At 42.0% G+C, this 144,179-nt stretch overlaps 2 protein-coding genes and 2 long non-coding RNA genes across 12 annotated transcripts in view; all 4 read left to right on the top strand.

Moving 5' to 3' along the window:
* Positions 1–18,064, top strand: part of LOC108500135 (histone RNA hairpin-binding protein-like) — a 26,831-nt gene extending 8,767 nt beyond the window's left edge. Inside the window, exon 6 of the mRNA XM_017820689.1 lies at positions 17,992–18,064. Coding sequence (XP_017676178.1) covers positions 17,992–18,045 — 54 coding nt within the window. The 3' untranslated portion in view covers positions 18,046–18,064. The remainder of the gene's footprint in view (positions 1–17,991) is intronic.
* A 10,395-nt stretch (positions 18,065–28,459) lies between these two features.
* On the top strand, positions 28,460–99,156 carry FAM53A (family with sequence similarity 53 member A). Of its 9 annotated transcripts, none has more exons than XM_017820758.1 (6): positions 28,460–28,556; positions 49,586–49,832; positions 56,601–56,655; positions 60,838–61,640; positions 67,139–67,183; positions 97,958–99,156. In XM_017820758.1, the coding sequence occupies exons 2-6, from the start codon at positions 49,755–49,757 to the stop codon at positions 98,282–98,284; spliced, it is 1,308 nt and encodes a 435-aa protein (XP_017676247.1). In that variant the 5' UTR covers positions 28,460–28,556; positions 49,586–49,754; the 3' UTR covers positions 98,285–99,156. The 9 variants fall into 9 exon arrangements, with proteins under 9 accessions (XP_017676247.1, XP_017676254.1, XP_017676246.1 ...); XM_017820765.1 differs by lacking the exon at positions 28,460–28,556 and adding an exon at positions 28,607–28,709 and having other exon boundaries at positions 60,841–61,640; XM_017820757.1 differs by lacking the exon at positions 28,460–28,556 and adding an exon at positions 28,607–28,709.
* A 26,693-nt stretch (positions 99,157–125,849) lies between these two features.
* Positions 125,850–131,878, top strand: LOC108500129. Its single transcript, XR_001875760.1, has 3 exons — positions 125,850–126,107; positions 126,833–126,939; positions 131,595–131,878. It is a non-coding gene; the product is annotated as an uncharacterized LOC108500129 (long non-coding RNA).
* A 7,290-nt stretch (positions 131,879–139,168) lies between these two features.
* Positions 139,169–142,165, top strand: LOC108500130. Its single transcript, XR_001875761.1, has 3 exons — positions 139,169–139,283; positions 139,570–139,703; positions 142,133–142,165. It is a non-coding gene; the product is annotated as an uncharacterized LOC108500130 (long non-coding RNA).
* Positions 142,166–144,179: the final 2,014 nt, after the last annotated feature.

Genomic DNA, 144,179 nt, shown 5'->3' with positions numbered 1-144,179 from the left:
TGACTAACAAAGAATGGTCTGGTGATGCTTAGGAGCATTTGATACTAAGTCTAGAAACCTGTAAATTTACAAAATAACCACTTACTATTTTTCTGACATTTGATCATAAAACTTCCCTTTATTCTTACTGGAGAAACTAAACTGCCAGGAACAATCTTGGTGCTAGACCAAGTATGGCACGTAGTGTAAAGCACAGAGGTGAGGCTTCACCCAATTCTTGATCTATTTTTAATGGAATTCTGACCATTCTTTAGAATACTTATAAAGAAACATTCTGACTTGGCAATATTCTCCTCCCAATAGTAAATATAGATACATCAATTATTGAGATGAAAATATTTATGTAGATATATAATATTTTTAAAAATCTTCTGAGATGTTGACAGAAGTGCTTCCAGTATGAGTGGATCCCATTATTTCTCATAATAATAATAATTCCATAGACTGAGACACAATGCAGTTTTATTTTATTGTTGGGAACTAAAAGGCTGGATGAATGGAACTGCAGGTTTTGCAAATCACAGTCTGGGCTGGCTGAAGCAGTTGTATTCAAACAGGTGGTGAGCTCTTCAGAAAGTGTCTAGAACAGGGCAGGGATAAGCTTCTCATGCTGTAAAAAATTTCTGTACACCAAAGCTCTGGTTTTTTAATGAGAAAAAGCAAAGCTGTCACTCTGAGGAACTTGGATGCAGATCCTTGCTGTGCCTGTTGTGGAGAAAGCAGCTAAACCTGGGACTTAACCTCCCTTAGGCTCTGACTTGGGCTTAGTTGGGGATCAGGCTCCTGTGGTCAGAAAATATTCCCAAAGAACCTTCCTGTAAAAATGTCACCAAGTCTATGTTTTTACACCAGTAAATAAAATCTTCTGGATGATGTTAAGGTATTCCCTCAAAAAAACTCCTCAGCAAATCTAACATGAATTTTCAAGCTCTAATTCTAAGAGGTCAAGTGGATTTGGGTAGCACAGTGTAAGATATACTTTATCTGCCAGCACCAATTTGTTTGACTAGAGCCAGAGGTAGAATTTAGGCCCTTTGCTGGAATTCAAGATTAAGTTATTTTGGGGGGGTTTTGACATTAGTGCAGTAAAAAAGTTATGAAAACTTATGTGCCTAAGGACACAGATCTGAAAATTGTGACTTCTTTCATTGACAAACACTGTTTTTCTTGCCTTTATAGCCTCTTTTGATTTGGCTGTGATGCATTTGTGGGGGAAAAAACCCACCAAAAGTGTTCCACAAATTAAAATGAGTATTGATGGGGGAGGGGGGAGGAAACCCATTCTTGAAGGTCAACTATTAACAACAAAGTAAAGCCCCCGTGTGAACTTTGTTGTAAATCAACTAATAACATATTAAAGCTGAGAACAGTATTTTGCTTTCAGAGTCTTGCTGCTGTGAGTTGTGCTTTTCGTGAGGATGCAGATGAAAAAAGGATGATCCCTTTAAGAGCTTGATAGGTTAAGTCAGAAAATTCATATCTTGCACACCAGGCAAAAAAATATGCTAGCAACTGCTGGGAAAATGACAACTGCAGTGTCTGATCGCTTGTCAAATCAATGAGGCTTTTCTCTCCTTTTGGTGAGAATTTATTTGCAGGGGTTGGTGAGCTGAGAAAATAAGATTCCTGACCTAATGGTCACCCCCATTGGTATCTCATTGTGGAAAATACTCTCTGCTGCAGTCCATTCAAGTGATTGGCAATGACAGCTTGGATGGATATTGTCAGTTGACAGGGCTTTGCACTCTCTCTGTTTTAAAAATGATGCGAGAGATCCCTTCCCCGGCGTGCCGTGCCACAAGTTGAGTTTATGAATGAATGGATGAATGCATGCTTCTCTCCTGTCACCCCCAACAAAAAAAAAAAAAAAATATTCCAATCCCATCCCTGAAATGATATGCTAAGTAAATTCACACACATGCATTTAACAGGCAAATGGTGCCCGAAGGCAAGCTGAGCAAGTCCCTTCCAAACACTGGGGCTGTATGTGGGGTTTTTTGTAGTCATTAGGAATTTCATGGAAAATGTGAAACTGCCCATTTGATATGGAAAATCTCCATGAAAAATGTGAAATTCCAGTGTTTCCAGCAAGGTTTTGCTGACAGCTCATGCATGGAGAATAGCCTGAAAGACATGCATGCAATTAAGGGATCCATATAGGCGAGCTGGGGAGAACAACACAGGCAGTGGGGGATGTGGCCTTTGCTAGGGCCAGCTGGTGTCTGCTCCTGGACTCTCTGAGGGCACCAGACCATTGAGAGAAGTGGGGCGAAAGGGGAAAAAAAAGAAAAACACAGAAGCTTCAGAGAAAATGAACCAAGTCTATCGGAGAAAATCCCAGAGCTCCTAGGTAACCCTGTCCCTCCCCCTTTCTGGATGCTCCGAGATGCAGCCCAGACTGTGACACAAGTTTCTTGTCTTCACAGACGTGACAGTAACGATGCAAATAACAGAGGTGGTGGGGGAGCTTAGCCAGGGAGCCAGGTGCTGGGCTGGGAGGATGAGGATGAATGGTTTGGGAGGGAGGGTGTCTAAATTGTGCTCTGTAATTGCGTCAGGCCTGTCACGCCACTGCTTGTCAGAGGTGTGCAGTTGAGGAGATACTTCTGTACCCTCTCATCCTTTCTTTGCCTTTCTGAATGGTTTAGCCCTCCAGGGAAAGGCTCAACTGTTGTATTTATTCTGGAAGAGGGACTGAATTCATGTGTGTTATTAAATGTGGAGGGTAAAGCTGAGAACTGCAAACCCTCCCGTGCCTCCCCCCATTGCTGCAATAAAACAATATAGCACTGCAGGTACTGACTGACTCCTTGCCTTGCCCGTGGTCCTTCATCTGCAGTCCAGTGACACCAGCAGCGCTTTGTCACCTTGGCTCCTGATTTAACCAGGATTAGAGGGAAAGGGTCGGATGGTTTGTGAGCTCTGGGGGCTGTAGGTGCACGGAAGGGAACTCTGGGGCACAGGCAGAGCACAGCCTTTTGTTCTGAAAACATCCCCTGTAAAGTCTCTTAGCACCATCACTCCTGTCTGACAGGGCAGGTGTTTTATCCTGTTTGATAGAGCAGGTTGGGACATACCTTATCTGTGCTGTAGACATGTTGAAGTGGGCAGTGACCTGCACTTGGAGGAGCTGTGTGGATCAAAAGCAGCACGGCTGCATTATCCAGCTCCACTACCACAACTCCTGGTGCTGCTGGATCACCCTCAGCTGGGGTACCTGCTCTGTGCTCCTGGTGCCATGGAGACCAGGATTCAGTGGTGCACACATAGCACCATGTAAAGGAGTGTCCAAGCACAGAGGGGAATTGGGAATGAACCAGGAGGCCAGTTGCCGACTTACATTCTCATTTGGGGTTTTCTTGCAAAGAAAATAGGGCTCATTTGTACTGTTTCATTTATACTGTTTCATTTGTACTGAAATGCCTCTTGTATGCCATGTTTGGGAGAGAAGGTGGGAGACAGAGGGAGTCACAAGAAGGGGGCAAAACATAACATGGGTTGGTGTTGTGTGGGAATTTAGAAAATGAAGCATTGGTCGGTGTTGTGTAGGAATTCAGAACAGAGGTCTGCTCTGCGGGCAGGAGAGATGACTTCAGGAGAGGCTGCCCATGGAAACACTATTTCTGTTCAATGAAGGACAGGAAAACTATGCAGCTTCTGGAATATCACAGCAAAATCATCTCGGTTGCCCTCTCACAGCTGCACCATCAAAGGAATTACATTTAAATTTTTTGTTTGGACTCTTCCCCCTTTCCCCCTCCCTTCCCAAATCCCTGAGCACTCACTCCCACGCACATGGAATATATAAACCATCCAGCAAGAGTATGAGGGTCCTGTTGCATGAGCTTTGCAATTGCAAAGAGGGAAGGTAAGAGGCTTTCGCTGTTTTCCAGATCACTGTTGCAATTGGAATAAAGCTGTTAACTCGTTGGCTTAACCAACTTTTCCCAGAAAAGCTTGGGCATCCTGTGCAGCAAAGGTGCTTTGTTTGTAGAGGTCTGTTTGCTTTACCAGGTTGCCTGCAGTCCATGGGAAGTGGAAGTAAAGGGACTTGTTAGACCCTGTTGGCTGAGACTGCAACACAGCTTATAGCCTTGTTTTGGGCAGTCATTTGCTTCCACCTCTCCTGGTTTTTAGCTCTGTTTGTGTTCTTTTAAAGAGGGTGTCTTGTGTGGCCTGAGGAGAACAGCGATGTGGGAGTGCAGAGCACAGGAGGGGAGAGCACTTTGCAAATTACAAGAAATTAAAAGACTTATCAGGCGTTTCTAGTGAAAGAGAATTATGTGCGACACGGGGCAGCAATTTAAGAAGAAGATACTGGTTGCTGGAGAGGTCCTTGGGGAAGAAAGTAAATCCAGACGTGCAGCCCCTTCCCCTTTGCACAGCAACATCTCAGTTAATGCACTTGCCCTGTGATGCTGTTGGTTTGCAAGTGATATAATGTGGCATGTCTGCTCCGTTCCTATATTGCCTAGCAAGGAGCAGCATGCCTTTATTAATGTCAAATCCCTTACATTTTGGAAGGTGAGCATTTTTTTTTTATCACCATGGATATGCAGGGCTGTGGTTAACTGTGGAATTGGCTCACATTGTAGGTATTGTTAAGGATTTGGGTGCATTCACGTTTAAAACCCGTGGAGTAAGGTGGTGGCTTAAATAGGAGTCAACTGGGCCTTTATCAGGGTTTGGCTGTGGATTAGAGCTTCTCATCAGCTGAGTGTTTTATATTGATAAACAACTCGATGCTATTTTGCGTTTTTTTCTCATTTAACTTGCAGAAGACAAACTAGATTCAAAAGGCAAAAAAATAGCTTCATAGTTCTGTAATATTACTATTGCTTAAATAAGTGATTTCTCTTCTTCCACGGGGAAAAGGCAGAATTGTACCAACCAGGGCCAAATAACGAGAAGAACTGTGTTTCCCTTCATCACTCACATGTGCATGACTGGAATAGCCCCACACAAAACCAGTCTGGAGTAAAGGTTCTTTCACTCTGTAGATAAAAATAATTGTCCACAGAATAAGTGACTTATGTTCTGTGACAGATTCTTTTATATAAAAGGCAGTTTTGCTCCAATGGCAACAGCCACAAATAGATCTATCCAGAACCAGTTGCACCAGCCAAGCCTCTTCCCTTGATTAGTGGGCAGAATGTGGGTGAAATGATAAGGAGTGCATGGCAAATTGAAAATAAAAATGATGCATTGTTCTGTAATGCCGAGGCTTCACTTTCTGCATATGTGCCCTTCGTGCCGTCGTCTTTCCAGGGGAAAAATATTCTCATTCTCTCAAAATTCTGGTGGTCACTCAACCATGGTGAATGTGCTTGAATCTTAAGATTTATGATCACAATCCTGTTATCTGCAGTGTCAGGATGATTATCCCAGCAGTCCTGTGGGATCAACCTAAAAATTTTTGGACAAGAAAATTATTTGTCAGGAATTACAGCAAGAAGATGATTTGTTCTGAATTTGAAACAGGCACAGTTATTTGCAGCTGCTCTGGCTGCCCCATCTCATCTTTCCCATGCTGTCCAAAAAAGATGAGATACAGGTTCTGGTTTCTTCTGTCAGCATGTGACTGGAAGAAAATTCTCACTTATTTTCTTTATTTTACAGCTGTGAGGATGCAATAGCGGCACCATATCTTAAATACAAATGAAATAAATTTTATCTTCTGTGTCCAAGGATTTGATCTCTTGTATCAGGGTGGGTATATTTTATGGAGCAGGCATGAAATACAGAGAGGTCTCTTGTGTGCAGAAATCTGAAGAATAGTGTCTCTTTGCCATGCAAAGCTTACCACTGCCCCAGTTCTAATTTCTTTAACCAAACAAAAGACAAGCCCAGTGACAACTACACTACCTATTTCAGTATAATTTCTTAAAGCCTCTGGTCAACTTTCTGCAGCACTTTATCAGAAAATCAAAACTGGTCTTCAGACTAGTGGAGTATGAAAAACCATGAAGTTTCCCTGGAAAAAGGAGGATCACGGATCACTTTTATACTTTTTAAAACTTATTTCACAAATATTCCTTCTCTAAGCACCCTCTCCCCTCAACTATGCCTAGACCTCATACTAGAAATTAACTTCAGCACATGTACAAATTTGACCAGGTGGCAAATTCTATAGACTTCAAGGACTGAAAGATACTTGTATCTCAGTGCTTTACAGATAACTTGTCTGATGTGAGATCTGCTGCAGTAAATGGAAACCTCCCACTGACTTCAGATGGCTCCCAGATTAGGTGTTTGGGAAGGCCACAACCACCACCTGTGACAGAGAAGTGACTCAAGTTGTGTTACACCAGGTTTTCTGCCTCTGTCTGATTCCTCATTCTAAATGTGTTAATTGTGCTGGGCTGCTTTTCTGCTGGCCTTGCTGAATATTGTTTCTGAACACAGGGCTTCACCAGCACCCACCTGGGTGGTGGGATTTGAATTCTTGCATCTACAATTGTAATTTGATTGACTTTAGCACCTCCCGTGAACATCTAGGGGCAAGGTGAGGATGTCTGTGGGGCACCTCACAGCAATTGTCAGTGGACTTTTGGGGAGCTCTGTGAGATCTCTGGGCACTTGCTCCTCATCCTTCACAGTCATCTTGTATTGTCAAAGAAGTGCAGCAGAGCAGACTCCTCTTCTGTCCACGTTGCACAGCCAGTGAGGACTCTGTTGTGCTGAAGGTCAGAGCCACTTGAAAACTGTTTACATAAGTCACAACCCAAAAGAGTTCCAAATCTGTTAGTTGCTCTTGGATTCTTATGATCTCCACTGATCCTTCTAATCTGTCTATAATTTATAGCCACATCTGTTTTGTGGAAGAGGTGAGTCAAATTCAACAGCTGAAACAAGGTCTAGGTAATGCCCAACATCATTTAAAGCTGGAAGAGACTCAAGACAACCACATAGTCCTGCTACTTATTTTGTACCATCTCTTGTAGTTGTCAGACCCCTTTGTAAGCCAAATAACTGGTGCATCAGGCAGTTGATTTAGCTCAGTGAAGGTCACAAAAAGAGCCACAGCCTGTGCAAAAAAGGAGGAGCAGGAGGCTGAGGGAAAGCACTGGAGATGCACCAAAGATCTTCGGGTCGGGTGGAGCCGTGCCCGAGGGCAGAAGTTCTGTTATGGCAAAAGCAAACTATTATGGCAAAAGCAGGTCATGGTAAGGGAAGACATTGCTCTTCTTCCTTCTGCTTCCAGCTGTGCTTTCCCTTGGGCCAGCTCTGGTACACATGGAATCACCTGGCTAAGCAGGCAGAAAAGCACACTGGGAATAGGAGTTTGCATCTCGAAGGGATCTGAATGAACACATGGAAGGGTCCGTGTGAGGGAGGGGTGGGGAGAAAGGAAAGGCTGTACCCTCAGTCTGTGTGAGGGGAAAGTGCTGCAGTGTGGACAAAGCCCAGGAATCTATCCCCAAGGAGAGCAGATCAGTGAAAACGAGGGAACACCACCATCACTTGGACAAGAGGTGCAAGGAGCTGGTTAAGAATATGAAGACATTATGTAGCCAGTGTCCCGTCTGCTGGGTGCTAGAACAGAAGACAAGGACAGCAGTACCTGCTGAGATTTCTCTGGTACACTATCCCAGCTCCCAGCTATCCCTGGCTTAAAGGCTTCCTGAGTTAGACATCATGCTTTTGTGTTTTGTGGCCCTTGGCATGCCCTCCCTCTGGAAATTCATTTTTCATGTCTTTGAATTCATGAAAACTTCAGTATGATAATTGATAAAAGATCCTTGGATGAAAGGAACCATAGTGATATAGAAACAGATCTTGCAGGAAAACACTTGGATTCCTCCAATATGATGAAAAATTCATGTAAACAAAACAATGTTTTTCCTAGTTTTATATATACATATATATATAAATGAAAACAAATCAAAAAATATTCAACTATTGGTAAAATCCATATATCTTTTGCGAAACCATTCCTTTGTTTTACTCTTCTTCCTCTTAAATAATGGGAATCTTGTTATATTTATGCTGTCCCCACACAGCCTAAGGGGTTTTGCCCGTATTAACAGTGACTCCGTTTCTCTCCCTGCCTTGAGCTCTCACAATTATGGAAATTTAGGAGCTGTGGCTACTGCTAGAAGTGTAGGTACCATGGTGTAGGGCTACTGGTGTGGCTTTGGAGTGCCAGAACCATCCAGCAGCCACCTACATCCCAGCTCCCAATGTTTACCAACACAGGGGAAAGCCAACTGATATTATCACCACCAACAAATATCTTAGTAACCTCCCCAGCCTAAATGGGAAGCTGGCTTCGGAGAAGAAATTCCTGCCTTATTTTACTTGAATAAAACTGAATGATTTAGGTTAACAGGGACTTAAAACCATCAGATCAAACCTCCACCTCACCCAGAAGACAGCTAGCTTTAACATTAGATCAGTTGCTCGGGGATTTGTCTGGTTTAGTTTTGATTATCTCTGTGGATGGAGATGCCACCATCTCTCTGGCCCCCTGTTTAAGCATTCTCATGATGAAGTAATTTTGCTTAATATCCATTGGAATTTCATTGATGCAGCTTGGATCTATCACCTCTCATCCTCCCATTAGGCACATGGGAGAGGAGTCTGGCTTCATGCTCTCCATAATCCTCATTCAATATTGACAACAGGTGATGTAGTCCTTTCCATTCCCTGAAAAGAGGGCAGAGCTGTGAAGCAAAAGTGCTTTGGTCCCATCCCTCCCCTCTCTCCTTTTTGGTTTGTTTTCATTGAATAGCGACTTTCTGTGCCACTTTGGGGTGGTGTTCCTTGCACTTCTTTCCTTTTTTTTTTGGCTCCCACTGACGTGGCAGTTTTTTCAGGTGACCTTCACTGTGCCTGGCTTCCTATATAGCCCCTGTTACTGTGGTATGAAAACACGGTTATGGCTTTATTACCACCTGCAGGGACACAAAATAAAAAACACATGAAATAAAGACTTGCAGCAGAGCCCCCGGGTTGGTAGAAGGGGTGAGACCTCCGGAACACAGCCCAGGGCAAGAGAGAGATTTACAGCCCTGGTTGTGTGTTGAAGGCTCATGGCCATGTTTTTTCGTGGTTCCAGATCTCTCCTCAAAGTCTGAGCTCAGGGCCAGGATCGAGGTCACAGACCAATCCACTCTGGTGAATTTTGCTGGAGGAGGGACAAGGAGCTTCTACTCCTTTTCCCTTCCTGTGGTGTGGAAGGTCACGACACATCCAGCAAGGGCTGTGCGCTGGCTTTCCAGCCAACCTGCAAAACCTGCTGCCTCTGTCCCCTCCCCGTCCTTGGCAGTGCCCTGAGCAGCCCGGGATCTGTGTCCCCCCCACCCCGCCTGCTCCCTGGCAGCTGCGGAGCAGCGGCACTTCCAGCTGTGCGTCTGGATCTGCTGGAGCGTGTCTGCTGAGGGGTTTTGTCCAAGGAATCCCCTCTAAAGCGTTAGGGTGGAGACAGATTGCTTCTCTTCTGCAGGAGAGGCAGGTCTTGCACCAGAGACACCGGGGCGGAGTGGAAGGTGTTGGTTTCAGGTGGTGACTCGGTCTCTGCAGGGAGGGAGCAGCAGAGCTCTGCCGAGGGAGAGCTCCGTGCCGTGATTTGCATGACTCTGTTCCATGAGTTCAGTAAAACCAGAGCAAACCTGTCCACAGGCACTCCTTACTTTGTTTTAGTTTCTCACCAGATTAAAGCAAACCGGTAGAAGCCTGGTTTTAATATGGTGCAGGAGTATCCATCCCTCTGCTGGCTCCGGGGTTTGTATTAGTTTAATGAATTGGTTTAAATTAACATCCAGTTGAATGGGTGCAACTCTTTCATGTAGATGAGGCCTGAGGCTACCAGATAAACAAGAGGTGAGGTGAGAGGACCTCTAAATTATTCACAGCCCAACAGAAACCCATATGAATGGATTGAGATCTATTTTTGTCTTTATTCTCCTAGCTTTTAAAAGGAATCATAAAATGGCTGGAATAACTCTCAGCAGAAAGCCAGGGCCAGGGAGTGGGTGGAGAAGAACGCCAGAAGGTTATGGGTGCAACTTTTGGAGCTTGTACCTGTGAGTGCCTCATCCCAAAAGCTGGGGGAGCTGCCAGAGAGCTACACATGTGCAGCACATGAATGGGTGTAAAGAGGAAACACAGGGAAAGGCTGCAGGGCTAAATCCCAATCCCATGTAAAGTCAGTGGCACAGCTCCACTGACTAAGGCTGGCCCTCAGCCTTGAATTCATTTGTTCCATGGGTTTGCCTGTGCAACTGTTAATCTGTGCTGATGAGCAATAATTGCTACAGGAAGGGAAAAGTGAAGAGGAGGCAGCACAGGAGCCGTGGAATCCATCCTGACCCTGCCTGGACTCAGCATTTCACTGCATGGTTTCACTGTGCATTGCTGGAGGGGAGCATCCTCCTTGTGCCAATGCCACATCAAAGGGCAGGGTGCTGTGCAAGATTTCAGCATCCCAGGGTAGCAGACAGTAGCAGCTGGAGCTGCCTGTGAAATGAGCTGGGATATGGGACTGCAGCTGGACAAAAGCTCATGTTCACTATGGAGATCCTAAAATCTAATCAGTCATATGGAGGGATTCAGGGAACTCTTTGTTGTACAGAGAAAGTGCATGTGACAGTCACACACGGGTTTTACATATCTATGGTCAGCCCCAGGTGAAGGATGTTGGTGTAACATTATCACAGGTCAGCTGTAGTCTTGTGGTCAGGGATGATAGTCATGGATGAGATGATGACATTGTCCTCTGTCACCTCTAACTCCATCATCTGGGGTTCTCTGTTGAGGGTCTTTCACCATCTCTAGCTCTGGTGGGCCAGTGACTTCTATGGCCTGGGAGGCAGCACAGGACAGCAGCAGCTGTTTTCCACTTTGAAATCTCCATCCCATATGTGGAAGAGCTGGCAAGCTCCGATCTTTTATGAATGCCTGAGATTTCATAACTTCTAATCTTGGATATCTGGTGCATTTTATTCTCCATGTCTTCCTTTCCTCCCTCCAGCCCGCCAGCCTTAACATCTGGAGTTGGGTTGGGAAGATTACAACATACAAAGGCTTGAGATTGCTCTAAACCAGACAAGCCAGCAGGCTGTCCTGTGCTGGTGCTTTCCCTTTTCTCTGAAAACTATCCCATCTAGTGTTCCCTGCAAATAGTAGGTGGCTAATTTTGGTCTCTAATAGGACTCGTTGTCCACCCTTTACTTCCAAACTGGAATGAAAATGTCAGTATTGCTTCAATTTGCATCAATAATCTTAGCAGGAAAAAGACTGGGCTGAATTTCTGCAACTGTAATTTCAAAGTGTGTTTTCAGACTTGGTTCTTCAGAGTAAATACCCAGAACAGGTTTTTCTCACGTTCTCTTTCACTCTCATTTCAAGCACTGAAAACATAATTAATATATAACAAATAAAATAGAAAGTATAATTAAAAACTGACTCTTCATTAAACCTACAACCTCCTGATTCGCTCAGAAGAGATCTGCCCACTAAAGAAGATTTACCTTTGTATTATGTATCACTCAGATTAACAATTAATACTAAATAGCTGTACAAAAGTGTTTGAAAGAGTTTAAAAATTTAAGGTTTTACTTAGGAATTACTTAAAATCTTCACAGCCTGTTAATTATTTTTTTGTTTCTGTGATGTGATTGCCCTGTAACACTTCAGACTCCCAAGCCTGGTGTTTCATATCTTCCGACAGTGAGGATGCTGCAGTTGGTTTATTTGGTTTATTTGACAGCATTAATGATGTAGAGGAGTGAAGAAAAGACCTGTTGATGATATTTCTGGGTAAAATGAAAGGGCAGGGCAGCAGGAATATTTAAGAGAGTAGAAAAATGAGACAGAATGGGCTTCCAACAGCCATGGCCAGCGGAGCAAGGAGGAAAGTGACAGTCATTTGGAGAAGTGCAAGCTGGAGAAGTGTGGTGCTGGGTGCAACTCCTGGGCATCCTTGCAGAGGCTGCTAGCTTTTTAAAAAATGGGAAACATGCTTTCCTCATTGTCTGACTGCCTCTCACTCCCACCTCCTCCTGCTTTTGTGCAACAGCAACTGTTCTTCACTGAATGCACTGACCAAAAATAAACACATTTCTTAGATACCCTGTTTTAAATCTTGTTATCCCAACATGACTTGGGTTCTTGCTCTTAAAGTATGTAACGTAGTAAGGCTGACCCACTCAATTACTGAGGTAGTCCTTTTATTATATACAACAGAACATTTCCAGAGCAATTTTAACAATTCTGCAGCAATTTCAACAATTCCTAGTTTAAGCAAAAAAACCCAATCCAGTCCTGGAGCTCAGAATTCCAAGGTGTGCATAGCTTACACTTGTTCTCCAATGTGTTGTTTCCCTCTTTGTGCACCTCTTTCAAACCTGAGCTGATCCATGAAAGGCTCATCCACCTCTCTCTGCAGTCAAATATTCCAGTGGACAGCATTTCTGTCAGTCAGATGATATCTCATTTTCCTCTGGAAGAGCTGGAAAATGCAAATCAAAATGGGAGGACCTAAAGCTCTCGTGGTCTCTGGGTTTGATTGAAGTCTGAGTGTTTTTGCAGCTTTTACTCCTTTGCACACTTTATCTGTCCTTACCTAGTTACACCTGAGGGATAAAATCAACACAATGCCCAACTAAGTGCAAAGTAAGCTGCTGTGAGAGAGATAAATGTTACAATCCATCTCTAGATGGATGAAGAACCTCCTTCACAGAGTAATTACACAACACATTAGTATGCTAATGGCTCTCTGTCATTTAGTACCACCGTTATAAAATAATTTTTCTTTACTTTTCCATTCATCCTGGACTGTTTTTCTGGTATCAGTCATTTCTTGTTGCCTTCTAACCCCCATGTTCTCACTGCCTTAAGAAACAGAAGAGATCAAATCTTCCACTATGTTTTTCAGTGTTTCAGAGCCAGGGTTGAACTTGTAATAGAATTTACAGGATAAGACCTTATTTAAGGGGCAATTATGCCTCCTGGTAAGTCCTAGGAGGTGAAAATGTTCCTTTCCTTGGTGACATCTATGTTGCTAAATAGAACGGAGCAGATGTTGATTTCTGGCACAGTCTGGCTACAAAAGTATGTCTGTGGTGCTGTGGTTTCCTCTGGGCCCTAAGACATCATAGTCGAGGTTCAAAGTGCCCAAATAAATGCCAGGGCTGTGCTGTATCCCATCAAGATGGTTTTTCATAGAATGAAACTGCAGGTGTATATTTTTGGTGAGCCCTAGTGTGCAGCATGAGGAGGAGCCAGACATCCCTGAGGATGCAAAGTTTGCTGAGATAGTGCTGAAGGACCATGGGTGGAGCCAGAGCTGGCTCTGAACTGTCCATACTGCCATGCCAGGCATTTCCTGGGAAGGTGCTGACGGGCAGAGGCCACAGCTCTATGATGAAAGGCATTTCCAGTTTGGCAGAGTGCACAGTTAATAGTCCAGAGCTTGAGTTTGATTCAGTTCTGGAATTAAACACACCTGATCTATCTCCAGGATAGATAGATAGATAGATAGATAGATAGATAGATAGATAGATAGATAGATAGATAGATCGATCGATCTCTTTATATCCGTCAGGCAGACTGTGTCACTCCACGTGTTCATGTGGGCTGATGCACAAGTTATTTTTCTGTGCTGTGGCTTTGACTTGTTTTTATCACACATAATATTTTTGTTAGTGGCACAGACTGACCCAGAGCACATAGTGAAACCACTCATCACAGGTACTGTGACATTTCTGGTGTCAGCTTGTGATGAAAGAGAGGCTCGATGGGGGGATTTCTTCAGGGTTGCTAAATATCTCCAGCTGCTCAAAAAAACTGCTGGAGTTGTAGGGAACGGCAGTTCTGAGGACTGGGCCTGAAGAAATTATTGCTGAGCATTTTGCTGTGCAAGGGAAGAAAAAGGGAGGGGATGGGAAAAGCGAGATAAGGTTTGTCATTCAAACTGCAACACGGAATAGCCTCACCTCATATCTTTAAATCTGCATCAATTATAATGCCTTGTTCACTTGCAAATTTCACTTTTAAGATAAAGAATCATGCCTGGTTTGTTTGCCATTCCTATAGCCAAAGACAAGCTTCACTTACTCCCCTTTTATTTTCAATGACTAAGACTGAAAGAGCTAAATTACATTTCCTCCCCCCTATGGAAACCTGATGAACCAGTGTGAACCTGCACCTGAGAACCCCCGGGAACGCCGAGGATTTGGCCACACAGATCGGACAGTTGGATGCTTAATTGCGTTCTGGGCACAAAGCCTGCTTGAATGTGCGTCTTTTATTAAGTGTGTGGGAGGCCAGCACAAAAAATTAGACCTCATTAAGGTGCCAGAAGGAGCAGAGTGGTGCAAAGGCGTTGCAGTGCCTGACTCTGCTGCGCTGGAGAGCGTCAAGCTGCCCATGTCAGGAGCCCTCTGAAAAATGTACCCTGAACATCAACCTGGAGCTCGTAAGTGAGACACAAAGATTTGCTGCAGGTGCTGGTAGAGAGAGGCCTGGATGAACAGTTCTTTATGGAGCTGATAAATAAGATCGGTGCCAGAAGCAAAAGCTAAGGGAAAGAGAAGCTGAAAGGATGTGAGTGGACCAGCAGAGCACAGACAGAGCAGCAGGAGTAGCTGAGGTGTGCTGGGAGCATGTACGCCCTGCAAGGGAGGTGATACCTCAACAAAAGGGTTCAGCCGGAGATGGAGGGGAAAACAGGATTTTGGTCAAGACAGGGAAGTGATGAAGAACAAGGACCAACTAGCATAATGGGATGAGTTCAGGAAGTGAAGATTTTGTTAGATAAAAGGGCCATGATTTTTCAATTTGTAAAAAGATTAAATTAGCGGTGTGGCATTCACTCCAGATCGGTGTTTGCACTTTCCCAGGCTTTGCAAAGTAGGTGATAGGGAGCCTCTTCTGGATGGGAGCCTCTTTGTTACTCTATGTATCTTTGCATGAATTGCTATGGATGCTTGTAGCAGGAGTAAGATCCCGGCCTCCCTTGGAAGTAAAGTAGCCACTTATGTCTCCCCCCTTTTATCATCTTGGTCACTCAGTGAAGATGCATTGTAGTGCTGGCACACAGATGTTTGCTGCTTGCATCAGTCATGAACAAGCATAGTGTGTTATAAACAGACCCGTTAATATTTTGAGTTTCAAGACCTTTTCAATCACCTCCTCATTATATTTCGTAGTCACAACCCAACAGAAGCACAATAAGCCAGTATAGTTAGCGTCCAATATATCTTGCGGTGCTCGCTCAGGATTTGTAACTCGGGGCTGTCCTCGGACTCTAAATCAGGACATGAGTGAAGTGCATTGAATGATCCCATTAATATAAATAGCACTGAAGTTAAAAGCAGGGCTCCGTGAAAGGACTTTTGATACACTGGCTACCGTCGCCCTCGAGTCAGCAGGTGGCATTATAGAACAATCAGGAATCACCAAACCTTCGCCGCTTCCCGCCCGCAGCCCCAGACCTGAGCCCACGGGGGAACGAGCATGAAACCCGCCTGTTCAGCACAGCTGAAACCGCACAATGAGCAGTTGCCAATTAGGGCCGGGGCTATTGTCTGAGAAAGGTCAAGTGTTGGCCTTTGCTGAAATCTTTCAACACCGGCTCCAGCGAGATTGGGACTTAATATATTTTATACAGCCAGAAAACTTGCTTGGCCCTACTAAGGGCAGAGCCAGCCTTTCCTCTGCCCTTCCCCCGTGTTCCCCGGGCCGGCAATACGTGCTGGGAAACCTCGGCGAGGGAGGAACCTGGCTTTTTAATCTGCTGCCACCTCCCTCCCTGTAGGTATTGTGGAAGAATTGAGTTGTTGGCAGGGTGGTAGAAAAGGAGGTGGTTTGGCAGTGTGGGCAAGGGGAGGGTGTTTGGGACTGGGTTTGTTTTACCATCTCCCAAGAGATTTTCTTTGTAACTCCAGTGGTACATGTTTTTACAGCTTACTACTTTTAGTATCTGTCACTTGAAAAGAATAGATGGTCTAGATACAGGGGGAAAAAAACATGTGCAAGCAGCAACACGTAACCAACAAAAAGAAAACTTTCCCATGAAATACCTAAGTTATACAGATGTTGCAGGGTGCTTAAGGAACCGCAGGTTAGGGAAAAACTCAGAGCTTCTGGCTACCTTGTGGATCCAGAGGCTGCAGATGAGAGCCTCCAAGCTCCCTGGGATCTCATGCCAGGTGATCTATCAGCCTAATGAGCTAAAGACACAGCACCTTGCAGCAGCTGCAGCTGGCAAGGACCCTTTCCCAGACCCCAAACCAGAAATCGGAAGTCCACATTTGCCTATAGCCCCAATCCTGTAATTAACTGCTGCATGGAAGGGCATTGCCTGGTGGGGTTCTTGGTGAAACAAGGGTTTCAACGTGCACAAAGGCAGAGGCGAATCCTCTCCCTTAATTCCCAGTGTATGATGAGCTACTGGTGTTAGTCCTTTTGCCCTTCCATTTGGGCCCAGCACTTATTGAGGCAGATGGTGACTTTCATTCCCAGCCCACAATGATTAGTGACTGTGGTGTCCCTGCGGGCCCTGGGCTACAGGGAGAGCAAGTTCAGTTTTTAAACCCCTGCACAAGAGCTGACCTTTGTTTCCACCAGTGACACACTTACGATGGGCTCAGGGTGGTCCTGGGGAGGACCTCAACCTCCCTGTAATTGCTGGTGACAACAACCACAGGCTGGCCTTGAACGTGGCCCACACACTTGTGTTGTCACCACTGCGCTGTGTGACTTGGTGAGGATGTTTTCCAGTGGGCACTGGCTTGGAGCCAGGCCACAGCCCAAGTTACTGCTTAAACCCACTGGTTTTAACGTGCTAATCCCCGAGTTTGAACTATGTCTACTCTGGGTGTGTGTGTGTGGTCTTGAAAACTCACCAGTCTACTTGCAAATTAAAAAAAGAAAAAAAAAATCCCTATGATATTTGCCCATTTGTTGCCATGGTGATGAAGGAGTGTGGGACAAAAGAAAGATATTCCGGTTGCCCCGGGCCTGTGAACAAGCAGAATCGGGGAGAGTTGGTGAGAATGTGCTGTTAATTGTAACCAGAAATGCAGCATTCAGCCACCATCACTGCAAAGTGTTCTTCAAACCCCCTTTCATGTCCTGCCGTAGCAAAATGACATCCTCTAAAAGCTGGGTGACATGAGCGCTGACAGCTGGACTTCCATCGCACCGGGCTAGACTTGGCCCATAAATTAAGCGAGCTGAAAATCCAGCCTTGCTCCCTCCAGGTATTCGTTTTCCTCACTTTATCGATAACCTGGCACGAGCAGATCTTGAACCAAATGTTATCTCGGCACTGCCAGGACTTGCCGGCAGCTGGAGGGGGAAGGCAGCGCTGCTGACTCCCAGAGATAACAGGTGGAATGCAACAGGCGCTGCTTTTGTCTGCCATGACTTGCAGTTAAAGCTCTCAGATGCTGCCAGGCCCTTTGCTGTAGCAGCCTGCAGACCTTGCTAGACAGAGCACCTTCCTGCCAGCCTGGACACATGCAGGCAAAAAGAAATCCGAGGCATTTCACAACTTCCAGCATTGGGGAAAAAAAAAAAAAAGCATAACCCCCTCTATAGAATCCCTTCCCCCATGCATTTGTGGTGATAAGGAGGCACGTTGCTGCTTCCTGGGTACAGAGTACAGGCTCAGAAATTAACTGTGATTGTTGGTTCTCTGTACATGCACAACATTTGGCATGAAAAGTGTCTGCATCTTCTGTAAATACCTCTTCAGTTGTGTGGAAGTGGTGGGTTTAATTTAAACCATGGCTGCTCCTACCTAACTTAAAAATAAAATAACATAAAAATAGAGCCACCCGAATCAGTGATGGTATCTTGGTCATGTTTATGCTACATACATACTGTTAAATTTGCTGCTATACAGATGGAGACCTGAAGCCCACTCTCAGAGCTACCTAGTTTGTAAAGTTTCAAAAGGCTGTTGGATCCATGTATATTGGATCCATGTATACTTGGCTCTTCTGAAAAATTATTTTCCTTGTCTCTTCTATTTGCAAGAACCCAGAAGACGATGCAACCTTCAGACCAATTCCACAACCATGGAAAAGCTAGTACCCTCAGTTCATGGGTGTGAGGATGCCCAGGCACAGTATTTTTAGAGGCAGTATTATATAGCTCTTGGTAGGTAAAATGGATTTTTCAAGAAGTTAAAAGATGGTGGGCCCAGATCAAATGCAGTCTAATTGATGTAGTTTTAAGTACAACACTGGTCAATATAAAGATCTAAGGATCTGGCTTATAGTCATCAGAGATGGAAAAATACTTACCAGATAAAGCTCTGCAAGGACAGAATCTAGACCCTCCTAACAGAGGACTGGCTCTCATCTTTTATTGTTTTCTCTTCCATTAGCTTGATCTTTGATCTCAGTTCCTGTTAGGAATATCTTTTAACAGTGATGAAGTTCTAGGCCATTAACCAGATGTACAACCTAGTGAGAAGATCCCTGCCACTAACAGACTGTCTGATAAAAAAAGACACATACAAGAGTAATGTTTAATAATAATAACAATAATAATATTTTTCAGAAAAGAAGACACAGCACTTTCATCTCCTGCAGGATCCATCTGTCACATTTGAAGCAAATCAAGCTGCTGGAAATGTGGTTCACAACAGACCTTTCAGAATCAGGCTCGAGCATCCAAAGCCAAGCTAACATTTTAGTTTAACAAATATAGGGGTTCAGTTCACCTGTATTCATTATTTGGTACTCATTCCACCACCAAGTTTTTGACAGAAAAGATCCTTGAACAACAGATATTGCAGAAACTGACCTTGTAACAGGGTGTTGTATTGGTTTTATTTTAGCCTTGGTATGTACAGAGTTCAAATCCCTAAAGCTTCCAGCCCCATACAGGTGACATTCTGGGAGCTCCTGGACATTAGCTCCCATGGCTAATGCTGTGGAAGGACTGTATTCTCAGACAGAGCTGCCTGGAAATCCTTCCCAGAAAAGATCTGGCTGAGCCCAGGATGATGATGTTCAGATAAAGCTGCAAAGTGCATCTTTTAATTCACAAAGTCTCCCTCTGATCTGACTGATACGTAAACCCACACAGGCAGTGTCCACTGAGGAAGGGACATTGGAAAAACCCAACAGTTTTACTCTAAGCTTTTATAGCCCAGTAATTTTGCACAGTGTGATTGGCAACACATAAAGGAAAGACGTGTGGAACAATCAGGTTAGAGACTGCAATTCTATATATTATATATCCATTCTTTATAGGCTCTGACTAAAGCATTATTTAGTCCCTTTCACAATCCTGAGTATTTAAAAGTTGAATGTTAAGCCTATCCCTGCAAAAATGAGGCAGAGAAGGAGATCTGCTTTAAATGTAGTCCTAATTACTGCTAGAGAGCTTTTATGAATAACAGACCATAGCACTTCCTATTGTTTTACATTTTGTGCTGTTTTAGAGACTCAGGAGTGATGTCATAACAGGGGGAAACTTGTCATGGACACACATTAAACCCTGAACACAAGGAGAAGACCTTTGATAACAGATATTTGGATACATAGACTGGTAATTCAATAAGGGGAGAAAATACTCTAAAGCAATGAATTAAAAATGAATTAAAGACATTTTTAGAGTTACTTACATGCCTGTCTCGGAAATTCTACCTCTGTTCAGAGAGGTATATGCTGAACTGCAATCAAATTATTATGTCCAGCTCTGCAATTTCAATCATTTATCCCATTTATAGGGGTCTTTTTGTCTTGAATTAGGCAAAATGTGAGCCCAACAGGAAATTAAGCAACCAAGCAAAATCAGGAAATTCACTCAAGTGGCTTAGCCAGTGGAATGCCACCGCTATCTTCAAACTAAAACTCCAAAGAGGTTGAACTGCAGTCGGATTTATTTTCAAAGTGGTTAATGTGCTTTTAATTTGTACAAGGTTGGTAACCAGGAAAAAAATACATTGCTCTCACGAAGCTTGCCTTTAATTTTATTCACAGAAGGCCTCAGCATACAGGCATAATGAGTTTAAAAATGCACCACTTGTAAAAAAATTAGAACAGCTATCTTAACGACAAAGTTTGAGATGCTTGTTTTAAATAAGTACTGTCTTTGGAACATTAAAAAAGAACTGAAACAGAAAAAATACACTTGAAGATTGCATTTCTTCCTCTAAAAAACATATTTGATGATAGCTCTCGGGGAGGGGAGAGAGAAATTCTTTTAGCTGTTTACAGTGGCCTCCCTGCATTTGGGACCTGCAGATCTGTATGCAGAGTATTTTAACTGATTTGTTTGGGAGGATGAGCTACATTTTTTGGTTCACAGAAAACACTCCACTGCCCTGAACCCTCAAAGCAATTTCTTGCTTGCAGATTACCATTATTTATCTACCCAAAGTATCTGGGAACTCTTGTGGTGGTCCAGGTCCCTGTTATGCTGGGCAGTGCACCAACACAGAATAAATTTATAATCCTTGCCAAGAGACAAGAAAAGCCAAGAAGTGTCCTTTGGTAGCTTCATAAGAAGACAGAGGTTCCATGGCTGATCTTTGTTATGATTCTGGTGGTCCTCATTGTGTTGATATATTGCAGTTTGAAATCACGGGCATTTTTTTTGTGATTGTAAATGTGTGTTGCTGCTTACGTGGCAATGCACTGTGCTTGCCTTTGACTTAAACTAAGCCGTGAGGTGCTTCATTAGCTTCCAGAAGAAGCCAGGGAGTCTCACCCTATGGGTGCCAGGTTTGGAGCACTGGAGCACCAATGCTGCTTTCTGAGCCCAGTACCTGTATCATAACTCTTCCTGCTCAGCTCCTTTCTGGGAATAAGGCTTTGTGCACAGCCTTCAACTGACTTGTAACAACTCCAGTTCAGTATTCAAATAATGGCTATAATCAAATCTCCTGTCTTTAACCAACAGTGTTGGAGATGAGGGAGAAAAAAAAGATTTAGAAGAGACATAAGGAAGAAATTTTTTATGATGACCGTGGTGAAGCACTGGCGCAGGCAGCCCAGAAAGGTGGTAGGTGTCCCATCCCTGGAAACATCCAAGATCGGGTTGGACGGGGCTCTGAGCAACCTGATTTAGTTGAAGGCATCCCTGTTCGTTGCAGGGGGGTTGGACTAGATGACTTTTAGAGGTCCCTTCCAGCCCAAACCACTCTCTGCTTCCATGATAACACGTAGCCACTGTTGCGTGTCATCTCTGCCTGTCTGTGCACACCTGTACACGATGTAACAGATTTAAAACCAGTTGGGCAACTTCAACTGAATTTGGTAAAGGTTTAGAGACCTTTTGGATGTTGCACACAATTCATGGAAGTAGCCAAATGCATAGAAGACACCCTTCAAATGCTCCCACTGAACACAAAGCTGCTTAATCAGCTCCTGCACTCTCAGACTGCAGAAAACGCAGCAAAGAAACCCTAAATGTGTGAAATTTTCTCCTACCCCAAGTGCAGAAAAAGATTCAGTCAGGACTTGCATCTTAGTCAGTCAGCCTCAAAACACATCCAAAAGACAGCAAGTTTCATTAAAACAGATTTTAAAATTTATTAGCTCCAATATTATCTCCTCCCTTCTTCAGAAACATCCAAGATGTCTCATAGCTCAAAACACAGAACAGTTTAAATGGATGCTTTGAAGTGATGAGGAAACCCCTCTTTCTACAGGACTGATGGATGTCTCTTGCTCTCTTGCACAGGGTTGATTGGGGGTCAGGAATACATTTCCCTCCCAGTCAGGGAAGCAAGGACATGAAGATTCATTAGTCTTTTTTTATCCCCTTCCTCTGCAGCCAACAGCCTGACTGACCTCCTGAATCATCCAGGCCATCATAAAAGCCTCAGGCCATGGTGATCACTCTTGTTTTCTGCTTGTGAAACACAGGTTACTCTCCTGAGAATAAAAATGCTTTAGTTTAATTGAAAACTTTGGGCTTAATATATGAGTATCTTTGTGAAATGTAAGGGCCTGAGGTAAGTCAAGGCCACAGTGGGTGATCTTACAGTGCAGTTTGTAGTGTCTGGGGGGCTCAAGAGGCAGAACATCCTTTGCTTGAGTGAAAGGTAGACAGTGGCAGAACAGGCTGCGAAGGGCTTTGAATGGAAAGATGAGGAGTGTGTGTTGATACAACAAAAATAGATTCACTGGAGAGTTAGGAGGAGGAGGCTCGTGTGGCTAAAGGACACTGCAGAGCAGAGTGAAGGGGTATGAATGGGATGAGATTGGATTAGTGGGGGAGGAAAGGGAGAGAAAATGAAAAGTTCTGTTTGAGTCACAGTGGGCTCGATCCGCCAGTGACATGTCTGGGACAGGATTTCTGACAGGATGCAATTTTAGCTGGAGCAGAGGAGGCAGGTCTGGGAGCATGAGGAAAAACGTGGCATTTGAATTGCCTTCTGCAGGGGAAATTATCCAGAAATATAAGATGTAGAAGACAACCCTTTAATACTTGACTATACCTGATTATTAATATGCACAAATCTTTGTGACGAATTCATGATTAAAATCTTGGGTATGTATCACTCTGTTCAGCTGAAACACAATGAAAATGCATCCCTAAATCCCTGGTTCGATTTGATGATTAAAATAGTTCCTGCTTTATCCAATCACAGTCCATTTAGGAATGAGATGGAGTGACACAGAGATATTCCTGGCTTTGTTTTCCAGTAAAGTTTCATGTTTGGAAGATCTTTGTTTCCTGGAAAATGGTAAAAGATATTAAGGCCTGATACCATGACACTGCCCACTGCACTTCTACCACTTTACAGCAGATTTTGAGGTAGAATAAGAGAAAATAATATCTATGCAGGTATAAACAATTCTTACATGATGAAAGTATTTATCCAGTGTGTTTACAAAGGAAAATTAATTTGCTAATTGCTGTCACAGATTTCTGGGAAAGTAAAAGCAGAAATGAACCAGAACAGTACTAACCAGCATCTCCTTAAAACAAAAAAAAAAGCAAACCAAAATGAAACAAAATCAACCAAACCCGAAACAAAACAAAAAAACCCAAACTCAACTCATAAAAAATGAGAAGCAGATGAAATGGCTCATATAGAAATTCTGTATTAAGGATGGTGAACCATAACAAGTGTGATACATTGTGCAGAGCGTGCTTTAAGTAACGGGGCTTATTAATCAAATTCACTTGTTAGTGATCTGTCTTCCCTATGCCTGGTGTTGGAAATCACTAGAGGAGTTTGCAGGAGCTCCATAAGCCTTGTCCTGGCAGAAAAAACTGCAGACTTGAGAACCTGCTGCACCTGTGTTGCCCCTGGCTTTTTCAAGGAGACACAAGCTGGGGAAAAGTTCTGGGCTGAGAAAAGGCTCAGTCAGGAGGTGAACAAGCCATGAAAAGCAGATAAATGTTGGAAAGGTCTAAGAAGGAAGTGCTGCATATTGCAAAAAGAACAAGGCACTTGGAAACGTATGTAGGAAGGACTAGAAACTTGAGTAGGCAGAAGATGCTTTGGCTGAACTCTTAGTGATTTAGAGTTCTCAGGATTGGGGCTGTTCCTCGGGGACTGCAATGGAAAGCTGAACAATGCTGTAATGGCTCAGCACTTGGAGCTTGATTTGCCCTTTTTAAAATCCAGTGGCTAATTCATACCCTGAAAAATGAATTCTATCCTGGCCAGATGGCTCAATTTAAGAAGAAACAGGCAACTGTGTAGCTGGAATAGCAGGTAATGGAGGTGAAAGGCTGGGAGTAGGGAAAGTCAGCTGTGTACAGGGGGCACAGGATGGAGTCACTCTTCCATGAAATCCAATAAAACCTGATCTGCTCATGATTAACTCAACATTTTCAAAATCCTTTTAAGAGTTCAGAAAGAACATAATGTCTAGCCAGCTCATAGTGGTATACGAGACACCCCCGACTCTAATATCCCAGGATGTGAGCCCTCTACTTGTTTCGGATTTTGATGCTGAACATAGCTTTGCTTCTCAATTCTGGCTTATTTATTTATCATTCTTATTGCCTTATCTCATTTATAAGCCCTTGAACATAAGTGAGGAAAAATACATTATACAGAAACGTCACCTGTTTGAGCAGTCTGAGCAAGGTTTACATTAAACCCACCAACTGATACATGTAATCAGTGGCAGAACTTCTTCTTGTGCCCAGAACCTGTGAAACTGGTCAACAAAGAGAATGCAGAAGTGTGAAAAGCAGCTTTGATGGGGCTCAGTCATGCTCAAACATCCCCTCAAAACAGGAAGGATATCAGCACCCCTCAATACCCAAGCAGTGTCTCCTGTACCTGCTCTGTGTCAGACTCCAGAGTCAGTCCAGTTTCTTTCTTCACCCCCTTGCGTGGGGACTCCCTGGGCTGGGAGATGGAATCCACATTGCTCTCTTGCTCCCAAGGGTGAATGCAAAGTGAACCTGAGGGAAACGGGATCAGTGAAGGATTTTATTGGATCTGGACTCCTTCTGACAGGCCTTCATAAATTTGTCTTTTAAAAAAGAGGCGCCTTTGCCATTATATGTATTTTATGGGGAAGCAGATGAATGGCTAACAGTGATTGCTACAAGAAGAGAAATACCACGATTTGGGATAAATTTACCTGAGACTTGCTATCCCAGCTGAGACCTGCTATCTCAACTCACTTGTCTTGCTTCTATAACTCACTGTAAGAACACTTTTTGGCTTTACTGATATTGAGTTAATCAATGTACACAGCAAAATACTTTTGAAAAATCAGTTTGAAATACTGTTGGAAATGCTTGTATGAACCTTACAAGCCGCTGTGCACGTTACAGAGTGTCTGAACTATTTTTGCACTTCATGTCTGTACATCAAATAGCTGCTGGGCTCCTTATCTACAAACAGTATGAAAATAACAGCAAAAAAAGAATTGAGTTGCATAGTCTCCTCTGCTTCCCTTCTTTATCTCAGGTGGTAATTTGACTAGAGTGGCAGCAGCTCAGTAGTAACACACACACACACACACACGCACGTAGCGTTAAGGTCTCTCTGTTGTTTTTGCCTGAGAGGCAAAGCCAGAGTGTCACTCATGCCTATCTACCATGTTCTGACTAAGGAGGGGAAAACATTCCCTTTCTTGAATAACTGGATGTGTGACCTAGGTGTGGAGACAGGAGGTAAGAGCAACTGCAACTCCTTTATGGAACACGGGGGACAAGATGGGCCAAACTGAACACGTAGTGAAGGCTTCTGCAATCTTAATGCAGTAGTTTAGGTGCATAAGATAATGCCCAGAAGGACATCTCAGAGCAGCCATGCCATCCCTCAGTTCCACTACTTGAAAACTGTCTCCTGAGTTTCATTCTGATGGAACCTATTTCAGCCTGTTCTTTATTGTAAATACAGCTTTGTGTCTGTACTTCTGGGTTTTTTTTTTCCTCTCTCTCTCATCTTCTTCTTCTTTTTTTTTTTTTTAATTTAGAAACCTGCCTACATTCATGTCTCACTGTTTGTTGGAAACAGATGGCCCTTCCTGAAGACACACAGTTGAGTGAACAGACACCGACCACTTTACCATGTGGTAGCATGTTTGTAATTAGATATTTAAAGTGCTAGACAATTACTATCGAACCTTGTCATGAGGGAAATTTAGGTCTGTGTTTACCAAGATCTGAATTATAAACTGGATCCCTGCCAGGGCTTTTACTCTTGGGTATAAAATGAGAGAAGACTCTGGTTGAATAGTGAACGACATTGATTAAAGCTGCCACCTGCCCTGTCTCAGACATGACCACTCACTCCTGTCTCCCACCCTGTCCCTTGGTTTTTGTTGACCACTCTATATGGTTTGCCCATGTGTTGAGTTTTAGGATGCAACCAGCTGATCATAGGATGTGCCACCTCTGTAACACCTCTAGTTTAGGGCTCAGCTTTCCACCTGTTTTTGGACCACAGACAGGTAAAAGCAGCTCTGCCCCAAGAGAAGTATCAGCCATTGTCACAATGGAGAAAAAAAAGCTGATAAAGTTTGAGAAAAGAATGGAAAGTGACAAATCAAGGGAGAAATTACAGGGGAGCATTGCAGAAAAAGAGAAAAAAGCTCTAAGAGTTATCTAATCTGCAAGATTATTTAATTACTGCAAAGTTTTGCCCTAGATGGAAATATCCAGCCTATGGAAGCTGGGAGCAGCAGCACTGGCTGCTGGGGGAGTGTGGCTGTGCCTCTTTCATGTGCCTCCCCCATCACTGCAGCCACGGCTGTAACTAAACTGTTGCAATCAAGAAATATCAGCTCCAGAAACAAAAAGTTCCCTCTGGTTTTACCCTCCTTGAAGCAGAGACAGTGCAGGAGGCTGGAGGAAAATATTGAGGCTTAACTGCGGGAAATATTATTGTTTCAAAACTCTGGAAATGGTTGAACTCGAAGGTAAAGGAAAACCAGTTTTGCATCAAAATCTCATGCCTGAGCTACTCTGCTCCAGCAGAATCCTTAGACAGGATGGTTGTGAAAGGTAAAATTATATAATGACTTCATTTTTCTAAAAACCAAAATTATTAATTCTAAGTTTGGACAAGGATTTAGCAATTAAATGCGTCAGGGATAACTTGTTTTCAGTGGGGAACTCTGCATACAAAACTGATTACAGGATGGAGCCAAATCCCTGCCAAGGATATGGACAGGATCATGGAAGCAGATGAACTACAATTTCCCATGCACTAGAATTCACAATAAGGCCAGGAGCAAAATGAGCACAACCAGAAAGTATTTCAAGAGCCAGGACTGAGTGATGGGAGAAAGCTGTGTGCTTTCCTCTGTGTACCTGTAATCGCTTCTGAGATCTTTCTGAAGAGAGGTATGTGTTGATCTTTCTGAGAAATAGAACACTAATTTAAATATTCATTGTATAATCAGGGTAAGGAATCTTGGAATACTATTTGAGAAAAGCACTATAGGGTTGTATAGAGTGCAAAAGCTGAGAGGACAGTGATGAAGACCAGAAGCAAAACCTACTAATGCTGTTTGAAATAAAAGTGGGTTTAATTTTAATGATAAAATTTGACAGCCTAGATAAGTAAGCAAGCCAAAGTAAGCATTTCCCAGGAACACAATTTCGGCTTGGACTCCACATTGCAATGTTAGCTCGGGTATCTATTGCAGCATACTGTCTTGTAATTCAGCAAAACCTCACAGGGTAAAGAGGTAAATTCACCTGAAACACTTGTGGGTCAAAGGAAAGGTGAGTGAAACACAACTCCACGTGCAAACACAGAGGAACAGGTTGCAGAAGGCTGGAACAACAGATGGTTGTCAAAGGGACGAGAAGAGCTTCGTTAACAGTTACCATGAATCAGAAATACCTGCACCCCAGTAATGTTGGGCCTGTGGGCAACAGTAAAACTGGGATTTGGTTTCTCATGACGTGAAGGATTATGCACCCACACAAAGCAGCCTCTGCCCCGACAAGTGCACGGTGCAATTGTCCAAACACATCCCACTTCCTCGCCACGGCTGACTCAGAGCTGCTTCTGAGAAACTCCCAGAGGAACATCTTCTTGTGGAATAAGAAGCAGACGTGGGTGATTTTTTCCTGGCCTCCATTTTGAGGGGCGAGGGAAGGGCAGCAGCATCCCTCTGGGTACCCGCGTAACAGGGGGATGGAGGTGAGGTGTTTTTCCAGGGGATCTGCCTGGCAGCGGCCGGCGGAGGGAAGCAATGGAGCAGGCAAGCAGAGGGCAGTGTAACCACATGGACGCAGCGCCGGGAATACCCGGGAAAGGAACACGAGCACTGGGAGCTGCACAGGGCGGTGGGGGGTGTTCCTGGCGGTCATTCCCGGGGGTCATTCCCGGTCCCTCCGCACCGGGCCTGGCTGTGAAAGGCAGATTTACATCACGCCTTCGTTCTAAAAAAAACCCAAACCAACAGAACTAACTCTAAGTTTGGGTAAGGGTTTAGCAGTGAGATGCTTCAGGGATGATAACTTGTTTTCTCAATGGGGAATTCTGCGTGCAAAAAAACTGATTATACAGGATGGAGCCAAACCCCTTGCCAATGGTACTGACAAGGATCGTGGAGCAGATGAACCATAATTTCCCATTACATGCACTAGAATTCGCAGTTCAAGGCCAGAAGCAAAGCGAGCAGAAGAAGAGAGTGTTCCACGAGCCAGGAGGAAAAGAAGAATTAGGAGAAGGAGGAGGAAGAAGAGCAGGAAGAGGAATTGGAAGAGGAGGATGAAGAAGGAGGGAGAAGAGGAGGGCTGCGAAGAGCAGGAGGACGATGCGCGTACCCCCCGCGGCTCTATCCGGGCACGAGATGACGTCATCGCCCCAGCACCCTCTGCCCCTCCGCACGCGCCCGGCCTAGCCAATGAGAGCGGGGCACGCCGCCGCAAAGCCTCCTGGGGGCTGTAGTCCCGCCCCGCCCCGCCCCGCAGCTGCGCGTCCTCGCCGCGACCGGGGCAGCGCCCCGCCCCCCACCCCCCTTTGTGGGCGGGGCCAGACGACCCCGCCGGCCAATGGTGGGGCGGGTCAGGGTTCGGCGGGCGGGCGGCGCGGCCAATAGGCGAGGGCGGGCGGTGGAGGGGGCGTGGCCGGCGGTGTTTTGTTCGGTTGCCATTGAGCCGCCTGGGCCATAACGCGCGGGGGAGGCGGCGCGGCCGCGCAGGTACCGCCGGTGCCGCGGGGAGGGCGGGTATGGGGCACGGGGCGGGGGGGGAGCAGTTCAGCGAGCGCGGCCGGTGCGTGCCGACAGCCGCCCGAGTGACGGGTAACAGCCGTGTCGGCAACAGCCGGACGGGTAACAGGTAACAATTAACAGGTAACAGCCCCGCAGGTACCAGCCAGCCAGGCGGCAGTGCCGGGCGGAGGGGAGGCGGCCCAGCCGGCCCCGGACCCGCTCGCAGAGCCCCCGTGGGCACCGCGCAGCTCCAGGCGGGCAGGGCGGCGAGCGCGGCCCGGGGGGACCCTGCGGGGCGGGGGTGTCACCCCGGGGCTGCGGGGCTGCGGGCCGCCCGTCCCTTCCGCTACACCGGTAAAGCGGCGTGGATGTTGGATATTCTGTTGTTGTTGTCGGCGCTCGGCGCGGGCCGCGCTCCCCCCGCACGGCCGGGGCTGCTGCCGGGAGCTTGAGGCGGCGGCGGCCCCACCAGGAGGGAGAAAACCCCAACACCCTCCCCACCCCACCCCCCAAAAAAATCCAAAAATACCCCCAGCTTATCAGGTTTAATGATGCCGCTCGGGGCAGGATCCGGGCACGCGGGTGGGACACACGGCCGTGTGTCCCAGGGCCCGGCCTGCCCCGGCCGTGCGGGGAAGGGAAGGGATGGCATGGGAAGGGATGATGCGATCTCCGTACCCGGCGGGGCTCGGACATTCCTTTGTGCCGCTGCCCTGCACTCACATGTCTGCAGGCACGTCCCCCCGCGATTTTGAGGCGATCCCCCCCCTCTCTGGCTCAAGGATAGAGTTACCTCCGACTAGGTGCATGTTTTCCCACAATAGCCGCCTTCCATAGTGGTTCTTGGATGGGAGCGGAGGTTATTTTCTTCCTTCCCCCCGCCCCTCAAGCAGTAGGAAAGTTGATTCTAGTTTATGGCCCCCGAAGTGTAAGGACCAGTTGGGCTCAGTGAGCGAGTGAATGGGCTCATTGTGTCATTCCAGCTTTTCTAAGGGCAGTAACGTGGCTTTGTTCTGGTTATTTGGCTTATTAAATGTTTTCTGGCCTGCAAGAAGGCTGAATAGAAACGTGGTCTTGAGATTCTGGGTGCTCTTTCGGGAGGTCGCTTTAGGTCTTGTGGAGGATCCTCAGGGTTGGCCTTGAGTCAGGGATCTGAACTGCTGGGATCGGGATCGGCAAGTTCGCGTGTTTTCCCCTTTGGAGAAATGACATCTCCACCACAGGGTTCAGAAACCAGAAACTGGTCTTTGGAGCAGCACCTTAGCTTTGAGGTTGCAGGGCTGAGAGGGGTTGGGTGGTTCAGAACCAAGAAGTCCCTGAATTGTAATGTGCATACCCAATCCTAGGCCTTGGGATCAGTTGAGCCAGCTGGTCAAATCCATTTTCTGGTTCGCTGTGCTTACATTAAAATTAGCTCCTGAGAACAGTTATTTTGCAGCCTTTACTGTTGCACTGGCTCCCGTTCATATGCCTGACTGATAGGAAATATTTTTGTCAAAACCGTTACTGGCAAGAACCAGTGAGTTTGTGTATCTTGTGGCAAGCTGAAACATCCCTGGATGTGTTTTAATTGTGAAGAGTCTGCTTGCTTCGAGTCTGGCTTATGAAACCCGGAGTACAGTGTTTGCTGAATAGCACAAACTTTCCTGATGAAGCATGTGACTTGATCTGGTTTTATTGGAGGTGCAGGGTACGTGTTCAAGCCCAAAGAGCTTGTGAGCTTCTGAAAATGCCTGGAAGAGTTGTACTTGGAGTCAGAAGGCTAAATCATACATTTCAAGTAGATCTTAATAAGCTGGTGGAACTCCTAACTAGAAAATGTGTTTACTGCTCATTCATTTTGAATTTCTGGGAAATACTGTTGGTATTAATATGTCTGCTATTTTTAATTATCCCTATTTTTTGCATCAGTAGCAAGATGTTATTCTTCATCATATGGAAGTACATGCTGCCTGTTAGACAGACTTAAAATACTGATCTGCAAGATCATCCCCCTAATGATATGATATCCTTTTGGGATGTTCCTGTGGTAATCTGGCAGTCCTCTAGTGGCCTTTACCTGCCAGTGCGTAGCCTGTAGTTATTGTCTCTTTAACTGGAGAATTAAAGTTGATTCAGTAGTTGTAAAGGGATATTTTAAATTTGGGAAAGTTAAATTTCCCTACTTCCATTTGAAAAGCTATTTTTCTGCAGGGTACTATGTTTGAGAAGAATGAGGAGGCTGAAAGGAGAATTATTTATATTTGCAACCATAGTGTTAAACTTTGGTAGTAGAGGTATAAAACTGTATTTATGAAAATATGGTGGACAGATAAACTGGAAGCCTAACTGCACTGAGAAGACTGCAATTTATTGCATGGATTGCTTTATTTAAAACAAAACCTTGAAGGATTTATTCTTTCCTTTAGGAATTCCTTGAGAGTCTGGTAGCCATTACTGTGGCTCCCTTTTTTAAGTTCCTTCTTTTCCCTTCTCTGTTCTTTCTCCCCCTTCCTCTGTTGCCTCCCCCCAATCTACATTCCTTTGTGTTAACAGTGATGATGGCAGTTCTAGTCACCTCCTGTGGTTTGATAGATTATTCCCTTTAGAAACATGGTGTACTTAAAACTTTCCAAACACAATTCTTTCCTCGCTCCTCCACTTTTTGGTGCTGGCTTTGAGTTCTGTTCTAAGAATTTGTCCTCTCTGGTTCTGCTTTGAGTTTTCTTAAATGCTAGGAAGCAGTCTGGTTAAACCTTTAGTGGAAAATCTTAGTATTTATGTTATGATTTACATTTCTTTTTGTGTATGTTTATGGTCATAGTACAAACAGAAATTTTGCCTTTTGGCAACAATGAGTTTCTCTCTCCCCTGCAAGCTCACAGGTTTTGTGCTTTCTTTTTAGGCAAAACTTTGTTTGCTTTAAACTTTCATTTTTATTTTTATGAAATAAACTTCTTGGACTATTTTTAGATTAGTACATTCTTGAGATCTGATCGTTATGTAAGAATGATCTTGCAGGTAAATGTTCATAGGACTTTGTCTTTGGTCTTACACAATCTACATATAAACTTAAATTTTGAAATAGAGTACCTGCAACTTTTGTTGTAGATATTGTAACTAACATAATCTTACTGGGGAGGGTGGAACTACTCACAGTAACCTGTGAAGGGCTTTATGAGCACTCTCGAAGGAGGGGTTAATGAGCAGAAGCAAGCCCTGTTCATTAATTCTAGGGAAGAAAGCCATGGCTAGGAACACAGGTACTTGAAATCAGGGCAGTATCTGATACTTTCTTGGTAGGTAAGTTTCAATCTCTTGACTCTGTACACCTGCAAGGGAGCTATTTGTGTTGACAGTGTGGTTTTTTGTATGTTATAAAGTTTGTGTCCTTAAGGTCTTAGCACTGAAGTATTGCAGTCCAGTGATAGAGTCTGTATTAAAAAAATCTTCACTTTGTTGGTTTCTTTGAACTGTAAACACTCTGTTAGGGGATTGAGACAGTCATATTTTCTGAAAAATGGTTTTCTTTAAGGATTTTCTTGTCCCTCAAGAGGAGGTCTGTAAAAATAAAGGGGGGGGAGTGCCATAATTTTAATTCCTTTCTAGGCTGCTCTACAAATTTTTCTGTTATCCAACTGGGTATTGTGGTACTGTTGAGTACAGAAAAATCAGGGTAACTGTCAGCTCTTTAATATAGCCATTTCTACATTTTGTGCTGTTGTGGCTTTTTTGTTTGGTCAGTTTGGGGAATAGTGTCATCAACAAGCTGGCAAGAGGCTGCTCAGCTAACTGCTAATGCTTTGCAGTGGGCGTAAATAACTTCTGAAGGCCGTGTTTCTGCTCATTTTTAGGTTGAGGGGAGGAAGTAGGCAGGGTTGTTACTAAATGCATTATCTGGGTTATGGCTCTCAGTTTACTGACAGCACTATATTTTTTTTTTAAGCAAGCAGTTGAATATCGTGCTTTAGATAATATAAACTGTTTCAATTAGGAAATTTACTGAGTTATAAAACCAAAACTAATATAATTTGCTTTCTGCTGTCTGAACTTGATTGTGTTTTAGTGAAATTCTTCCTGTCACATTTTGCTTGTTGGATATTAACAGTAAGATCAAGGCTTCTGATTACCTAATGTTAGAATTGCTGCTCTGAATTTGATATGACAACATTGTTTTAAGTTCCTGTGAAAATTAAACTGTAGGAAAATGTTGGGAAAAATTCTATCAATGATATATCAAATATATCAAAGTGCAGGCCCAGAGCTTTGGACATCCAGGGCCAGTGATGGAAGCCTCTCTTCAGTGTGTCTGTCTGTACAGACAGAGATAAGAGTGTGAAATCAAACAGTATTTTTGCTTAGGGCTGTCGTATTACAAGTGTCATTTGCAAAACTGACTCAATATACCAAGACCTACATGTCATAGTGGGGAAGGCATCTGAGATGGAAAAAAGCTGTTCCTGCATTTGCTGAGCTTTAAAATTGGAACCCAGCTGGTACAGGAAATAGTTGAAGAAATAACTGCAGCACCACTGTCTATACCTTTACTTCTGTGGTTTAGCCTCAGCTCTGTGATGCTGGAAGATAGGATCTGAATTCCTTTTTTTCTAAAGAGTACTTGTTTTTCCTTAACACTCCCCTCATCCAGCTAGCCTTGACAGCTGGCTTACTTTTTTTTTTTTTTAATTCACTTCACTTTTTCTTGGGTTATGAAAGATCATATTTTTAATTTGTCGATTTCTACATTTAAGTTAAGGTGTGTTAATGTTAAAAACGAAGGAAAACCTTTACTGTCTTCATAAGACCTCATACAGCAGGGCTGAGGCTTCTCTTCTACTGTCGCCTCCCCTTGAGCCATGAATGGGAATAATAGGAACTTCTGTTGGTGTTATATTAACTTTAGGTCCCTAATTTGCATCTCAAATAACATTGTGAACAGCATTAATGCCTTCGAGGGCTTTGGGAGGTTTTTTAATTTGTAGGGTAAATGTATTTTTTAACCTAATTGGGCAGTTCATATTATTATTGCAGCATGTTTAATTTTTGCTCTGTGCAGCTCTTGTTGATGTCAGTGGCCCTAAATCATTCCTTCAGTGCTGTGCACATATGTTATGTTTCACCTTCTTAATTGTGGCTTTAGATTTTTGTCTTAGTAAAGTATTCCTCTATTTCATACAGTTACTGTTGGATAGTGTGTGATATTTTTGTTCTTTATTCTACCCTCCAAAGTTCGTGTATAGTGAAATTTCTTGTCTTAAGGGTACTGTTTTCTCTAACTTTCTGTGCTTTCCTAATGAAAGATGCACTTTCTGTCTTCCTTCAAGCTTTCTGTTGATCTGACCTCTTTTGGTTTTAGAGGGAGGTTTATCATGTTTAAGGAAGGGTGCAAGTGACGAGCTGTGTGTCATTAGGATCTGTAAAACCTTATTGCTTTATCAGCTTCCACTGTCCAAAAGTAGCATGCAGAATATGGAAAAGGTTAAAGTTTGGAGGCTCATGTGTGTGATGTAGATTATGAATCAGCAGAACTATGGAAATACAGTTGAGGCAGGATGGGTCTGGATCTGTGGGGTTTTGCCTCTTGCAGCTCAGCATTTCTAAATCAACATGTAGGTGGCCACTGAGATTGCAGGTGGTTTTTCTATCATGTTATAAACCAGCCTTGTTTTCATAACATAAGAGACTTCTGATCTATGGACAGTTTTGAGGGTGTGATTTATTTGTTTTTAACTGCTGGTCTCTATTTAGATACATAGGATCTATTGGTATGTCTGTATAGTGTTTTGGATTAACTGACAGTTACAATTTCAATCTTAGTTAAAAAAAAAAAATGGAACCTCTTTGTTCAGTTGTCCCAATGTGATAGTAGTGACAAATAATAATTCATTAAGTCCTATTTGGAATGGGGGTAGTGGTGTGTAAGCGTGCCCCAAGACTACTGCTGTGCTTCAGAGCCTAATTTGGTGCAGTATTTAGTAAGTGAGAGAAGAGAGGAGTAATGAAAACAGCATTCAAGAACTACTTGCTTGAATTGGCTAAAATACAGTGTGTGTTTCTTCTAGTGGGAAAGGGGAAAGGAGCAAGTACCTGGCACTTCATCTTTTCATATCTTAGAAGCGATGAAATGAAACAACCAAGTTGCACCTTGATGAATTTGAGAAGTGTGAGTAACTTGGAGGCTAAACTGAAGGGCTGTTGCCTGCTGTAAGGGGCTACCAAAGGTTAAGACACAACAGCAGTGTTGGTGATGAGGAAATTGTGCTGGCACTGGAACATGTGCCAGCATGTCCCAGTGACAGCCTGTCACTTGGCCTGTTCACTTCCCAGGATGTATGGTGGTCTCCTTGAGCTTGGCTGCATATATGCTTGCTGACTTCATCATTTTCTTCCATTAGCACTCCATCCTGACCAGACCTTTCTGGTTCAATATTTGGATAAGAAATTGCTGAGCTCCTGCAGGGTGAGGTGGACTGTTGCTGCTCTTTTCATGTTTCACAAATCAGAAGAATGTCATTTAATAAAGCAGACCAGGACCTGGATAAATACCTGCAGTACCAAACTATTGCAGAGGATGAAAAAGGGTAGTATTTTGTCTTTGGTTCTTAAGTGGCCTATTTATGCCTGAACTCTTAAGAGTTAATTCTTCTGTGCTTTAATGACTTTAGCTTTTGCAGTTTAAATGTGTACACCTAACAGATTCTCTGTCTGTAACTAACATTCTCTGCTTCATCTCCCTGTCTGTAAAATCCTGCATGTTTTAGTTTTTGTTTTGGAGTATTTGGTTTGCATGCAGCACTTCACATCCTCAGGAAGTCCTAACCAAGCCTAAGGCAATGGTTGTAAAAGCAAAAGGTGTGTGCATATGTTTGTGTGACAGTGCTCTGACACCACGGCGGTGAAAGCCATTACATCACCCTGCTGGGTTGTTAGGAGGCAAAGCACGCTCGGCTCTGGTCAGAAGAAAAATACAGCAGGATACTGCAATATTGTTGGAACTTGCATGCTGCCACGGGAAATGATTGGAGTAGATTTATTTCTCTGTGAAGAAAGTATGAGGTGTTGACTTTTTTTTTTTTTGGTATGGTAAAATAAGCTGGATGTGCAAATCCTGACGTTTTAATTTGAAAAATCAGAGAAGTAACCTCTAGCTTGTTGAAACTAAACACACACCTTAGGAGGATAAGCAAAAACATTGTAGTGGCTTGAAATTGAGTTAGTAATTTAAATAAAAAAAAAAAAGTAGGACTGCAAAACGTCTAGGCTGGGTGTGAGGCCCCTGCCCCATGCTGGTATTGCACATTTAATGTGATTCATAACAGAGGCTTGAGCAGCTCTTCTTTCTGCTCAGTCCAGTGCTTTGCTGTCCTCAGCATTAAAACTTGTTCTGAGTATGGAACCAGACATCTTCCTTACTGCAGGTCAGGCTCATTGCCTAATTCTCTGGGCATAAGGGACAGCTATTCTTTCCCCTGTAGTAAGTAATCTTTTAAAAATATTTGAACTGTCCTTTGCCATGTTCCTGTTTCCTTGCCTTGTGTCTTGCCCTCCACCCTGCAGCCTTGTGATACTTTTGGCCTAAATAAAACTAGTGTATTCAGGTCCTCCTGAGAGTTCATGATTTTCAACTCTAGTAATTTGTTTCCTTCTCTCATGTTAGTTCACATCAGGCTTTGAGCGTGGTGCTTAAAGCCCAAGTTTGTACTACAGCTGAGGCTTTCCTGAGCTGAGTGGAGTAAAAAGACTGCTTCATGTGCCCTGGAGCTGATATTCCTGTTTATGCATCCCCATACATTTGACTTTCTTACAGCAGCTTAACACTTGTTTCAAGGTCAGTCTGTTGATCCAATCGAGCCCACAGCTTTCTTCTGAAGAATTTGCCTTCCTGTTTGTTCATTTAATCCTGCCTGAGCGCACCTCTCAGAACTCAGTTGTATCCTGTTACTTGCAGAACAGTTTTTCAACTTGTAGGAGTTTTATATAGAATTTTAAGGCTGTCTTGCAGTTCTTCCTGCCTTTCTCCTACTTGTAACAAGCCTGCTCTGCCAGCAGCAGATCATGGGGAGCACAGAAATGGAACTGAGCTGGGTTCCTGTGTAGTGTGTTCTCCTGCAGTGGTGGTAACCTGTAGTGTTACCTGCAGTGTTACCACCTGCAGTGGTAACTGCTCTCTGGGTATGGTTGTCCCCCAGGTATTTCATTCACTGTAGAGCCTTTGCTTACCCCCCAACAGCAGAAGTCTGTAAACCTTGGGTATATGATCTCACATGTTCTCTCCTGTCTCTAGACCCCGTTACTGTGATGTCCAAGTGAACCAGGTGGGTGCTGAGCACCTCCTTGTTGCTTTTCAGTGCTCACAGAAGATTCCCACCCTCCCCAGAGATTCTGTGGAATGTGGAGAATTGGAGACCAGTCACATGAATTTTGACCTTTTTCTGAAGGCAGGCATGGAATGAAGGCAGGCCTAACCTCAGAAACTGATATCCAGACTTTTCTTTTTGAAAAAAAGCATGTCCTTTTCCTGTCTGTATTGAAATATATCACATAACACTCCAAATCTAGTACTTTGCCAATAGTTTCAGGTGTTAGAGTGACTGAAGTCATTTGTGGCTAGGGTTCTTTTAAGCTCTCCATTCTTGAGGTGAAATTGCTCTTGCATTGCAAGCTGTATGTTGAAGGATAAGCTCTGCCACTTGGAACAACTTTTCTTTAGGGTATTTTTCTTAGATTTGTGTTTGTAAGTATTTGTTGACATCTTTCCAGGTGCAATTTTCTCTCTTTGAAATCTTAGTTCTCATATCATCTCCCCTGCTGAACTCTATTCACATAATGAATCTTGTGCTGCATGGAAATGGATTTCTCCAAGCCCTGTCTCTGTTGGGGTTGTTTGACACAGTTTTGTAAGTACTATTTGTTGTTGCTTCTCCAGCACCTCTCCCTGTACACTGTCAAGCTACTTTGCATCTCCACCATTCAGTAATTTCCTTAGACTTGCTCTAATCTTGTGCCTTATATGTGGTTTCTGAATATGTAGCAGTTTTTTCTCATCACACAGGTGTATTTGAGTGTGGTAAAAGTTCTGTTGTGCCTGGCTGCAAGATGGAATAGTGAATCTTCTAACCATCCGTTCCACCGTGTGCTCTGAGGAGATGGACATCTGTCCTTTGAAATCATGCTGCAGTGTTAAATTGAGCAGAAGTTTGGAAAGTCTGATAATCCTTCTCTAAAGATGTTGAATGTTTGCTAGCTGGGTTTACTTCAGTGATCACTTGGAACCCACAATATGTTGCCAGAAGAGTAAGGCAGCATCACCTGGTGTTGAGAAGTGACAGGCAATGTGGATGGTGAAATGTGTATTGAGTGTACTTTAGGATGTTAATACTTGTTTTTATGTATTAAGGGGGAGCTGTGTTCAGAAAAGCTCTTTGGGAGTGGGTTAATACTTGGTTGTGGCAGGTTTTTCTGTATTAAGTGTGATACTCAATTTTTAGTAATATAGTCAGTTGCAAAATGCTGCATGTCCTTGAGACTAAACTTTATAGGCCTGTTAAATACAGCCTTAACCTTTGGAACTAGTCTGGGGGGGACACACCTTCCTTTCACCCTTTTCTCACTTGAGCACAAGCTGATCAAACAAAACCTAACCTATTTCTGAATTCTAAACTAGTTATTGAACTAAGTGTTGAACTGAGCCAAACTGAAATGAAGTAAATGCCTGTGGCACCTGCAGAAAAGGCTGCAGCTGTCAAAAGCTTGTTTATCACTTCAGTACTTCTTGGGTCCAGGTGCTCAGCCAGTGACTTCCCCTGCTGCAGTGGTTCGTTTCAGATCTTCAACAGAAAAGATGTTACTGCTTCATGCAGACTGTAGTGTGCTTAACGTTTGCACGTGTGAAGATGCCAGGAACCCAGATGTAATTTCAGAAGCTTATTTTAAAGGACATTTAGATAAAAGTACCCTTTTTGTCAGCACTGAAAGATCATTTGAAAGATTTGAGTTTTCAGGTGAAGAGCTGAAAGGACACGCTTGCATCTCTCACTGTTGACTTCATCAGATCTTAACTGTTTTGTCCTTCAGCCTGGTTACCAAAGCTGATCTTGTCAGAATGCTGTCATCTGCAAAGGTAACTGCCCAAGTGGGAGGACATGGATTTCCCTTCCAAACGCTCATGATCCTGTCCTCTTTTGCACTGTTGCTGTCTGTGGACGTTGTGTGCTGAGCTTGCCAAGTGACTTACCTGACGGCATTTAAAGCTGCTACATTTCTGTCTCAGTCAGTGAAGATTAAAACTAAAGGCCTTCCTCAGCACTCGTTTTTCACCTGCCATTTTTGTGCTCAAATAAAATAGTTATTTTGCCTTATACTGACTGAAATGTGGTCCACAGTACTTGTGTACTGATTGGCACCTTGTGCCTGGTTGCCTGCCATACAAGGGAATGGTTTTGCATTAAGGCTTCATAGCCTGTCCTCCATGAGTAAAGTCCTCTGTGATTTGGGGTTCTAGTAACTTCTATGAAGCTACTTTGGCAAGTGAATCTTTCTTCAGAACTTGCTTGTGGAATTAATAAGTCATTCGTTAAACATCTGATAGTGCCGAGGTACCGCACAGAGAAAATACTGAGCTTTTCCGTCATGCAGAAGGTTGTCTTTCAATATTTAAAGAAAAAAAATCATACTAATGTAGGTGTAACAGTTCACTGTTGGGTCTTTTTCTGACCGAACATAGTTGTCTTCTCTTATATATTTCTAAATACCTACTGCAACGTGTACCCCTTAGTTTGCATCTTGACTTGTAGCACAGCCTGTCCTGAATCCAGCTGTTCAGTGTGCTGCTGACAGCTGAATGCATGGTGAGAAAGTAGCTGTTTTGCTTTTGAAATGGTCTGGTGAACTAGTAAGAGGTGCACAGCTCAACTGAACTAATTTTTATTGAAGTACCTTAGTATGTCTGGCAAGAGGGATGTCCCTGGTGACACTTAAAGTAATATCTGAAAGCACACACAGTATTGACATGTGTGTACTGCTTTTGTCTTTGAATTTCCTTCGGTTATTTTAATGGACTTTAATTTGTGGTCTGCTCATACTTGGGGTGTTTGTGGACTGTTACTGAGGGCTCATGTAGTTAGAGCAGTTTCTGTGTAGTACAGGTCTCTTCAGAGACTTCACCATTCAAAATCTCATGGTATGTGCGAAACAGAAGTTGGACACCAACAAATAATTAAGTTGATAGAAACTGTAGCTTTAGCAAAGTAAGGAGCAACAACAAGAAATTCTTCAAAGTACCATTCAGTTTTGGAATTTATAGTGTGATAGCTGAGACCTCTTTATCTTAAAGAAAATTTTTGCTACTTGAAAGCTGTATAGTGTTTTAAGCTTTGTTTTCTGAATTCTAATGGATTTGGTAACTAGATGGGAGTGGTAAAACTTGAGGTCTTTCAGTGTGTCAGCTCTCAAGGTGGTGTCTCCTGCCAGATGTACTCAGGTTTCTTCAGTAACAAATTACAGATGGTCACCCATGATAGAGAACAAGTTTGGGCCATGAGATGGAACTTGGTTGTCAGTTACACAGCATATTTCATATCTGTTCAATGCATTTCCATGTTCTTTCAACACAGATAATGTAGCACCAAGCTTTAACTACTTTATGCAAGCTTGCTTAGAATTTTACTCTTGTATGAACTCTTCTTTGTAATTCACCTTCTTTATACTCTTGGGCTTTATATGAAAATATGTAAGCAGTGTATTTGTCATACACTGTCATAAAAGGAGGATACACACATACATGTGCTCATTCAGTACAGTTGCACAATGATCTTCTGGAGAGTTACAATTTTGAGGCGAAGACAAACTTATCTTACACTGCTAAATTCAGCATAGTACTTTGTCCTGAGAGGGAAATATTACTTATAGTATGAAGAATTAAGACAGTAAGGCTTGGAGTTGCTGTAAGCACTGAGATGTATGGATATTTACAGAATACTGCTCAGCACTTGAGTTCTAAATTTAGTACTATCTGCAGTTCACCAGCTGTACTATTTACCGAAAAATATTTGGACTGCCATAGGTTCCTCATTTTTAATTTCCATAGTTGTACACAAGCTAATGTAGGAGACTTCCCTGGGTGCAGATTATATAGCTCATTAGATCCCTGAAATGCCATGAAGGAGCATCTTAACATAAGTGTTTTTCACCTGGCCTGAGGCCTCCAGCAAGAACATTTCACACATGGGATCATAAAAACAAATGTACTAGCTGGGCTTTTTATTTTAAACAAGCCAACCAGATGTCTGAAACACTTCAGAATGAACCTGGAGGCAAACAGGAGGAGGTTTATTAGCTGTGTGTGTTTTGGGAGCAGGATGTATGGAAGAGATTTGTATAATCCCTCAGCTCCAAGCCCATAGGCCTTGGTAATAGAACAGGACTTCAGTGCTGATATTATTCCATTCTCTTATGGGGAAGCAGGATATGCGTGGGGTAGTCATTGTTGTCACTGCCATACAAGTTAAGGGTCTCAGTGCTATGTTTTTTTCAGGCCTGGGTATTTTTAAAGCATGGATGTGTGCCTGTTATACTTCTTGTTTTTTAACAACAAATACTGAGACAAAGTAGGTGATACTACTTCTTTACTTTTTCCCTCTGGCTTCTCTAACTGATGGAGTGAAGGAAATATCTCAGTAGTAGGACCAGTTAATCTTGATCTATTTTTTTATTCCCCAAGCCTTAGAGTAAAATAAAATCTCATGGGTCTTGTATACTCTGGATCACTTGCTTTAGTAGGAGTGTACAAGGTTTAGACTGATGGTAGGTACATTTCTCCAAACACTAATATATTATACTCAAACAGTAATAGTGTAAATTATTATTTATGAGTCTGAATTTTGTATTTTACTGGAGGCTTTGTATACGATATAAATACTTCCATTGATTTTTAAATAGCATATTTATAAAAACAGTATGTGGAGGTGAAAATAATTTGTGTAGAACCTGAGCTCCAAGCTTTCAGTAATACCATAGACTGGAAGTTGCAGTAATACTCTCAAGTGGTGATCACCCACCAGGTTTTATTCTGAACTGCTCAAACAGGCAATAACTCTTGGTTTGTGTATCATATTCTTGAAATAATGACCATTAGCTCATTTAGTTCATAGTTATGGCAAAAGCCAAGGGCTTGGTGTTCATGTGTAAAAGCCTCAGTAGACCAGATTTTCTGTTCCTCAGCACTGTATGTTGTAGCCTTGGGCTTTCTGCAGTAATGCTGAGGTGGAGGAAGAGTCTAGAATGGTACATTGCAGGGAGATAACTGGTCACAGGCCAATGCTGATGGCTAATTCAAATGGAACTCCAAACAGAGTAGATGTAAATATTCTTGAGCAAAATTAATGAAATCCTTGCCTGTCGTTGTCGTGTAGATTATTTTAGGAAAGAGAACGTAAGTAACTTAAGCATCTTGGAACAGGATCTTTGTACAGCATCAGACACAAGGCACAGCCAGGCTCTTGTCCTGTCTGGCAAAGATGCTTTAAAAAGTGCAGGATGACTTGTCTGTGGTGTGAATATTAGGTGGTCTTCAGGTCTGAAAGACAGGTTTAAGCCTGGGAGACTTTCTTACTGATATGAGTTGGCAATAATAAATGCTCTAACCTCTGGCTGGGTTGAGTTCTTAGCCCTAGTTTTCTGTAGTGATACATTACTTACTTTAATTAGGTATGACCTGGAAAAAGTCCCTTGAGCTTACTTCACCACTTCTGTTGCTTTGAGAAATGTACCTTATAAACTGTGACAAAGGTTTAACATTCCCCGTCTCAACCCTTTTTTCTCCTTTCTGGAAGCAGATTCTTCTCTTTGTTTAAATAAAACCCCAAACCACTGATAGTAACTTGCAAAGTAAAGGGTAGTATATTTAAACAGTTCATCATGTAATAGAGTAAAAAAATTTTTTTTAGAATTCCAAGTTTATTAAATAATCTTTATTTTGTATGTGTTTCTCACCCAAGCTGGGTGAATTTTGCATCTGAAGAGTGAGAAACAATCCAATCCAAGGCAATACCAAAGTATTACCTTTAACCCATTTCCAGCACATCATTCATCTGAATTTGCAAACTGGAAGCCAACAACTGAGACCATTACATTCTCTTTAGTTTGCTTCTGGTGCCTCTGCTTGCAGATTTTCTTCATCTTACACAGAAGGCTTTGAAAAAAGTCTGTTTCTTCGGTTGGAAAACTGAGTGCTGCTTTTTCCCTTTGAGTTGGAGGGATTTGCTGAAATGTGTTGTGTTTTAAGTAAACTGAGGTCCGAAGGCTGTATGGGATAGTTGAGGCTTTCTTTCCTTCCTTCTCCTACGAGTTCTTGTATCTGAAGCGTGGGAGATGGAGTAAAAATGAGTGTGTAGGATGCAGCCTTATTTTACAAGCAGTTTATGTTTTGTCACAGCTGACTCAGTGACCAGTTGGTGCTAGTGATGATGCTTTAGGGTCAAAACAGTGAAATTCTGGGCTCAGTAGTGGTTTTTTGCATTTCAGGCAGGTGGACTTAATATTTACTCTTACCGACCTCTAGAGGTATTAACAACCCAAATCCCAGTTTGTAACCTTAGAATGGTGAATTATAGTCCTACCTTGCACAGTGAGTGAGGTGTGTTCTTCAACAGACAGCTTTGAACTCTTGGTATTGCTTGTGCTTCCAGAGCCTGTGGAATATCTGAGAAACTTGACTCCAGTGGCTATCTGTTAATGTAAAGGATGCCTTCTAGCCTATTTTTCTTGTTCCTTTTTGCAGTTTTGTGCTGGAGTTGTGTCAACCTTAATCCAAGCTTGAACACCTCAAAATATTGAAGCTTCCTTCTAATAAAATCTGGCTTATGAAAGCACTGCGTGGAGAAAGCAAAGAGGTTCTATAGCTGAAGAAATGTCTCTTTGGTCCTTTTAAAGAAACTCTAAATTGCAAATGTAGGAACTGGCCTCTTTGGCTTTGATCAGAGTTCTAGCATGTGTAGAGTGGGGTGTTGAGCCTTACCTTATTTTGTCACATCTGAACTCTTCAGGGAAAAGAATTACGATTTAAACATAATTTGCTAGATGGTTGTGAAACAGTTTCTACAGAATACAGACTATACTCTTTGTCCCTCTTGGCCAGAAACTGTTATTCTAATACACTGTTTTGAAACTTTTTATAGGGAACCTCAGAAAATAAAGGGGCGCTAGTTAATTGCAATAGAGAGGATCTCTGAAGTATAACATGCTGGAAGCTGAAGTGTCCCCCTCTAATACCTATCTCCCAAAACACTGATGCATAATTTTATAACTGCAGGAAACTTTGCAATTAAAACTTTTTTTTTTTTTTTAAACGATGTGGAATTTGGGAAGGTTTGCAGAATAGCCACACTGCAAATTAGTGCTGAAAAGGATAGAGTCCAAATAATTCTCTTTAAATGCCTGCTATCGAGAACCTTTCTGGGCTAAAAGTTAATAATAGACTTATGTTGTAAGGAATGCTTAGCCTCCCTGTGAACTTCTTAGCACTGTAGTAAATATGTATTTTTAGAAGTAGAATGTTCTCTTTCCTTTTGGAAGCTGGAATTTTGCATTGCAAGAAACTAGACATTCTGTAGCTTTTTTTCAGATGGCATAAGGCATTAGCTTGGCAGTTTCTGTAAAGCTGGTCTTCCAACTTTGTGTTGCTTCAAGCATAACTGGGATGGGACAGACAATGCTCTGTTAAATCTTGATCAGTTTTGTGTGATGTTTCAATTTTGAAATGCTCCTTGGATGCTGCAGAAAGTGCCAGGAGGCAAAAAATCACATTGTCTTTCATCTAGAGTCTAGTAGCAAAATCATCTAGATCTGGAGTTAGTACTGCTGGAGTGATTAGCTACTTTGGCTTGCTGAAGCAGAGATAATATTTTAAAGGGCCTACTTATCCGAATTGGAATTTTGACTCTAGTTAATCCTTTTCTTCTGCTGGGAGCAGGCTAAGTGTGTCTGTATGGGGTTGTTGGTAATAAGGGTTCCATGTAGCGCTCAGAGCAAAGATAGGAGATAGTGTGAAGTAACAGAAAAGAGGGAACAACCTTCTGTGTTCTCACAGGTAATTTTAGTACCATAGGCAGAAAAAGATGGGGTTGCGATCGTCAAGAAACACCTACATTTGTGTTATGGGGAAATCATCTGAAAATCTTGTGATCTCTTCTTTATCCAAGATGGAACTTCCAGAAACAGAGAAGAAATTGTTAGAAGCATTTCAAACAAATGTAAATTTTCCCATCGAGATGAGCTGTTGCTGGAACATTTTGTCCTGCAGGATGCAAGGAGGAGGAGGAGTGGGTTGGAAATGAGTCTGGCTGCCTTACTTTCTTAGAGCCAAGAAGAGATTTTTGTATTGGCTTTTGTGTTCTTCATCAGGACTCTTCATCTCTTTGAAAGTAGGTTGTCAAATTGAATGAGCCTCTGACATCCTTTAATTGACTGGGAGGTTGGGTAATCCATATTTTTAGTAGTCTTCCCAAAAAAGACACCAGTGATGTCACTGAGAAGATACAGAATTCGTGACATGAGCACTTCTTTTCTATCTCCACTGTTAATTTTGGCAGAGATTTTACAAGTCATTACTACTTGTGGCTAAACTTTTAAAGAAATAAAACCTCTCTTCTTTAATAGTACTACAGAGATAGAATAACGAATCTTTACTTTTCTCAGCCTTCAGAATGAATAGAACAGAACTTTTAAATCAGAGACAATGGTGATACTGATTCTATCACAGCTCATTCTCCAACTGTGAGGAATGTTAGCTTTGGCTTGCATTTAGTTTGATTTTTGTATTCCATTTATTCCATTTCATTAGTCTACCTTTCAACAATAAAAATAGCTTCTTCCCCCTGCCTCACCTCTGCCCCCCAGCTTAAGAAGATCCTAGGAAGATTAAGTCTCTCCCAGGACAGAGACTGACTAACATCTTCTGTTGTGTATGTTTATCTTGGAGGTCTCAGCTTTCTCACTGTTCTACCTAAGGCAATAGTGTTAAGGGAAAGATGGCCATAATCTTGTAGGACTTCATCCAACTTGGAGCTCCAAGGGCTATTGTTGTTACCTCAAGCTTGGAGGATATCAGTGTTTGAACTTGCATGCCTGGCTCTGCTGCTGCCTGCAGAGACTTGGTGACACAGAGGTGTGTGCCTACAGGTTGCATGGACAGTAAGGCAGAACTGGAGCACGAGCACTCCAGCAGCACCTGGATGTTGGAGCACGAGGTCTGTGCCATGAGCCAGCTGAAACAAATGATAATTCAGCAGGATCCATGGTGCCCTGACAGGGATGGTCAAATGGTTGGTGTTACTGAAAATCCAATTAGTTTGAAGTGCTGAGCAGTTTGAGCAGTTTCAGCCTGATAAGCATAAAGTGCATGATAAGGAGAGACTGAAAAACAAAGTTGGTTGCCTTTAATCAGCTCTGGAAAAACAGTATGGTGGAAAAAGTACATAAAGCAAACAGTTTGCTCTCTCTCTGGGTACATTAAATACATAGCACAGTAGAGGATCTTGAAATAAACAAAAATCCCCAAAAGATGAAAATACAATGAGGAGCTTCCTTCTAGGAGGTTATAAGGGACAAAGTGCTTGAAAATACATATTAATAAAGTTTTAAAATTATAACAGCTGAGTGAAGCTAAGAATGCTTAACAACTCTTAAGCATCTCTTGTCTCCTGGCAGCCAGTATTAATTAACAAAGATGAGGGAAGCAATTCCTGGTGGAGTACAAATATTTCAACTAGAGTGAACCGGGATGTTGGTCACTGAGTTGAGGTGCTGAGGCTGCAGAGGTGATTTTGGATCACTTTGAGCTGTTAAGTTTGACTAGTCAAAGGAATATGAATTGTAAAAGGAAAATGGGAGCAAAACATGTTCAAACCATGCTTCAGGAGGAGATGTCTAATTCCTAATTATAGGAGAATCTGCCTGGCTCAGTGTAGGAAATGCTGATGTCAACTGGCTTTCTTGTGCGGCTTATTTCTTTTTTTTTTCTGATGCTGTAGTTGGACAGGTACTTGGACAAGCAGTGTCAGCATCCCACAATGTGCCCACACAAGCATTTGTGTCCAGTTCATGGCAAACCAGACTGGGGAACTGATCCAGCTGGAAAGCAACCTTTCCCAGAAACAAAAGGAAGTGCTTTGGTTTTATCCAGCTATAAAAATTCCTTGATCTAGTTCTCTGTGATGAGCAGAAACACTTGTGCTGGCACACTGCTGTGGGCCACAAATAGCCAGGGAAGAAAATGTGTTGGCAGTTGTGGTGGCAGCTGAGGTGTATCAGACTGCAGCCTAGAATGGCTTTTGTTGGTAGGAGCATGTTGGTGACATTTTGTCCCTTTAAACATTCATTGTGTCATCATTAACAAGGGCTGCCCAGTAGGAACAGATCTGTAGTGTAAAACAGTTGATACCAATGTACTGAACAAGCACATTCGAGGAAGATGAGGAAGGAATTCTCTTGCAAAGCCAGCTTCTGATCTGAGCTAAAAGCCCTACTCACTCTTAGTGTTGTGATTCCTACTGAGAAATGGAATTTACTCATGAGGAGAGCAGTGGAAAGTGGGAGCAGGTAGATGAAGGCTTGTCTGGCTGACAGCACCTTTTCACCCCTGTGAGCTTAAAAAAATATCTTTCTCAATGGAGCATGTCTCCATTTGAAAAAGTATTGCTGGTAAGCGTGAGCTGCTAAAATGAAACTTTTTTTGGGGGGAATTTCCACACTGATTGTGTTTCAGAACTTACTGGGTTTCATGATGTCAGAAAGGGCCTGAGTGGCTGCAGCTCCCAAGTATTAACTTTCAGTAGGTGGTAGGATTTACAAACGTGGGTAACTGTACAATTCAGCATGATTCTGAAAGTGCCACGCTTCAGTGATCTCATTTGGTTTCCCTTTATCCTTTCATTCAATTGGTTCCTTAACTAAAATCTAATATCATTCTGTCTAGTCTCTCCTTATTGTACCTTGTATTAAGCTGACTTAAAATTTCAGGGAAATATTTGAATGTTAGAAGTACTAAGCAAAATATTAACGTAACATTATAGTTAACTGATTACAGATCAAAACCTTTTTCTCCCACCTGCGGTAGTTTTATTTAATTTGTTTTTTTTCTTGAGGGGAAAAAACCTCTCACACAAATTCTTCTATGGCCCATCCAAAGAGAAGTAATTTAAACATTCTGCTCATCTTGCTCTTATTAGTAGCCTCTTACTTGTGGAAATACTCATCCTTAACATGGAACTGAAAGTCTTGGTGCCAGTTACTAAGGTCTTCAGCTTCAGTATGTTTTCAGTCTGTAAAGGGACAATTTCTAACCCCCACTCAGCCTTTATTTTTACTTCTATTCTGGATTTCTAGATATAGTTTAAGCTTCACCAGGTGTAAAAGGGACACAGCAGTGTTAGATTGTGCTGCTCTAGATACTGCTGTGTTCCCATGCTTGCCCTTAAACTTGCTTAGCACTTCATGAACCACACTTGGCTTTGACAGATGCTCATATGGAACAGTGTATATGCAACTTTGATGGTTTTTAATATTTGACTTGATGTAATTTCAGAATATGTGGTAAATATTTCAAGTTGTGTGCTTCCCTGAAAGACAAAACACATCCAGTAAAAACAGACCAGTTGAAGTTTCAGCTACCTGGGTGGCATCATTTGTGGTGAAAAAGCACTTCTAAGCATCCTATCTTACAGCACACACAAAAAAATAGATACCAGAATGAGGCCAAAAGATGGGCAGAAGTTGTGTTTGTGGGGCAGCTTTCAGGCTAAGGGGGGACAGTATGTGGTAGACTGCTGTGAAGGTGAAATAGTGTATGGTTAGCATATGAAAATCATATTTAAGGATGTACTCAGAGGAAACAGGTTTAAAAGATAATCTAACATCACCATTAATACTATTAATATCTTAGTTTTGAATGGGTTTAACTTGGCTCATGCCCTGAAGTGGCTTTTTTCCTTGCTACTACTGGTTATTTAAATAGCTGGGAAGTAGCAGTGTGGAAGAGGCAATATTTTACGGAAACATTAATTGAAAATTATTATTTTCTGCTATTGTTTTTTACTGTAGACATTAAAAACTAGCAAATGGAAGTAAAATTTAAGGTCCTAGCAGCATCAGTGTTCCTTCCCCAAGCCTCATGTTGCTTTGTTTAAATTTGGAAATACCTCTGCGTGGATCTCTTCCCTCTTTTTATTCCGTAAGTGGTCACTTAATATGCCTGACCAAATTAAATCATAAGCAAGAATGGTTAATGCAGTTCACTAGAGAGAGGGGAAGAAAATATGTGGGGGATGTTTAGGATAAAAAGAGGCAGCTGGTGAACCAAATGCTTTTGATTTAGATGACTGCTCACAGAATAAAGATATCTAAGTCGTTGTCTGTGATACTTTTATGTGCATGGGAATCTGTCCTGCTTATCAGTGTAAGATCTGGTGTTTGCTGACAGGTAACAATTATGTAACCTTAAAAAAAAAAAGAAAAGAAAAATCAGAGAGGAATACATTAAAAATAACTGAGGGTTTGGGAAGTAGTTATTGTGTTGGAGCTACCCACTGCTCTACTTTACTTTTTAAGGAGTGATGAAACAATGTGGTAGAATGTCTTGAAATGGTTAAACGTGTAGAACAGCGTGGTGGGTATGTGTGTGTTTCATATGCTGTTCCAGAATACCTGGCTAGTTAAAATGAGGGAAAGCTGAAGTCTTCCTTCTGCCTTGGATCAAAATCCTGGGTAGAATCAGTTTAATAGTAGGAAACAGCAAAATAATACCCTGATCTTTACTATGTATGAATCTCATCTCCTTTCTGAAGTTGTAATCATTGAAACCTCAATAGGAGTATTCTTTCATGAGTGGAGACATGTAATCTGAGTTGCCAGGTGTTGGCACTGGTCACAGAGGGATATATTTACATGAAGGCATGGTCCAAATAAGAGTTGTGGTATTGCAATATTAACTACAACGTACACAGGAATTTTTCTGACTTTTTCCTTTTTCTACTCCAATTTTACAGGAAATCAGACATGATACACTGACAGCATTTGGAAATAAACTTTGGCAGTAAGATGGAAGCATAAATCTCAAGACTTTAGACCAAAACAGAAATGGCTCATGAGTATTGAAAGAAGAGACTGAAGAGCCTCCAACACTTCTGTGTGAGCAGTGGAAAAGGAACAACTACCATGGTAACACTAATAACTGAAAAGCTGCAGAACCAGAGCTTGGATGATCTGACCTGTAAAACATACAATATTAATCTGGTAAGGATCTACTAAAAAAAACATGTCACTCAGAACTACAAAATGAATTCAAGAATGTAGATCAGCCAGAATTCAGCTATTTAAGTTAGGGCTGGTTTGCAAAGTGGGGTGAGAGTTGTAAGCAGGGGGGAAAAGTAAAATTTAAGTGTATGGTCCCTTCTTGAAGTGATGCTTTCTTATTTTAATGACCTTTTTAACCTTACTGCTTCAATTCAAATAGTGAAAAGACGGTTCTCTTAATGAAATAGTGTTCTAATGACTGAAAAGAATTATCAGATCTTAGGATTTCTTTTTTACAAAAGACCAAGTACTTGTATGGGTTGAAGTTTTCTTCACTTCATATAACCAAGTGCTTGATATCTTTGTATCTGACAACAGTATTTACAAAAATCCCTGACTGCCACATAGTTAACTATCAGCACTGGGAAAAAGGAGAACAGGTCATCAAATAAAAACAGTTCAATTAAAAGTCAGGCCACTGTCAGACTGTTCTTTGATGCTAGTAGAGCAGATCAGTGCTTTATCAGTGTCTCAGAGGCCTGGTGCTCTGAAACATTCTGTAATGTTTATAGTGTTATTTTCTGCTGGTTCAATCTCTGGACCCGTGATGTGGTTCAAGCATGTTATTCAGACACTGAGGAATCTATTCCCTTGTGAGTAAAATACTACCTACTCCTGAGTCTGCAATGCAGAACAGTCTCTCATCAATTTTAGGTGGCTGCCTGAGAACCCTGAGACCATATTCTATATGTAATGCAGAATAGCTTTGTTTTACTGACTTCAATTGCAGTGGCACCCTTCTCTAGGTCAAACTTAAAGGTTCCAATGGGGCACAAAAAAAAATAATTTGACTAAAAGTCAAAGTATTGTTCAACTCTAGTTCTGTTACTTTTTAAAATAATAATGCAGACATCGGACCTGAAGCATGTCAGTTACTTTTACAGTAAGATTCTGCCTCTGTTGTAACTTGTATTTAAACAAGTGAACTTCTTCCTTATTTCATGAGCACAAAGCAGGGGAAGCATATCTTGAATGAGGTGGAGTTTGTGCACAAACACCTGCAATTCTCATGTATCCAATACTTTGTCCAGTAGGGATATCTAATAGTAGACCTCAGTCAAGTGGTTTTATTTTCAAAACTGCAGCAGGTCCATTCAGAGTTCCTCTAATAATTGCTTTTAATTTTTTCTTCGTCTTAAATATGTGCTATTCTTGAAAGGCAGATTTAAGGTCTTGGAAGGATGTTACCTCTCAGAAGTGCTTACTCGCTCAACTGGCAGTTATTTTGTCTAGTTTGATGAAGCACTTGGGATTTGTAGGAGGATCTGCTGTATCTGTGAACTGGCAAAGTCATCATTTGTAATTAAACTGAGGGCCTAAGTGTGAGCCAATGATGACTTGTAACCAGTAGCAGTGTTTGTAACTAAACATCTAGTGGCATCCTGTAATTTCTAATTTTTGAGGTCTTAAAGTTTGCATAAATTTGGAAACTGAACTGTCTTTTTGCTGATAGTCACTGTAGGTTTTGGACCAGAGACCTCTAAGAGTAGAGAAGGATGTATTACTGCTTTTGCACTGTGTGGAGTCTGTACCAGGAGTATGTTCTGTTGTAGGTTGGTTGTGTTTTATTCCTGTCCTTATCTGTACTTACAATAAAGCATGAAAAAAGAACAAGTGGAGCGGAAAATGGCACATGATGTCTCATCAGTTGTTTCCTCCTCACCCTTCTCCTGCTCCTCTCCTCCTTTTATCTGTCAAGTAATTGGTTTTGTAAGTGCTTTAGTTCTTAGAGAAAATGGGTTCTGGGGCCAGGAACAGGTTCTGTTTGTACACAGTGACACCCTGAAAAAGTGTGGAAATTGCGTAGTGAGGTGTGGGAATAGCGAAGCAACTGTGAATTAAAGTGTGCAACTAGGTTGCTCCCAACCGAAAAGAATTCCTGGGAGCAAATGATGGCTTCCTGACTAAAATGCAAACCCAAGAGGGTAAAAAGTATCACTGGTAAAGACAATTGCTACATTTTAGTAACAGAAAATGACTACTAGTGGGGGTCTAGTGTCAGTGCTAGCATATTTAGTCTTTTTGGCAAGAAGTTCAGGTCAATGCTGTAGTTTCTTCTAATAACAGCAGCAATTCAGAGCAATTCTGAAATGATCTTGCTGCACCTTCTGTTCCTCGTGCTGGCACAAAGTTTTGTGGCATCATGTGGTGAACAAACATTGTGAGCTGGTCGAGGATTAAGACTAACTTTTCTTGCCTGGGTTAATGTTGTTAACCCTTATCAGTTTCCTGATACCTTTTGCAGTGCATCTGCACAAGTTGCCGTCTTGGCACAGGGAGATAAAATAGCTGGGGAAAAGCTATTCTGTAATACAGCTCATGAATGAGGGTTATAAAAGGAAAAAAGAATAGTGCTTTCAAAGCTGTTTGCTATCCAGCCAAGCTGGGCATAAAGACAACATGTATAGGCCATAGTACACTTTTTTCATTTGTGTAAGCTCTATGATGACAAAGTACCTTTCTTTTATGTTGTAAAATACTGGCTGTAGCTTTTTACTGCTCTGTTAAATGACATGCTAATTTTCCAAGGTGGTATAACTCATGTAATTTAGCCAGTTCATGCTCAGTTATGTTGTATAGCCTTGTCCTGCACCTGCCTTCAGAAAAAAACCCAAATGATTGAGTGTCCTGCTGTAGAAGGAGGAAGGCTGTCCCAAGCTTTTATCTCAAGTGAGTACTGTAGCTCACAAAGTAAAGTCACGTCCCTGGTTGCTCAACTCTACCTTGCAACAGTGAGAAGTTCTGCAAGCACATTGTGGCTTTCGTGGGTTGACAGCAGGATTAAATCAAATAATTGGTTTCTATTCCCCTGAACACAGATCTCTTAAATCAAAAGTCTTGAGGATTTTTCTGTACATTCTGACTAAACTTGTACCTTTTGGTATTTGAGTTGGTTTGTGAAGTAACAGCATGTGAGCTGTAACACTTCAGGGTGTGGTATTAAGAAGGAAATGTGAAGATCTCCAGACAAGCATTTGTGAAAGGAAGAGTTTCTACTGTAAAAGCCCTTAGTACATGCGGGTTATCGTTTTTAATTTTTGAATCTTACTTGTGTTGAAAGACTTAGAATTGGGCTGACTTCCTTGGATGGAAAGCCACTGGCCCAAAGACTTGACTTAATCACTTCTTCATGTCCTGAGAAAGGGTCAAATGCTCCTCCTCACTCCTCCCTAGGTAGTTGTCTTTGAAGGATATTTGGTAGAGAGATGGAGGTCTGGCATGGCCTATTTAAACCAAGTCCCATCTGTGTGGTGGTGGTTAAATTAGTACTTGAGTGATAAACACTGACTTTCCTGTGGTTTGGAAAGAGTGCTGATAAATTGGAATAACTCAGATACACTTGTAAACTTGAAAAAACTGTCTTGAAATTAAAGCCATTAATTTTAAAATTATGAAGTCGTCATTCTGAGAATAATGAGGAGGATAGCACAGGCTGTGAAGTTGTTAATGTAGTAGATAGATTGGAGTGTAGAAGAATAGCCAGAATTATTTTTGTTGCAGTTGGCTTCTGCGAGCAAAGAACACTTTTTAAATTAGTGATGGAAATTATAATTCGTTGTCAGCCTCACTTGCGTGGCTCTACCACTTACTCAGTTCAGACTAGGTGTCTTTTGGAGTGAATATTTTAGCGAAAGAACAGCTGCTAAGACTCAGTAAACCAACTGAAACTTGCAGCACTGTCCTAAATGTTATACCACACATTTCCTTTCCTTTTGAGCATAGTCTCTCCATCTGCACAAAAAAGGTTCTATTTGTGAACAAGCATTTCAAAATAGATGCACTTTTTATCATGAGGCGAATAAGTCCAACCTGAGGTGAAAATTGTAGTTTTATTGTTTTGTGTGTCTATCTTAAAATCTGCCTTTTTTGCCCTAGGAAATTCTCAAGAGGCAGGAGATCTTGGTGGGTGTTTTAATATCTATTCAAAAAGCAGTAGTTGGAAGATGAATGTGTTTCCTCTTCAGGAAGCTGACCTTCTTGAATAATTTGGCCTTATTCTAAGGAAGATTTCCTTCACAAAGAGGGCAACAGACTTCCCTGTCAAGGTTCTCAGCAACTGCGGTCTCTTTTCAATCATAGTCATAAAAAAAAGCCCTTCATTGAGGAAGTTTCAGGTAGATCATAACACAGAGGGAATGAATGGGGGAGGGTAGAGCGTGGCCAGCCCAGGAGAGCTGATAAACTGGTTCAGTGCCCTGTTACAGTAATATCTAGTGGGACTTGTGCCATGTGCTGTATAGATAAAAAGATCCTCCCTCCCATAAAGAATTTACAGCCTGATAGTCTACTCAAGTTTGGACTTCCAGACATCATTAAAATACACCAGCAGACAGTGTTTCCAAGTATTTTAGTTTCAGTTATAGAAAGCCAAGTATATATTGTAAAGTAGGTTTGTTACTTATTATGCCCTTAGTCACTCACCCCTTATTTCAGTGCCTTGAGCTTTTACTGGAAATGGTGCATCTTGTTTTCCTTTTTCAGCATGTGATGTCACATGTGACATTCTTAAGGTTTTTGGTCTGAATCTCCAGCAAAGAGCTTTTTGGTAACTTAGCAAGATTCTGTGTAAGTGATCACTTACGAGACAAGTTGCAGAGGAAATGCATCTGGTCTGTCATAGACCTGAGCACTGACTTCAGTAAAAGCTGATCAGAAATAGCTCTAAGGGTGTGGTTGCTGTCTGTGTTAGAGAACATTGCAGTTCTCTGGAGTACAGATAGTCTCTGTGTGTGATCCCACTTTTTCCATGTTCCCCTCGAAAAATGCTTTCAGTGCTTCGCAGCTGTCAAAGATACAGCAGTTTAGTCTCTAAACTGATGGACAAGACTTTTTAAGGTGGTTAAAGTGCAGGGAGTCAAACAACTTGGACATTGGTGAAGAGAACCTTGTTAAAGATGCATTTGACTGAAAACTACTTGTGAAAACTAAATATCAATCTAATAGTTGCCACCCAGGATTGTCCTTGAGGTTCTGTTCTTTCTGAGCATTGAGTATCTTGACCCGTGTACATAAATAATCTCTTAAACATCCCTAATTATTATGCTAATGTTAAGTCATCTTACTGCCATTTTCCACGTGGTTCAAGATAAATCAGCTATAAAACTTTTTGACACAGAATTTTGTTCCAAAAACATCTTTTCCTTAGCTACCATCTGGTAGTTGAATAGGTTGGTATTGCCTTCCGTTTGGGGAAAGCTGAAGGGGAGGAATTGGCTGAAAAACATAAAGTCACTTAATTTGTGTGCTTCCCCTTTAGGGACAGCTGAAATGTTACTACTGCTGTTACTCCTGTGTTCTGTGTGAAACCTTGGTAGCTGATTAGAGTAAACAATTGATACTGATTTTTTTTTTTTTAAATGTGGATACCATATAACTGACAGGTTGCAGACTCCAAATGGTTTGAATAGGTCTAATTATCAGCAAATCCAATGGACGTTCAAACTTGGGGTTCTACTGTTTACTTAAAGTAGCTTCTTTAACAAAAAGTTATAAATGCATCTACAGAGGCAAATGTCAAGTAAAAATGAAATGGCTTGTCTCATATGCAGACACTGATAAAAAATCAGAATAAAGATCTGATTGCTGCCCTGTCCTTTCATCTGTTCCCCATTGTTTCCTACCTCTAAAACAATAACACCAAGGGAATATTACCACAGCTTAGCGTTTCTCTTGTGTGGGGCTCAAGGATATAAAGTTGTCACTAGCACTGAGTGCTGCTGTACAGCAAAATAAAAAAAAAAAAAAGCTTTGTAGCCCAAGGATGTTTGTTTAAAAATTGACTTTGTATCTGGAAAGGAAGTGTATGTACAATGCTATCTTCTTTGGCTATACACAAGGAACAATGTTCACATAAAGCGTGTTGCTCTTTTTTAGAGCAATCTTCCTCTCCATCCTGAGGTGGTGGTGGGGGAGTGAATAATGACCCTTGGGCTGGTGGAGCCATGAGCCATTTATTTATAGCTCCTTTATAGGAGGCTGGCTGGCAAGCTCTATGCTTTGTCTGAGAAATCTAGACCATTAAGAATGCCTTTGTAGCAATATTTTCTAGGTAGAATTAGTGAAGAAAATGGAAAACATTCTGCATACAAACTTAATTTGTCTTACTGTGCAAAGAAATGTTTTTGAGGATAGGAAAGATTTTTTTCCAATGGCTTTACTACCTCGAAGAAATAAGAGAACACTTTGCTACATTGATTATAAAAAAATGTAAAATACTAGCAAAACCTGATTGGAACAGTGTTCATGGTGGTGAACCTCAAGAGCTTGTATATTTAATTTAAATTAAGCTATTCCTGTCTCTTAGTTGAAGATGAAGTGTTTTTTGCCTTCTAGCCTTAAGATTGAAAATGGAAACCCAACTGCCAGATTGTAATTTCCTCTCCACTGAAATGAGAATTGGATCAAAGCTTTTTCATTAAGGATGAATTATCGCTCTTAATTTTCCAGTTTATTCACATGAGCTAATGTTGCAACTCTTGAAACAGTTTGATACTTAGCAATATATCAGAAAACATTACAAATAATTACATACCAGAGGCTTTATTTATAAAGATCAGCTGTTTGGGAATTTCTTCAAGATATGCTGCAAACCCCCATTCTTTTAAAGGCATTAAGTGCACATATAGAGAAACTGAAAACTACATGCAGTTTCCTTGAAATGAATGCTGACTCTTTCCACATTTAAAACTTTTTTTTCTCTGATTTCAGTACTCATCTGAGAAGCTGAACAAAAGTGGCAGCTTGTTCCCTTTCGAAATCAATGGTAAGTTCTTCAGAAACCTTAGCTGTGTTTTACTGAGGTAATTGGTATAGCAAGCAGCCTTTCTTTTGTAAATCAGGTGAGGGGGATGGAGCATGCTGCTGTAGAGCCTGCTGGTTTAAGCTGGTCTTTGAACAATACTGGGAATAGCTGGTTGTTAGTTTTGTACTTGTGATCTGCTTTGCATAGTAAAAAGCCCTTGTAACACTTCTTTTTTGTTCAATATCTGCTCTGGTGTACAGAAGCACAGTAATGCTGTGTTTCATGTTAAACATCTCTTCGGGTTCCTCAGCTAGTAAAAGTCTTTATGTACCTTCTTACAGTCTTTGCCACATAGAATATCCAGCATGATGCAAAATACAAGTTGAAGCCCAGTGCCCTTATACAAGTGTCATTTCCTTTTATTCCCCCTGGGTCCTATTAGAATAAGAGTAAGTTTTATCTAGCAAAACCAAAAATTTTACTTATTGATATGTAAAGTTGATACTGCTTTAAGAGATGGACTTGAAATTTTGCATATCCTGTTTTCCTTAAGCATGGAGGATTTTTATTTGCTCAGTGGGACTCCCCATAAAATGTGAATCTTGGTTCGTGTGGAGTTTCAAAGGCAAATGGTGTTTTGTCTTAAATAGCATTGCCAACTAGGCAGGTATCCTGGTGGGAGCCTGTTACAGACCACCCAACCAGGATGAAGAGGCGGACAAAATACTCTCCAAGCAGCTGGGAGAAGTCTCACAATCACTAGCTCTTGCTGTCATGGGGGACTTCAACTTACCAGATGTCTGCTGGGAATACAATACAGCAGAGAGGAAACAGTCTAGGAGGTTCCGGGGGTGTGTGGAAGAGAACTTCCTGACACAGCTGGTGAGTGAGCCAGCCAGGGGAGGTGCCCTGCTGCACGTGCTGTTTGTGAACAGAGAAGGACTGGTGGGTGATGTGCTCAGAGGCTGCCTTGGACATAGCAATTAGGGGGTTTGATGCTTGGAGAAGTGAGGAAGAGGATCAGGAGAACTGCTACCTTGAAGTTCTGGAGGGCAGACTTTGGCCTGTTTAGGTGGCTGGTTGACAGGGTCCTTTGGGAAGCAGTCCTGAAGGACAGAGGAGTCCGGGAAGGCTGGATGTGCTTTAAGAAGGAAGTTCTAAAGGTACAGGAGCAGGCTGTCCCCATGTGCTGAAAGATGAGCCAGTGGGGAAGAAGACTGGTCAGGTTGAACAGAGCTTTGGCTGAAACTTGAGTTAAATAAGAGAGCTGACATTTGGAGGAAGGGGGAGGCAACTCAGGAGGACTTACAAGGATGTTGTGAGGTTATGCAGGGAGAAAATTAGAAGGGCCAGCATCCAAAAAGAACTTAATCTGGCTACTGCCAAAAAGCCCAATTAAAAATTGTTTCTATAAATGCATCAGCAACAAAAGGAAGGCTGACGAGAGTCTCTATCCTTTACTGGATGCAGGGAGAAATATAGGAACAAAGGAGGAGGACAAGGCTGAGATGCTTAATACCCTCTTTGCTACAGTCTTTAATAGTAAGACCAGCTCTCTGGGTACCCTGTTCCCTCAGCTGGAAGAGAGGATGGGGAGCAGAATGAAGTCCCCACAATCCAAGGGGAAATGGTTGATGTGCTACACCACTGAGACACACATAAATCTATGGGGCTGGGTGGGATCCCCCCGGGAGTACTGAGGGAGCTGGTGGAAGTGCTCACTGAGCAACTTTCCATCACTTAACAGCAGTCCTGACTCACTGGAAGGGTTCCAGGTGACTGGAGGTTGGCAAATATGACACCCATCTGCATGAATGGCCTGAAGGAGGATCTGGGGAACTACAAGCCCAGCCACCATGGCTTTATGAAAGGCAGGGCCTGTTTGAACAACCTGGTCTCCTCGTATAACAAGGTGACCTGTGTAGTGGATGAGGGAAGGGCTGTCGATGTTGTCCACCTGGACCTTAGTAAAGCGTTTGACAGTTTCCCACAGCATTTTTCTGGAGAAACTGGCTGCTCATGGCTTGGATGGGTGCACTGTTCACTGGGTGGAAAACTGGATGGATGGCCAGGCCCAGAGAGTGGTGGGGAATGGAATTACATCCAGCTGGTGGCCAGTCACCACTGGTGTCTCTGAGGGCACAGTGGCTGGTTCTGTTTAGTATCTTTATCAATTATCTGGATGAGGGGATTGAGGGCACAAGTTTGTGCTCTGGAGAACAAATCCTATGAGGAGCAGCTGAGGGAGCTGGGGCCGGAGAAAAGGAGGCTTAGGGGAGACCTTATTTGTCTCTACAACTCCCTGATGGGAGGTTGTAGCCAAGTGGGGGTCAGCCTCTTCTCCCAGGTAGCAAGGGAGACAAGGAGGACAAGAGGAAATGGCCTCAAGTTGCACCAGTGGGGTTTAGATTGGATATTATGAAAAATTTCTTCGCTAAAAGGGTTTTGAAGCATTGGAACAGGCTGCCCAGGGCAGTGATGGAGTCACTATCCCTGGAGGTACTTCAAAGATGTGTAGGTGTGGTGCTTGGGGACATGATTTAGTGGTGGACTTGGCGGTGTGAGGTTAGTGGTTTTCCTATGATCTTAGATCTTTTCTAGTCTAAATGATTAGGTGTTTCTACCACATAAACAATTAAAACACAGGTGCATCTCGACTTTTTTTTTTTTTACAGTAAACTTTAAACCAGCCTCCTGGCCTGGGAGAAAGCTTCCTAAGTATTTTTAAAGATCAGACCAGTCCAAGCTAGGAAATTTTCCTACAGTAGATGCTAGGAGTTTCAAACATTAGCTGGATCCCATTGTGTTGGCTGTTTTACTTGCATTGAATTATGGATGGTCCCTGCCTTGAAGAGCTTACATGCTTAAGGCAAAGCACAGTATGTGGTTGTACCCATCTGAAAGAATAGAGGAGGAAGGACAGAGGAATTCTAATAAAACATGTTTGAATAGGCCAGCTGTCTGCACAGTTAAATGATTTTGAGACAATAGGGTGTTCTTTAAATAAGATCCAAATAAACGGGATAATCCATGACATACTTTGGGCATGGAACATGTACAACTATTTGAGCTTGCAACTTTTAAAGCTACTCAGCAAATCTTTTATCTGTTAACTACTCTAAAACTTAGTTTAGACAGTCAACCATAAGAATGTACTAGTATTTAATGTTTAGGCTGTATCTAGGTTCTTAAAATAGGCGTATGGGAAAAACCTGCTATTTTAAATATTCTTTCTTTAAAGCTAGGATAAGTGAAACTTACTTGGCTAATTGGTTTAAATTAGCAAATTTTCTAACCAAGCATGAAGCACTGTTAGCTGGCCAACAGTTTTGCTGCTTTTCAATTTGCAAATCCAAAGTCTGCTGTGGTTCTTCTTACACTTCATTGTATAATGTGGAGGAACAGCTGTAAAATGTGCAGAATGTTCTCAAAGAGACGCTTCACAAAAGAGTGAGAGGCTGCACTGGCAGACTGCTTTTAACCCAGCATTGCCACTTCAGATGAGAAGTTGTGCACTATGTCTGCATTCACAGTAAAACTTGCAGGAGGTTCTTAAGAGATACTAATTTTATGCATTGAATTAAGATTTTTTTTACTTTATTTTGCTTATGTCCAAAGTGTAGTGGAGGGGAAGGCAACAATCTGATTTAACTTTATACTGTTTCTAATTTAAAGCTTTTCACACCACAAGTATTCTTTAGTAAAGTGTTCTTAATAGAAAAGCTTAACAACCAAATAAAGGACAGCAGTTTGAAGAGATTACCCTGCTCTTGGATTAAAAAAATAAGAATAAAAGTTCCCTGATGGGTTCTCACATTACTTGTTAATCCCTTTTGGTTGTACCTGAGGTTGTTCACTGTTACATGTTTTAATTGTGGTGTGTGCAATGCACTAGGAAACTGTCCCTGTGTTCTGAGAAACACGGTGCTGTAATCATTCAGTACACAGAGAGAAGTATTAACAAGGTGCATACATTGGAATGCTTGGATTGGCTCCTGAAATACTTCAGTCTTCATGTTTTTGGAGTTTTCTAAGTTTTTATAAAGTGAATGCTTGACTATAGTGTGAAACTTTGATTAAGAGCTGGGTATTTGTGGCTCATCCTTCTAAGCTTGCCTTTGATGGTTTTACATTAAACTAGGTTTAAAACAAATAAGTTTTTTTCCCTTTTCATCTTTCACCTGTATCTTTTTCTGTTTTCAGAAGAGAGTCCTTGGAAAGCTTTAAATGGGGGTTACCCAATCCAGACTGACACAACAAGGAATTCAGCTTACCCTTTCCCAGTGTGCCCATTCAGCACCAGCACTGCCAGTAATGGTAGTCTGCAGTGGCAGCAGGAATCTTCCAACACATCCATGGTGTCAGGATGGATAAGTGAATTAAACCTTAATGAAAACTCGGGTCAGCCCTTGGCACCGCCGACAAAACGCCACTGTAGGTCCCTCTCGGAGCCAGACGAGCTGGCTCGCTGTCGGTCACCGTGGAAGCCTGGCAATTCCAAGGTTTGGACTCCCGTGTCAAAGAGACGCTGTAACAGCGGCGGCAGCGCGACCTTGCAGCGCTGCAACAGTCATGGAAGTGCAACCTTACAGAGAAGCACAAGCATCAGTCTGCCACAAAACATACTGTCCCTAAACAACGTTTTCACTATCACCAGCTTCAACACATCACCAGTACCCAGACCTTCCTCTGCCAGCAGCGGGTTTGTGGACAGCAGCGAGGGCAGCACGAGCTCGAGTACCCGCTGGAATTCCGGAGGCCCTTGTGACTTTAACCCAAGGCGCCGCCTCTCCCTCTCCCAGGAGCACATCACCGAGACAGGAAATCTCTTGCCTTCAGCCAACAGCACTCCCACCTCCACACCCGAGCTCAGCCGGCGGCAGGGCCTGCTGAGGTGCCGCTCTCAGCCTTGCGTCCTGAACGAAAAGAAAAGCCGGCTGAAGCGCAGACGGGAGGAGGATGTACGATGGAACAGGCCATCGTTAGACTTTTTTAAAATGACACGGGTGAGATCTTATTTCCTCAGTGTGGGAAGGGAACTCTTGCAGGAAGGCTGTTTCTAGATAAACTGTGCTAATTTGTAGTTGTTGCAGATTTGCTTCTGTCCTTGTGCTGGTGGATATCACCTTCAGCAGGATAGCAGGCTGCTATAGGGTGCCATACCCTCTAGCAACTTATATGTTGCTTGCAAAACCCAGTTCTCGAAGTCCAATCTACTTGATATCGAGTGGAGAGAGCTCTGAAAAGATGCTTGAAGCAGAGGCCAAAGAAAAATGGCTTGATTTTTTTGAAAATGAAGGAAGCCCTGAGGAAGGGAGTGAACATGGTAGCAAAAAACTTAATGTCACTGTGTTCCCAGATGCAATGAGTTCTCAGTAATCTTAGTTCAAATCTGTTTGATTAAGCCTCCCCTTACAGTTTGAGTAATTCCATAAGGCTAAATAAGAGCAAGCAAGCCCCTATAAATGGATTAACTAAAGAAACTGCTAATAAGCAAGTTGGAAATAGTGTTCTAATATGGCAACTGCTTCAGCTCAACGGAGAGGTGTTTTACTCCCAGTTATTCAAAATTCTGCTTCACTCATGAGGGTAAAAGTGCTAATACAAAAACTAGTAAACTTAGTTTATGGCTATAAGTTTGCACATAATACAAATGCATATATACAGCTCATTTTTTGAAGCTTCTGTGTCCACGGAGTTGAGTGCTACGGTATAACATGTAAAATTCAATCTTATACTTGTGAATATAATCCTACTGCCTTCAACAGATAACCAGACCTGGAAGGTTTGAGTAGATCTGCAAACTACCTCCTCCTCACTACTCTTAGCAGAAGTAGCAACAAAAATGAAAGGACATAGTTGTGCACCAGTGTCCCTGCACTGTGCAAAGGAAAAGCTGACTAGAATGGGATGCTGGCTAAAATGTCCAGTTTGTGGTACTCTGGTATTAGTAGTAGACTTCACATAGAAATGTGTGGGAAAAATACTGGTAAGGTATTGGAGCTGAACTGTCGGATGTTAACTAATTTGTATCCTCTTAGCTGAAAGTCTGTATGATGGCATCTGTCCCTCTCTTGTACTTTAGTGAGTTCAACTTCCTTATAGCTTAAAGGACTTTTTCTTTAAATGTAAATACTTTTTTGGTGAAACTCTGGGGGTAGGTAATGGGTTGACAAGCCATACAGAACAATCTATTTGCTTATTGACAAGGTTGGTAACCAGCTCTGTTCTAACTATGAGTAGACAGTGTTCAGAGTTTTGGTTAAGATGCAAGTTTACTAGATAGCTAATCAGATTTTACCTGTTTCTCTGTGTTAATCACTGTTGGGATTAGTTTGCTTATCTAGACCAGAAGTATTATTGGATTTGCCTTTCAACTTTCTGTGTGGTCTGATGCAGGTTTCTTTATGTAAAAATTCAGAACCTGCCCTTTTTTTTTTTTTTTTTGCTAGTCTTGCATTCTTTGGGCTCTGAAGGTGTTTGCAGTATTTCAGAGTGGCAGAACAGTTTCATTTGCTCAGATTTTACACCTTCTAAGTAATCCATATGGCGTGGGTATATGTAGAGAGAACCCGATAACAGCCCATGTCTATAGGAAGCTTTTTGGCTGTTTAGATTTGCTGCAGAATTTTACCATTAGACTAATGTTCAGCCAGTCTTGACTACTTTTTCCTGTAAGGCCTATTTTGAAATGATGTTTTCATGATAAACTGAGTAGTTTATGCAACAAAGTTCTTTTACAGTGTCAAGGCCTGATGGATGTTTTTTCCAGCCATTTCAGTAGAACCTTTGTATTGAGATACTGCTGTGTATTTAATCAAAGGCACAAAGTATAGTTTGGAGATACATCAGTTTCCAAACATGCTAAACTTTAATGGAAACATCTGTTTAAAAACTCGGCAAGTTCTGAAAGCATTTGAAGTAAAAATTGTATTAAGCTTACAAGAAATATTGGGGTTTTTCAGTATGACAATTTGCTTACCCATATACATTGTTAGAAGTCTTCATATCTTACCTTCTCCCCATGCCTCAAATCCTGGTAGATGTATATGCTTTGAAACTTACATTGTGGTGTTAAACAAAATTACTTCTGTGCAAAATATTATGAACTAATACTACAGAAGGCTTGTTCTGAAGTGTCACACAAGAAGTGGATGTGTCCTATATCTGCATGCAGCTCAGTGAAGATCAGGACTAAGATTAGGGGAAGTTCAGCAAGACCTTTCTTTCATGTATCTTGATGGCTCCTTATTGTTTCCAAAAATACTTTTTCTGTGATTTCAAATTCACTTCTAAGTCAGTTTATGAAAGACTTCTGTTGGAAACAAGCGCTTTTAAGGATTTTTGTTCTAAGCTTTACTGAAAACATTTTGATGTTCTCAAATCTTCCTAAAAAGCTCAACTTATCGAGTAGTTGCTCGAAACCAGGTCAGCAGTTAGATAAGATTGCTTGTGGAGAACTTAACATGGGTCAGCTATGCCTGATGATAGATCTGAAGGTGCTGGGAAGGGAGAATTCTTTATACTGCAGTCATATATACTGGAGCCACAACTGCATGGAGAGCAAAGTTTTGGGGCTGCAGATATTGCTGCTGGTGCTCTGGAGTCCTGAGAGGTTGATGCTGAAACACCTGCCAAAGTTGCTTAAGGCTTTTCAGTAAGGAATTCTCTCAAATCAATATTTATCAGAATTAATGATTTATTTACTTTAACCTGAAGCAAGGGCTGTTGTATCTAAATGAAGATCTTGAATAGCTGTGGTTGGATGAAGCTTTAGAGGGAGAAGGGGATGAAAGGTGTTTTTTGGTTTGATGTTTTTTATTTTCTTGTTTCTGTTTTGGTGTTGGTTATTGTTTGTTATGGATTTTTTTGCATTATTGAACAGGTTTTTTTGCTAGTTGAGTTCTGAACTTGGTGATCTGCTTCAGTCCCTACTTATTTGCTAAATTTTATTGCTAGAAAATCAAAAGTCTGATTCTGAAAGCAAAGTTTCCATTGTCATTGCTTTTTAAGCTTAGAATTTATAGGTGAGAAAATTCAGATTATTAATCTATCCCTACCTATCCTTTATTTCTGTGCTTGTTCATGGCTTGTTCCTTCCTCTTTAATATTCTAATTTGTGCCTTTATTGAAAAGGAGGAAAGAAATCAGGTAGCTCTTAACACCATAAACTGTTTATTTCTTTGTACTTTCATTTTGTTTTATTCTTCCGCAGACTTTCACACTTCATTCCCCCTCTGTTTTAGGTTTTCATGCCCTCTTGGGAAGGAATATGCCATATCTTCAGTTCTTGTGTCAAATATCCAGTAAAGAGAGTGATTCATGTAGGTAGAAATAGAATGAAATGATCAGGCAGACTGCTGTACACCACTGCTTAGCTCTCACATAGTGCGAAATTCTGGAAGGATCTTTTTCTGGACTAGAAGCCGAAAATACAAACTTGTGAAACATCAGACCTTCTAGAACATGAAGACAGCTGTAAAAACAAAGAAAATACTGTAGGAAAAGATAACAAAATATGATAGCTGTTTTCAGCCTCTCAGGGCTCAAAATTACTTTTCTCTATTTGGTTATGTGAGCAGGAAGAGCTGTATGGGTTTTAAAACACCCAAATAAGCTGTTTCAGTGAGGAGTGCAGGCAAATCCATCACCCTGGAATTTGAAGATGATTGTGTGGCAAATAACCTCTCTGGGCTTGTGCTCCCCTGCTAATATGCTCCAACTTAGAGGCTGCCACAGAATGAGCAAAGGTGGTGTTTAGACTGGTAACTGCAGTACAAGGACAGAAATGTTTCTTTACTGAAGTGGAAACTGCTGAGCTTTTTCCAGTGTTCTGCTTCATGAATTATGTCAGTTGATCCTGAGGTGCGACAAGTAAAGAACAGCCAAGAGGTTGCACGTGTTTTTTAGTGTGTAAGCAAGTCCTTCTGTGACAGTGAGATTTAATTCTGTTTCAGATCAGACAACACACTGTAGTTTGAAGCCTTCCTGGTGTTTAACATTCTTGTGCTGCTCCACCCCCAATGTGGTGGCATGGGGTTCCAAAAAGTAATAATCCTGATATCGTACTTAAAAATCCCAAACTACAGTAATGTGTTATCTGAAGTGGTCTTTGGTCTGTTTAAATAGTTAATACTAAATACCTGGCTTTAACCACATAAGTAATAGTTTCAACTATTCCATATTATGGCATCTCATGCATTAATTAACATTAGACTAGGTAAGACAGCACAGTGATAAGTTTTAAGGGTCTCTAAACAGTGAAGGAACTCAGGGACTGAAGTTGTGATTTCCTAGCCCGGGGGAGCTTCTCTTCTTAGAAATAGTTTAAAGTCATCTGGATTTTATAGTAGTGGATTTTCTTGGTACTGAGGCAGATCCTGAGTGCCACACCAGGTCAGGCCGAAGCTGTAGCTGGCACCCTGCCCGACCAGAACAGCTGCTTTGAGGGATGCAGGAACAATGAACGTGCAATGTGATACTTCCTCCAGCATGGCCTGGCTGCTGCCACAGTGCATCTTGAGGGCTTCAGAGTGTGCATTGGTGGTTCAGACTCTGACAGGTACTGATAGAGCTCTTTTCTGTTGATAGTTTGCTCTTTTTAACCCCACGTCTTGGACCTTCACAGTGTTACACTAGAGTTTAATGTTTCTAAACAGGTCATCGTCACCTGCAAATACCTGAATGCTTGATTTATTGTCTTTCTTGAAGTTTAAGGTCTTGAATAGGCAAAACACGTGTATAACTTTGATTATTCAAGTAAATTGAACGCAAATTGGCTCTGCTTTATGATTATTGACTTTATGCTGCAGGTCGCAATGATGTCTCTGTATATTAAGGAGATTTTCTTAAAGGAGTGAGTGTGAACATGTAAGTGGAAGATGTCAACTTCAACCAAAACAGCAAAATAAGCATCACTTACATGTGAGAATAAACATAGGAACTAGTTGATAGTGATTTCCACGGCAGTTTTAAAATGTTGGGATTGTTTGGGCTGAATATGTTTCCCTGAAGGGTTTGATGAGGAGGCAGTACTTAATCAAGGACAGAACACATCAGCAGTGCTGTGACTGAACTTGGGTCAGATGAGTGCTGCTTTTCCTGCAGAGACTTTCTTGGTGTAACTCCTGATCTCTCTTCTCCAACCTCTGCATCCACTTACTTGAGTTTTCCTTTGCATGGGCCAGTTTGCAGAAGCCAATGAGAATAGATGTTATACTAATTATTTCATATAAGTATCTAAACCAGAGTAACGGAATGCATGATTGCAATCTGAGAACTATCAGGCATTGATTTGAGGTTTTTTTGCCCCTTGAGGTTACTGTAATGGTCAGTATGTGGACAGGTTTATGAATTAGCCATGCCATGACCTCACTAAGTTTAAGTACAATAGGCTCTAAAGCATTCTCCTTGGATTCCTAGAATTCTTGTTGTCCAGAAGATTTTGAGTTATGCCCTGTTAGGCATAGTTACAGTAAATTTGTTCATTTTGATTATGCTACAGCAAAGTGGATTAATGTTCCTGAGCTGCACAATCAGTGTTACTCCTGTAAGTAGAATCCAAGAATGGACATGGCAAAGACAGTTTTCCTGCATGTGAGTAATGTAATGAAGTAGCTGCTCTCTCATGTTGGGCTTTCTCCCAGGCTGCTGTTTTAGCACGTGCTAGATAAGTGGTACAGAGTCCCTTACAAAGCAATCAGAGTGTCCTGTGAGTCAGGCCTGCACTGGCTAAAGCAGGTTAAGTACTGGCTCATGAAGTTCATTCAGATTGTGTGCTGTAAATAGTAACCATGTTTCTTTAAATAGCTTGAGATGCTTATGTAAAGCTTGTAACCTCCTGTCAAAATGGGAACAAACAGGTTATTTGGGGTAGATGTAATTTCTGCTTGTGGATACAGTGGAGTCAGCAAAGGCTGTTCTCTGCCCTGCCAGTGTAGTGTGATTTGGGGAAGATCTTTAATGCGATTGCAGGTTTTAATCCCTTAAGCTCTTGTGGTACTCTTGCAAGGTGTACTACAGCATCTCTTGGTCAGAATGTAGGTCTGATTTCTTTTTTTTTTTTTTCCCTACCTGTGAATGACACGTTGAAATTCAGTGCTGTGTTGATAAAATAGATGGTAGATGTCCTTGCACTGTATGTGGGGGTATCTTCTGCTGCAGGGCACCCTTGATGCCCTTGGCTTTTGGAATATGGTTTGTGGAAAATGCAATACAGATGAGTAATATGTGGAGAAGGATTGGGCTGGGTTTGATTGGGATCAATAAAATGGTAGCAAATATAAATATGTAACTCTGGTAGTTTCCCTTTGTATTAGCTTAAGGACCAAAAAGAACAACTATGAAGGAAGCAGTTCAGCCAGGGGCAGAATTTTAGTTCTTGTTTGAAACTTTAATACCTGTTTTAATACCTATTCCCAGGGGAACCTTTAACTTAACATGTGAAAAATAGAACTAATTCTGGCTTACCTTTTGCTTTGAAAAACAGTTCTGGGACTTTTTTTCTTCCCATGGTAATAATTTCTGTAAGTGATCATAAAGCGAGAAAGCAAGCAGTAACATCATTTGTATTTTAAATATCAAGATATTGTATCAAAAATTATATCAAAATTGTCCAGCTAAATAAATCAGTGGTTTAAATCCACTTCTAGGCATAAACATAATTTATAGCTGAAAAGAAACTGTTAGCAATGGACCTCAAGAAAAATGTTTGTTTGCCTGTACAGTGTACCCCTACATGTAAGAGGCTAAAGACTTCAATATTTCCAAAGTGTGGTTTTTTTTCTTTAAGGGTAACCTTATGTCTTGTAGGACAGATGTCTGAATGGAAAGGAATGCAATAAGATACTTGTAGGTTTTCTAAGCTTCAGCAGAGTGAAAGTAAACTACTGCTATGCCTCCAGGATTTTGAATAATGAAGTGCAAGTCAGCTGCAATTTGCTAGAGGTTGGTCAAGCTATCTTATTTGTTCATTGGAAATCAGTTAAGAAGCCAGAGAATTGCTAAGATCAGGAAGAAATTCTCTTTGGAGAGGAACAGGTAGGTTCTTGACATCTTGAGATGTCTATTCTTGTGGCATTTACAAAAGGGAGAGACTTGTTGAGCAAACTTCAGTGGTGGCCAGTGACAGTCCCAGCACCACTGTGATTGTGAAACAGCTCAGAAATTACTGAGCTCTGCACCTGCCTCTGGGTGACAGATGTCTTAAGAAATTTCCAAGTATTTTGACTTGAACTCTTTGTTAAATCTGCTTCTCTGAAGTTGAGCAATAGGCATCTGCTGTGTAGTATGATTAAACCTCCCATATCCTTAAATTAAATAAAAAATAATGTACAGCAAAGTTTGTGCTGTCAATCTGTAAAAACCAGTTGGGGGAATCATGGGTGAGGAAAGATGTCTTAAATCATCCTGTCTCATTCTCTGTTAGTGCCTGATTACTTCCCACAATATGTGTTTTTCTAGTATTTGGTCCACTGTAGCCTTTTAAATGCCTCCAGGAATGTGGTTTCCTTAGCAGATAAAGAGCCTTTTGTGGGGAGCAAAGGCAGTTTTGCTTAAGCTATAATATTCATTCAGACTCACTTAAGATAGTGTCATGTATTTTTGGATCTTTCCTACTGTCATGATCATATTTCTTGGAAATAGAACTTTAAGCTTCCTGGTCCTCTAGTTAATGAAAATGTGTGAGCTCTCTTAGTCTATTTGAAAGCAGCTTTTGCAGGAGGAGGGATAGCAGGTATTAAGTGTGGTATCTAGAGCACAGGAACCTGTACCCAGTTACACCTTTTTGTTTTGTGAAACACTTACTAATGATAGTGGGCTTTTGCCTGGAATGGTTTTTTTTCATGAGTTAGAATTACACATGAGCAGTAGGTTTTTGCTCCAAGAAATAATAGTCAAGGACTTAGAGCTTCTTGCAGAGCTTTGAGGACTTGAGTAGGACCAGCTGAAGTGTTCAGCTGGATCTCCATTTCCAGTCAAACATTTAGACTATTCCTTTTCCTAATAGTTAGGTCTCTGAATAATTTAAACCTCTTCAAAGTACTCCAATAAAATAGGTTAATGAAATGAATATTTTGTAGAAAGTGATAAACCTTTTCAATCATCTTAAGCTTTATTTACTCTTGTTTGTGAAGTGTTATACAGATGCTGCTTACTATGTTGAAGTTCTTATGTTAAAAATAATCGACTGCTGTTTTCAAAACTTAAAAAAAAAAAAAATAAGTTCCTTAACATGTATTGCATCAGAGCAAAAAGTCTGTAAGTAGACTTAAACTCCAAACATGTAAAAAAACCCCAACCAAACAAAAAACCCATCCCAGACCAGCACAACTTTATTTTATACTGTTATAATCAGTATAGCATTCTTTTAAATTTCTTAATCATGTGTAGCATCTAGTGCTTGTCTCTTGCTGTGTCCATTGTTTGAGCAGGAACTTGCTTAAATAGCAGTAGTATTTTCAGGGAGGTGTGAAACTATTTTTAGAGTATACATTTGTGGGATAAGTAGTTGACTTCAGCTTAAAGACAGCTTTGTAACCTTGTCAGAAATCTGTATTTTCCACTGGGCGTTACGTTACTATCTGACAATCAGTTTTGAGTTGGATTTTGTCATTTCAGGCATAGTTGTATGGCTCTTTCATCCTTCTAAACCTAAATAGATGAACTGCACATCTGTTGTGTGAAAGTAACGTAGGAGGTCTCTAAATTTTTCTGTTTCAAGAGTGACTTTGTTAAAATCAGTTAAAAGGCCTATCTATAATTACATAGTTCATATTAACACTGCGGTGTTGCAAAACTGATGTTCATTTTCCATCCCTTCCCAGATGGTTTTTTTAATTTGAAGTGCTTGAAAATCTTTATTTTTAAAACTGGGTATTATGCTTAATAACTAGCAAAACAATGTAGCAAATTACGTTTTAACTTTTAAAAATTAATTGAAACGCTGTACCAGGTGAAATCAGAAGTACTCTTGGAAGAAGAGCTGAGTCTTTCACCAAAATGTGTGTAGCAGCATTGCCTGAGGACAACCTTTGTGCCATGAGTGACTTTAAAGGGCCTTGGGGAGAGCAAACATTAGGAGCTTGTACTGCTGATGGGGAGGTGCAGAGACTCAAGCTTGGGTTTTAGTTTGTTAGTGTGCTATGATGGGTTTTTGTGCAAGTGAGAACAGTTTAGTTTCCTAAAATGGAAGAAAGATAATAGATTATACCGTTCTTTCAGAGGGAGGCAAATACTGTATAAAGCTTCTAATATCTGTCTATAAGAAAGGCAGGACAGGTTATAACTGAACTTGACAATGATTCTCATAGGGCTTAAGATCCCAGATGATTTTATGGTCTGTAGCTACTTGACTTGTCTGGGCTTTTCATGTAAAACTGGTGAGCTTTATCCAAGTGTGTANACATGTAGCTCAGCTCAAAATGGGGGGAAAAAATGCTGTGGATTTAATTGCAGAGACACTGCCCTGTGAAATTAACTTTCCTTTTGAACAGTGTGTGAAACCTTGTTTGCAATCTGTGTAGTAGGTTGTGTAAGCTGTGAGGGCTTCCTGGCAGAGCAGTGCTGGCTGTAGAGTGCAGTTATTGCAACAGGGAGGTGTAGGTGACTGTGTAGCAGCAGACTGGAGTGGATGAGTTTGGATCCTCTTTGCTTGATGGTAGATGTTGAATACCAACAAATTAAACTGGGAAGGATGCCTGGATTTCAAGGCTTTCAGTGTTTCTTCTTTTCCTTTGAAAAAAAGAGGGTTTTCTTTTCCTCAAGTAGAAGCACCTCAGATAGCAATTCATGTTTGCTGTATCAATTTCTTGAACTTTACAGTTCGGGTAGTTCTACAGTTGAACTAGAAATTCTGCAGTTGGATACAGCTGGAGAAGAGGGCATCTTTAATTAAATACAAAATAGGATGTTGAAACAACTACTTGTCAACTTCCTCCCGATTCTTTCTTAATCTGGGATGTAATTGAGATTGAGACTCCCCCCTGTCCCATTCAATAAAATGCTTATTGAGAACTTGAATTAATTTTTTCCAGAAAGCTCTGTAAGTGGAAAAAAAGTAACTGTTAAACTGTCTCTTCTTGTTCTGAATTACAGGTCTTCCTTCATCACTTGCTTTAGTTTTTTTGTGTTTAATTTTGTTATGTAGGTGAAGACATGCTAACTGTGAAAAACTTCATTCTTTTCACATCCACTCTTGTGTAATTTTAGGTTTGGATTCTCCAAATACTTGAATTCTTATATTCAGTTTTTTAAGGGTGTCCTCAAGCAAATGGCAGTGTGCAAGGCATTGGTGGTAACGCATTATCTTCTCTGAAGCTGTGCTTTCATGTGGTCATCCTGCAGCATGTTAGTGGTGTGCATATATTCTGCTTTGAAATTATGGAGGGTTTGGTTGTAGAAACCACTTCAGTGTTTGTTTTTCCCTTCCTCACTCCCCTCCCATTGCCACCCCTGTGGTTTGAGTTTTGTATGAGGAGGACTCAGAGGAAGGGAAGCTGAATTCCTTTTCCTTGTTTTCATCTTTCAAATACAATGGTGATTACAATGTCTGTATGGAACAGGCATTATATTTTGGTAATAATGTTTTGTCTCAAAGTGAGTCATCTGACTGCCAGGCTTCAGAATATGACAGTCCTTAAGAACTTTCCATATGAGGAAGCAATAACAGACTTGTGGGATGGCTAATGAATCATGGATAATTAGTGTCCTGCTCCTGCTAAGCTTTAGCATCTGACAGGTATTTTTCTTCTTAGTGGGATGGTTTAGAGAAACATTTTCTACTCAGTTTATAATTTGATCTAACACATGAAACCTTTAAATGCCAACTTTTTATATCGTGGTACAAAAGCAGCATGAATTGCTCTCACAGGGTTACATGTTGGGCTTTTTTTTTTTTTTATTCACTTAGTTCTTGTGAGTATATTCTGGGACAGCAGAGATTAAGCTTTAATCTATTAAAAATAATTATTATAGTTGGGGAGACAAGAGATATGTTTTGCCCATACTGGTGTGCATGTAGCACTAGCTTCATATTGATTTAGATGAGCAGAAGAAGGATCCTTGATATATCAAGGATTATGTTGCTTTGCCTTAGTTCAAAGTACTACAAATAATGACTTCAGCAAGCTAGAAGTTTCCAGTTGCCAGTAATTTGGCTTGTTTTGAGAGTAGCCTGGGGTCCTTAATTATCAGAACTCAGTTTCTATTCAGTGGGAGAGTCCTGCCCGTGGCATTTGATGTCTCTACTGAACACAAGTGGTCTTCCAAATCCATGCTCTCTCAGTGCTTCTGATGGAGTTCATGTATAGCTGTGGATGGTGTAAAACTAGGGGAATTCCTTCTGTTACTGATGAAGATTTTTGACAGTAGAGCTGTTAACATCTGTAACTTTCCCGAGGAACAGCCATTATGAGAAGGAAGGCCTTTCAAAATAGGTATCTTAGAGCAGGAAAGCTTTTCCTGAGAGCTCTAGTGCACATCTGAAGCTTCTTGTGTGATCTCAGACTTATGGTCCTGTCCCAGTACCTTCAGCCTTTACCTACAGGTTTGAATTTGAACTCAGTTTTAATTTTTCCAATCCTGTTTTAATAAACAGGCCCAATTAACTGAGACTTGTTTTACTGTGGTGTCAGTGTAAATATCTGAGGATGAATCTGCAGTTTGCTAAATTGCTGGAGATAATGCAAGTCTTAAATTTAATGCTTTTGCCTCTTCCTGCCATGAACAAGGTGAATTACTTAGGTAGCTTAAAAAAAGGGGGAGAGGGGGGCTGGGAATTGCTGTCCATCTGGGACTCCATTTCAGATGCATCTGAGCTTGGGTAATCCAGATATAGTGTAATTCCCGTTTTCATTATGATAAAAAGGTACTTATAGCTCTAATTGCTAATTAATGGAGTCCTTAATTTGTTAGAAATAGCTTTTTAGGCTGAGCACTATTAGAGGGGAACATTTTTTTCCCATCTTGCTCCTTAAATGATCTCTCTGTCAAGAACAGATTTAAGTTTTCCATGCTGAAACATAACTGACAACTACATTCCAAACCAGGGCTGTACAGGTCATAAAGTTTGTTAAGAAGTGGCCTTGTGGGTTTTTTTCTAACCACAGCAGAGCATTTTCTTGACCTAGTTATTTTTCAAAGACAGATGACTGTTTTTCTTACCTTGAATTTTGTTGCCTGAAGGGGTTATTCTGATGGCTTGACAAAGGGTTTGAAGAACCTCTGGTCTGTGTTACTGTTGAATTTGGATGCTCTTCTGCCCATCTGTGTTCTTTAAAAAAAAAAAAAAGGTACTCAAGCTTGAAAAGCTCCTTCAGTAACAGGCCTTGAGAAAGGAAATCTTACTGTCGGCACATAAGGCTTTTTCTTCCAGGATGGCTCTTACATGGTACAAACCTAAAGTATGGAACTGTTCAACTGGGAGTCAAATGGCAGTTCAGCATCCTTACAAAATGCATGTCTGTGTTCACTGGGAATTGGCAAGCTGGTATGATGTCTGCTGACTAGTTCCACATGGTCTAAAAACTTTTTTCCTCCTAAGTGTTGCCAGCTTCTTTCCTTGTTTTACTGGGTCTGTGTGTGCCTGCCTGTGCTTGTGTTTTATAAGGATGTTATGGGCTATTATTTGCTGCTGTAAGCTCTCGTTCTTTTGGAGGGAGGACAACAGAATGGAATGTTGGAAGCAGGAGTAATTCTTTTTATATTACTGTGTGAGACCAGGACATGTGCAGAATTAAGTAGTTTGTGCAGCTTGCCACTCTTCACGTTCCATTTGATGTATGTTACTGTTCTGTGAGTCCCTTTTGGCTTTGCTCTGAGTTCTCTTTGCTCTCCTTGCTTTGCTGCTTTCCGTTTGGGGATTTTTCAAGTTCTTTGGTCTGGTGTCAAAATCCTGTTTAAATTCCCTTGTAGAGAATTAACTGTCCAGAAAACCTTTCTGGTGCTGAGCGTGGGTAAGTCCTGCTCTGTTTTCACTATGGCAGTGAGAAATATTCTCTGCCTTCCACCAGAAAGTTCCAGTGGATCTAGTGACCCTGACATTTGCTGGATGGCTCAGTTGTAGCCATAGCATGTTTGAGGGCCAGGCCTGAGAGTGTCCAGCATCTGTGTTATCATGTGAACTCCCTCAACATCTCCCTGCCCACTATTTGCTCCCGGTCACCACTGTTGTAACAAAAAGGACCATTCCACTACCCAAACTGGCTCAAATGGGGTCTTCTTTACTGAAATGGGATCAGCACTTACTGAAGCAGCACTTGTTATGGCTTGTACTTGTATTTTTCTAGTGAGTCTGTTTCTGCAGACTGTGGTTCTGAAAGTTTAATGTTACTGTGTTAAATTGTAATCCACTTAGCATGGTTCTGGCTTTTTCTGTCCTAGTACATATTGTGAAAAATATGAAGACCTCTGGGGAGCCATGAGACAAGTCTCACAAGTAGGGTGTGTGGCACAGTCAGAAGGTAGATGATGGTGACAAAAAGGGTAAAAACTGCCCAAGAGGTCTATTCCCAAGCAGAATTTAGGGCTATTTTTTTTTCTTCCTTTACCACTGTCAGCAGTTTGATAGTCTGGAAGTTAGTGCCTTAAAGCTATGGGTTAAAAAAAGCATGCTATTGTACTTCAGGAGGGGATGCCAGCATTGGAGGGGGAAGGAGGGAATGTCCTCTGCAACCTTTTTAGTGTATGCTCTAGGTCTATGAATAGCTCTCAATGCCTGTCTCTTCCAATTATTATTTCCCTGGCCAGCACTGTTTGTAAGGTTGATGTTCTTGAGATGGCCTTTGGTTTCAAATGTCTTTTTAGGCATAAATGCTGTTTTTTTCTTCAGGTGTGAGTCTGTTGATACATGCTGGATCTTCTACTTTGGGAGTTTCTCATGCACCTGTGAAATAACTTCAGTTCAGACTCTTGTTCTAAATAGTGGCGAAACCAGCTGCCAGTCCTGCAAAACAAAAATCAATATCCTGCTGCGTTCATTGCAACTAATAGTGGCAATGTGAGGTGTTTTTCTGTCCTGCAGTAACTTGTGGGAGTAGCAGGAACTGTGACCTAAATAGGAAAGAGATCCAGACTTAGTGCTACAACATATTGTCTGCAGAGTGTAACAAGTGACAGGTTTGGGACACTTTGAATTTCTTCTCTGTTTATCTAAAAAAAAACCCAACCAAACCCAACACAACCTTTTTTTTTTTGCTTTGATATCTTACAGGAGATATTGCAAGCAGTACTGCTTGGCTGCTTTAGCTGCTGTCATACTGGGGTGTTTTTGTTGTTTTTTTTTCCTTCTGTAGTGGTGAAGTTCTTCCTTTATTGTGAAATGGACTGAATCGTTCTTTCTGTGGGGGATCATTTGATTTATATTCATTCGGAGTGAGGGTCAAGTCCAGTTTTGTAATGATAATATAGTTTGAAATGCATATTAGTAGTCTTACCTTTGGGTTACAGCAGAAATAACTTGGTCCTTGAAGTTCATGCTTGGAAACTGTAAACCAAGGGATTACAGAGAAGGAAATGAAGAGGAGGGGCAGGATGTTGAAATGCATTTTCAGTGAACAGTCGTATTTGTAATAACCTCTAATCTGTAAGAACAAACCTCAGTGGAACTGTTAGTGAACTATGAGCGCTGCTGTTAACTCCCTCTGCATTAAAGCTCCTTCCCCTTCCACATGTCAATTCCAGATCAGTCATATTTCAGTTCCTTAATATGACTCATACCTACTTTGATTTTTTTTTTTCTCCATCTGAAAAGGCTTTGTGTACACAGAGTAAGGCTGCTTTCACCCTTCACTGACCAGCTTGTGGTCAAAATATTTTTTGTGTGATCTATTTAAATATGTTCTGAGATTTTTGACAAGTTTGTTCTTGTGCAACGCTCCCCACCCTATTAGTTTCTATTCCTCAGCCTTCTTGGTTAGACTTAAATACTGTAGAAACATCAATTTCCAAGAAGTGATAGCTGTCAGATGTATAGCCAAGCTGAAGTCTCTTGTTAAAAGGTTACATAGGTTCCCAGGCTTCAACCTACTGCAGAAGGCAAGTGAATAAAACAGAAGTTAATGTGTTTTGGTTTCTGTTAAGATTAATATGTGAGCACCAGTTAATGTGGGTTTTAATTGGAACTGGATTTTATTATTCATTCCCAAAATGGTTGGTTTATGTCAGAAAACTGCCGTGAAGAATAAGGTTGTGAGTGATTTCTTAAACTTATTCATGCTGATTATATCACTTGTCCAAATTGTGTCTTCTCTGGAGCTGGTTCTTTAGCTCTTCCTTCCACTTGACCCCTCTACAGTGTGCACGTTTAGAGAAAGGTATTGCTGACTGTCCTTTTGCCTATGCTAAATAAACCAGCTGAACCTTTCCTACCTCCAACTCTTTTCTTAATACACTACATTTTTTTTTTCTCTTTGCTTTTATTCTCTCTCCTTTTACGGCTGTATTGTGTTGGTGACTGCAGTCACTTGTTTTTCTTGTCCTGCTCTGACCCTTCCAACTGATGAGTTCCTCGTGATGCAGTTTGATAGTGTGACCTTGTGCTTTTCTATAAATGTGCCCATGATATCATTTCAATCAAGTTCATGAATATTCCAGCCTTCCCTTATGTGGCTCATGTCACTCAGCCTCAACTAGTGAAGTGTGTTAATATCATGTACTCTTTTGGGCATATTTTCCCTTCCTTTTCACCAGTTCTCAGATGCATTGCCTGTAGATGGCCAGCTCCATCTTTGTGCAGTTGTTTTGTATTGATTAGGTCTCTTCTCTATATGAGGGTCTCAATATTGATGCGCTGAGTCTGGCAGAACTCAAAAATGATGGTGTGGCTGGAGGTAGATAGCATCAGAGTTGGGATCAGGTTTGTGTGCCACACTTGAGGTAGGCATGCCAGTGCTGTTAAGTACATGAAACTAGAAGAGATATAGTTCTTAGAAAATGTTTGATCACGATGATCACTGGGTGGATGTTCAGGAGACTATTTAAGAAACAATTATTCTCTTCTGGACTTGTTTTTCTGCATTCTTCATTGGAGTGAGCACTCGAGGTTCAGCGCTTAGTTTATTTTTTGTAGACAGTGCAAGTTCGTTGCTATGAGGGCTTTTAATGCAGACTATATCTTGACTTTTTGTGCCAAGCCACTATGTCATAGTGTGGTTTTACATAACTAACCCTTTTCCTTTTGGGATAAGGTGTAACTTCCAAGACTAGTTGTGTCATGCTGCTGTTATTGGCCCCCTTGGACTGGAGTCTGGTCACTCAGCCGCCTTGCCTATCTCAGTTATGGGAGTCTTTTAACTTGGTTTGATTATGTCAATAAGGGTAAGTAGAGTATGTTACAAGTTGCAATTAATTGCTGTGCTGAGTGGTGTGTGTGAACTCTCCAGCTTTAAGGGGATGAAGGTGTGCCAGGGCTGAGGTTTTTCTCTGGAACTATAGTCTGGTTTAGGTCTGTTTCTTTGGACAGTAAAAATGGGCATGTGAAAGAGAACTAAACTAGTAATTCAGATACAGTTCAGAGGATCTTTAAAACTTTCTCAAGTCTCCACCCAAGAAACTTCCTGTGAGATCAGTACACACAGGAAGAAGATAAGGAGGTACCAGGTTTAAGCTGGATTAGTGCAGAAAACTCATCTTTTGTGGGGTTTCTGATGTTCAGAAAGACTTTTTGAATTCAGTGTGGTGTATATATACATATTAGAGAAAATAACTTGCTTCAAACTTGCATCCATAAGAATACTTTAGTATGATGACTGCTGGGGATTTTGGGTGAAGGAATAAAATTGGCTTATAGCAAATGCAGCTGCAACCCTGAGATGAAATGAGCTTTTGTCGTGAAAATTACAAGGGTGAAGACTTGTGTATATGTGTAGAGGGGAATTTCCGTTTTGAAATGGGAATGATTTAAGTTTGCAAAAAGCAAGAGGTATCTTCCCTATTTTAGAAGAGTTATCTGGGAATCGACAGTGTCAAGAAGCCTCTCCCATCTGGGGACTTTATTGTGGAAGGGAGAGAACAGCAGGAAGGACGCCCAGTGCTGATGGGCAGTACGTTGGTTTGGATGTTGACTGTTTCTGGAATCCGTGTGGGAATTTACCAGGATTCAGTGATCAGATGAATGAGTTTTTTACTGTGCATTTTGAAGCAAAGGATTAAAGAATTTTTTGTTAAATGAAAAAAGTTGTCTATGGCAGAAATTAATATGGCCACTTTCAGGAAAGCCTGTTCAAAGAAAATGAGGAGTAAATGAGACTAAAGTTCTTTCAGGTCTTACTAGTTTCTTCATATCTAGGTGTTCGGAGTTGTCCACCTTTCTGTGCAGGCAGAGACCAAAAGAAATAATTATTTTAACATGTTTTTCTTTAGGTCTTGGAGTCTTTGGTTTTCTTAGTTCTTGAATAATTTTCTAATCTGAGTCATTTTTACGTATGTGTAGCAGAAGGAGCTGGTTTCAAATTTGCTCTTCAGTGATCAAGATTGAAAGTGTCAGTTTGGAGCGAAAAATACTGTTTGTATTTGGGCAACACAGGATGAAGTTTAGACTTGTTGTTTTGATACCAGGAGGTGTCGAAGTCTCTTTTTCTTGGCGACTCGCTGTTGTCATGGTTATAGCTTCTCTGCACTGTTCCCAGTGTTGGGGATCCCACCATAGATTTTTGAGATTCCTTTGCCATGTGAACACATCTGCAGTGTTGTGTATCTGACTTTAAGGAAAATACTTTGATCAGGCATCACCTGTCTGGTTTAAATATGCAATTAAATAGTTCAAGTAAATATTAGCATTAGCTAGCAAATAAGGTGGTACCTTGGAGATTAGGTCTGTTGTAATAATGAAGTGATGGAGAACAAAATGCAGCTCCTGAACAGGAGTTCTTAACTCTGAAGTGCAGTAGAAGGTAGTCAGAGATGAAATACAATTTATAGTACAAGTCATCAACAGGATAAGTAATAGATAGGTCTCTCTGTGTTAAACTTAATTTTGCTGTCAAAGTATGTGTCTTGCTGACAGTGTGTTTTCGATAAACCTGTAGTGGCTAAACTGCTACTTTGGCTTTTTAACAGTAAAACTGCAAAAAACGTGAAGAGCTTGTCTCAGCTGCAGCACCCTGTGTGAAGCAGAAGCCTTGGTGGCTTTCCATTTATTGTTTGGGTTTTTTTAAGTTGCAATACTGATATGACACACTTTATCCACCTATTTAGCCTTTTGTAGGAGTCTTGAACTTGCAGTAATTAAAAAAATGAACTTGGTTCATTCAGAGCTCTGTGAAATGACTGTTCCGTTGATCTAAATGTTTGCTTAATAGTACTTTCATTTTTTTAACTGTCTTCATATAGCTTTGAGAAAATAGCAAATGTATCCTCATTTCTTAAGTGGAACTGTTCCTGCTTGCTCTCACTGTGTACTGAGCAGCCAGTGCAGGGGTTCTGTGTGCTGATAACTCCATTATTTATGTGGCAACCTTGTAAACTTCAACCAAGTGACTAAGCACTCAAGTGCTCAAATGATACAAAAAATGATAAACTGATGTAAACTAAAACATAATTTCAACAACTATTTTAAGTGTAACTAAAACATTTTGGAGCTAATCTTGGCAGTTTATTTTTTTTGGTCCAAAAATCCTGTCTTCTGGGCCTTATAAAGAAGGGGGAAGCAAAAATGCAGAATGCTTTGGAAACTGGGATAGGAGAGAGGATTTAACTTTTTTGCAGCTGTTTGAATAAATTTCTTTGTTCAACCTTGGAGCATTGCTTCCAGCTGCATGAAAGCCAGTGAACTCATCTGAACTGAATTTGTGTTTAATTGAATTCTGCTTAATTAATGCAAGGTATACAGGATGATTTGACAATGGATATCTTTAGATTGTCAAACATGTTTCTCCTGTAGTAGGGAAGCACCCTCTGGTTTTAATTTGAACACAGCACAAACATTCTTTGACATGAATTGTTTTGCAGTTATTGCCAAAGGAAGCCTGGAATTTAAGAATTTTATTTTTTCCCCCCTAATCAGACTGCTGGTTTGACAACTTGTTATTTTGAGTGGATAAGTTGTAGCAAGGCCCCAAGTATGTATGAGTGAGTTGAGGCTTGTCTATGTAGCACAGTTATCAAGTGAGAAGGGTGTGACTCTTGTAGAACAGCTAAATGCAGGCACTTTTGTCTTAGTGCCTCTTTCCAGTTCTTTCTCTGTAAGTGCAAGCCTTTAATTATGTCTGTTTTCCTCTAAAAAGGGAGAAGGGGGATGTTTTGGCATCTTGGGGTTTGCAAAAATGGGGACCTCATGTTTAACTTTCAGTAGCATTTTCAGTAGCCTAGCATTCCAGGACCACTGGCATCACTATACACTCTGCCTTGATCAGAAATATCAAAGTGTTGAAATTTTACGTGCAGAATTTTTTGTATGTAACTATATATAAGTGTAAAATGAGGTAGCTTTTATTTCATTTTTGAAAGGACATAGTACTTCAGTGCAGTAGGAAGAGAACACACTGTGCACATTGGTGTAAGGGGGATGAGGAATGGTACATTTCACACTTGGGTAGACACTCAAGTTGCATCAGAACCTGGCTCAGTGTGTCCCTTCTGGATGCACTAGTGCTTCACTGGTGGTCACTGGTGCCTGGGTGGGTCTTGAGCCTCTTCTCCTTCCACCTTGTCCTTACCCAGGAGGGATGCATGTAGCAGGAGGCTGCAATACCACACTTAGTAATATTTCTGTCCTCCTGCTGAAGAAACTCCCTTCCCTCAGCCCAGCCTGAACAGTAAAACTAGAAGTCACATAGCCCCATGTGGTCCCTTTTCTCATGCAAGAGGTAGACAAGTTTGTCACAACTCAGAAATTCCATTTATGATTGCTTGGGCCACCAATTACACTTACAGGTTTTATAAATGCAGAATTTAATGGAGCCTTTAAGGCCAGGGGTTGAGCAATTTAAGCCCTGCAAAAGGTACTGTCCTTCTGTGATGGAGTTTTGCAGATTCCAGGTGTTTTTAGGCCAGGCTGTTGATAGTGTGTGAGGCTTTTTTCTTCATCTAATAATATTTTAACTCTCAGCTTTCAGTTCTGTTTTATGTTGATCAGTGTGTGCTTTGCCTGCCTTCTAGGCTAATGAACATTAACAGTAAGGAGGAGGAGAACTTGGTGGTCTTTGCAGCATTCAGACAAGAATACTGTGGTATAAATTGCTCAGTAGGAGTAAAAATTTTCTGAACTTCAGCTAATGCTGGGCAACCTTATTTCAGCTAGTTTATAACTTGTCCTTTTTAAAATATAAATGTTATAAGGGTATTTAGACTGCAATTGTAGGTTAAAATAAATGATATGAAGTAGTGTTGTGATGTACAAGTAGCATGAAAGATCTTAAATGGGATCTTAAAACGCATGTGACAGGTGCTTGTGGCTTAACTGTCATGTCCTATTTTGTAGAGCTTCAAGGTTACTTTAACTGCTGTAGTGTGTGCTTAGAGTGGCAGAAATCAGATGTGCTTGAAGCACAGTCAACACAGAGCCTCTGTGAAATTCTTCCTTAGTGCACAATAATAAAACTGATCCAGAGGCCGAGACTCCTGATGTGCTGCTCTAAATCCTTAAAATGTAAACATAGTGTGTTGGGTTTCCCCTTCTCTCTTTTCAGCTTTTAAATTGTTTACTTTTGCATAATAGCTTGCCTTGCAGGGGGTTTTTTGAGAATGTTATTCATCATACTTGTTTTAAGGATACTTACCCGAATCAAAATATGGACTTCAGTGTTACCAGGTGATGGTATGCTCCTGAAGTGCTCCATGCACAGTGGCCATTGTGTTTAACATTTAATGTTATTTGGATCAGGTAGCCCTTGTAACTTGAGCATGCATTACTATAGAACCAAAAATTCCTTTAAGTTGAATTTCCGAGGCTTGTTAAAATTGCATGTCCTAGAGCAAAAAACTTGCCTTTAAAAATTTTGTAAAACTCTCATAGTTGGCACAATAAGGTGTGTTCTCAGGGCATGCAAGTGTGCAGTTGGGCTGGTAAATGGCTCTTAAGCTTGTTAAATTGAAGTACTTGGTCAGGTGAGTAGGAATGTAATAATGTAAAATGAACAGAAATACTTAACTTTGCAGTGAAGTGTTTAATTTCCAAACTCACCTCAGATTTGTAACTAATGAATATATATGCTCTATGTTGAAAAATACTATTTTCTGCTATTCATGTTCTAAAATAACTGAATTCCTCCTGTTGTTCCTTCTCCTAGGGAGAGGACATACCTCCTAGAAAGTTCAAATAACCATATGAAGAAGTAAGAATTTTCTCTCCTCTCTGGTACTGAGCCTAAGCTACTTCAGCTGTAGAAAGCATAGGTCCTTAGTAGTGATAAATGATCTTAAGTGGCTTCAGTATACTGGAAAGAACTTAATTGATTCCCATCTTTTGAGCAGCTATTACATTCTTCATTGAGATCCAAACTGTCTGGTTGGTACCTTATCTCGTGGAAAAAAACTTGTTCTAAATTCAGGTTACCTTACCTCTTTTCTGTGGTGGTTGAGCTCTGCAGGAGGTGTCCTTTCCCTGGAAGAGTGGACAGCAGAAAGAATTCAGTTTTAAGGTAAAAATGAGCTCTTCAAGTCAACAGGGCACCTGGATGTCAAGGGTAATGTTTTTGTTGCATCTTGCAGTGATACAGTCTGATACAAAACCAATTTGATTAAACTTTAGGATACATTTAAGTCTAGTATGTTGTTCTTCACTGATGAATGAAGGTAGGAGGAATCCTTTTGTGAATGCATACTTGCAATACCTGAAGTATGCATCCACTTCTTACATCTTGTCAACTAAATACTTGCATCCTCACTTTTAGCTTGAGTAAAGTATAATACAGACTTGTTCAAATGGCCTCCAGACATTTGTAGTGGATGTAAGCCAGCATGTGCTTGTGAAAATACAGCAGTTGTAGAAAATGGTGAACTATTGGAAATGGCCAAGGAAATCTGTGTACATGTCATAATAAAATCCTTCTGTTGGGAGCACGGGTGATACCACTCCAAATCAGAGGAGTCAACACTGAGTAAGTTAATGTAAGTGTTCATGTAGGCTAGTATCACTGTGTTTATTCTAACTAGCATCAGGAGACAGGGATTTGTTTGTGGCTGCTTAAAGAGCACATATACAATTTATATATATATTTATATAAAGAGTTTTCTGTACCTTGTTCCCTGTGCTCTGCTTCTGGAGATTGGAGGCCTTGCTATGGAAACACGTTTCTGAATAATGATCATCATGAGGACTGAAGTAATACTGCTCAAAGTGCTAAGTAGTGGTAACAACCTTATTGAGGTTAAACAAATACTTCTGTTGTATGACCCTTTTCTTTTAAAGTCACATTCTTTGTTCAAACTACCCCAATGCTTTTGGAGCATTAATTTTAAAATTGGAGGTTCAGGATAAACTCAGACTTCACTTATGGATTATCAGCTACTTAACTAGGGTAAATTGCAAATCTCCTAGTGGTTCCTGATTTTTGCCAATATATGATTTGATACAGTTAGAACCAGTTGTAGATCACTTTTAACACAGGCTTGCTATGTAAGAATACTGACTGAGAAGGTTTCAGTGTTGAAGTTGTGGATCACAATTGCTTAGACCCCTTTCAGACACTGGGCTGGAGGAGAGAGATCTCTGAAAGGATTAGGATATAAATGGAGCTTGTACAGCCTCTTCTGACTTGCCACAGTTCCTTTCACTGGCACCCAGCCATCTCTCAAATGGGTATGGACTTGAGAGTTAATCACAAAGTCCTTTCTTTGTGATCACTGATTTTTAAGGACAGATAACTGTTGTTTTTTCATGGCCATCTGGTGTGTAAGAGAAGGGTGGATGGGCAAGCCTTATCCTGGCTCTTTCTGCCATCTTCTCCAGTCAGTTATTTTCTGAGACTGTAATTCATCTGTCCCCATAGTCCTGTCTTAATGCATAATCATAGTAAATATGCATATGTGCTAGCTAATAAGGTGACAGCTTTACAAAAGGAGTCAGGTAGGTTACACCTTCCAAATCTGCATAAAAGTGCATGGCTGTGTGCAAGACTGATACTACGTGCAGACAAGTGAGATCCTTGCCTACAGGAAAGTTGGATGCTTTGGTACAAGGCTTGCAACAAACCACATTTTTGAAGACTTCCAGATCCTGTGATTATGTTCCTGGTTAATCACCAGTATTAGTTTGTTCTCATGTTGTAATGTATTTTCAGGTTATGCAACAGCCTTAGGGAATTGAAGTACAAGTTGTAAGCTTAGTTTTTACTCTTAAACGTATTTGGCAGTAACTCCTAAATTTATTGCGACAGTTACTGTATATGTTGGCTTTTGTCCATGTGCTTTATGTGGCCACTGAAAGTACTGCAGACTGATTCTCTCCTTTGAACAGCTTTTATTGAACTCTCAGTTGAGTCAAGATTGTCCTTTGAAAGGTGTCCTGTCAAAGCAGCACAGGTTTGGAGCTTTTTTTTTCCCTTGAGAGGGACAGAAAACTCAGTGCATCAGTTGGGAGCAGGTCCTGAGCTTTTGGCAGATGGGGCTCAGTGGTTGCTGCTGGGGTGTGTGGAGATGGTTCTCACCAGGAGCAGACTCTGAGCATCCTGGCTCTGATCCTGGGAATGGCCTGGCTCTGTACCATGCTGCCAAGGAGCCCTTCTATCTACCTGGCAGTTTGTTGTACTTGCTGTTAGAAGTGCTGTTCCCTGTTTCCTCCACCAAAAGAAGTGGTGAGCTGGAAGGAAACATCCTGAGGACTGCTGGATGGGCATCACTGTTGTATTTCCTTCACAGTCTGAAATTATTGTTGCATAATGCCAGTGCCAAATGAATGTTACATTAATCAATAATATAGATTGCTTGAAAGTTTCAAAGCCCTCAGGACTCTGTTAGAACCCATTCTAATGGCTGTATGTTTGTCTGTTGTGTATTTGTAGAATTTAATTTTGACCTATGTGCTACATGCTGGGATTTATTTTGGTTTTTTTGCTGCATGCAGTCTACTTCCCAGGAATGCTTGACTTGTGCTGCAAGGTTTAGTAAACCAGTTTGCAACCCTTATTGCTGCTGCCCTTTGCAACGAGTAAGAACTCTACAAGCTCATATTTTGGATGAGTTTCCTGCCTTGCTCAAAGTAAAATTTCTTAATCTGACACAGTTAACAGTAAAGCTTTTGAATATTTGTGCTACTATTTTGGGTAAAAAGGAAACTTCTGTGAGCCAGGAGGATAAGATGAATATATTGCTGCTATCAAGTGTGTTTCTGAGAACTTAATCAGCATGCAAGTATCCAAAGCCTTGCTTCCCTTGGAGTTCAAGGAACTGGCAACCCCTTCACTCAGTCCCTCTTGTCACGCTGCAGAGGCCACCAGTGTTGTGTCACATACTAAAAGCAGAATATTAATGTAAGCTTGAAGAGGTAATTTGAGGTTTGGGGGAGCTTTTGAGTGGGTGGCAGCTGCAGCTTGAAACTCCTCATCTCTGAGGCAAGGTGCCTGCAGCAGCTGCTTATGATTTGCGTCTCCCCCTCTTAACAGCAGCCTGGCCTGGCAGAATGTACTGGTGACAAAATATCTATGAGTTTAATGAGGGTGAAACTTGGCAACTATGGCCCAGAAAAGCACTGCCAGGAGTGCGAACACTTTTCAGATGGCTTCATGCAGTTAATGATCACTTGTTTCTTTCCAGATAGTAACCTCCTTTGTGTGAAGCACATTGCCCCTCGTGTTAAAAAAATCTGCTCAGTTCTGTGAAGACAACATACAGTGTTACATCAGCCCAAGACTGTCCTTAGTCAGCAGGTTTGATTTCCAGAACGTGATTAGGAGGATTGCTGCACAATAAATATTCGGTGTGATCCTAATCTTGTGCTTCAGTTTAGGCTCTGTGCATTCTTTTAAATGGGCAAGGAAGAGGGAACTGGGTAAAAGTATGCTCTTGCCTAAGCAAGGGAACAAACTAGAAAAACAGATGGTGCTAAAAATAATTTATTACTAGGGTCTAAATATGGCTCTGTGATTCCCCCCCCCTCCGCCTTATAAATAATGCAGCTATAAATCCTGCTAGGTATCAATAAGTATTGAATTAACTCCAAACTGCTGAGTGTTACGGAACCCTTTTGGCAGCTTTCCAAGCTTGGTGTTGCCCTTCATTCATAGGATCAACATTTAATTCCTTAACAGGGGAAACCTGAAGAATTCATCCTCTTTGAATGGAAACATAGATGCAGGGAGCTTGAATGAGTAGCCACAGGCAAAGGCATCCCACTGCAATGGAAGGGGAGCCGTGCTTGATGAGTTCCTGCTAGGTCGCAGCCAGGATGAATCTCCTCCTTTCTTTCCTGCAACGCATGAACAATCAAAGGCTCCTTTTTTATCTATTGTTGCCATGGAGGGCGTCCATTTAAAGTTCAAATTCCAGCAGGCTTGGGAAGAAGGAAAGGAGGTAGGAGTAGGCCGGGCTGGGAGATGATGGGCAAGCATCAAAAGTGAGCTGAAGACAAGCCAGCACTTTGTCCTGTGACAGGACAGACCAGGCTGGGGGTACTTGGTTTTGAATGGATGCCTGGAAGTTTTTTGGGCTGGTGAATGGAACACTGCTGAGGTGGCAGGCGCAGGGAGCATCTGGCGTTTTGCTTTCTTTGCGTCGGCAGAGCGGAGCACAATGTGAAATCAGGCCCGAAAGGGCATTTAATGAAGTGAGCCCTTGTGCTTGGAGGTTCCCTGTGCTCTGACAGCAAGGCAGTGTAAGCCTTGAGGAGAGTGAAGGAAAAGAAATCTCATTAGGGATGGAGGTTTCCCCCCCTCTTTTGTAAATGGATTCTGTAACAAATGTCTTGCAGATACCCAGAGCTTTCCAGAGCTGTTCAGCACTGTTCCTTTGCCATACCTGGAGTTGGCTTTGTATGTCTGCTGTACTTTTCTGTAAGCAATGTGCTAATAAGAGGAGGAGGCAGCTTAATATCTGCTGCAGAGTTGCTTTTCCTTTCTGGCAAGTTCCTGTATGTACAATAAGTATTCATTGCTGAAAGAGCTAATGAGTACCAGACCAGCTGCATTTGACATTATGAGAAAAGAAAGGGGCCATCTATGGACTCACAAGCCAGTTTTCAGCCAGCTGTGGATATTTTCTATTTTAATTATTACTTATCCTGTCAGAAAATTGGATTATGCTAAAATTATTGGTGATGTTGTTTGCAATACAATACAGTATTGAGTTAAGAGCTATGGTTCAGTGTTATATATAGGGTACTTACAGTTAACGTGCCTAAGCTGCACCAGAGGGTTTAAAGAGAGGTGAGAGCACTTTTCTCAGGTTTTACCATCTGGGTTTTGGCAGGTGGCAGGGGATTAAGTTATTTTTTTTCCCTTGCTCTAAAGTGTAAGAGATGGTGGCTAGCAGAAGTGTTGAGTAGTGTTTCATCATTGATATGGGAACTTTTTCCAGATTTCTTGGCAAAAAAGGAAATCCCAAAGTAATCTTTTAAAATATATTAGAAAAATGAGTTTTGCCTCTTTGAATTTAACTCAGGGTAATTTTGGGAGAGTGTGCTTTAAATATTTGCTATTCTTGTAACAACATGCTAATAAAATTAATAGATTAAGGCATTTTTATGGTACCTGAATGCAACGACTCTTAACTCTGAAACTAGACTTTGGTCTTCCATACTCTGAATATTATCTGTTGTGAAAGTTCCCTTGCTTTTTGACAGTCACTTTCTGACTTGATGCATCATTTTCTAAAAGAGACCTAAACCGAACTAATTCACCAGAGGCTTTTCTTTACAGAGAGGTTTATTAAAAAACCACTTTGAAAAGTCCTAAGTTTAACTGTCACTTTGTCTTTTGTTAGTCTTGCATTGCATACATCAGTTCCTGCTGCATGTAAATACTGGTGCATAAGTGTGATAAAGGCAGAATATGTGTCTCAAGCCTGTGAAAATGAACTGATTGGAATTTCTCTACATCACTTAGTGATGTCAATTGTTCCATTAGAATGGGAAATATTGACTTGTTTACATACTTTTTCAAGTATATACAAACTGAAGAGATATTTGTCTTCATTTCAGTTTGTTGTTGGGTTTTTTTTTAAGTTGCTGTTAGATGCAACTTTTAGTTGAGTCCAGTCAATAAGGAGGTAAGTGATCTGGGAGGGCATGGTTCAGTGTTAAGGTGAGCTGCAGATAATCAAATATCTCATCTGTTCCTATACTTGGAAGTACTCAATTCTTTATATGCTGACGATGACATGTGCTTTGCAATAAAACTTAGGTATTACCAGAACTGGAATTTTGAATAAATGAGACTTCTGACGAGTTTCCAGATTTCAGTTTTCATTATTGCAGTAACCATATGACTAAAACTCAAAAGGCTTTGATGGTATGCTAGGAGGCTTGCAAGCTGGGGTAGCATAAACAAATCAGAGTTTAAAACAAAGTATATGTAATAGTTGAATATACAGCTTTTTAAACGTTGCAACTTTTTTTGGCAAACTCTGATTTTATTATAAAATAGATGAAAACCAAGGCCATACAGTGAGAAGTTGCGCTCAGTTTTAGTGTTACCTCAGTGTGTGTTTTAGGCATTTGAAGGTCAACTGTCTTACACACGACTTGTGTATACTTCTCTTCTGATTTGGTACAATGTGCAACTGAAGGATAAAGTTCCACATATATGGTTTCCTGACTTTTTAAAAAAAAACATACTGAGCATCAACTGCTGACACATTGTCAGCTTTGGTATTTGATCCAATAAACCAACTTGTCTGAATTGTATTTATCGAACAGAAATTTTAGCACAAGTTGACTTGGTATTAAAAATATGCAGCAGTCAGGATGTCAGGAACATCTCCCGAGCCCCATCGTTTCAGAAATGTTCAAAATGGTCCAAAATCAAGTACCAAACTAGAAAAATGCAGTAGCATGCACTGTACACCCTCAGTCTCCAAAACTGATTCTGTTCTTTCTAAACAAATGTGTTGTGCAACTTGTCCCTGGAAATAATTAGTGGCGAGGGTCCACCTACAGTTTGAATTAAATGCTCCTGGAAGAATTTACTGTTAAATTGTGGGGTTTGCATTGAGTTGAGCAAAAGATCCGTAACAGGACTCGTGTTTTGTCTGTGTGTGTGTACAACCCGTGCGTGCCTGTGTGCACTTGTATAACAAGATCTTAAGGCTTTGTTTTGGACAAGCATTTCTGCAGTGGAAAATTGGTCTGAAGAAGGGGGGAACTGTTCCCAAGCTGATGAGGTTGTTTCCCGTTCTCTCCCATCCCCCTTCCCTGGCAGAAGGGAACTTTATGGCCCAATTATAGAATCCCTTAAAATGCTAGTTATGATGGAGTTCCAGCATAACCCAATAATATAGGTGAGGCTGACATCTGTCAGTAACTAATGAGGGCAGCCTTAGAATCAGGATTTGGAGTTTACTTCTCTAATTTCTCCTAAATTTGACCCATCATATCAACTTAATAATATTGGACCTGAGGATAAAAAACCCAAACGTGCAAGAATTTTAAGAGAAGTTGGTTACATGGATGTATTCTAACAGTCTGTGCATATGTGATTCAGTTATGAAAGTAATTGTTTGCAGCTCATAGCAAAGTCATGAAGGAATGAGACCTTGGCTAAACTGCTCAGGAATAGAAGTTCTCTATAAAAATAGATGACACATAAATGGCAGGAAATGAAGCCAATATGGTCATGTTTTGAAGCCATAAGGGTCAAATCCTGTCCTGTGTTACTCTGGTGCATAATCAGTCAACTTAAACCCTGTTACTTGAGAACAGAGTTTGGCATGTTAAAGCAAACTTTGAAATGTCACTGATTATTGGGAGTTTTGTGGAAACACAGCTACAGATTTTTCTCCTCTTGTTTAAATGTATCTAGTTAGAAATCGAGAAACCTAGTAAAACTCCTGGGGTTGGAGGTAACTTCTTTGTTTGTTATTTCAGAGCTATTTGTTAATTCCTCTGTCAGAAGAATAATACATCAGAAGGCTTTGACTACCCAGGGTGGTCTTTGTTTTTGGATCCCAAATGCTGAACACTGGGAGATGGTACTGCAAGCAGTCATAGTCTTGTTAAGCAGTTTTCTTGCACTGCTCCTTTTGAGCATATGTTTACATGCAGGGATGTGTGTGTAGCTCATGCTAACGATGTGTGCGTGCTTTCTTATTTCCCAGTTTAAAATGCAGAAAACTACATATATCTTTCATCTGTATGAATTAGGTATGATTTAAATTAAGTCTTTAAAAAATAATTTTGTCATATTACTAATGAAGGGGGTAATATGCATTTTGAGTTGTTTCTTGCTTCCAGAGCCTGTGTTCCTTTTCTGAAAGGAAAGGTAATAGTTTTTGAGTCGGAAAAGAGGGAACAACTCTGGCAAAACATGAATCGCTTTTGTTGGGAGAGAGCATGTGCTTACATTGTTTCCCTCTGTGTCCTTCTACTACAAAACCAGATGTGTTTGTCATCCCTGTATGCACACAAACGGTGCAGCTGTTTGTTCATCACACCATTGCTCATTAGTGCTGTTGGCTGATTGGGTTTGCCAGACTGAAGCCTCTCGAGCTTGTGCAGCTCAAGCACAGTAGAGGCCCAATTCCAAATTGTCCAGCCCTTCAGTCTGTCCATAAAGTGAATAAATTCACTATCCATATTAGAGATGTGCATAGAGTCTAGTAGGGAGTAGGAAAATATCTAGACAAAGGTGTGCAAAGACAGTTTGTTTCCCTTAAGACAGAGAAATTTCTTTGGTGCTGCAGAGACCCCAGACTGCAGCCGCTGCTGAAGCAAGAACAGAGCAAGAACCATGTCCCAGACCACTCTTCTTGCTCTTTCAGTGCCCTTTTGAGTCCTTTTTTTCTGTGATCCTTTCTTGTGGAAAGCTCTGTATTAATGCATCAGTGCGTTTGAGATGAACACTGCTGCTCTTATCTAGTAATTGTCTTGTTTGGCTTAATCTTCCTTCTCTCTGGCCCAAGTCTTGCACTGTTATTATGCAGCTGAACAAAGCACTGTCACTGTGTTCCACTTTGACACTGTATTGATTAGGAGCCCCTTCAGGAGAGTTAAATCCACTGTGTGAGCCTCCTCTGTTTTAGTTAATGGCATAATTCATAGCATCTGTAGGTATTTGTGCTGGACTTGGTACTAAGAATAGCTGAAACTTTTTTCTGCTTAATTACATGCAGGTGAAATAGGTAGGCCTGATGTTTGTAGAATGTAATTCCACATTCTTACAATAAAAGCTTGCATGATTTATACTTGCTCAAACAGGGAAGGTAAAAGGTTGCAGTTCACAAATGCGCTGAATTAGAAAATCTGAGAGACCATCATCTTAATTAAAATTCCATATTGTAAACTTTTTAAAATGCAGTTTAATGTTGGCCTGGATTTTATAAAAGGAGAAAATTGCTATATATGTTCATCCTCTTCATGTTAGTGTTGGTGTTGAATCATATTGTTGACTGCATTACATTAAGTACTGTATTAACTTAGCCTCCAATTTATCTTTAAAAGCAAACAAAAGTTAACCCCTGTGATGAATGGTCCTGGATTTTAGAAACTGCTAAACCCCAGCACCTGAGTTTCTCCACACTAAACTGCCCCTATCAAAATTTAATTTACAAAGGAATAAATACAACATGTCAGTAGTGGTTTGGCTGCTTAATTTCAGTTCCAACACTTTTAGACTGACAGACTTTTCTTTAATCTGCTTAAATTCCTTAGTTTATTTTACTTGACGTTGGAACTTCATTGAGTGCATGTGCACTGCAAGCACATGAAGAGGTGAGCTGATAGTTCTGAGGGGCTGAGTATATTCTCAGTTGTTTAGAAGATCTTTGCAAAAACCACTGAAAGGAAAAGATATTTAGCTTGGGTAATTTAATATCATATGTGGAGTGCCTACCACGTATAAGTTTTATGTCTGAGTTTGGGGCAAGGAGGAAACAGGCATTCCAGTTGAACTTGGTGGTTGTAATTCCTGATGTATTTGGGATCTGCCTCCGACTTTGCACATGGCTGTTTGGAATTTGATGTGATAGCAGTGATGTTAGCTGGGTCCTAGATGTTTCCTAGCTAAACTAGTAGGCTGCTTTACAGGTCTGAAGACTTCAGTGCATGAACTCCTGAAATCTCCTGACCAGTGCAGGTGACCATGTGTGGACTGCAGTGGAGCTCAGTCAGAGAACTGGACCTCAAATCCCCCCAAGTCTTTGTGCACTTTGTTTTTCTCACTTACAGACTTTAACTATTCTGGTAGTTTCTCTGTTATTCATACAATGAGCAGCCTTGTAAACTTGCATATCTGAGTATAATTAGACAAATTCAGCATTTCACTTAAATACTTCTATTTCATTAAGTCATAATATTTTTTCAACTAATAGTACTAAATAAAAAGCCAAATTAAATCACAGGTTCTTGCAGCTTATAAACAAAACTTGTAAGAATACTGTGGCAGAATTTAGAATATAAGCATAAATATCTAGGCCAATAAATAGATCAACTTTCATGGTAGACTACGCCAGAAAACTTGCATGCTTAAATCTAGAACAGTCTGGCTAGTGGGAGATGAAAGTCTGTTACATCATGATGTTGTTTAGCATCTGATGTGAAATGAGTTGATGGCAGTTTCCTTCCCTTCCTGGGCACCTACATCTAAAAAATTAAAATAATCTTTGAAGATACAGCAGAGACGAAGCACTGAACAACTTTCATTTCAAGTCGTAGCCATATTGCTGTGTGTCAGCTTGTATTGATTTTTAACTGGGTCTTTGGCATTCCAAACAGGATTTACCTTATTTGACTAGAGGAACTGCAGCAGTAATTCTTTCTCTGGGGGAAGGAATGGTTATTGTAGTTCAGTGTCTAATTACGTGGCAGAATGCTGGAGGTTGTTTGCTCTCATTCATATCCAGTATTCTGTATTTTTGATTCTTTCCAGCTATAGATGATGAAATAACATTGCATTTTTAATGTATAGAAGTACATTTCAAATTTCCAGGAAAACGAGGGATAACTGCAGAGCGACAAAACGTGAACACCATGTTTGGTTCCCAAATGATTTTGGTCAGAGATTCAGTTTTGCCCATGAAGGTTTTTCTAGGGATTTGATTGTGTTTCTACACAATACATAAATAGAAATGGTTTTGTTCAGTACTTTTCAAACTCAGTGCAAGAAAAATAATTACTTTTCTTTTGATTTACTTCAAATGCGTAGCTTAAAAATCTGCAATGGTTTTTGACCTGACGTATTTTCTTAGGCACTTGAATTAAAAAAAAACCTTAATGTATTCCTACACCTTTAATTTCTCATTTGAACAGGGAGAAATTCTTTCCCACTTAACCTTTGATTTTTAACTTTTAGTGCATTAGTAAGCCTCAAGCATATAACATTATGGAGAATACTATGTTGTTTTCCTCCTGGCAGCACCCCTTTGTACCCATGAAGCAGTATTTCTTCTCAAATGCAAGTGTCTTGAAAGTGAAGGTTATCTGGGAACACTGAAGTGTTCACAAAATGCTCAGTGCAATTCAAGACAGACAAGTCAGAGTCAAATGTTAAGAGATTTACTCTACAGAAAGATTAATAGTTTGTTACATCAACACAACATTTTTATTACTATTTCTCACTTCCTGCGTAGTAGAAGATTCCAGGATTAGGGACTGTGATGGGATTTCTTTTTAATCTATACAACTAGCTGACATTTCTAATAATTTACAGTAAACACTGTACATATCTCCAGCTTGAGTTGTCACAGGTGAAGATACTAATGTGAGTAATTAGATACATGAAGTGAAAATTCAGTTTACAGGGAGGGACTCTTCACATCTATTTGTGGTCAGATGTGATGTCTGGGGATGACTTGTTCAAGGGCAGTTCTCAACACAACTATCTTTTGTGACAGTTCTTATAATTTGGAGTCCTCCCTTAAGCCTCTCTCTTAGTTTCATTCAATGAAGCCTCCTCAAATAATGAATTTATACCCTGGTTGGACTTGGTTGTTGCTGAGACTTAACTGTGACCTCTTTGCGGGCAGGTCAGTGCCTGAGACGTGAACGTGTCGTGCTGTTTGTGGTGCTGCTGCTCTGAAGCTTAACTGAGTTGCCATCAGTAAAGGCATTTGGTTTTGAGCCAGTCTGACTAATCTGTAGGAAACGTAAGTCAAGGAAGTGAAGCAAGGACCGTGAAGCCCTTGAAGGGAGAAGTGCAGCCCATCTGACTTGCTCCATCTCCGACTGGCTGGGTACAGGGAAGCAACAAAAAAAGCCACATATTGCTCCATGCTTGGGCTCTGCCATTTTGTTTTACTCTTGGATTGGATGCTGATGCTCCAGGAAATTCCAGGATCTCCCAGTCATGAGGACCATTGCACCATTCACATCTTTTCACGTTCCTGGCAGAGAGACTTTAACAGTGAAGAAATCCTGTGTGCCAGTATATCTTAAAGCAACATCTCTTGTGTTGTGCCATCACAGGCAAAAGTCTCAGGATGGGACAGAAGGCAAGCCAGATAACGAGTCTAATCAGTTTGGTGAACTCCATCTCTTCCTTAAGCCTGTGACTTGAGGGTGTAGCCCATCCTGTCGTGATAATTGGTGCTGAGAATCAGTAGGATGGGCTCAGGGCTTCTGGTGGTTTCAGGCTTCCTCTACTCCTCACTGTGTGCAGCTGCTGCAGCTGCACCTCCTGAGAGCAGCTGGATCTTCCACCCCCACTCAAACCCGAGGGGTGAACTTGGAGTATGATGGGGGTATGGGGGAGAAGCATGAGAACTGCTGCTCCCATTACACACTAGGTTTTCATGCACATAACTGTCTTATTTTTTTTCCCTTTGACTACTGTAGCAAATGCTCTAGTTTTGTTAGTAAAACAAAAACAACCTTTATATTGCTTCTTATATTTGGAAAGTGATGTATTACGGGTTTCTGAAGTGAAGGTTTAGTAAAGAGTACAGACATTAGCTTCCTTTCAGGCTGCTCTGGGCCTTTCTTGTTTGCTTTGTATGGCAAGGGTCTAGAGAGATTTCTTTTATTTCCTTCCCCACCATTGTTTTTGGTACAAAGTTGGGTTTTTTTCTTAATATTCAGACATTTTATCGCCTCACTTCTTTTAAAACTCTGAGATTCTTTTTTTTTTTTTTTTTTTTCCGTCACACAAAAGAATACTTTTAGCTGATTGAGTTCTATCCATTGCCAACTGTGGACTCTTTTGTCTTGCCAGTCCAGCATCCTTTATAAAATGAGGACCATTGAGCAAGTACTCGCAGGCTCCCCACTGAGCACAATTGTGCTTGAAAGGTGTGGTACTGTACCAGTGTAACATGGAAAGCTGCAGTTCAGAGGCCCTGAATGCATTGCAATTTCTACCTTTTGCTTTGTGAAAGGAGCGGGATTGTGCTGCGAGATAATAAATCCACCTATTTTTAGTTTGGTGAGGTTGTGACAAGTGGGTGAACAAAGAACCAGTTGAATGCACTTGCTGTTGTGTTGAAACCGGCTAAAAGTTCCCATTCAAGTGGTTTCAGCACAGTACAGCTAACAGGCAATTTTCCATTTATGTACACAAACCTTCTAGAAAGACAGCTGTGTGGTTGGATTAATTTCTAGCAGTAAATTGAATAAAAGATATTTTGAAGGGGGACTCGGGAATTCCTTTCTGAAACATTGAAAGCAGAATTTTCAAAGCTTTTCTTTATTTGGCCCCTTTCCTTCCCAGTGCCTACTATAAGATTTAAAGAACTGAAAATATTGTCCCCTGTATGGAGATACACAATAGGATGTGTTCTTTTTAAAAGCAATGAGATAGACTTAAAGTAAAAAATGTCACAGTATATTTTAATTCTAAAAATATACTGTTTTGCTTTATGAGAGAAATTCATACCTCTTAGTCATAGAAAGAAACTCAAATGTTCTTAAATGTTTGTATTTGAATAAGCGATAAATGAGATATATAGAAGTGTTTTGAAAACAGGAACGTATATTATACCAGAACTTCACCATAGTGAGGTTTTCTCTTTTATGCAGTTGCATACAAGCAAGGCTGACTAAGTCAAATTTCTTCTGAATTTGTTAAGATTTGTTTAAAAAGTACCCAGAGATACTGGTAAGATGCTTAAGTGGGTGCTGATGTGTTATGGTGAAGCGGGAACATTACTCAGTGCTCTGGAAGAGCATCTGGAATACAACATACAAGGAATGTTGCAATGTTCCCTGTTTCAAATAAACAAATATAAAATACTTAAGAAATGACAAATTGGGGGAGGAAGCTGGAAATGGGTGTGAAAGTTGGTCTTTTCCCCTGCGGATCTACTTGTAATAAAATGACTGCCGTGTGTGAGACTGGAGTCACTTAACCAGTAAGATACTGAAAATTAGTATAATGTCATTCTCCTGTCTCACACCACCTCTGAAACACCCCTGGCTCTTTCACCTTCCTCTCACTGTGTGCTTGTATGAGGCAGAATTTAGAAGTTTCCCACTTGTTAAAATCTAAGTTCTGCTGTCTGTATATTTCTGTTGGTTCTTAAATGCTGCTTCTGGATTCTAGTCAAAGTTCCCTTACAGTCACATAAGGAACTTAGGCATTTTATTCTTTTATCTGTGGGGCAGAGGTAGCAGATTTACTAGGGGTTTCCTTTCTTCTTTCCTTTGTCTAAATAAAGGCGAGTGCCCCTCTGGTTTTTAATATACTTTGAATTTAAAAAGAATTGCTCCAGTTCCTGAGCTCTTGTTCAGACAGTACCCAACTGAAAAGACAAGCTAAGCTGACTCTGGAGCAAGATGTTCCCAGTAAAAGCTTGGGTTCCTTCTGTTTAGAGTTTACCCAAATGTGCCAGTTACTTTGCCGACTCTGGCTGAGGTGACGCCTAAGGGCTCATTGTCTGCATGAGAAATTAACTGTTGACCAGGCTGCAGTGCAGCTGTCTGACCCAAATGCTGATGTTACCAAATGCTCTGCTCTGGATTTGCCAGAAACCTAATACAGCGAGCTGGCTGGGTGTGTGCACTTCCTCATGGTAGTTGACCAAAGTTAGGTTTTTGGATATTTCTGCATAAAAAAAGGGACTGTTTTTCTCACAAATGGGAAACTACATGGGCAAAATATCTGTGCAAAACCAGACTGTAGTAAGTTAACACTATTCTTCCTTTTTCTTCATGCCTCTCGTTTCCAGGATTACTTTGAACACATGACACTCTTGAGTACATACTCTCAAACCATTCAGGAATTTAAGGAATTTATTCTGCTCCTCCTGTACAGTCGTGGTCAATATATTCATTGCTTCTCTTTTTTCTTTTTTTTTTTTTTTATTGCAGACTTTAAAAAATTCCAAAAGTCTTTGCTCCCTTGACTATGAAGATGATGATGATGACACACAAATGAAGACAATTGTGTCATCGCCATGTGACTCAAATGATCTTATGAACATCATCACCCCTGGCTCCAGCCCGATGAAAGAACAGCAGCTGGATGAAGTCAGGCATCACGGGTCATGCCAAGGTGGCTTCAAAACAAGGGATTATAAGAAAGCAGCCGCAGTGTGTGAAAGCGACGAGGACACGAGTGATTGTGAGAGCACCGAAGAAGGAATCTTTCCTCTAGACTGTGGGGACCTGGACCTAGAGCAGATTGAAAACAACTGAGAACTCCCAAGTTGTGTGCTAGAATCAGAATTGTTCTAAATTAAAGTGATAGAGGATTACCTTTGCCATGCATAATCCATGTCCCTGAATCTCTGTATTGCCTATCTTGGGCTGTGTTAGAAGAAATGTTTCAGGTGTGGGGGAAAAACGTGAACCATTGTTACCTGTTTAGTCTATTGGTCAATGCGTGGATGACAACAAAGTAAAAAAGTAGGAGGTTAAATGTTATTTTGAACATTAAGGAATAATTTTGATTAAAAATTTCCTAACAGATATTTTGCATTTTTATGGCTTTTACAGTTCTGGAGAAAAAGCATCTCTATTTTGAAACGAATTTTCAGAAGGGCATTCTATAAAACTAAATCTGTCTACAGTGATTCTGGTGCGGGTCTATGTTGCTTTTGTTAAAGAGCTTAATGTGAAAAGTGAATTGCATAATGAAATTGGTAATAAACCTTCAAATAGAACTCTTAAATATCTGGTTGACAACTGGTCCAAAATACTTAACTGCCATCTTTGACAGTGTCTGGTTAAAAAACAACTTCATAACATGTACAAGTGTTTTTTTCATACATTCAGGACTTTTTGATCAAAATATGGTAGTGACCTTAAAGGTTAACATTTTCCATTATTTTACTACTTGAATTGTTTTCTAGCCTGAAGCAATGCTAATTTAGGTGGGCTAAAACTTGCAAGTAGCTGCCCACCTACTTGGTCATTATGTTTTCTGTGGTTCAAAAGAATGTACAACAAGAGCACTTGAACTTAAAGACAGGGACTTTGTAATGATCAATTCCCCAGCAGGTGATCCCTTCAGCAATACTAGAAGGAAAATAGTCCTTGAATTAAATAAAATGACATTTTGCTTTGCACTTGTGTCTGCTTATGACTTTTACTAGTGGAAAATGTGTAGTCTGTGGCAGATTCTGTGATGTGGTTCTTATGTGTAGGATTGGGTGGAGTGGAAAGGCAGATTTCTGGTCGTCTGAAACAAAAGTGACATCAGGTTTGTCTGGAGAGATGGGGAACAACTCATACTGGAATCCCAAAAGTGTCTCAGTGATTACATACACTGGAATAATTTCAAATGTAATACTGCATTCATTGCAGACTATTGCAACACATACTTATTTTGTTAGTTCAGCTGCAACAAGGAGTTTCCTCAACAATGGAGAAATGGATCTCGAAATGGTTTTAAATTGGATAAAAAAGGGGAAGCTTAGATTATGGCATTTGAGTGCATTGTGTTAGTTTGCTTAAGTGAGCCAATTCCTACTGTAACTTGTGCCATAAAACCAAAATACAGCAACTTATTCTAGGTCAGCTAATGGAATGTGATTAAAATGAGAAAAAAAATCTTAAAACATGTACCAAAGGCTGTGGCAAGATATGGACAGGATCCAGCCCTGTGATTAGGGCTACCTTTAATTACTGAACCAGTGTTCATAATTCAAGATCTATACAAAATTTTAAAAGTCAGGGTAGTCAGTAAGATGCTCAAACTTTTTTTCTTACTCTTATAGCTCCTATTGCATATGCAACTGTGAGTGGCAGTGATGTGTGATACTGGTATATGTTGTGTAGTAAGATGCAAGAACACTGCAGAGACTTGTTGGGTTCTTGATGTGTTAATGTATATTGTGTGGGAGAAGCGAAGCTGCTCACTGTTGACAAAAATCATTCTCCTTTTTCTAGATGAGTTAATAAAGGAGTTGATTTTGGAGCAAAAATTCAGAAGCTCCTATTAACAGTGTCTCACCCCACAGGTACTTGCTCTGGGTTAGCACAGAGGACACAGATGGTGACGTGCACATCCATACAGCTATTTGGAATAACCTCATGTGACAGAGGATCACTATTCTTGGCACTTCCTCAAGAAGCAGCAAGTGAGGTACAGCCAATTCCCCTCTTGGGTACATGGGAAATGTGCAATAGTGTGATGGTCAGACACTGTGGGCAATGGAACAACCCAGCTCACTTCTGGACTGCAATTACTGATTGCAAAAGTACTTTCTCATTGTGTATTCTTCTTAATTGAGCAATAGAGGTAAGTAAAATTGAATCAGCTTTAATGCAGGATTGTAGCAGAGGCCAATAGTACAACTGGGATCACTTAAAAACTAATTTACCTATTTGAAAGGACTAGTTAAAAGTGTAATGGCATGGAATGAGAAAGCTAATGTGGCAATCCATTTAGCTCTTCCTCCCCCAAGGAAGGCAAGCTCCTGGAAGAAGTAAAAGAAGAAAACACCTCAGAGGACATGAGTAGAAGGAGGTTGAGATATGCAGTGTCAGTGAAAAAACAACAAGAGCTGAAGTTATAAATAAGAAGATAGTGATAAAGCAAAGGCAAGAGTAGAGAATCAGCTAATATTTGTTCTAGCTCTGAAATATGGTCTGGCTGTGGTCTCAATGAATTGACTTCTCTAGCCTCAAGGGTAGGGTTCTACACTTACCTTTAGTAGGTGTGCTGTTTTCAGTCAACACAAAGCCACATTCCTACCCAGATCCTTAGGGTAGGAAGGGGTTTCCCAAGGGAAGGTACAGATACATTTGCTTATGGTTACACAGGACTCAGTCTCCTGCTAAGCCAGCTGTTAAAACTCTAAATAGCCCTTTCATGGAAACACACAAAAGGAGTGGGTTTGGATGCTGAAGAACAAGTTTCATGACAGTAGGAAGTAGTAATTATCTAGTTTAGACTCGTATTAGTCAGTGACAAGAAAATAAGCAGTTGAGCAGCTGTGCAGTGACACTGGGAAATGAGGAAATCTGCTGGAAGGAATCTGTGCACTTTGTCTGCAGATGCCAGTGTAATCCCCCGCAATGACAAAAGGAATGGTTGGTTAAAATTTCCTTCAGATGGGGCTTTGCATCCCCAGCAAGATCTGAAGTCCTGCTCTAAAAGAAAACAACAGATGATGAGTTTGGTACCTTTGCATTTGCTTATAGGATAGTGTAGTGGCTGTTGGGCAAATACAGAAGGTGGTTTGCAAGAAGGGAAAGCGTGGTTTCAGAGATTGGATTGTGTTTGGAAGCGGGCTGAGCGAGGCTGAAAGCAGCTCTTGCTCTGGGAGTGGTTTCCTTCCACCTTGCACCCAGTGTCAGAACGGAAGGCCATGTTGCATGGGGCTGTGGGAGTTGCTCTGGGTCACTTATCTTTCATTTTTATTACAACCTGGATAACAAAGTAGTATGCACGTTAAATCTGCAGTCAACAGGAAGCTGGACAGATGTGGAAGATAAGATAGCATTAGAATTCAAAATAGTCTTGGCAACTTGCAGAAATGGTTGCAGCAGGGAGGAGATGGTGGGGAAAGGAAAGATCCTTTTTATCAAAGGATAAAAATAAATTTAGGTAGGGGAAAACAAATGTACAAATTCAGAGTGGTGCCAACTAGTGAGCACTGTTTCAGATAAAGGCTCTGGCAGCTTGTCCTGCTGGTGGTAGAAAAGCTTCAGTCTGGGGTTCACAAATGGTTTGGTGAGGCTGAAGGTAATCCCGTGCTTCACAGGAGAACCTGTAAATATGAAACTTGAGACACTGTACAGGACAGGAGAGTGCAATAGGCAGGGATATGACTGATACCTTGAATATGTGGGAAAAGGTACTTGTGAGGATGGACTGGAAGAACTGAGCTTGAAACCATGTGGTAGATGGGGCTTAAATTGTAGCTAGAATGAGTGATAGTTTCTTCTAAGGCCAAGTACCAAAAAAAATTAGGATAGGGAGTCACTATACAGATGCGTGGGGAGCTGGTAGTAGCTGTTCCACAAACGGAGATCTGTTAAGAGCAAGCATCTCTCAGGAGCAATAGCTGCTTTTCAGCTTGCTTTGGGGCAGGGGAGAAGGCTGGCTGACTTTCCACAGTCCTTTCCTGTCCCATTTTCCTCTGGATCTGTGCACCTTGCATCTATGGGCAAGCCTAAATGTTTCAAGGTAGATAATTGTTGGAGGAAGAGGAGCTGAGGTGGCGAGGAGAGCACTCTAGAGCAGAGGTAGGAGCTTCCAGTGCAGGGTTCAACTGTGATCTGTAGCTCCTGCTCAGAGCTGACATTTCTTAGAATAAGGCCCCTATGGTGTAAGTTTGGGCTAAATCGTGTCTCAGAAAAACATAAATATGTATTTGTCTGTATCCAGGTCCGTTCTGGGGCGGGTGGTGCTTAGTGAATTTACCTTTATTTTCAAATCACAGATAAAGATGCTGCTCACCCCTTGGTGTAAAGCTGGCCTCTGCAGTACCTCTGCAAACACACATTTGTTGGAAAGCTCTTGGTGGTTGGCAGATGCCAGGATAATTTTTTCTAAATCTGTTCACTGTGTTTATTTTGCAAACTACACATTGTTTGTTTTTAAAAGTACCAGAGTATAGATCTGTGTGCTTGCACAGTGGGCTCTCACAGCAGGGCTCATCCTCTCATTAGGAATGATCCAGTGCTGCTCAGCAGATAACCTGGGATGTTTCCTTTGAGGTCTTGTCATTGAAAGAGGTGACACAGCCGTGCTGGTGGCACATGTTGCATGTGCTCACCCTGCAAAGGACCCGATCCAGGAGCTGCCACTTCCACCACACCTCTGTACCTTTTCATCAGCTTTTTAAAGGGATGAGCATCAAACAGTCAGGATCTGGGGCCCTGCTGCTGTGGCTGCTTGTCCTTGGGCCCCTTGGTGGAGCTTGTTAGTTGTTTAATGGACACAAAATGCATTTTTACTGGAGCGTTGCTGCCATATGCTGAGCAGCCCATTCTGGTGTGTTTTCAAAGTGAGTTTTGACATCAGTTGTTTTGGAGTTTGTGTGTAATTAACATCATCCAAGTTACTGCTCCCACCACCATCTGGTCATCACAATACTCACTGGCATGCTGAAGTGCTGGGTATTTACTAGGGGAAAATGAGGCTGCTTTCACTATCTGCAGCTTCTTGGACCCATCAGCAGTACTACTTTTATGGTTTTTTGCTATCGTAAAGTGCTTTTGAGATCTATTCTGTGAGTGATCTGAGCCAGAGAAATATGGCATGAACTCTATGGAAACAAGTTTAAAACTTCCTTAGAGCAGCATTTCACTTCTTAAACTCTTTAAAAGCCAAACCATAAGTTTAAATGTTTCATGATGCCTCAGTTTGGACAAAGAGCTGCGGTCTCCTGATTCAGGTAAGCTTGTCTGATGTGAGCAGTGATGTGAATTGGAAGTGAGGGCTATTCTGTAGAGTACTCAGAACTTGTGTCCCACTTTTCAAAACAGACTTGGCTGAAGTCCTCCCTGCAGCAGCGTGGAGTGGGGATGTATTCCCAGAGCTCTCAGCTATGGACTGGGGTGATTTTCAGCTGACTTTTTATTTCTTTGTTCCTCCTTGCTTCATCTTACGGCTACTCTGCATCAGGTGGGGCTTTGAGACACTGTCTGAACAGGATTCTGGAAGTGTCAGACCTGTGGTTCATGACAAGGTAGCTACAGCAAGGGGAAGGTCAGTGCTGTAGCCCTTGCTTGTGATGTGTGTGGTAGCAGTGGGGTTGCTCGTCAAAATACGGGGCTGCTCACATCTCAGGGAAGCAGACATCCCTCAAAATTCATTCTCATGTAAACCCCAGGCAGAAGAAGAGGGAGATTTTAGAAAAGAGAGGCAGAGGGTGGCCCTGTACTGTCTGCGGCTTTTGCTTTTTTTGCAGCTAATGAGGTTTCAGTCCAGCATTCAACAACCTGATTTTTCTGTGTGACCCTGCATCATCCTCCCAGCGGCTCTTCCCATGCACTGAATGGGATGTGTTCCTGTAGAAGATGGAGCATGTCCTTGCATGAATGGAGGATCTTGCATAATGCAGAAAGGTTCATGAGAGTGAGTTGTGAGTCTGCGGGCAGCCTTGCATCTGCTGTTTGCTGATTCTGAGGGACTTTGCAATTTTCATCTCCCTCTAGCACACAGTTCTAAAAACCTTCCGTGATGTAAATCCTCCACTGAAAGAAGATATGAAAATATACTAATTGTCCAGATTTGGTCATCAGCATTGTCATGACCTTAAGACTTTTGTAAGTCCTATGAGGAGTGGCTGAGGGAGCTGGGGATGTTTAGCCTGGAAGAAAAAGAGGCTGAAGGGAGATGTTATTACTCTCTACAACTACCTGTAAGGAGGTTGTAGGGTTGTAGCCAGGTGGGGGTTGGGCACATCTCCCAGGCAATTAGAGACAGGAGGAGAGGACACATTCTCAAGCTGCACCAGGGGATGTTTAGGTTTTACATTATGAAGAAATTCTTCACAGAAGGGATGATTAGACGTTGGAATGGACTGCCCAGGGAGGTGGTGGAATCACCATCTCTGGAGGTGTTTAAGGAAAGGATGGACATGGCACTGTTGACAAGGTGGTGTTGGGCCATAGTTTGGACTCGATGATCTCAGGGGTATTTTCCCCTGATTCTGTGATTCTATGATAGTATAGATTCATCAGAGGAGAAGTGAGATACATGCTTTACGGATGTCTTCGTAGCTTTTTACTTACCAAGAAAGCAACATCCATGCCTAGGGGTCATAGGATTTACTCTGGAATTAAGCTGGGCTATTACAAGATGATCTAGTTTTTGTTTTCCACTTCTGCTCAGTTACATCCATCATCCTCTCTCAGTTTGGAAAATCATGTCCGGAGCTGGTTTGTTGGAAGGATTTGGGTGGTATGTGGGCTACCAGGGCGACAGCAGGTGCTTACCCAGCCTGTATGAAATGTTTAGAGATGCTGAAATTTTAAATCTTAAATAAGAGTTTACAAACTGAACTGGTTTTTGAAACCTTAAAACAAGGTCAAAATTGGATGAAATTTTATAGGAATCACAAATGCTGATTTGTGACACTAATTTTGTGATGATTGAACCAATCCAAGATAAATACCTGACATGGAAGAACTTTTGTTTGAACACCTTTAAGTCATTGGAAACAAGTGTAAAATCAGGATCTTGTCATGGAAAATGTTGGGTGACCTGGTCTTGGAGCTCTTCTCCATCATGTAGGGCAGGGTAAGTGTGTCTGACTGGTCTGTCTGATGTGAACGTTCTGCTTTCAAATGTCATTATACTGGAGTCTGTCTAGGCAAATGAGAAAAGTGTGACAGTGAGAAACAAAGGGGGAAAACCCACAGAAATCAACAGAAATATCAGAATTTGAATAGGAAAAAAAATCCAGTAATGTAAACCATAGTTTAAACCAAAAGGCTTGTGGACAATGTTTAAACTGTAGCAAATACAGGTTGTTCTACCCGGTATATTTTTGGACTGAAACCAAAACCATTCCTTATAAAGGGAGGCATTTCTATAAGTCAGCCTCAGTCAGGGCTAGTGGAAAGGGCTGGTGATAGTCTTGAGGCATCAACCTCTTTGAGTTCTTGCCAAGACAGGTTTCTTAAAACTATTGTCCTTGAGGAAAAGAATGTGAATTTAGCCCACAGGCAGAAAAGCACTGGGACTGTAAGTCTTATTTGTGTATACACAAAGCTGTCTAGACCTTGAACTCCTGAAGATGTGTGTTTCTTGCACAGTAAGAGCTGTTCAGAATGGTAGCAATGACTCCAGAGGCTCTCAGGCAGGGAAAAAGCAACTTCTAAATATTTGTTTTGGTTTTTTTTTTTCAGATTTGTCTAATGCTGCCTTTTCACAGAATCTGGTATCCAGAGTTACACCTATTCCTAAATCCACTTGCAAATAATAACATCCAACCTCATTTCCACACCCTTCTTTCAACTTCCCTTACACTGAAGCCTCTGTCCCAATGGGTCTATTTGCATTCTCTTCACGGGGGTGTTTGTACACCCGAACAACCTGAATGGCTGGAGAGGGGCTGAGCTGGGAGTACCCTGGGTGCTGGGATGGGACATCAGCCTGCATGTCTGCCCTGGCTCTGTGGTGTCCACGGTGAGGAACTGTGGTCTGGTGTCCTTACAGCATCACTGGGACAGGGACCGATGGCCTTGGGCTGGGCCGAAACAGGGTCAGGATGCCTCACAGGCCTTTTACAAAGGGAAGCTGCCCCTTCCCTCCTCCCTGCCTCTTCCCAGATCTTTCTCAGTCTTGAAGGCTGAGAGGCAGGAGGGCAGCAGGAGTGCCCCCTGTGATACCAGAGGGCAGGAAGGAGCACCGGGTGCTGTGGTGGGAGACCATGCAAGAGGGATGCACATGCTGTGCTATGTGCTGGCATGGGCACCTGCAAGAGCAACACCTGCAACCCAGAGAACTGGGTGATTTCTTGTCCACTCTGGGGTCTGTGCTCAAGTCCTGTGCTTGATCTAATTGTTGGGACCTGTACTTTAAAACTGATGAGAGAGCCTGCAGTGGAACTGGGATGTGGACAACACGTGGCTCCTGTAAAAGTTGTTCCTGGAAAGCACACCACGTGTCTATGCTGACATCAAAACCCCCACCATGGTGTGGTGGGTGGCAGGATGCAGGGATACAATGCAGCCAGGACACCAGACGCATGGATACAGGGAATTCAGCATCCTTCCTTTGGGCAGAGGTGGGAGCAAGGCTGTAAAAATACGACCGGCAATTCATCTGGCTGAAGGCCGAGCACCATTTCAGGTGTTGAAATTCACCCCCGGCAAACTCTGAAGTGCAATTGGTCATGCAAATTGTTGGGCTCTTGAATGTTGAACTGCATTGCTTGGAGAGGGGGAGTCAGGAGGGACACACAGGCAATGGGGATTCACGGTGGGCTGGAGAAAAGCTGCTTATCATGGTGAGATGTTTGTGGGGAAGGAAGGTTTTCTTGGATTAACAGGTCAGTATATGGGTTTCCAAAGCCAAAGGAAAACAGTGGGTCATGGATATGAAGAGTGGAAAAGCACTACCTTTTAAGACACCGTGCGTGCAACCCACAGAGAAATTTACTGCACTTGGCAGCAGCATGGCTGCGCGTAGCAACACTTTCAGGTAGGCAACACTTATTTCCCATAATCTTCCTATACTAAATAGTAACTTCATTCACCTTTCAGATCTTCTCTGTGCCCTTCTGGAGAGCAACCCAATGAGACAGTGGCAAAGAATGAAGAAAAATCTCACCATCATCTACAGAGAGGAGGTGTTTTCCCCAGAAAGACCCTTTTTGACTTGTCGGGTGTTTGAAACTTGACTCATTCCCCCTGTCTCACTCTCTCACCAGAAAGTCGGTGCTTCTACCAATGTTAATTCTAGCAAACAGCTTTTACTGTCTAATTTTAATGCCTTTTGCAAGTAGTCCATCTGAAAACTCAGCTGATTCCTATGGAGATAGTCCAGACCACTGGGAAAATAATATGCCTTTACTGTCTAGTAGACTGGTGAATATTTTTAGTAAAATTTATTTAGAATCACAATTAGTTCCTTTTTTTTTGGTCTCTCCTTTGTAAGTGAAATGGAAGGTCTGATTAGCAGAGAAATTCAGCATTTCCCTAATGAGGTTAAGTGATTAGATGAAGGAAATTCATGACCACAATATGTCCTGGCCTAGAAGCTCCATGCAGCAGCCTGCATTTTCCAGACTGGGAGCAATTCATCTTCCTGGCCATCCATTTTTTCTTTGCAGTAGGGAAAGAAACATGCTTATTTCTTACATATGGCAGGACTGCTAGGATGATTCTGGGATGTGGATGCCAAGGGAAGACTTCCTCTAAGAAGCTGTGCTTTCTTTATTACATCTGCTTAGACATTACAATGCCAATACACATAATTTTCATTACTTTCTTGTACACTCTGGGGTCTGTGCTCTAGTCCTGCGCTTGATGTAACAGTTGGGACTGTACCTTAAAGCTGATGAGAGAGCCTGTGGTGGAGCTGGGGATGGATTCAGGGATGCTCTGGTCTTCCTTCTGGTTTGCTCCTTGACTGAGTGCTGCTGGAGAGCTGGTCCTTGGGATTTTTAGCATAAGGCATATTCTCTCACCTGGTTTTCCAGCAGGACCCAGGTGCTATGGCACCCTTTGCATCCTGGTTACAGCTACTTTAGCTTTAACACAACCGTCCCCCGGTGGATTTCATGCACCATTCTGTAGCCTGGTTAATTTTCCTTTTTAATTTTCCCGCTCAGGCTGGAGGCTGACAAGGTCTGTCTCCTTTATGCTCAGCCTCAGCCAGGCATGGATTTCAGTTGGAGCAGTTTAACGAACAGTCGGCACTGGCCTCATTGTGCTGCTTTGTTTTTGCGGGTGCCTGCACCTTTCAAGCGAGCTCCAATTAGAAGAGCGGGGGAGAAGAGGGGAAGAAAGAAAGGAAGTAAATAGAGGCAAAATGATTCAGCTTTCAGCAAATGTGTGCAGCCTGTTTATCGGACAGATGGAGCCACGTAGTGGATGGCTTTGCTGCAGCCTGGCCCCCGAGCAGGTGGGTATTTTGGAAAGGACGGGCAGTTTGCCCCGATAATTCGTGACCGCCCAGCTCACACCGGACATATGTTGATTACAACTTGCTTAGGCTCCTGCTGTTGCAGGAATCAGAACGTGTTCACCCCTCCCCACCGGCTTTAAAAAGAAATTGCTGGAATAAAAATAAAGAGAAAAAGTTACAGACACTTGTTGCATTGGAGTGGGAAGGACAAATGAGGGCTCAGAACCACCCAGGCACGCTTTCACTTAAGTGCTAATTGCCAAGTGCCTTTCATTAAGAAACCATCGTGGTTGTCCCAGCAGCATTTTGAACATATATGCAGATGGGCAGATGGCCCTTTGCTGTAGTACAGGCAGACGCATCTAGTGTTACAGATGGATTATTATGTTGATTCATCACCAAAAGAAAAACTTATCTCACAATAGGGCACTCGTTTGAGCACAGTTCCTTCTCAAGCTTATGTTTCTCCTCAGTATTGCCAACTTTTACTGCTTGAAACAGAGTTTTCAATCAGCAAGGCTAGTGTTTCCCCTTCTGTGCTGCATAAAAGAAAAAGAAAAAAGTTTAAGAGCCTGTCTAAGAGTAAAATGGTCTTCTGAAAAACCTAGAAGGTGTTGTATAACTTCAAGTACTGGTGGGCAGAAAGGTCACCTTTCCTAAATGGTGTCAACTCTTCATCTTTCTGACTGCTGAACTGTGCTCATTCCTAGGTCAAGTCCTCCACCATCAGCATGGACAGAAACATCGTGTTGTCCTCCTGGAAGAGGACTCATTTTAAAGCTGAAGATGATGTTTCAGCCTCAAGCATCAGCCTAGCTAATGGATTGGCAGATATGGATCAAAATGCATTCTCCGCCACTATGGTGGGATGAACATGGAATTTCCACAATCATTACTGAAAGGATGTAAAGACTGCATGGTCTCTCATCCAGTTATTTTAAATGATACCTTGTGCAGTGTGGGGGCAGAGGCCATGTGAGGCCTGCCCTGTCCCGCCCCAGGTGCAAGGGGAACAAGACAAAGAAAGAGGTGGATGGTTGGATTATGTCAGACCATGGCTTTCCTTGGACTGGTGCCAAAAAAGTCCTCTGACTACTCCCACGGTGATCATCCTGCATATTTTGTCACAGTCTTGTCAAAGTTAGTTCTTTTCCTGGGGACATCCTCCATGGGAAACTGAAGCAGTGGTGGGAGGAGAATCAAGTAACAGCCTCTCACATCACTTGCCACCAGCTACACTGCAGCTGTGACAAGTATATCACTCTTGTTTCACCCTGCTTAAAAAAAAAAAAAAAGGAGGGGAAGAAAAAAAAATCTCATTTTCTGCTTGACCCTGATACCTTGATGCTGAATTTTTTATCCATTAGAGAAACTCATTTCCTGCTCCTTATCTTCTCAGCCTTTGTAGCTTGGTGTTGTCATCCTGGGCAGAACTCTACCAGACGTTTGGACAACAAGAGAAAAGCAAACAAAAGATTAACACAAATATATGAAATCTGGAGCTACACTTGCTGCAAACAAGGTTATTCTAAAGCTGGCTGTAATTGCACACTTCGACAATGAAGCAGCAGCAGAAATTGCCCCTCAGCTGAGATGCATGTCCCTACGGTTGTGTCAGTCTCCAGTAGCCCTCCGTCCTGAGATCATACCTTTGCTTTTCTCTTCACGAGATGTGGTTTAGCACATCCACCACCCTAGGGAGGCCTGGGGAGTTAAAAATCCTCTGATCAATGGCATTTCTCCAAATGAAGGGGTAAGCTGTGTGCCAAACGCTGAAAATTAACCTCAAGAGATGCCTTAGATTTGCCATTTGTTACTAGGGCAGGTGTGCCTTCTATCCAGGCTTGATGCCTGATTTCATTTTTCCAGATGGATCTAGACAGTCATTAGACAAAAGAGTGGTTCACAGCTTGCCTCAGTGATACCTGCTCAAGGTTTATGTCCAAACCATTAGTCCCAGTTATCTGCATATGGGGCTTGATGGTGGTCTGTAGGGATGGGAGCTGTTGAGGACTCCAACATGTGATGAAAGCCTGCAGATAAGGGAGATCTCCAATAAATAAGCAGAGGACTTATCTGGGTTGCAGAACAGACAACCATGGAAGACAGCGGAACTTAGGATAGACACACGTGTAAAATACCAGGAAAAATGGTTGCATAACATGAAGAAATATTACACAATGCAGGGAAAGTCATATAGTCCTTAAAACAGAAAATGACCTTTTGGTTTTAGTTTCTGAATTACATCAACTGAGATTATGCAACAGTTGACCTGTCTGTAAAACAGGGGAGCTGATATTTACCTACATCCCCACCATGCGAGTCATCAATTAATATTTGCAAGGCACTTGGAGGACTTTGGATGAGTGACTTTGCAGGTACAAAGATATGCCTTAGAGTCTCCTCACCAACAATTCATTGTTAATGAGTTAACCTTACCCTAAAATGCCATATGCCTTGAGACTCTGTGGTCACCCTATGGATTTATTTTTCATATTCAAAGAGGGAAATGGTTTTTGTACTGAACACACGATGCCTGCTGTGGATCTTCCTGGCCTTGGTGAAGGCAGAGTGAATCCATCATCCTGTCAGAGCATGAAAATGTATCTGCTTAAATGCACCACCTATATCTAACAACACAAACTTCAGTGGTCCCCACCTCCTCCGGCTGTCCAGTGTTGCCAGCGTGATATTATTTCCTGAACTCCATGGAAGGCTGTAAAAGGGAATGACTGTCAGCACAGGAAGCTGTTTGGGGCAAGATTTGGTGGAAGGTCTCTGCCTTCAGCAGCTCCTGCTGTCACCTTTATGACCTGATTTTTCAAAGAACCTCTAGGTTCTAGGGGAAAACCAGGCCATTTGTTTGCCGTGCCTAACTGGGAATTGAATTAAACTTTGAAAATCTGGCCCAAATATTTCTCCTATAACTAAAAAAAAAAAAAAAAAAAAAAGAAAGAAAAATTCTACTTCTTGGAGTTACAAGTGTCAAGAAAATGCTGGTGTCTTTGTTATCTGACGCAGAGCCCTTGAGACTTCTCACGTCCATATTTTGCTGAGAGGCAGTATCTTCCCATATGGCTCAGGAAAACAAGTCAATCAAAGCAAAGAACCATAGGAATCACAGGATAGCAGTGATAACTTCTTCTGCAGAGTTTGTAGTGACCTCATTGCTTTGTATTGTGATTTAGTTGGCTGTTTTGAAAAAGAGTGAATAAACCAGGGGGAAACAGGCAGCCCACCAATTTGAGAAAAAAGAAAAGAAAAGCAGCTGCTGCTGGGAACTTGTTCAGTGCTTTCACTGGAGGAAGGAGACCCCCCTAGCTCTCTGCAAAGGATGGGCTTAAGCTGTCAACAAGCCAAGATGTCTCTTTGAAGGTGAGAGACAACATGAGCATTGGGGTTCTGCTGCCTTTGAAACCACCTTTGTGCCAGCAAGAACTGGACCTTCTCTGCAAAAAAGGCAGGCTGGTGTTTCACAGAGAGAGCTGATAAGAGCAAGTGGTTTGCTAACCAGGAGATAAGCAGGTGTCTAAAATGCCTTCTACGTATCCAGGTCGAGATGCAAAAAGGGGAGCTGTTTTCTCTGCTGCCTGTAAGATCCAGAAGCAGCGTCTGCAAAGCAGAGGTTATATTAATGTTTGGTAGGGTCCCCTCCACCCTGGCTGAGGTCTCTTTTTTTCTAGGTGATTCACATCATCTACAGTCTCCATCCTCCTTTCCTACTCGCAGAGTCCCAGTTTCCAAGCTGTTGGCCCCACTGCATAAAGGAAGACGCTGGTGCAATGTGTTAAGACCATGCCGAATATTTATAGCATAGAATAAAAAAGTAAAGGTGAAATGTGCAGCCCAGGGCTGCCCAGTTCTTTCTTGTGTGCTCCTGGGAATGGAATTTTTGTCCATTGGACTTGAGCTGCTCTAAAAAGCGCAGAACAAAAGCTGATCTTAAAAGTGATCCGCAAAGGAATAAATGGCAGGCTCACTCTTTGTTATTCATGTATGGTGCTCAAAGAGCACTTGAAATGGTTGGGATTTTCTGCTGAACATTTTCTTTTCTTTTTTTTTTTTATTCTGCTTGGGTTTTGGGGGGTTTGGGTATTTGTTTTAGCGGTGGCTCAAGCATATGTCCCTCCCTGAGAAACATTATGGCTGGCTGGGAAACCCATACATTAGTGACATGAGGGGACACATGCAAGTGAAACGGGCAGAAATGGGAAAAGCTGGGTGGTTGGAGGGGTGATACTCTCTAAGAGGCAGCCTGGCCTTTGTCTCTTACTTAATTTTATTCCTGCCTACCCTGTGCTCTGTGCCACACGATTTACTCACTGAATCACGCTCGGCAGCCGTATTCACAAGCTGGCATAAATTTATTTTCGTCTGCTGGCCAATTACACCAACTGCCTCAACTGTTGTTTATTTTCTTCTGTTGCATCCTCTTGAGTTACTGTTAACAGTGTCCCTTTTGAGTAGAGATGGGCTTTTTGGCACGGGGGGCCTGTCGGCCTGCCAAGCTAATGGACCATATCTGTTATCTAACTAGTTGTAAAAGCTCCAGTTTCAGGAGAGCTTGCAGTTGCTGTGGCCACCTGTAGTGCATTGGCAGGAGTGGAGGCCACTGCCCATGTGGGACATGTCACCCCAGCTCAAGAGTGTCCCTTGGCACTGACCTGCCCTCAGGGGGACACTTCTGGGCTTTGCCTTGGGAAACAAATGTCCTCACCTGGCTGAGTCTCATCTCCCTGGGGCACGAGTTGGACTGTGCCAGGGGAGCCTCACTGCCCATGCAAGGGACCAGGAATTTCCCTGCACACTCTGCTCTGGAGGCTGCTCCTCCAGGCAGAGAGGCACCTGATCATGGGGACGCTGAAGAGCCCTGAAAGGCAACAGCCCTTGTATGCCCAGGACTGGGGAAGAGGTCCAATTAAAGGAGGAATTAATCAGCCTGAAAAGTAGATTAGGGTAAGGACATCTTTCATGCAGTGCAACTATAGCTCTGTCCCATTCTTAGAGGCATCTGTGTGTACCAGTGATACCAGCAAGGACAAGCTTTTACCTTTGCAGGATGCTTTGGGCATACAGCACTTGCACCCTGCAGGATACCCTCTGATTCCTTCTCATAGCTTTGTAGGATGTGCCGAATTTTGGCCAACAAAAGCTGTTTGTGTCTTGCCTACGTGCAAACCTGGGGCCAACTCCACTTAAATCATCCCTGGCTTGCAAAGTACTCCAGCCATCTGAAAATGGCCTGGTTGCTTTGCTATCTCTCTGGTTCTATTTAGTCTGTTTGCTGTGGGTTGTTTACTGCCTGCCTTGGAGACTCATCTGGGAATTGGAAAGCTGAGCCATGTCCTTTCTTTCCCAACAACCAGGGTATCCCTGTGCCAGCAGATGTAGCAGGGTATTGGAGGACTGCGGCCTCCCTGAGATGCAGCTACAGCCCCAGGGGCACTGCACAGAGACTGTGTGCTGATGCTGAACCTGGAAGGGGGGTTCAGACCACAGCCTGCATTTCCAGAGCTGCAGTCAGGAGGAAAACATTGCCTTGCTGTTTGAGAGAGCGCCTTTGAACTGTGCTTGCTCACCCATGCACTCCTTGTTGTGTCACGGGGACAGTTTGTGTGTTTACCTTTTACACTTAGGACCTCAGAAGGGCTTTTCTGGGGAATGGCAATGGGCATGTTTTACCTGGTCATTTTGAACAGAAGGATGCTGGGCAGGGTAATGGTCCTCAGCTTCACCCATGGAAAAGCCTTTGCTGCCCTTGTGGAAGACGTTTGTTGCTGGAGTTGTGGGAGTGGTCTCAGCTCTCCTGGCTCATGGAGCAACGGCTTTGCTGGTAAGCAGGGAGATGACATCTGTGCCATGGCCCATTTCTGTTCCTTTTGGGCAAAGCAATTTTTTTAAAACTTTTTTCTCCCCACCCAAGCTATTTGACCCTTTGTTCATCAGCCTGAGGTCTCTGTTGAGAGCGCTGGTACACAGGTGCATGCTGTCTGTGCATCGTCCCTTGCAGCATCACTGGTGGGTCAAATCCAGACCAGCCCCTCTAGAGAAGGCTCAGCTTTGCACTTTTATCACAGATTTTTTCCCATACCCTGAGAGAGAAGGGGGAAACACAGAAGGTTTGGTGGCCAGTTCCTCTCTTCTCCTGAGGCTCTTGGCTTTTCCCTCCCAGGTGTGCAATCCGGATAGATACCCCCTAGGACACTGATGACAGTCATGACATCACTGTCTCTGCCCAATGTCAGGGGTTACAGTGATGGGAAATTGCAGAGCTGCCCAAAGAAAGGTTCCTTGCTGGAAGGTGATGCCATGGCCCCTTACTCCAAATTTGCCTGTTCAGAGGGAAAAGCGGCTCTTGTGTTTGGAACCTGAGGTTTGGCTCCTATTTAAAAAAATTATCAAAGCCCAGAGCCCTACAAGCATGCCTTTGCTGCAGGAGCAAGGGCTTTGCAAGTGCCACAGCAAATGCTACTTCCATGCAAATGCAATCTGGACAGGGCAAAGTCTTCCCACAACTATTTGGCAGCACCCCTGAGGTTTGCAGGCCAAAAGCGTTCACAGGCGAGCACGACAAGCAAACTCAGCAGCCTTGAGGGGTGAGATTTTCATTCCCTTTGAGCAACTTTTATGAGAAACCCTGTGTAGAACCATGGCAAAACAATTTCTACATATGCATGTCATCCATGACTCTGCTGGGCTGGCAGAGTTGGCTGCATCCTTTTAAGAGCCACAGTTTCAGGGTGCATTTGCCTTTGCTTGGAGGCCTGTGACACCAAGCCACGCACTGAGTGCCTCTTCTGAGGCATTTGGCTTTTTGCTCCCCAGCGAGTGGAAGGACGTGCAGGCAAAGACGGGCCTCATGCTGCCAAGTTTGGAGTCATTTCCTTCTCCCAAGCGCTCAAGGCTGTCTGGAGCAGAGGTTGTATTTGAGGCTCATCCATAGCCCTCAGCAAACTTTCCATAAACAGGAAAGAGCCCCGGGGAGGCCAACAAGACAGAAATCAGCCCCGCTCTGATCTTTTGTTCTTCCCCTCCCCTTTTGTCTTAAAACTAACAAGGCGTTGCTTGATTTGTTGCACTGAGAGCTGCCAGATGGAAGTGAAACTCCTTCCTTCAGACCCCGTGGCGGGGCTCAGTGAGGCCTGAGGCGCTCAGGGAGGCTTGAGGGGCTCAGCTCACCACACAGCCATGGCTGGACCCCATTTCCATCTGCGGACAGGCCACCTGCCAACCCATGCCCTGAGTGCAGCTGACACACTTGGAGAGGACAGTGGGTACCAGCACAGCCACTGCCTGAGAGAGGGGTTTGGGGTGCAGGGCATTATCTCAGCCCACCATCACTTTTTTGTTTTGTTTCCTTTCTTAATGTTGTGGCTGTGAAGGGGAGGGAAACTTTCTGTTTATCAAATGTTCTCTCCAGCCTTTCACTGCAGCCTCCCAGAGTGCCAGAAGGTGGTTGGGAAATCCTCCCCTGTGCTAATGAGGCTTGTCCTGCTCTGAGGGGACAAAGGGCCTGGGACTCCATGGCAGAAAGCAGCTCTGTCAAAGTAGATCTCTCCAAAATGGAACAAAAAGGGCTGATCCTCTTCCGTGTGACTTATTCTCAGCCCTTCTAGATTTAATGGGTGTCTGAAAATGTGAATGGATGAGAAAATGAGTGGTGCATTGCGGAGTTTGTCCTGAAGACTGGAAGCATGGTATAGTGCTAAGGATACCCAGCTGGAAAAAGAAGTGGCAACTAGGACTCTGCTGTGTGCCTGAATTACCAGGCACATTTCCTTCCACCTGGCCTCTTTCTAGCCCCACGAGTCTTTCCTGTGAGGGTACCTGCCCTGATGCCTTGGTCCCCTGTGTTTAAGACGCCTTCCAAGCAACATGGTGATTTAAGTGTTTTCCAGGTGGAGGAGGAACTCTTTTCTCATGTCCTAGGTAAGCTCCTTCCAGCAAGCAGTACCACATAATGCAGCTTCCAGCAGCTGTTTTCAGGTTCTGTAATGCTTCAGCTGACTTTCTGTAACTCACCTTCATCACTTGGGGCTGCACCCACAGAGAACCCTGATTCCTCTTTGGCAGCTGGACTACCATTGAAACCATCATGGAATTTCCTTCCAAGACTCCTTCCCTTTCCCTCCTGCCCAAGCCCCCAGAGGAGCATGTGAGGATCTGGATCCATTACACATCTGCAAAGCACTTGGGTGTAGAGAGCCACATCATGAGGTTATTATACACTGTGTGCACCTCAGTGGGGGTGAGGTGGTTAATGACTAACTTGTAAAACTGCTCGATGCATGGGTGAACTGAGTAGGTATTTTCAGAAACAGCTGAGCCAGTTTCCCCTGTCAGGATGGGATTGGGTGCTGGCCAACTTTCCTGTCACACTCTCTGCTTGCAAAACTTTGTGGGGTTGAGTTCTGTTTTCTGAAACTTGTCAGGCACAACTAAAATGTGAAAGTGGCATTGCTTGGTTTTGCAGGACTCTGTAACAGACCTTTAGTATTTTGTAAGAAGCTGAAGTCGAAGTACTACTGTCAGAAAATTGCCCCCTGTGACTTACACATAGATTATACCAGGAGTAGAAGCCCAAATCCACTCAGATGATGCTTAACATCAAGGGTCTGTACGTAGTGTCTGGGAAGCTGGGCTTGAACATAGGTGGGAGCTATGAACCTGACCATTTTGGCATCCTAGCTTTTGATAACCTGTACCATAAATCTTCCAGTGTATTTGAGCACTTTGTATGGAAGTCTTCTTAGAAAGGATTGTCCACCAAATATGAATTTATTCAGCTGTCACAAAAGCACTTGGCAGTTCAGGTCCCTGCTTCTTATGGCAACATGTCACCCAGACCTGGAGAAAGCTCTTTTTGACCCAAGAGTCAGGCTGCTTTTCTTTCACTGGACTCATTACCTGGGAACAGTTACAGGCAAGTCAAATTTTGTGCACCAGCCCCAATTTGGCCCATGCAATACAGTGTCCTCTACACTGCTCTTGGTGCCCAGACCTTGTCCTCCAGGCTAGTGAACCTGCCACGTGCCCTGACTCTGGCATTTCTGGAGATAGCAGAGACTTCTAGAGTGATTAGTTCTCTTACAAAACTGGAAATAGGAGTTCCCACCCACTGATACTATTTATAAGTAAATAGTAATGGCCTTAAACCTGGGGATTCTTTCTGCTGTGCCTTTTGCAACCAGACATGCCTATCTCGTATTGGCCTTTTTAGCCACCACCGCGCTTGCAACAAGCATGGGTAGTGCCTTCCCAAATCTTCGTTCGCGAAGCCCAGCCATGAGTAATGGCCTTAAACTGGAATCCTTGCTGTTCCTGATACCAAAGAATAATAATAAATCAAAGACTACATGGTTGTTACAGTCCCATCATGGGGCCTGTCGGTGTGAAAGATGCACCTTGTTTTGAGCCGTTTCTTTTATTCTTGTCACACCTGAGCACCCGTGAGTCAGAGGTCTGTCTCTTGCTTTCTTCCCTTCTCTTAGTCTGAAGGCTGAAATTGGGGGTTTCTGGTAGACCTTGTCACATACATATAATTTGGCCATCAGAGAATGAGACACTTAAATGGTGTCAGGCTGCTAATGGGCCTGTCCTCTGCACACGTTGTGGGCGGCATCTGGGTGCACAGGTGTGAATTGTGCGGTTATGCTTTTTGCAAGGAACCTATGCCAGGGCCAGGGGAAAGTAAACCTACAGATGGAGCAGCCTGTTTCTGGTGTCATTGCATTGGGGACCCATCCCAACATCAGCTCTTTGCAAGCTTAAGAGTTCATGCAGTCACTTGGCACACAAATGCCACTCCAGATCTCTGGTCAGTGCTTCCCTCCATGTCACATTTTGTAGCTTTGCTATGGGGAAATGTTGATCGGGCAGGGCTGGCTAAAATTTCCAAAATTTGGGGCTGTGAAATGGACTTTTAATTTTGTTCTCTGCCCTTTTCTGATAAATTCTATCACTCCCTTTTCAAAGCCTCTGAGCTGGAATTTTCAGACAGTTATTCACAATTACCTCAGTCCTTTTCCTGTGCATGGCTAGGATGATTTCTCCCACATACATTAATCTCTGCTTGTTGACACTGACTTTTAAGTGCGGGTTCATTGCCTGGTTATTCAGTGTCATGGCATCTTCCCACAATTACTCACATTCAGGCTTAGATCTGAAAATCTTGAATAACTTTTAGTACTTTATCATTGGTCATTTCACCCATCACTCATCCCCTTTACAGATGACTATGATTTGCACTAAACACCTGAAATTCCAGTACAATTTACAAGGTGTTAGGGGATTTTCCAGAAACTTTTCTTCTATTACATATGTCAGAATGTGCATATAAGCAAAATTATACACCCACCCATATGTGAATGTTTGCATACATAGCATAATTTATTCTTCTTCTAATTTCCTATGTCTTAATCTGGTATGAGTTTATGATAACCCTAAACAATAATTTCTTTAGAGACTTTACCAGATGTCAACGCTTTTCAAAACCCGAGTGCAGTGAATTAACCAAACTGTTCTGGCCCTCATGCCTGGCAATCCTTCAAAAATACCTCATGGATTTTCAAGGTATGACTTAGCTTTACAAAAACTATGTTGGCTTCCATTGGTTGACTGATCCATTGAACAACCTATCCACAGAATCATACACACACTGGTTGGGAGTGACCTCTGGAGACCTCTAGTCCAAACCCCTATTCAAAGCAGGGCTCTTGGCTATAGGAAGTCAGGCCACTGAAGCCTTTGTGTGACCAACTCAAGGCTGAAGTTTCTACTCTCTCTGCAGTTACAGATTCCAAAGCTGCCAGTCTGAGCCTTCTGAGCCGCAATGGGGAACCTCTTCCACTACCCTTTGTTATTGTGCCTTGCTTTACCCTCTACTGCTAGCAAAAAGAGTTTGTTTCCACTACTTCCTGCTCTTCTTTCAGTAGTTTCAGTCTGGGGACTCCCCATCCTTGAAGATACTTAAAAGTGGAGCAGACAGCTCTGAAGGTGACCCTATTTCAAGCTGGTTGGAAAAGGGCTCTCCAGAGGTCCCTTCCAACCTAAATTATCCCATAATTTTGCAATTAGGCTGAATTCTAATAGTAGGTTCCTCCACAAGAGACATCAGACATACTTGAGAAGCCTTGGCATGTTGGAGCAACGTGAACAAGCATTTCATCCATGTGTTTGGTTAGTGTTTCTGGGATGTGCCCATCTTGAGAAAGACTCTGTAAATTGATATTCTGCCACTCTCTTACTTTGGGTTGTCAGTCCGTTATTGGATCTAGTGCCTGTTGTAGTAAAATGGTGACTGGGAAACAAGGCTTGTGTCAGCCTTTACCAGCAGGGCATTCTCTTGAAGATGAAGAGCTGGGAGGCAGCTGGGCAGGGACAGTGAATCCTATCAGAGCCAGTAGCAAAACACTTAAATGCTGAAATAATTCAGCATCTGCTCAGAGCAAGAACTACCCATATGAAAGACACTGATCTGTCACAGACTTTAAGGCTGGAAGGGATTGTGATGCTCTTTCGGTCTGACCTCCTACATGGTTCAGACTCTACGACATCATTTTGCATTAAGCTCATGGTTTCCAAATGAGTTTGTAATAAAACTCTTGAATGAAGGACCCCATTTTTGGGAGATCATTGTAAGATAATACTCACAGCTGGGAAAAATACTGTCTACTTCAGTGCTTTATTTCAGCTTTCAGCCTCTGGGATTTGTGTTGGTGGTTTGTTCTGTTGGGCATTTTTTTCTGGATTAAGCATTATTCTACTGCCAGGGGAAGTTTAGCCTCCAAGAACAATTTTGTCCAACTTTCCTACCTTTTTCAATACCTTCAATAGAACCCAGAAGAACTATTTCTGGCTAGGTTGTAGACATTTCAGATAACCTTGACCTTAGCTTGTTTCTGCTAGCAGGAATCCTCTGTAAAACAGATAATACTACTTCCCTCCCTCTCACAGGTGTTGGCTGTTTAAAAAAAAAGACCATTAACATTTCTCAGATGCTATTAGTGGGAAGCAAATATTATATCAGTCAGAGATCAGAGATATTGCATTCCAAAGCATGGTTTAGTACAGAAATATTATCTGCTGGAAGCCAAGTCCTCTGATATCACTAGAAGATAAGAGCTGTGTTTCTCTATATGGATATTGGTGTTCTGAATGAAAAGACATCATCTGAAAACAGTTGTGTACATCAATAATTGGATACACATGAAAGAGAGAAGGTATTTGGTGAAAATAGGAGGTAATTGTTTCACTTGTAAGGGACCTTGGGATAAGGCAATGGAGACCTTGTTAAGAGTATTTCTCATAGGAAAAGGCTTATAAAAATGTAAAAACAGAAGCTGGTCTATTTGAGTCAGCTCATCTGTTTACTCTAGATGGGGCTTTTACTTGTAATGGAGCCAGTCATCTCAGCTATCAGCCACACCATTTACAGTCAAAGGCTAGACCAAAATAGCTCCCAGGTCCTTCTGATTTTCTATTTTTGTCAGTGATCTACTTAAATGCTGACTATATCCCACTTAGGGTACTCAGATCAGTCTAATTGGCTAAGCATCATTTGGCTGCACAGTGGCGGGGGAGTGGATCACCTCTCTATATTTAAAGTGGATGTATCTGTGATGTCCTTGTGGTGGGTGGCTGTGGGCAGGCCTGGCACAGCCAACTGCAGACTCATGGCTGAGGGCTGGGGAAGATGCCCCACTTCAGTGAAAGGCTGGTGTCTCCCACACTCTTTGGTGCTCCAGATGCAAAGTGCTGCTTAGGGATGAGTAAAGAAAGTGGATGCTCTCCCTCTGCTGCCTCCCATGCTGGGGTCATCTTGTCTGCTGAGAAGCCACCAGAGGTAGATCCAGCTTTCCTGGTGATGGGGAATGACTCAGTGATGTGGGAGTGGTCTCAGCCACGCGTCAGGGAACGAGTCTCTGTTCTTAGCTCAGTTATGACCCTCTCCTGAAGGTCCAAGGAGGTGCTCCCAGTTGTCCACCATTTTTGGTTAGGTGGTGTAGGTGGCTTAATTTATCTAGTGCTCCAAACACATGTGGTGCTGAGCTGGTATTCATGCTTGAGCAACAGCCCAGAAATCCATCCACATTTCCATACACAGGGACTGAAAGGCTAATGCACTTGCCTTTCTCTGCTACCCTGTTGACAAGTTATCATCAGCAGAGCTGTCTCCAAGTCTGTATTGCAGAAATTATTTAACCTCTGTGGCAAAAACAGATACTGAATCAGAAATGTGAGCCTTCTTCCAGATTATTCTGGGGTAAAGGCTTCAGTCATGTGCCTTGTGTAGGTGCTGTAGATCATTTGCAGGTTCACACAGAGTGGTTCAGCATTAACCAGCAATTATTAGCTGATTAATTTCAGCTAAGCAGAAATGCAGAAGAGGTTGGGTTCAGCTATCAGAGTGATTCTCTGCACACTTGCCTGTGTAATGCCAAAGAGTCTCACCTTCTGATTTTCAAACCTTAAATACTATGCAGGAAGAGACTTTTTTAAATCCTCCCAGAGAGTCCCTCCTTGTTGTTTACGAGGCTAGGTAGACTCTAAAGAAAAATTATGAAAAAGGAAATTTCCTTTTTCTTTTTAAATGTAACCAGCTAAACCAGATGAGTCCTGGGATGAAGTATTTCATAGGGAAAGGATTGGGCCAGGTGTGTGTTTGGGAGTTCTTGGGCACATCAGGGGGATTATGCTCAGGGGTATTGGGTGCTCACAGCATTGGCTTTGTTTATGAGCATGTGCAGACTGTATAGTTACTTAATAAAAACCAAATCCCAGCATCACAGGACCAGACACAAGAAAGTCCTGGTAGTTTGGCCACAGGTCCCACAGGTCATAACTGACCACAGCAAATGGTCAGTTTACCAACAAATTCTTTAATGTTGTTCTGTATTACTTTAATTAATTGGACACTGGGAAACCCAAGTAATAGCCCAGGTCTTTCTGGGTTTGCAACTGCAAAAACTGCTTTGGCAGGGTCACATGTAGCTAGAATTGGTTGTTGTTGGTACCTTCCTCTCCTTCTCCTCTGCTCCTCTCCTTTTTTTTTTCTTTTCATTCCTTTTTCCTTTTCTTATATTTTTTTCCCAGTGAGATAGGTTTTGTAAATTATTATTTCCTTGTAGAAATTTTTGAAGAAAAAAACCTGTCTTGGGTTTAATTCAGAAGTGCTGTGATCAGGACAATATTTTGTCTTTGCCAAATGGCAAAATTTTGGATTCCAGTGTGGAATATAGGTGTGTTTTGTCTCTTCTTTCTGCTGAGGACATGCCCTGTGTTTTTGGTAATGGTGTTCTGTTCTGGGCTTTTCTGGTACCCTATTAGCAATACACCACACAGCGTTTTAACTAGGATGTTAGTTACAGGCAGTATTAAAACATACTGTTTCTCAAAAGCTCTGCTTCTAATACATGACAAAAGAAATATATGAAATGGATGATAACCCCCAACCCATGCAGTATGCAAACTAAACGCCAGGTTCTTACTTTGCAGCAGTAACTTTCCTGCTGTTATCCTACACGCCATTCCAATGGCATTAGTGCAGGATGGAAAAGGAATGGAGATTTCAGTTTTATTTGATTATATGATATGGGAAAAACTTGTATGGCATCACTGGTTTGAATTTAATAGCACGGGCTCAGTTGATGGGGTGTTTCACTGCTCTTCACTGACCTGTCGTGCAGCCGAGGACACAGGAGCTCTGAGCAGATATTTCCTCTGTTTCTCCTCTCTCAGTGAAAGGGAAAGCATTTGCCAAGGTGAACTGCACTCAGAAGAAACAGTATTCATTTGCAAAGACAGCCTGTCTTTGGGAACAGCTTTGATTCGAATGTAACCCTTACTTCTAGTGGAGAAGGTACCCCCCATGGTTGCCCACAGGAGCTGGACAACACACAGGTCCTTAACACTTCCTGGAGACTGTTATCAGAAACTTTATTGCATTTTTCTGTCCTTTCCCATGCAGTGGTGGTTTGGGTGCCCTTGGCACCCCAGCTGCCCTGGAGGTCATGGGATGTTCTGGAGGGATGGGTGGTCGCCAGGTGAACAGGCTGAAAATAAATAAATAAGTGCCTGGAGGGTGTATCAGATTCAGGTCGCCTTGTGTGTGACATGGAAGAGCATGGCTTGCAGAATGGACGGGAACAGATTTTGGTTAAATTTAGCAGCAGTGTTGTGGTTGGAAAAGGCTGATGAGAACTTGGCACTAAACTCCTCACCTCGTACTGCTCCCCCCAGTAGGGTTGTCGGCCTCCAAACACAGCATTGCCTGGGCAAACACCCTTTAAATAACCTCTTCCCTCCTGTGATCTGTTTTACTGAGCCGTCCTGGTTTCTTAGCATCTGCAATAGCCTATGTGTGCCAGTATTTTAGCACATGGAGGGGTCTGAGTTCCACACCAGAAGCAGAGGGACCATGAACTGCTGTGAACCTCCCTGCCAGGCAACCATCAACTGCATTTGTGGGTATGTGCTGTGGCTCCTCTCCCACTCCATGGTCCAGGTAGGAGATGCATCTGGTCAGGCTGATCTGCCATCTCTTGAAGCCAGTAGTTCCAGTGAGACCACTCTGCAATGCACAGGAACTGATCCCACATTCCTCTTCTCCTTGCTGTCTCCCAGCCCTCTCACTGCACAGGGCAGGTAGGATCTGGGCTTGTTGTTGACAGCTGTTTATCTTCTCAGCACCACTGCCCATGTCAAGACCCTCTGTTTGTCTTCTGGGTCGTGATGCCTCCAAGCAGCTCTAGTGCAACCTTAGGTCAGGGAAAGCTGGCACGAGATTTTGGTGTCTGGAAACTCCAGGTCCCCCATGACTACATGCTTTGTGCAGGTCTGTGAACTTTCTTAACTCAGAGCAAGTAAGGCAGGTTCACTGGAAACTGCTACCTTCAGCTTGCTGTCTGTAGGGAAACTGTTGATTCCCCCAAACCGGTATTTTGCCAGCGAGTTACAGGGGAGATATTACCTTCCCCAAAACTAGGAGAATGCCATCCTCATCTACAGGTCCTGCTAGGTAGCTGGGAAGCCAGCAAAGAGAAAAACCTTATTGCCTATCCATCCTTCCCACTCAAAGGAAATGGTCCTCTTAGTTTTCTTCCGCTGGCACATCATAAACACCAGTAATGTATTTTCTTTCTAGTTACATCCTGAGCCTCTGACTTTCACAACGAAAATGCCAGTGCTATCCCCGTCATCACCTTCTGGTGCTGCAAACCTGCTGAACTTGGCTGTTGTCCTCATTGCTGGGAGGGGGACAGGGTTATCTCTTTTGTGTAGTCCTACACAAACCCCATGTTGGCTCCAGTGGAAACAAGCAATGGATTTCACTGGAGAGGAGTGCTGCAGACTGGCTCTTTTTCATGCTTCTATGTTTGCTTTATTTCAGGTGACAGAGTTAATGACCCCTCAAATGAGTATTTACAGCTGCCTTTTTTTCAGCTTAATTGGAAAAATAAAAGTCTTTTCAAAAAGTTGTGTGTCTCTGTTTCGTGAAGCAACAACCTGTTTTTAACCCCCTGTCCTTCCATATTACATCCACCAGACTCAGTGATTGTTTTCCGCCCCTGGGATTCAACTGTAGAATGTGTTGAACACCCTGAAGAAAGAACCCTCAGTCCGTGCTGCTCAGCCCAGGTCAGCAGAGTTTGTAATAGAAATGGACCTTGAAATGGACCTTGAATGCCCTTAGTGCTGCAGGTATCTTTAGACCTTCTTCCAGGAACGGAAGGAGAAAGCTTCGTCTCTCCTTTCTGTGCCAAGATGAAACCAAAATGGTACACCGAAAAATTCAGAAGAGCTTCTGGTTTGAAGTTTTTGGAAGCCTAACACTGAAAATGGGAAGGTTCAGGACAGTGTTTTTGTGCACACTGCAATGGCCAGGAACTGTGTCCCCACTGAAGCAGTAGGACTGAACACCAGCAAACTGCATATTGTAGGGTTTGAGGGTAGCTGGGGATGTTGCTACACTCCCATTCTGAAGTCCCTTTTTCCTGTCTTCCTCCCTGCACAAGAGACTAGACTTCTAGGGAGAAGACCTCTGTCAAAGCACACTCACTGGCAAATGAAAGCACTGAGATTACAAGGAAATTTCTGGTCATGGGAACCTTTAGACAAGGATACACGAGCCTCCCCCTCCTGCCCTGGCAGTGACCCCAGCTCCAATCACAGTCCTGCAGCGTGCAACCACTACTGGGGCAGCTCACGACTCCTCTTGGCCATGGACCTCAGAGCCCATACAGGTGAAATGTGAGACGTAACTTTGCCTTGTGTGGCCCTAATGAACATAAGGTGGGCAAAGCTGCTGGAGCATCCTCATGCCATGATCTTCGAGGAGCAACATCGCAGCGCAGTGCCTTGTCATGGTGGGGCATGGCATTGAGAGCTGCTGGCCACCAGGAGGGAGACAAAGGGAAGGTGACCATCTTTCCGAAATGGAGCATGTAGCAGCTGCCTGGGATGCTGCCTTGCAAAAGTGGTGGGGTATGTGTCTAGAGAGAAAAAAAAAAAAAAAAGAAAATAATAGCATAATTGGCTGTCTGGCAGGCTAAAACTCCAGCAGAAGTTGTGATTATAGTTGTCACTATCTGTTAACCTTCAAAACAGGTGTTGTGCGTTTGCAGCGCCAAAGTGGTGCTCAGTCTGCAATCTGTGTGTGATAGGAGCATGGGCTGGAGGAAGGGCTGGGGGGGGTTGCCAAGTGGGCACAGGCACAGGAAAGGGCAGGCAGGGCCTGTGACGCAAATGGACTTGGCTGGCTCTGGAAGGGGGAGCATCTCCTGGCAGTGCTGGGGCTGAGAGGGACACGTCCTCAGCTGGTGGCAGACAGTGCTCCAGTGAGGACCCAGGGGAAGGGACTCCTCTTTTGTAGGCTGATTTAACAGTTGAAGGGTTTGGGCCAGGTTTATTAGAGTTCTCAGATTGCTGAATTCTGGAGTAATAGCTGGAGGAACCTTGACTTCTGCCACAATCCCAAATTTTTAATTGGTTTTAGGAACTAGGACTGTAATGCTTTGATGCACCCTTGGTCCAGTGTCTGGCCCAGTGTCTTTCTATAACATGCTTGGGGTCTGTTTCCTTCTTATTAGAGCCACAAAAGCTGCTAAAATTAATAATTCTTTTTTTTTCTTTCAGAAAAAAAATGAAAATTAAATATTTCAGTGAAACAAGCAAACAAACAAAAGTACTTTCTTTTTTTTTTCTTCCAGGAAGTATTTACATTATTAAACATTGTGATGACAAGTGTCTTGGGATCTTGCAAGGCTGTATTGCTAAGTAAGGCAACAAGCAGTGTAACTCCTGGCATGTTTTGAAGGTGAGTGAATGATGTTAAAATGGAAAGATTAGGTAGGGCTCTGTAGAATACCTAAAGAATCTGAAATGCAAGACTTTGAAGAGAAATGTCAGGGATGAAGATCAGAAGATTGTGAGGTGTTAATGACTGGCAATTGGCATTGCTTGCAAAGCAAAAATACCACTTAAAAATCTCCTTATCTCGTCTAACTTAATGTAATTAGCTTTAAAATCCAAACTTGAAGACGGATGAAAATGTGTTTATACCACATGTATGAACAAGATAATCTTGTGTCTGAGTTCCACCATGAGACTCCTTTAAATGCAATCCATGTTGGGCTATCTGATTGCTTTTTAAAATTAGATACACCTGTGTCATGCCCTTGTCCCAAATAAGAACAACTCAGAAACATCTCATGTGGATATGCGTGACAGTCATCAAGCAGACAGACCTGATTGTTGACATACTAACAGGTTTTCTCTAGCTGTTGTTGAAACTCCAGAGTTAGTATTTTTTTTGTCCTGCTACTGTTTATTAAACAGACGTTGGTTTGGGTGTGAAGTCGGCAGGTGTGGAAAATCTGTTTTTATCATCAGAGGTGGTGCTGCAGGGTATTGTCTCAGTTTGGGGTCTTTTTTTTTTTTATATTGTGTTTTGGAACATTGCAAATTATAATGCGATAAGTGAGCACCTATAAACAGTCCCTTGGCAGCATATCTTGGTGATCAGAGATGTGATGCAAATGTGCCTTCTCACCTCAGGCGTTCTCAGACCGTGCACCTCCCACCCTGTTCCTGCAGGTGGGGGAGTTCACACCGAAGGTTATGGCTCAGAGTGACCCGAGCAAAACTGCTTGCCATTTCCTAAGCTCTCTGCTGCAAGACAAAGGTGGCTCTAGTTTGTCTGTCTGGGGAGGACAGTCTCGGTACAAGGGATGTGCAACCCCTGCAAGCCCGGCTCGAATGCAGTGTTATTTCCCAGCTGGAGCTGGGAGGGCACACACAGCCTTTGGGAGAACGCTGTCTTTTTCCTTCCTTCAAAAGAGCCAACAGGCACAGCTAGAAATAAGGAAGAATAAATTCTCAAAGAAAACTAAAGACAGAGATATATCAATGCAAACAGACCTTTGGTTTTACTTATTCTTACTTATTTTTGCGCTTGCAAAAATCTGGGGGTGGCAGCGCTCGTCAGACATCAGGCTTTGGGATGACAGAGCTGTGAAGCAGAGAAGTTTCCATAAACTTGAGGAGGAATGGGGTCTTTGAGAGAACACTTGCTTTAAAGCAATGAGCAATGCCTTCTGTATGGTGCTGGGGAGAAATTTTATTACAGAGAAACACAGATTGAAGTGTTTTCTTGGAAAAGAGAACTGTTTCCGTGTTGCAAAGCATTGGGTCCATTTCTCTGAAAAGTAAGATGTTAAAGGGACTTGTGTGGAATTTAACCTGCTGATCAAAGTGGGTGTCTTCTTCAGGCAAACAGCTCTCCAGATCTCACAGTCTGCATTGATTCTGTTCCCACTGACCACAGTGGGAATTGGGACACTTTTCTATGCTCCCGTGCCCTAATCTGGAATTTCAATCCCACCCCTCAAGTTACAGACAGTTTTAAAGCAGGTGTGATGGTTCAGAGATTGAAAGTGAGTTTTGTCTCCATATGGCAAAAGGGCTGTCGGAAAATGCAGAAATAACTGCAAAAAGCAATTGGCAACATGAACCCCAGTCATTCCCTGAACTCGGTAACCTGCCATTGCACACTCCATCTGGGAGTGGTGATTATTTCAGAAAGATCAGGACCGAAAGGGAATTCATCTTTTCACCTCAAGGAACTGATGCACCTTATTTCAGCAAAAAAATGACAGATACAAAGAAAAAAAAAGTGTTTCAGTTATTTATGGAGACCCTGCTTCATGCCTGTTCCTGACTTGGATAGAAATTAGATAAAATTCACTGTATCTCTTCCAATTCTTTCACAAAATCTTTATTTCCCTTTATTGGAGGCTAATTACTGAACCCTATGTGAAAATAGAGGGGAGAAGAGTATTTTGTCAGCTATGGTTGTCTGAAGCTGTTCTGGATTGCACTACTTCAAAGTCTTATACCATGGTTAAAATACAATATTAACAAAAAGCTATTACTTCATCACCACAACTAACTAAAAAAATTATAGATTAGGGCTGGTAATTTTAAATTAAAAATCAGATCAAATTGTACCAGCCCTAATTAGGGCCTCCTTCATCCTTTTAAGTTTGATAACAAGTGTTTTTTCAAAGAACATAAATCTGAATTATGTGTCACATTTCTCTAACCCCCAAATATTTCTTACTTGGGAAATAAGGGGAATATTTTTCATCTTTTCTGGATATGAGAACAAGTGAAACCAACAGGTCCTGTCTGTCTCTGTCTTTGGCAGTGATTATATTAGCAACTTTTAGAAGCTCTGTTTTTAATAAATTCTTGCAAAATATTATTTAGAGTACCTCCTTGAATTCTTTAGTAGTTAAATCTTGTATAAAATTCTCTGTTATTACTACCCTTAGTAAGTGTCAGGCTAACAGATTTATACTTATTTGATCATTTCCTTTACCATGTCCAAACATTGCAACAGTATTTGCTTTCTCCCAAGTTTCTGCCACTTCTGAGCCTAAGTTACTAAAAGCAGCATGCAGGGGAACTTCCTAACCTGCACTTTTATTGATCTTGGTGCCACGTATCTGGTTGTTAAAAAGTTACTTGAGTAGTGACTGTTTTACTTCCCTTTCAATTATGGCTGGAGCGGAAAATATTCATTCTTTCCTCATGATATGAACCTGTCTGGTTTACTCCTGGTCAGGGAACGGATGTATTTGTTAATGCCTTCTGATTTTCTGCATTATTACTGACTACTCTGCTGCTCTTACTCTTCATGGGCTTGTAGTATTGGTAAGGTTACTCTTGGTCCCAAGGGACTCAAACATCTGCTCCTTACTATCTTTTTCTTTCCCCTTATGTATTTCCTTGCATCCCTTTGTTTTCTTATTAATTTTGTATAGCTCCAGGATGTATTTTCAGTGTTTGCAACATCTGTCTTTTAAACATCCATCCATTATTATTGCTTATAATGCCTAGTTTTCTATCCTAGATTTTTTTGAACCATGCTTCCTTACTTACAGTTTTACTTTGGTTTTGTCATTGTTATTTGTTTCTTTTTACATCTAGCTAAATAATTTTGAACTACTCATTACAGGCATCACATTTAGTCTTCAGTCCTTCCTTACAACTGGCTGGTATTTGCTTCAACTTTGTGAAACTGGCTGCCTTGAAATACCACGTGTTTTTAACTGACTCAGACAGGGATCAAACATAATCACTTCCACCTTAGTAACCGTTAACTTTTGCTTCTTGGTTAGAAAGTTGTCATCCATGATTTGTAGAAATTCCAGAGGAGTTAGTACTGCTAGCAGGAGATTTTGATATATATAATCCAGAGTCAATTTTCCCATGACAGTCCTGCACCCATGGTGGATAAACGTCTCTGGAGCCGCCCCACCTAATTTTGAGGGTGGTTTAACATTGGGGCAGGCAGCCATTATAACCTCATTTTGTACTTTACCCATCTGGACATGATCAACAAGCAGTCGAAATCATTTGTTCCTGAGACATCAGTGCCACAGAATAAATTTGCACACCTGATGCTCCTCTGAAAGGTTATGGTCACTGCCTCCACCTCACTCACAAAAGTAGATATTTTCCCTGGGTTTCATTAGCGTGAATCAAAAATAACAATTTGACAATGAATTTTGAGAACTGTTTCACAAATGTTGATGAGCATTTTAAATTGTTCTTTCTAGGTTATACTTTTGAACCTAAAACCTGTGTTTCCCTACCCTCAAAATATAATTTTGCTCTCTCACCAACTTTAGTTATAATGCCTGTAAAGTGTTTATCTTTTAATTTCAGTTTTCCTTTAAAAGTTGTGAATGAGGGAAATACAAGTTCATTGCTTTCAAAAGGCTATTTTCTGAACTATGCTCTTAGAGACTTCAAAGAAAACACATGGTAAAGAGGGAAGCCATGACAAGACCTTCAGAGGCTCAGTTCCAGTTGGTGTGACAATTGTACTCATCAGCAAAGGCAAGAAGAAACTCTGTGTAATCAGAAAAAACATATTAAGAAATTCAAGCAATCCAGAACAGGAGACATCCCTTTGCATTCTGCTTTTAGTGATTTGTAAGCTCAGGCTTTCACCATCTTTTTGGGCTCAGCAGACCTCAAAAGGAAGAATTCACAGCCTTTCCGTGTCAATTTTCAGCATTCAAGACTGCTGGTCCAAAAGGGGACACACGGGAGAGGGGTGACATCCTTGGGACCAGGAGGCCCCATGGAGACACTGCTGTCCTCAAGGTGGTATCTCTCAAGCCCCATTTCCAGAGGCTAAATGTGACTGCAAGACAAATATTGACCTTTGACAGAGTTTGGAGAAATTCATGTGGGTATTTCCAAGAGTTTATGAATTAACCAGAAATGGAGATAAGTCCTAGGCTATCTATTTCATCAGCTAAGAAACTGTTGACTGAAGCCTAGCATGAGCCAAGTACCTACATGCACGGTGTTTCAAAGAATTAATCATATCTTCAGATGTGGAGCCTGCTAGTTAGTTTAATTACTGTCCTTTTTTTTTCTCTTTTTTTCTTTCAGTAACTAAATGGATCCAATGACAATTCATTTTTTAATAGATGAAAGAGAAGCAGGCTTCAAAACAGATAATGAATTTCTTCTAACTCGTCTGGAGACTGAAGAGCCATAATTCTGATTGATCAGATATGGTCTGCTTCAGAGAGGCACCAGATGTGATCCAGATTTTAAATAGATGCTGCTACTGTCAAAATGCATTCGCTCCCTCCTGGTATAACAAAGTGAAGTCCATCTGTCTGGAGTTGTGCACTTTTTTTAGTGGTAATAACAGTTAACATCAACAATAAGCTTTGTCTCATTAGTATCACATAATCCCTACTACCAAGTCCCCAGTTTCTGGTCCCCATATTATCTGCTATGGAAAAAATAAAGACCACAGCAGGAGCTAAGAAGGTCAGTGCATTCTCAGGGTAATCAGCTGTAGTAAATTCAATTCTGACAAGACAAGGCTTGCAAATGTCTGGGGAATTAAGGGATCATCTATAATTTCATATGTTGAGTGGGAAAGTGTCCCTCCAAACATTTATTAATTACAGATGAGGCTGTGTATGGTGATCATCCTTGGAGAGATTTCTTCTGAAGCAGAGCAAGAAAAATAGATTTAACTGTTTGCTGCTACTTCTGAAGAAAAACTACTGATCTTTCCACTCGGCCTTACAGTAGTTTCAGTCAGTATTCTTTCTCTCCTGGTGTTTACTGCTCTGTCTTAGCAACAAATGCCTGTCACCTTTTATGAAACTTTTTGCATAAAGGTTTCTCACTGTAATCAATGGAGAAACTTGCCTTGGCTTTAGTCTGGCTTAGTGCCACCTCTTCAGGGTTTGCAGTGCTTAAGAAGTAACAAGTAAAGAACAACAGACAAAAGAGTTTCACATTTAGAACTGAACTTTTTACTTGAAGATCTTGGAGCATTTTACGAAAATGAGTCCCCTTTGAGGTTTGTGTTGTCCTTTCTGTTTTATAGGTGAGGAAATTAAAGCACAGCAAGGTCAAAAGCTAATGCTTTCCAACTTGGGCAACTGAAGGTAAGCACTTATATCCACTCCTTTCTTCCCTGAAAGGAAGTCCTCAACACTTTCACACTCTTTTTTTGCATCTGTTTTTTGAAAGTGTGGGATATATCTTACCCAAGAGATCACCAAAAGTCACCAGAGTTGCTGACAAAGCCATTAAATTGTCTTTACAGTAAGAGATTCAAAGTGTGTAGCTTATTTATTTCTTAGTGAAACCAAGACTGAGGAGGAGAAATGAACACAAAATCCACTGGGAACTAAATATCCAGGGAGCGAAAGAGCTATTTAAGTAAAAGAATAAACCTGCAGTTAAAATGGATTGATCTCAATTAAACACAAATAAGCACGGATTGGAAATTAGGATGAGGTTTGCAATGATCAGAGGAGTGAGATCTGGGGACAAACGGGGAGCTTGGGGGCAAATAATGTTATTTAGGTTGAGATGGACTTGGATCAGAAACTAGGAGGGATGGAGGGATGCTGTATCAGCACTTCCAAGGGACGGGAGTTGGTAGTCCAGCATGTCCTTCACCATGTTGTGTTCACAGTATTACAAACCAGTTTCTTAACCCCCAGACACACATAAACGCTGGGACAAGCTGGTCTTCCTCCTTTCAGGGGCCACTGGGTATTTCTTCGTTAGGGTTTAGGTTATTTGGGTAAGGAGATGCTGTTGCTGCCACAAGAGGAAAATGAATACCTGGTGATATCAAATATCCCTGCAGTGCCTCGTATGCCAGATTGCAGCTATTGTATGGAGAATTTTCAGTTCCTTTTTGTGCCTGGCGGCTGATTGAAAGTTCATATTATTTATGGCAGAAAACAGCAGTGTACTTTTGAGCCTGAGGAAGCTGGGAAAGTGCAGTGGGTGTCAATCAATTAAGCTATTCAACTTATTTATGAAACAGGACAAAACAATGTCTAGGATATGAATTCCCATCTCAATGGGATCCCCTCTGATATAAAATGTCAGAGCTGAAAAAGGGTCAGCTCATGACCCTTGAATATTCTTTTAAACTATTTGCAAATCAATACCTCTTTTCTGGGTTTGTTCAGGGACCATCGTTCCCTTTTATTATAAGTCACAGGGCATAGACTGCTTATCAGGGAGTATGGAGACAGATCACTGCACTAAAGCAGCAGCTGGCTTTGGGGACTGGGCCTACCTCCCATTTCTTGGGGGGGCTCACTTCACCTTACTCTGATGGTGCAAAGGGTTTTAAAGTGAGTATAATTATTGCTTTTGCTGACTCCTGGGCTCCTTAATATCTGCTGAAAGAGCAAAGAAGTTCCTTACCATGCATGCAGTTGGGATTGCCTCCCTCTCACTAGTGCCTATATTGGCCATGAACATCATGTCTCATTTTCTCTTTCATGTTCTTTGTGTCAGGAGGTCCTCCTATGTCCCTGTGTACGTGGGTTTTGGATTTGCAGTCCCTGGTTGTTTCCCTCTCTCTCTTAACAGTTCTGCTAGAAATAACCTGTTTGGTACAGGTAGGGCTTGAATGGACAGATGGTCTGATCCTCAGCTGAGCATCTGGCCTATTAAGCTGTCTAAAAAGGCATCATCTTTACAAATCCCAGTCTTAATCTCATTGCCCACTGTGTGACCCGTGGGGGTTGCAGATCAGTGCCAAAGAGGGGAAGAGGAGGAGAAGGAGGGCAGCTGGAGGATCCATGGATTCAGGGGGAGGGAGGTGCCTGCAGGGCAATTTGGCTGAGTTGTGTTCTGGGGATGTGACCATTTCTCCTGATGAGGAGTTGGAGAAGGAGCTCTCCTGCAAGGAGAATGTACCCAAAATAAATCCTTGAAACAGTTGGTCCAGGCCCTTGGATAGGTTTGCCTAGAGACCTCCCTTTGCATCTTCTCGTGGCATCTTCTTTCTCCATGCAAAAACATGGCATCATCCTAATGCCTTTGAGCAGCACTTGGGCAAGCTCAAGTCCAGAGAGGTGAACTGAGGATAAAACAACAGAAGAAATGCCCAGTTGCCTACTGAGGTTTATCGATAAGGAGAGATCTTTTTGCCAAAGGGAGATGAGGAAGACCACAGTTTGCAAGGAAGTGAGTTGTTCATGTCAGCGATCCCATCTTCTGACAGCATGCCATTCCTCATGGGAAATTAATGTATTTCTTGTCTAGAGGGCCAACAGTGGGGTGTATCCATAAAACCCCTGTGAAAAAGGGACTCTTCCTCTCATTTTGCCTGTTACAGAACAAACCTTGAGGCAGATGTTTGATAGTGTTAATGGCATGTGAAAAAGTGAAGGATTTTCAAAAAAGTTGTACCTGCATGCTACTGAGTGACCTGAAATTGGCATTGAATTTGTTTCTGATTCCTACAACTGTGGACTGGCTTTGAGGCAGATCAGGTCCAAAATTAAAATTATTTAGAGCAGTCTTGGATCAGATTCTTTTAGAACTAAAGATATTGACTATTTGAGTTCCCTGAGATTTTTCCTTGCAAAATCCAGACTAATTCCATAAAAAATGAATAAGCACAGCTGCATTTAGTGATTTATGGTAACTAAGTATAGAGATGGTCCTCTTCTGTTCTTCAAATCTATTTTAATGTATTTTTAAAATTTCAAGGTAGTGATCTTTTTTTCTTCAGCCCACTTCAATACCTGGAAAAGTGAGTAGTTCTGATATTTTGAGTTTGTGCTGATGGAAAAAAAGTTTCAGTGTAAGTTTCCCCTATGTCTGTAAAAGAAAACTTGGACGCTACTTCATTTGCAAGTTTGTTTGCACTCAGTAATTCTGTTGCAGCCCTGTAATGATGTCTGGTAGGAAACGTGAAACAGAAGCCCCCAGAGAGCATCTCGTTGTTTGGGGTTTTTTTAATTTTTATTTTAATTAGTGAATCTTGGAGAAATTGCTGTTCACTTGGATCTAAGATGTACATTAAAATCCTACATCGACCCAAAAGGGTGAAAAGGAAAATGAACCCCTGGCCATGATCTGGGCTATAACACAGGCTTTCTCTATTTATTGTAGAGAGCCACTCTTCAACTTTAAGCCAATTCTTCCACATTCCTTTATTTCAGTTTTCCATCTAGCAAAGTTATTTAGAGACATTCTTAACTTTAAATGCATGCAGAGTTCTGTAAAACAGCATTCTAAAAGACTATTCACAGATACAGCTTAACTCTGATATGTGTAGGAAGGTGCTACAAACATATTTCCCCAAAATAATCAATCAAAATTGTTCAGGATCAAAATAAAAAGCAAGAAGCTCATTAGCTATCAGTTCACAATTAAGGTAAAGAAAGGAAGTCCAAAAGTAAGAACAAAACATCCCAGTTCTAATTATAGGCACGTAAGCCATATATTTAATATGACATTCACTGAAAAACTTTCTAGATTGCTCTGTCATTGAAAAGTGAAATAAAATTGGCTGAAAACATCTCAAAGATTGGAATATGAATATAAAAAAGGAAATTTCCAGTCAGCCCAAGGTTTGTTATTAATAGACACTCGCCACAAAATACTTCTTAGAAATAGATTAGGAGTTGAAAGTTCACCATGAAAAAAAAAAAGAAAAAAAGCTGATAAATCGCAGTTGCTTCCATCTAAATAAAGAGTAACTAACCAAGGAACCATCTGTCGGTGTATGATTACCAACTTTCTTTTTGTCTTTCAAAGCAGCCTGAGAAATCAAGGGCACTGGGAGTAGAGGGGAGAGCACACACACGCTGCAGGCTTGCCAGCAGCCAGCCCCAGAGGGCCAGGTCTGATCCTTGCCTTTTTCTCTTGGTGCACTAATTTCACACTGCTGGTTTTCATCTGGCCTCCCTGTATATTTCAAATACATGCTGAACACTAACAAGGCTTTTCTGCAGTAAATGTGCCTAATTTTGGTATAGTTGAGAGCTGAAAAGTAAAACTTTTCTAAGAGAAGAAAAACCCAAAGTCCTCTCAGTTTGTGAAACCAACAGAATAATATTAATTCATTTTTCCCCCCCGGTTATTGAATAGTAAAAAGCCTCATATACTCTGAGAAAGCATGTTATTAATGGTTTTCTTAAGGCTGAATGCCCTACTAGCAGTAAGAAAGACAAAGCAGTAAGATCTAAGGCCTTTTAGTCTCTAGAAAACTGCATAGGTTTTTTTATGCTGGAAAAATGAGGGATTTATTCCTTTTTTGGTCACATGAGTTCAGGGTCAATGTACAATTTCTCTTTTTGTTTCTATTCCAATGACCACCTATTTTGGGGTGTTTTATTCCCCCAAACCCCATCTGACTCCAATCAAAGTCACCGCATCTGGTTCTTTGTTGCCAAAGGGGCTTTGCAGTGTCTGCAGCCACGTACCCACAGCTCGCACAAAACCCAGCACCCACAAACTGCCCTTCCTTTGTGGAGGAAGAGTGATGGACACCAGATTTGCCAGTGAAAGACTCTCCCATCCTGGCCAAAATTATATGTTTTATGTAATATTTTCACAAATCCCCCGCCCCTGCCCATGACTCCATCCCTTGCCCTCCCTCAACTCCACCAACCATTCTCACGCCCCAAGTACCCTTGCCTCAGGCTCCCCTCTCAGCTTCTTTCACTGCTGCATTTCCTCTTGTCCCCAGACTTTAATCCATGCTTCCCACCTCTGACCCAGTGGCTGGGAGCAGGTGGAAAGGCAGGTGACAGTATAAATATTTATGTCATCGAGTCTGCACTTGTTTCCTGGTGGAGTTGTCAGACTAAAAAGAAAATAATAAAAAAATCCAATCACAAAATGCATGTACAAATCCACAGAGGCATATTTCCTTTGCATGGCCACCAAAACAAAGACTCCCTCTGAATAATCAGTAGTAAACCCCAGAAGCATGAAATTCAACGGACCCGAAGTTTTCAGGATCACCTACTCAGTGTATTTGTACAGTGGGAAGCCAGACAGCAATTACTATCCTACAACTACAGGAGTAAAGCAACTGTTTACATGTACATCTTGTCAGCTCGATATATTGGTTCCTGACTCTTGTCAAGTATAAATGGGAACATTCCCATCGAAGTTCCTTTTTTTTTTACATAATATACTGATTTACATGTTACCATTGCATCGGCCAGTGCAACATCCAGGTGCCAGTGAATATCCAATGGGCACAGATTTAAGCAAATAAAGCACCTTGTAGGCAGCTCTAATAAGCACCATCCCATTGCATGCCTGGAAATTCTTTCAAACTCATTAAGCAGTCAGCAAATAAGACACATTTGTCTCCCAATAAAGAGTAAATTGGAAATACTGAAAGGAAACCTATGCATGGCTGTGATTTGTCAGAGAGTGTATTAGCAGGAGCAGCCACAGTATGTTTAGCAGTTGGGTATGAGTTAAATCAGGAACCAGAGTGAGAGGAACTATTTTAAATTGCCTCTATTAATACTCTGAAAGCACATTTAAAACCATCAGCAGTCAGAGCCATCTTTGACTCTTCCAGGAGGAAGCTGCCATTTGTTGCAGAGCTGCTGCTGCTTTAATTTGACACTCAATATGTGTTTTCCCCACAGTATTAGGTATCTTGGTCTCCATCCAGGACGCTTTTGGAAAGGAACTGATCCCTGTAGTTCCTATGCAACGATGGGATTTACTACTTAGGTCGATGCGTATCTTCGGTGAGTCAAATAAACATAAGGAGCATTAATTAGGGCTGCTTGCTGAATTTAGATTGCATTCACACAACCTGATACGGCGGCTGGTGGGGCCAGGGTGGTTCAACCAAGGTCTCACTGGGTGAGACAGGCACCAACCGGGGCCTGGATCAGCTGTGGGATGAAAAATAACCAGCCCTGCTGACCTCCTGCACAGGCTCTAGGTTGACTTTGGGAAACTCCTCAGAGTTTATTTGAATTTAAGGAATTAAGGCATAAAACCCTAATCTTTTCTGGATAAAGAGAGGTTTGAGATTATCTAGGGGCATGTCAGCGGGAGAGTGTTTCTATGATATTAAAACTGATGTTTCAACACACTACAGTAGTCAGATACATATGTGATAAGTGAGTTATAAAAATGCATCTTTAAAATATTTTAAAACCAGGTTTTCATCTAGGAAGGTTGGAAGAGGGGTCTAGGAGTGGTTTTGATTTCTGTTCTCAGCCCTGCATTAACTGTGGTCTCTATTGACAGAGGCAATGCTCTCTGGAGCTGTTTGCCTCCAGGTGCCCTGAAATAAAACACCCTGGTTCAAAAATCACAACGGCTTTCCCTTCCCTCAGCTTCTGAGTGCCAAGTGTTTGCAATCTCTGACAGGAAAAGTTTTGAGGAGGGACATACTGGGATTAAGACACTTCCCAAAAAGTGCACTTGGCCAGTACAGCCAGCATGTATCAATGCAATTGCAAGCATTTACAAATTATTTAACATCTTGTACTGAGAAGGAAAACTAATTGGTGAGACCAAGTCAAGTCTTAGCAGAATCACTCTAATAAACTGGGCAGAGAAAGCCTTTGGTGTCCTATCTGGAGGGTTGCAATCAGCTTTCTTTGGTGTCTTGCCTGGACTGGGGCTGTGATCAGCTCTTTATCTGCTTTTCTATATTTTTTTTTTTTTAATTGCTCCCTTACCAGTGTTTCCAAGGGCCACCCCTGCTGAGGTTGCATGAAAGGGGCCTTAGGCATTTCAGCTGCTGCTGGGCATGGCTGGGATTTCAGTGTGGAGGCTGCATTGCTGAGATCATGGAGGGAACAGGTAAGGCTGCAATCCCTTTATGTCTTTAGGAAGTCAAACATGGGTGAACCTCTCTTGCTCCAACATCCCCCTTCTACAGGACACACCAGGACCTGCACGGCAAACTGAACACATACAAAGCTCCCAGTATTTCTGTTTGAGTTATCCTTGCTGTGGGGCAGTGGTTGCTTTTGCTTTCTATGTCAGATGATTGTGCCAGAGGAGATACATATTTTGAAGTGTTAAACATTTTTTATTACAGCTTTACTTTTGCCGGTGTCACGTTAACTCACTGCAGATTTTACAGAGGTGGCTTTGGGAAGTGTTGGTTCCTGTGTTAGCACGAAGGAGGAACGGAGCAAGGCAGACCTGCATCCTTTTAACTTTGCCACAGTGGATCTGCACAGGCAAATGCTCATCCCTCCTGCAGAAGAAAACCAAGTAAGTCTTTAGCTGATGCTGAGGTATCCAGCAGACTTGAAAACTGGAGGGAAAATTACTGTGGCTTTCACTCAATGATAGGGGGCAGGGACATTTCTGTAACACCTTGTTCTCCTTTCCCTGGGTGTTCCCACATCCTTTGTTGGTGGAAATGGACACGGGATTGAGGCCCGCCATTTCCCATCCTTTGCTGTCACAGCATGTCAGCAACATGTCCAACTGTTAACCCAGCTGTGTTCACCACTAAACCATGTCCCTAAGTGCCACATCCACACACCTTTTGAACACTTCCAGGGATGGTGATTTCACCCCTCCTTGGGCAATCTATTCCAATGCCTTACCACCCTTTCAGTGAAGAAATTTTTCCTAATATTCAATCTAAACTTCCCCTGGGGCAACTTGAGGCCATTTGCTTTAGTTCTGTCACTTGTTACCTGGGAGAAGAAACTGACCCCCCACCTCACTATAAGCTCTTTTCAGGTACTTGTAGAGAATGACAAGTTCCTGATGAGTCTCCTTTTCTCCAAGTCTAAAAACCCTCAGCTCCCTCAGCCACTCCTCACAAGACTTGTGTTTCAGACCCTTCCCCATCTCTGTTGCCCTTCTCTGAACATGCTCCAGCACCTCAATGTCCTTCTTGCAGAGAGGGGCCCAAAACTGAACACAGGATTTGGGGTGTAATTTCACCAGTGCCAAGTAATAATGGAAGGATTGGGAATACCTTAAATGCTGTGTTGTGAACAAAGCCTTGCCATTTGAGTGAGGTCCCACATCTTGACAGGTTTTCTCAGTGCAGCCAGAGGTGAGGAGCTGCCCTCATGGGCAGAAAGCAACTAAGCCAGGGGACACTGCTCACGTTAAAAGATCCACCTCTACTCACTGCGGATAGCCAGAGGGTAGGGTAAGAATAGGAGAGTCCCAGAAGAATAATTTTAAAAAGGAGAATGAGGTCACATTACTGAGGATGAGATCAAGGAATAAAATAAGCATGTAGGGCAGAAAGGTTGCCGTGCTAAATGAATTACAACCACTGAGGAGTGTTAGGAAACAAGGAGAAAGGTGCTATAAATACAGTAAAGTAAGAGAAAGACAGCAGCAGGCATAAGCCCATTACCTAATGAGGAACAGGAGCAGCACAGATGACCTAGTGAAGGCCAATATATTTAATGTCTTTTTCCTTCAGTTTTCTCCAGAAAAAAAAAAAAAAGCGCTTCATTGTGATGAAAAGCTGGCAAGACTCAAGACAGCAAAGGAAAATAACAGACAGGATACACTGTGATTAAACTGAATATATTCACCAGAGGGTACAAAAGGAAGAGACTGGTGAGAAGTGGTGTTCCTCAGGGGTGGGTATTGGGACTGGTGCTGTTTAACATCTCTGTTGGTGACATGAACAGGGGGTTGATGCACCCTCAGCAAGTTTTACCAATGACACCCAGCTGTATGGTGGGGTTGACATGCTGGAGGGATGAGATGCCATCCAGAGGGACCTGGACAGACTTGAGAGCTGAGCTCATGCAAACTTCATAAAGTTCAACAAGGCCAAGTGCAAGGTCCTGCACATGGATTGGGGCAATTACAAACAAAAATACAAATGGGGCAGAGAATGGATTGAGAACAGCCCTGGAGAGAAGGAGTTGGGGGTGTCAGTGGATGCAACCAGTGGGATTTGCAGAACAGCAAATGTTGTCCCACTGATCTTGTATTTGTCTGTGAGAGGGTTAGTGGCTCTGAGAGGTAGGTAATGCAGCTGTACATCTCAGTGTGTACAGGTCCGGATGTAGTATGGCTTTTGAGTCTATGCCAGTACTGAGAAATGTTTGGCTGAAGTAGATCTAGGCAGGAATTGAGGGCATCTGAGCTTGTCCAGTGGCTCTGCCACAGCTTGTCACTCGGCTTTGTATAAACACAACAACCATATTGCTCTTTGTCAGAAAAGTGGAATAATTATCACCCCGTATTATATGGGGGAAACAATGAGATTTTGTCTGTTTTGATGGTAAACAGTTTGAGTCTGCAAACAGGACCATCACAGGATATTTGGATGCCCCCAAGTGTGATTGATAGGGACGGGAGTCCCCTCATGCAAGTCGCTGGAAGCGTTCACGTGAAGGACCTTGTTGTGGGATGCTCCCAGCCTGCTCCTGTGAGCTGTATGGGGGAGGAGAGGGTTAGAATTAATCAGTTCATCATTGCCTTTATGCATGGTAAGTGTTTTGAAACACTGAAAAAGTAAAAGAAGTTTGGAAGTCGTGGGTGACTTGGTGCAAGGATTTTGCTGGTAAGTTTGGGTAAGATGAAAGAAGGGAGAGGGAGGCCTGTCAAGGCCTTTGATGACAAAGGAAAAGGAAGTGTTTTTCAGTATTCCTGCTTCCTAGTACCTCTTCCATCAGTACCTGTCGATCCCACCACTAGCCTTCTATTTGCAGGTTAAAAAAGTTCAAAACCGTTGTTGGATTTTCATTCCAAAGGCTGAGTATTGTTCGGGGATTATGCAAGGGGAGATACACATCACAGAAAGGCAAGAATCTGCACATTCAATCCCGCGTAGGATTAACGTGTACATGACACCCTGTGCACGTGACAGTATGTATGAGTTTCACGTGTTGCAAAAGCTTTGGTGTACGATCAGAACCTGATGTATTCAGCCTATGGGCTGGTGTTGCTCTTCTATTTATGTGGTCTAGGGAAAGGAAAAGAGAGAGGCAAGCCTTCAGGGGCAGTGACCCTTTCTTTATTCAAAGAAGGAGGGTCTTTACTTCCAAGAACTCATTTTTTCTTTCTTGTTATCACACAGTGAGGACTCTGAAAGAATAGGTCCTTGGAGCTAACAAGGTTGATCATCAAGGAAACTTCTGTGCTTTCTGAATCCTAGGGCTGTGGAAAAGCTTTAGTGCTTTTCTGAGCCAAACTTTGGAAGCATAAGTTATGAAATCACAATTTAAAGGCTGTTTTTAAAACTGGCTCTGCACAGACATTTTCTGCTCTTCCACTAAACAACACAGCATGGACCTCTGTATGCCTTCATCTCCTGAAGTGCCAAATAATGCCCACTATTTCCCATATGATTGCAGCAGATGCCTTCCATCAGTCAATAGTGGACCCAAGGTTAATGTTTAACATTGAAGGGGGGTAGAAATACAATGGCACTAAATTATGGTCATTATAATGATAGGTTAAAAGCAGTGTTGCTGCAGAGAGGTCCTGCTGGGAATTCTCTGCTTGGGGGGTGTTAAGTAGAACAGCCTGCCAGAAAGATCAGCAAGAAGAAATATAAATAACTGCACACAGGAGAACAGGATTTGCTTCAGAGGAAAAAGCAGTGTGAGGGTAGAGCTGGGCTTTGGATAATGTTAATATGATGCTCTTATGCCACTTGAGTTTTACACATGTAACATGGTGGTGAGAGCAAGTAAAAAACTGTTGGGAGATCTGGTGGTCCCTGCTTTGCCATCTCTGGGTAAGGTAGCTATGCTGTGGCACTGACAGACTTTGTCCTGTCTTGAAAAGGTGGAGAATGATGCTAAAAACCAGATAAAAATACTCATGTGACACTGTGTTCTAGTTATCAAATTCAGCTCTTCCAAAGTTTCTTTGCACAGTAGCTGCTTTCATGATGTTCTTGAACATGTTTACCAAAAAAAGTGACTCCAGCATGGCAGAGTTATCTGTTTGGATACCAATGGAAAAGCTCCTAGGAGCCAAAATAAACTTGAAAAGACTGTAGTTGAGAATGGATTTAAATTAATTTTCTTGATTCCAGTGTTTCTGTTCCCAGCCTAATTACTTGCTGCCTAGGTGTACCACTGCTATGTGAATAACATAGCTGGGCTTTTTGTGTATCTGAAAACATCAACCTGATCATCTACCACCTTGTGCTCAGCTACAGGAATGGAAATCTCAAAGGAAGCAGGTCCATGGTCTCTGTCTGGAGCAACGGTGCTGTCAAATGTGAGAGATAGTGTGTGCAAAATGCTTAATGTAGTTGCAGATGCTGTCGTAGACCCAGGAAATATGTCACTGACGTCCCTGGGGAGCCAACTGCATAAAACTGATGTGAGAAGAAAATAAGTTCTGTCAGTCTCGCTGGTTGTAGTTATTATTAGTTTCAATTTTTAAACTGTGACCTTTGCTAAGATCTTGACTCCTGATGGTCCCACTGGAAGAAACAAGATGAAGTTGGTTGACATCAGGCTATTGCAGTGTCCATCCATAGCAGTGGGCAATACACCACCACCACTACACTGCCAAGTGTAGTGCCAAGCTGTGCCCAAACTGTGTAGCACATTGGCGCATCAGGGAGGGTTCTGAGACACCAGGCACACTCTGGTATGAGCCACACTTGGTAGTGAACCCCTGTCCCAGGGTTGGTCTACCCCAGATACTCTCTTCCTCTTCTGCTGGGCCATATTTCACAAGTCTCATCTTTGCCCTTACATTTGGTGTCTTTATCTCTGTCCATGGAGAGAAAGGATG

Source organism: Lepidothrix coronata, unplaced genomic scaffold (genome assembly GCF_001604755.1).
Source record: "Lepidothrix coronata isolate B3197 unplaced genomic scaffold, Lepidothrix_coronata-1.0 Scaffold85, whole genome shotgun sequence".
Taxonomy (NCBI): Eukaryota; Metazoa; Chordata; class Aves; order Passeriformes; family Pipridae; genus Lepidothrix; species Lepidothrix coronata.
This window is presented reverse-complemented; position numbering and strand designations above follow the sequence as displayed.

What these genes read in the sequence shown, in the direction of transcription:
- FAM53A (XM_017820758.1), top strand. Translation starts at nt 49,755, where the DNA reads ATGGTAACACTAATAACTGAAAAGCTGCAGAACCAGAGCTTGGATGAT. An exon ending in AAACATACAATATTAATCTG is followed by an intron (nt 49,833 to 56,600) that starts GTAAGGATCTAC and finishes CTCTGATTTCAG; the next exon opens with TACTCATCTGAGAAGCTGAA. An exon ending in ACTTTTTTAAAATGACACGG is followed by an intron (nt 61,641 to 67,138) that starts GTGAGATCTTAT and finishes ATTATGCTACAG; the next exon opens with CAAAGTGGATTAATGTTCCT.